The sequence below is a fragment of the Acomys russatus genome, chromosome 5, assembly GCF_903995435.1.
Source record: "Acomys russatus chromosome 5, mAcoRus1.1, whole genome shotgun sequence".
Classification (NCBI taxonomy): Eukaryota; Metazoa; Chordata; class Mammalia; order Rodentia; family Muridae; genus Acomys; species Acomys russatus.
Window position 1 is genome coordinate 63,676,283 of NC_067141.1, and position 142,616 is coordinate 63,818,898.

Below are 142,616 nucleotides of genomic sequence, written 5' to 3' on the forward strand. Positions count from 1 at the left end.
TGCCCTCGGTGTCTGGGCCTGTGATGGTGTCCCTGCCTGCTCTGCCATGACCGTCTAGTCTATATTCTTTCTCGTTGGTTGTGAGCATAACACATGCACACTAAAGAACTTTTAGCTAACACAGATAATGCAGAAAACAGAAAAGAAAACACAAAGCATTTCAGACGTAACTACCCAGAGATAATTGCTGCTGTTATTGTAGAGTGTGTTGGTCTATTTTCCCACAGTCAAGGAATTTTTTTTTTTTTAACTTTACAACAAATCAATGAAGTTCATATTATCCTCACCGTTTTGCAAGGGGGGAAGAGGAGTATAGACAAATTCAGTAACTTGTATGAAATCATAGAATTAGTGAGGACAGAACTTAGGCTGAGCCCCAAGCCTGCTGCCTCTTGGCGTAGCCTCCCTGCTCTCTCTACAGGGCCTCCCGAGCCTCAAGTCTCTCCCCTTCTCTAGCTCCTAATTCTTGTTACACCGCGGTTCTCTTCTCCTTAACACCCAACGCCTGCTCTCAACAGTCCCGCTTTAGGTACACCACATCAGTATCCAGGACAGTGCAGACACTGTCAACAATAAGAGCACCTCAGGACTGGTCAGCAAGTGACCTATACTCTTCCTCACAGGGGAATACTACACTGTCAGAAAAAGAGCCACGCAGAGCATAGGTTCATCTGAAGCAATTTCTGGGACAGCTTATTAAATTAAAAAAAAATCAAGACAATGAATAATATGTACAATTGACTATTATTTAGGAGGCTATTTCTACACACACACACACACACACACACACACACACACACACAGAGCCAATAGTTACCTACTTCTGAGAATAAAATATTTAACGTCTGAAAATGAATGATAAAGAGCACGTGATGTTTAAATTTTTACCACATCCATGCATTGTGATAAGTGAAAAACAAAACAAAAGTAGGCCGGATATAGCTCAGCAGTAGAGCGCTTGCCTAGTGTGTGAGGCCCTGGGTTCACCTTCAGTACAAAGGTGAGACAAAGTACTCAAGTTCTCTCCGGCTGCCCCTGAGCCCACTTTCATGTCCCTTACATGAGTGTTTGTATGTACTTTCTGGTACATAATTATGCCTTCCCTCCTGCCTGCCTTCTTTCCCTCTCTCCCCTCTCCCTCCCTCTTTCCTTCCTCATGTCCTTCCTCCCTTCCTTTCTTCCTTTATCAATGAGGCTTACATACTTACTATTTGTTTCTGGGCCAAAGAAATGGCTCAGTGGTTAAGAGCACTAATTGCTTTTCCAGAGGACCCAAGTTCAAATCCCAGCACCCCATGGCAGCTCACAGCAGTCAAAAACTCCAGTTTCAGAGGATCCAACACCCTTTTCTGGTCTTCAGGAGCACCAAGCGCTTACATGCACAGACACATACCAGCAAAACACCAGTAAACATAAAATAACAACAAAACCAAACACCTCCCCCTAAAAAGAAAGATCTTTGTCTCTTCCATCAGACTAGTGAGATCCTGAAAGGTTAAGCAGCCTCCCTCAGTTCTCTCTTTCCACCTTTACTTGAGCTCCAGAGACTGAACTCAGTCACCAGGCTTACGCAGCAAGCACCTTTACCTTCTGAGCCATCTCACCGGTCACTCCAATCCTTTAAGGCCTCTATTCTGCTCTGTGAGTTCAACGCCAACCCCATCTACAAAGCAAAAGCCAGGATAGCCAAAGCTACACAGTGAAACCGTGTCAAAAAAACAAACAAACAAAAAACCAATCAAATAAACAAAAACCCAACCTCCCCGCCAAAATAGAACAAAGAAACAAACAAACAAACAAAAAAAAAAAAACCCAAAACAATCAAACAACTAAACAAAAAACCAAACAAAAACCTTACTTTATCACCCCTGAAAAGATGAACTTCCTCCTGTGCTCCCCCTCCCCCACTCTGTGGCTGACTTCGGTCTCACAAGCCCAGCTCTGAGGCTGGGAAGGACTCCATCGGAGTTCGCCTTCCTGATGTTGCACAGGGTCCACAGGCTCAGCAAACCCAGAGCTCAGCTCTGACCGGATCTCTCTTATTTTTATCACTATCTGAATGACACAGCCTGTTCCTGTTGACACTGGAGGACGTTTGAGTCTCCTCCTATTCTTACTCAAAGCCCCTCAGCCCACCTGGATCACCAGTGGCTCCCACCCTCACCTCCACAGACTCAAAGCAAGCCCTTGTAGGTTCCATGCCAGGTTAGGCCTCCCTTTGAGAGCAGAGCCCTACCCAGGCCAAGGCCAGGCCCCAGACTCACTCCCTGCCCCCAGCCCTACAGAGAACACCACAGCCCAGCCCAGCCTGGAGGGTCTGGCCCATCAATCGTGTTCCCAGGGGTACAAACCAATTTCTCTTGCTTTCCCGAGCCCGTCTCCCTGGCGGAGCCTAGAGGGGCCTTCAATCGCATTAATCCCAGCTTGGCGGCGGTGACGAAGACGGATTTCTCCACCAAACGATCCATTTGTATCTCTCGCGCACTCACTTGGTTTTTTTCTGTGCGGATGTTCAAAATATCATGAAAAAGGCGTTAGCTGGGTAGCTGTGGCGCAGCGAAATAATAGAGTGATCCGGCAATGCGCTCCTGACCTTGCAGGACAGCTAATCCATCCGCACATCTATCTTAATTATTCCCGGTTACAAAAGAGAAACTCCACCATCCATCCATTCCGGGCTGGCAATTCCATTTTCCACCCCTACTCACGCCCCATCCTTTCTCTACCATGTCTCCAACCAGAGAGTCCCGTTCACCATGCCTACAACACTCGCCTGAGCCCAGCTAACCAGGCCTGAGCCCACCTTGGTGGAAGTGAGGCCAGTCCACACGCACTGCTACTTGAGATCCTAAGTTCTCTGTGTGAGCTTGCCTCTCTAGAAGCCAGGTCAGTGTCCACTGAAGACCAGCCACATTGCGAATCAAGGTCTAGAAGACACAAATGCTGTGTGCACGCACACCACACACACACACGTGCACACACACATAGACAGATACACGTATGCACACACAGACACACACCCATACATGCACAGACACATGCAAACACAAACACTCTCACACACACAGACACACATGCATACACTCACATATGTGTGCACACACACAGATACACACATACCCTGAAATGTTCACACAGGTAGCCATAGAGTCTTATTTAGATTTTGGTATTCAGATTCCTTGCACACACTTGGGCGAGACAGGCCTACTGTGTCCTTGTATTGGCACTAGTACAGATAGATTTTTTCCCTTTCTTTTGTTTTTGTTTTGTTTGTTTATTTTGTTTGTTGTTGTTGTTGGTTGGTTTTTGAGACCGAGTTTTTCTGTTAGACCAGGCTGGCCTTGAACTCACTCACCTCGGCCTCCTGAGGATTAAAGGTGTGTGTCACCACTGTCGAGCTAAGATGGACTTTTTGCATATATGGGTGGACCAATGAGAGTGTTTTGGCCTATCTGTCTCCCACCCCTAAGGCCAAACTGCATTGTTGTTGTTTGAGACAGCATTTCTCTATGAAGCCTTGACTGGCCTACAACTTGCTGTGTAGACAAGGTTGGTCTCTAACTCAGAGATCTGCTTGCCTCTGCCTCCAGAAAGTTCAGATCAAAGGCGTGGCCACCATGTCCTACCTCCCATTCCTTTCTTTCTTTTCTTTTCTTTTTCCTTTTTCTCTCTTTCTTTCCTTTTTTCCTTTTTTTCTTTTTCTTTTTGGCTCATTGCTTAATACAACCTAGGGCAACAGTGCTGGAAGACAAAGATTGACATGTGAGAAAGGAAAAGAGCAAAAGGCATGTGTGTGTGTGTGTGTGTGTGTGTGTGTGTGTGTGTGTGTGCGTGCATGCGTGCGTGCTGAGATCCAGCAATCAGGGGAAGAGGGAATACAGAAGGGCAAAGTGATGCGAAGGTTACTGACATTTTGTGACAGTGACTGCTTGCAGAACACAATTCTAGCTAATGGCACCAGATCTACTTTGGGAATGCCTGTGCAGGTCTCTAAAGCCCTTCCTAATTCTGCCCCTTAATGTATGTTTTTCAGATCCCCCGTCCTAATGATTTTAATGCAATCAGCAAAACTAGGCATGTAATTGTCTTGGCTCTGTGCTTGGCCATGGTGGCTCCTGGGATCCCTGGCTCCCAGTTTTCATGCCCTACCCACCAATCCAGCCCTGCCTTCTCTTGTACTCCCCAACTCAGCTTTAATCAACAAGTGAGGCTTCTCCAGCTCTTGGGGCTGGGGAAGGAAACAGAAGTTGACACCAGCCTCAAGAAGCCCACTGTGGAAAGGACACAGGGAGACCTGGGCTGTCTGTCGGGTGGCATTTCCTGCCCCAGCCTAGCTAGATTATACCAGTTAGAAAAGGAAGTCAGGATGGCTTCTTAGAATAACTCAACGACCCCCTTTCCCAGAAGCAGCAGGCAGCCTGGGCTGGGCCTGCAGGGGCAGTGTGCAGGGGAAAGGCCATTTGTCCGGAGACAATGGCAGAAAAGGGGTCTCCGGGAGGCTGTTGAGAGCCAATTTGTAGTGGTGACAGCAGAGGTTGCTCCAAAGGCTGGGAACAGCTGGAGCTCCGGGTGACTGATGGGTGGGCCCAGGAGAGGGGGCAGTGGTCTGGCAGACACAAAAGCCCCGATGGTGCGCGGGTGGGGCCCGTCAAAATCATTAAGTGCCGAAGATGGAGCCGGCAGACTTCAGATGGGACCAGTGGGTTAGGGGGAAGAGGTCAGGAGCTCGCCCCGCCCTTTCTACCGCCCCTCCTCCACCTTCCATCCGGGCTCCGAAAACTGGCCACCCACGACCTCATTACAATCTAATTTGCATAGACACACCCTCCTCAGCCTCTGGGTACCTTCCAGTCCTAAGCGAGCAGTTCTGACTCTGGGGTAACCTGGGCCTGGATAGGTCTCTCCGCGCCCTCTTTTGGGGACCCGTCACCCTCGAGCATTGTATTCCCCAGTCTTGCCCTTCTCTACTTTTCAAGGAACTAGACTGCCTCCAGGCAAGACCGCGAAAGACCCCGTCCTCAGTTTAAAACTGAAGAAACTGAGACCCCGGTGCTGATTTTGGCTGCTTCTAGGCTCCTCCTTCCTTCTGTGTGGGGAAAAGTCTCTCCCCCTCGACCTTCCCCAAGGGGTGTGGGGAGGAGACACTGGGAGAAGCCGGTGTCCTCCCTTATCCCCGGGAGCCCTCCCTCGCTCCTTGAGGCTCCGGGCACGAGGGCAAAGCAGTGACCCGGCCAGGTGGTGATGATGCGGCCGGCCGCGCTGGTCACTCTTGGCCGCTCCCCGCGCGGAGCTCGACCCCCCTCGCATGGGTCACGGAGCCGGCAAAACTCCCTGACACAGAAACGCCGCAGGGCCTGCGCGTGTCGGGAACAATCCTCCAGCTGATGGGAAGCGACAGCCCCGCCCCGCCTCCCTCCGCGCCTTCCCTCCACCGCTTCTCCCGGCGCCCCGCTGTCTGCCCAGCCGGCCCACGGCGCGCCCCAGCAGCACGCCTGGCCCACCAGGTCGCCCCCCGAATTCCTCTACGTGGCGTGAGATTTTGTGCAGAAGAGAGGGAGCGGCCCTATGGACAGGTGGCTTGGGATCTGGTGGCAGGAGTGGAGAAAGAGAGGTGCTTGGAGGTACACTGGGTCTCCCTGTGCTCTGCCCCTGTTCCTGAAAAAAAAAAAAAAAAAAAGATTGGAAGGAAAGAGAGCAACAAGTAGGGCGCTCTCCCTGGTGGGAGCTAACTCGCATAGTGTCATTTATTCTGGCTCATCTCTTTTGGGGGGGGGGGTCTGTGTATTTGTTTGCAAGAAACTTCTCTTTTGTAGTGATGACCCTCCTACACACACACACACACACACACACACACACACACACACGGATTAACACACCTGTAGGCGTATTCCAGTCATCACCTACCCCGCCCCCCCCAGCAGTCCTGTCCTCATAACCCGTTCACAGCCACACAGAAGTCTATATTACTATTTCCAGCTTTCATTCTTGCTCCAAGCCAGAACCTTCCAGGAGGCAGTGCTACCTTCAGCCTTCCTCAGCTTTTTCTTTGCTCTGGACCCAGAGTCCTTTCTCATCACTGGAGGGGATTTGATGTGGAAGAGACAACCTTGGAGAAAATACTGTATCCTCTCTTTAGTCCCCTTAATGAGAGGCCTCTCTGGGGTCCCCTCTGAGAGATGGGCCAAACTCCCACCAACAGCCTGACAACTTACCCAACCTCTCCCCAGACTCAGCTTTGATACTTCTGTCCCTCTTCTCCTGTCTTTTGTGTCCTGCCTGGGACCAGCTGTTCCAGGAACTTATTCTCCATCCCCTGACATTCCTCTGAGCCTTCACTATTGCTTTTTGTGGGTCCTGAAAGGCCTCTCATCTTCCCTCCTCCCAGCCACACATCAATCGACTCCTTGATGAATAATAGGTGAATGAACCGCCGATACTTGTGAATTTGGCTGGATCTCTGATGCTGAGGTGGACAGTGGACCAGTGAAGTGGGTGAGAGCAGAGGCACCCCTTGTTGGAGCTGAGGCATAAAGATCACATTTTGTGACCATACTCACATTCAAGGCCAGCATGGGGGATGTAATAAGATCCAGTCCCAAGCAAAGAAAAGGAAGCTGGAGAGATGGTTCGCTGGTTAAGAGCACTAATTGCTCTTCTAGAGGACCCTGGTTTGATTTCCAGCACGTACACAGAGGCCAACAACCTATGATTCCAGTCCCAAGAGATCTGATGCCCTCTTCTGGCTTCCCTGGGCACCAAGCAGATATATAGTGCAAAGATATAAATTCAAGAAAAACACTCATATATGTATTATATACACATAAAATAATAATAAAAATTTTAAAATAAAAGTGCTAGCTTTGGTAGCATGTATACTAAAATTGAACCTGTACGTTAGGTGCTCAACTCTGATCCTTTAGTGAATTACTTTATTTTAAGATTTATTTTTATGCCGGGCATGGTGGCACATGCCTTTAATCCCAGCACTCAGGAGGCAGAGGCAAGTAAATCTATGTGAATTCGAGGCCAGCCTCATCTACAAAGCTAGTCCAGGACAGTCAAGACTACACAGAGAAACTCTGCCTTGCAAAACAAACAAACAACAAACAAACAAAGATTTGTTTTTATTTTATGTGTATGACTATTTTGCCTTCATGTATGTTTGTGTGTCATTTGCATGCTTGATGCTCAAGGAATTTAGAGGAGGTGTCAAATCCCCTAGAACTAGAGTTACAGTTGTAGGGAGCTATGTGGATGCTGGAAACCAGCCTGAGTCCTCTGTAAGAGCAACAAGTGCTCTCCACTGTGCAGCCATCTCTACAGCCACCAATAAACTGCTTTCTAAAAGGGGTAAAACAGAAGAAGAAAAGACAAGACTAGAAAAAAGAAGGAAGGTTTCGCTCTTTCCCTAAAGTCACAACGTTTGTCAGACTGTTGGACACTAAGGTTGAGGATGTTCCTTGCTTCTGCTGGGGGACAGTGCATCATGGGCTAGAACAGTGTAGTGAGGATGGGGGCCATTTTCTGGTAACCATGCCAACCCATCTTACTGTTCCAGAATGAGGGAGCCTCTGATCACCTCTTCAGGAAGAGTCCCACATTTATCTTCTCTCCCCAAACCCTTTCTTCATCTCTAATGCGCCATTCTGCTCTTTCTACTCCACTCTATCTACCCAAGATTGTTCTCCTGAGTTTTTGTTGTTGTTGTTGTTGTTGTTATGAAATATAATGCGGCAAGAGGATATCTTTGGCAGTCCCATGCCAAGGTGTGCCCCCCTCTCCCCCAGAAGTTACCCCTTACAACAGACCTGGTGTAAAAGAAGTTTGTTGGGGAAGGGGAGAGGGGGTGACAACCTGGGAAGGGATTGAGGCAGGCAAGCGGACATGTGGACAGGCAGACAGACAGGAACTGAGTCATGAGGGCAGAGAGAGGAGCAGATAGGGGGCACCCACGGAGAGCAGGTAGAGGGGACAATGAGAACAGACAAAGAGAACTGGGGTGCTTTAAGTCCGCACCAGCACCCGGCACCAGCACCTGGCACCTGCACCTGGTCATGGCATTAGCAATTGCTAGATATGAGGGGAGGCCGGCAGAATCACCTGCACAAGTCCTTTGGCCTTGAACGCTTTTATAGAAAGGCCAGACCATAGTCCTACCTAGTTCTACCACTAGTTCTATCTGGTGGCTTTGAGAAAAATCACTCATCCTCCCTTGCCTGGAATTCCCCAAGTGTCTGTGCTAGTGGGATGGGGTAGAGTAGGTGAAATCTGAGCTTACCCACTGCCCTCTTCCACTCTGAGCTCTAATCCCTAGTGAGAACAGGGTGGGAGCACCTTACCCAGCCCAGTTGACCCAAGCCTCCCCACTCTCCAAGGGGTTGAGGCTCAAAGAGTACTGGGAAACGCTGCGAATTAATTACCATCAGCCCTCGGCCGCTGTTCATCTCTGTAAACAAACATTTTAATATGCTGTAATTAATTACATCTGCCACAGCGACCCTCCTCTCATTCATCCTTCTTCGGCTTTTCTTCTGCATACTCCAGACCACCTTTCTCCTCCCACTGGGAGCCTGAAAACCGGGCGGGACCCCTCCTGCCCCACTCCCTAGCTTTCTCAACCCCCACCGTTAGATGCAGGTGCTAGCATCTGCCACACCGCTCTTTCTCTCTCTCTCTCTCTCTCTCTCTCTCTCTCTCTCTCTCTCTCTCTCTCTCTCTCTCTCTCTCTCTCTCTCTCTCTCTCCCCCCGGCTTTTTGTTCCTTTTCTGTCTCTCTAATGTCCTTCCGTCTTTCTGAAAGTCCTTTGTCTCTCATCCCGTCCGCCTGGGTTTTCTTCCTCGACCAAGTTTGGTGTTAGGAACACATCCTGTAGGGAGGAGGAAATGAAAAAGCTAGAGGATCTATCTACTCCTTAGTGAGCTAGGACCAGGATAATTTACAAGGATTATCTAAACGCAGGATGGAACCCTGATGCATCTTCTGCCTTCATCCCTTCCTTGCCCCCTTCCCTGCCCCCACAGCAGCTCAGTGTGGAAAACACAGTGGGAAGGCAATTGCCCAGGTGAGCCCACCTGGCTATGCCACAATTCCTGCCCTCCAGACACAGAAGGCCCACTGCAGGATGATGCCCACTGGGGCAAACAGTTTAACACCAGGCTGGCTACAGGGTTGCTGCCCCAGCTAGCAAGATGGAGCGAATTCTTTTTCTGGGTAGGTTCACCTTAACCTGTGAAAAGCTTGGGCCAAGGGCGGGGAAGGAATAACTCTGACCAAAGGTGTATAACCTTAGATGAAAACGAGGAGAGCCAAAAGCCCAGATCGCCATGAAGGACCGAGAGAGGGCTGGCCGCCTAAGGGGTTGTTGGCCAACCGGGCCGCGCTGAGGGAGCCGGGAGCTGGGTGGGCGGGGTAGGGCGGGCGCCACCAGGCGTGGCGCAGGGAACACAGCAGAATGAAATGCAGATGCAAAACGTGCTCGTAAGAGTTTCCTCTCTCTCCCCATCTGCCAAAGCCGAGATTTTAATCTTTAATCCATGAGCAATCAGCGAGCAGCGGCGAATGGCACATTACAGATGTTTTACTGTCGCGGGCGTTCGCAGCTTCCGTGCTCCGCACAGGCGCGGCGCGCGCGGGCTCCTCTGCCCCTCCCCCCTCCCTTCCACCCGGATACCAGTTAACAATATCCCCCCCCGCCCCAACCTGCACTCTGCAGGCTGGTAAATAAAGGTAGAGAAGGGAAACAGGGCCTTTTAACCCTTTCCTACAGGAACTGGGACTCTGTCTCTGAGGCTACGCGGGTGGCACAGGCACGGGCCCCAGAAAAAGGCCGTGCACCATTTATACAGCGCTAAGGTGGATTTTCTGGCTTGAGGGTATGAAGCCAAGGACGTCGAGTGTCCTGATAGAGAAGCTTTTCCACTTCCCACACTATTCCAGAACCTGGCATCCGGGGCCCGCTGGCGGCTCCTGTTATTAGCGCTCCAGATGTTCGGCTGAGCTGAGACTCTGCTTTCCAGATGTTGGGCACCTCTGTTCTCACGTGTGGGACCACCAACCCTTCTGCATGATGAAGGAGGAGAGTGTGGTGGTGGTAGTAGTCAGATCTGGGAGACGCTAGGAAATTCTGGGTGAAGTGGATTCTTGAAGAGTAACTGATTAAACCCTCACTCAGGAGGGGGCTCCACTCTCTACAATAGTGTGTGTACGGTAAGCATAGATGGGAAGACCAGAATCCCAGGCCGGTACCTCTGGAGCCGTAATCAGGCCCAAAGGATAAATGATGTGGCCCATGGATCCCTGGCGGCGATCCTATTTTATATAGATCTATTTGTATGATTTTTAAGTCTTTGTTGTATTTACTAGTCTGCAAGCTCCAGGAGGTCAAGAGCTATGATTGTCTCCCTAGGGCCTAGTGTAGGGCCTCACCCATCATAGGGACTCAGCACATATTTGTTCAAAAACACCAACTCCTGTAAGTCCTGAGCATGCTCTCTTGGGCCATCCACCAATGAAGTCAGCTCATTCACCCCAGAACCAAGCATCCGTGGTTAACCTCCCCAACCAAGACCAAACTGCAGCCTTCGTATCTCCAAGGCATCAGCTTGCTGCCCTACCTCTTTGGTGGATCTTGCCCATTACACAAGAGCTCAGGACACAAATGTATCTGAGGAGGGTGCTAGAGGGATGGCTCAGCGGTTGAGAGCAGTTGCTGCTTTCCCAGAGGACCTGGGTTCAATTCTCAGCACCTACATGACGATTTACAATCATCCACAACAGCAGTTCCAAGGGAGCCTCTTCTGACCACCTCCGGTACCAGGCACTCATGTAGCACACATACATTCATGCATAAAATAAAATTAACAAAGCTGATTTTTAAAAAGGGAGGAAGGAAGGAAGTCTCTGAAACTATACTAGCGTTCCCCATTGGTCAACTGCTGTCCCTATGCCTCTCTGACCTTTCACCCTCAACTCTTGGACACCTTACCACTGCCACCCTAAAGGCCCTTGGTATGACCACAGACGCTAGAACTTTCTCCTATTGTTCCCAAGGGCGGGGGGGGGGGGGCGGTTGTTTCAAATGTACTCCAGCCCAGTCCCCCAACAGGCCCAGAGTTTCTCTTCACAGGCCAGACTCCATGCTTTCCCAAGAACTTCCCACTTTCACTGCAGAGGCTAATAATGAGGAAAAGCTGAAAACTAGCCGGGGGAGGGGATGGGGTGGGGGTGGGGGAATGGGGTGAGATCTAGGACTTAAAAAAAAAAAGTGGGGGTGGGCTGGCAGCTAATTGAAAGGAGCATGAGAGCAAATGACAGACTAGAAGGAGAAACAGTGGTTGGCCCAGGCAACAGCGGAGAGGCCCACACAGATGAACACCAGCGGATAGAGGACGCAGGGGGAGCGGGGTGCTGGAGGCTGGGGTTGGGCTAGAGGAGAGCTGGGAACCCCGAGGCACCCTGGCCGGCCGACGACGTGGCTGCGAGCCGACCCGCGCTGCCCAGCCGCCGCCGCTGCCGCCGTCTGTCGCAGGCCGCCCCGAGCCTAGGCCGCGGGGCCCACAGGCGGCCCTGAGAGGTGGCGGCGGCGCTAGGGAAGCCGGGACGAGAGGCAGCGTAGCCGCGTGTGTGTTTTTATTATTATTATTTCTGATTAAAGAGGAATTCATCTCGTATCTGCCTCCTGCCAGGGGCCGAGGCGCCGCCATTGGGGTTAACGGTGCGGAAGAATACAAAAAAATTTCATTGAGGAGGATTATAAAAGTTACTAGCTGGAACATTAACAGAAGAGTAACTTGTAAAAAATGCAATATTACAATATTCACAAGGACGGCAGAGCGTGGTAAAGCTATAAAATTCAACATTAAAATCTTCCACAGCCTAGATAACCTAGTTAACAAACATGGTATTGGAACTACTTTTCTATTGGAGATGAGGGAGATGGGTGCTGGGGGCTGAGCACAACTAGGCTGAGGGTGGGGGTGGGGGCCTGGGCTAGCCCCGCCTCTCTCCTGACTCAGTTTCCTCCACAGGAAAATGGGCATAACCAGAACTCTCCTAGAGGGGGAAAATGCCTGAGGGAAGCACCTCCAAACCTCAAACGAGTTTGCACATTTGTGAGGTTATTTCTTCTGTGATGTATTGAGTGAAGCAGAGAATCCGGTATAGATTTAGAGTTCCTGCATTGGATGTATCTCTCTCTATAACTGCAGGAAATGTGAATAAAATGTATTAAGAAAGGATTTAATGGAGAACAGATACATGGTATGTGCATGTAAATAGGGCATGCAGCGTAAATGAGCTGTGTGCTCATATTATGCATGTGAAATAAGTGAGCCTCTGTGTGTAATATATGTGTGTATGCACAGTATGTGTGGGTAAGATATACGTCTAGGTATCATAGGAGCATAGGGATTGAGTGCACGACTGTATGGTATGTTCATGTACAGTACATGTATTTTGTGTAAGCACAGTGCATATTTTCCAAGAGGTTATATGTTGCATGGCTTCATGTGCAAATGTATGCAAATGCAGACATCAAAAGGCTGTGTGTAGTTTTTCAATAGAGGCTAAGTCCAAATATTATCAAAAGTGTGATTGCAGTGTATGCATAACCTGCACGCATAGGCAGCATTTGAGATACGACATGTGAGTGTGCAGTGCGTGTGTTCAGGGCATGTGCACCTAAGTGTGATGTGAGGATGAATAAGCAAAGAGGATGACTACGGATGCAAGTGCTTCAACGTTATGTATATATGCCTATATCTGTAGTGCATAAGTATTTGAGCAGAATACATATGCATAAAAAGTATATGTGTGTGTATGAAAAACACATAGACATGTGAGCTGACAGAGTGTGCACCTGCAGACACCCTGCAGTCTACCAACCCCTAAACATGTGGTGATTAAGAGCACAGGTTCAAGGGACATATTTTTAACTGCACGTACTTTTCTGTGTGCTAAGTCTATGTATGACTTTGGGCAAACAGCCTCTAGATGTCTTAGGGTCACTTTGTGCAGAATGGTAACAGTGCTTATTTCACAGGGGTGCCCATTAGGGTTTGACAAGTTAAAACTTGCTGTGGTGGAAGTAGAATGGCTGGTGCCCTAAAAACGTTCAAAACACATAAATAGGTTGCCTTCGTGGCAAAAGGAGTGTTTAAGGTGTGATTAAGAATCTAGGGATTGGGGGCTGAGGGGTGGCTCAGAGGTTAAGAACACTGACTGATCTCCCAGCAGTCCTGTCCTGGGCTAAATTCCCAGCAACGATAGGTGGCTCACAACCATCTATAACAAGATCTGGTGCCCTCTTCTGGTGTGCAGGGGTACATGTACTCCAAACACTGTATACATAGTAAATAAATACATCATCTAGGGATTAGGAGCTGGAGAGATGGCTCAGCATCGGCTTCTCTTGCAGAGGACCTAGATTTGGCTCTCAGAACCCACAGGATGACTCATAACTGCCTAGAACTCCAATTCCAGAGGATCAGATGCCCTCTTCTGGCCTCGCTGGGCACAGATGTGATGCAGACATACATGTAGGCAACTCATACACACAAAATTAAATTTAAGAATCCTGAAATGAATCCATTATCCTGGATTGCACAGCATGTGGGAGGCAGAGGCAGGTAGATCTCTGTGAGTTTGAGGTCAGTCTGGTCTACAATTATAGTTCCAGGCCAGCCAGGGCTACATAGTGAGACCCTGTCAGTAGTAGTAGATTATTCTTGATTCTCTGCATAGGCCTTATGCCATTAGAAAGAGATTTGCAGAGGAAAACCCAAACATAACGAAGGAGAAATGAAAACAAAAGCATAGGCAGAAATGGTGTCACTATGACCTATGGGATATGGGTGGCTTCCAGAAGATTCAAACAAGCAAACAAATTCTCCCACAAAGAATTGAGAAGAAATGAATCTCCACTAACACAGTTTAAGATTCAGAACCTAAAAATGTAAGACAATAAATGTGATGTTTTAACATGCTCACAATTTGGGCTGCGGAGATGGCTTAATGTTCAAGTGTGCTTGCATTCAACCCCCTTTTCTGGCTTCCTCAAGCACTAGGCCACATGTGGTGCAGAGATATACATGCAGACAAAACACCCATACACATAATAAAACAAAATAATAAAGTGTTTAAAAAGACGGTAGCAATTTGTTATGGCAGAAAGCGGAAATTAATGCACTAATAATGAACTTAGAACAGTGTCACATGTGTTGTAAGTACCTTGTAAGTGTTTGTAAAATAAATTCTTAAGAGGTAATACTTAAGGCCGTAGGGGAGGCCAAAATATACACCTCGTTGCCCAACTTGTCTTTTCATCTAAGTCTGTCTGCCCTTGGTGTGCTGATCTGGATCCTGCCAGAGCTTTTGTTTGGCCAACAGAAGTGTGGATGTGGGTGAGGGGGGTTGGAAAGTTCCTTCAGTGCCTGCCTTCTTGTTCTTCCTTGGGCTTGTGCAGAGTGTTGGGGTTAATGCTAGATGCCTGGAGCAAGAGAAAAGATGGAGAACGTGGGGGTATTCTATTTCATTTGGTCTTTGACCAGGCTTGACAGAAGGACAAAGGCATTGTGGGTGATCTTGGAGCCTCTGGAGCCACTAGAGTAGAGGCAAGTCACTGAACACAGAATGTGACAACAGCCGTACTCCAGCCACCAATGGGACGGGATGAGTTCTTGCTTGTAAGTCATGGTTCTCCCATTACACCCCCACCACTAGATAGGATAGCTTCCTCCATCTCCAGCTTGGAGTCTTTATTTTTGGTTTCTCCTAGTTCCTAGATGGAGGCATTGCTGGTGATGATGGAATGGTTTGGTTTGAACCCAGTCGCTCCATGTCCCTCCAGCTAAGGTTGATAGGATATGGCTGATGAGATGTCAGTTAATCAGCTTCCTAAAAGTGGATGTTTAGGTTAGTTCTTTTGTTTTAATTTGTTTAAGTTTGTTTGTTTGTTTTTTCAAGACAAGGTTTCTCTGTGTAGCCTTGGCTGTCCTGGACTTGCTTTGTAGACCAGGCTGGCCTCGAACTCAGAGATCCACCTCCCTCTGCCTCCGAGTGCTGGAATCACAGGCGTTCACCACCACACCTGGATTTGTCTAATTTTTTTTATATGAGGTCTCATGTGAGTCAGGCTGTATGTGTGTGAGGTGACATATGAGCCCCTGTGATGTCATTCACAGAGGGGGAGCACTAATTTCTCCTGGTTTTTTTACAGAGGGAAGAAGAATTTGCTCCACATTCACTTATCAATAATACCTGAAGTTCCAGAGTCCAACATCCACGTTTACTTAGAAGACAGCTGCCTCTCATTGCTCTCAGGCATAGGGCAGTCCAGGCATGTAAGAAAGAAAGAAGGGACACTGGCAAACTGTCTTGTTTAGCACAGAAGAAGCTGTGGGCTTAGTCTCAAGTGCCATAAACACAACACACACACACACACACACACACACACACACACACACACACACACTTAAAATTTAAAAATGTATAGTGTTCTTTCTGTGTATTAAAACAGTTCAAGAGTTAGAAAACCCATATAAGGGCTGGGTGTGGTGGCACACACCTTTAATCCCAGCACTCAGGAGGCAGAGGCAGGCAGATTGCTGTGAGTTCAAGGCCAGCCTGGTCTACAAAGTGAGTTCAGGACAGCCAAGGCTACACAGAGAAACCCTGTTTCGAAAAACCAAAAAAAAAAAAAAAAAAAAAAAAAAAAAAAAGGAAAGGAATAAAGAAAGCCCATATAAGGCTCTCAACTCAACCACCTTCTGGTCAGTGTACCTGGATGGCTTAACTAACTTCCCTAAAATGGAATAGCAATGGCATCTATCCCATATGGTTGTTCTGAGGACTAACTCTTACCTGGTGCTGAACATGTTCTTAGTCCCTGATGACATTTGGTGTCATCGTCATCACCCTCTCCCCCTCTTCTGAGAAGGAACTCTGTGCTGCTCTGGCTGGGGAGCTGGGTTAAAATCAAGGGTCTATCACTAGTTTATGAGCGTCTGCACAACGTCAGATGAACCCCCGTTTCCAACAGCACCGGCTGCAGAAAGATGCGCCATGAGGGTCAGAGTCATGAAGCATGTGGCCCAAGGCAGCAGCTGGTCTTTAGCCTGAGCTGTAAGGAAGGATGTCATGTAGTTAGTGGGGGACGTTAAAACATGCTTCAGCGTGGGGAGGCACACAACTGTAATCTGAACACTCAGAAGGCTGAGGCAGGAGGATTGTACATTGACCAGACTGGCCTACAAGGTGAGATGCTGTCTCAACACACATAAGTAAATCTTAAAATATGCCAAAGGACACACAGCGGGGAAAACAATTCTTCCATCCATACGATCTCATGGAGGAGACCAGTTTCTTTCTCCATCAATCCAGAACTGCTCTATATGGGTTCATGAGGATGTGCATGTATGTGCGTATGCTCTTTCTCACCCACATCAGGGATGTTGCGTACCTGTTTTGTGCTTTCTTTTCTCATTTATCTTGGAGATCTTTCCAAATGTGTCAACATGAGGAGACATGTTTCTCTAGGTTAAGGCTGCATACTATTCTGTTGATCCGTGTGTGTCTGTTAACTCGGCGCTAATAATAGGCATTAGGATTGCTTTTAAAAGATTGAGACAGGGTCTCTTGTAGCCTAAACTTGCCTCAAACTCAATATATAGCTGAGGATGACCTTGAAATCCTACTTCTCTCCCAGTGCTAGGATTACTGGTATGTATCATAGCACTGGGCATTTGATGACTTTTAACTTGCAAAAAAAATGGTAATGACTATCCTTCCTTATCTGTCGTTTGAACATTGGTCCATTATACTATTTGCTTTATATTTTAAGTAACCAGTATATTTCATATAAAAATCAGTCTTTCTGGTTGCCGTATAAAAATTAAATATCTTGGAAGCTAGAAAGTTGGCTCAGTGGTTAAGGGCACTGACTGCTCTTCTAGAGGACGAGGGTTCAAATCCTGTCACCCACATGGCAGCTCACAACTGTCTATAACTCTAAGATCTGACACTTTCTCACAGACATACATGCAGGCAGAACACCAATGTGCATAAATTGAAGATAAATGCTTTTTTAAAATTAAGTAATGGGCTGGTGATACACCTCAATGGTAGAACACATGCCACAGTTTGGTCCTCTGCACACAAAATGCCAAAAATAAATAAATAAAACAATGTTTTTGTTTGTCTGTTTGTTTGAGGCAGGGTTTTCTCTATGTATCTTGGCCATCCTGGAACTCTGTAGAGCAAGCTGACCTCAAACTCAGAGATCCACCTGCCTCTGCCTCTCAAGTGGCTTCTTGTGCCACTTCCCAGTCAAACAACTTCTTCTTCTTCTTCTTCTTCTTCTTCTTCTTCTTCTTCTTCTTCTTCTTCTTCTCTAGGCATTTTGTAATCATTAGTTCTGTCTTCTGCATGGCAATAGTCTCCTTTTTCCTCCAGTGCTGGAAATTGAACTCAAGACCTCATGCAATGTAGGTAACTGCTCTGCCTCTGAGCTACATCTCAGCCCAGTGTGTCCAGAACCCAGGAGCCCTGCACTTTACATGGCATTACTAGGCAGCAGGTGGAGCTATCAGTGATGATGCACGTGTTTGCACACCCTAACCTGGGTTCCATGCCCGGCATCACAGAATATTCACTGGAGAGGCCTCCACTCTCCTGTTGCCCCATAGCCCTTTCTCTTCTTTGCACATTTGATCCCTGTTAAGACTTAAACACAGACCATATAAAAATAGTGCTTGATACCAAATAAGTAGGCAATGCAGATTATTTCCCTTTTGCAAGGACTCGCTCCTCTATTTACAGGTTTAGAATGGATCTGTTTTAGAGACTTAGATTTTGTCTGAATGATTTTCATACATTTGGAGGCAGGTTGAATTCTTTAAGTCTGTATATTTTTACCTTTATGTGTATGAGTGTCTTACCTGCATGTATGTGTATGTACCACATGAGTGCCTGGTGTCGTGGAGGTCAGAAGAAGGTGTCTGATCTCCTAGAACTGGAATTACAGACAGTGTTGTGTGGGTGCTGGGAACTGAACCCGGGTCCTCTGCAAGAGCTGCAAGTGCTTTTCACTGCTGAGGCATCTCTGCAGCCCAATAATTGCATTCTTAGAGTATTCAGGAAACTGGAGGTCCAAACAGGAAGAGGAAGCACTGCTCAGAGGTACACTCACAAGTCTTCCAAAGCTCCGGAAGGAGGGAGCAAATTCCTTCACTTGTATCATGTCAGATTTAACAGAATGAACACTAACCTGCCTGTTAGACTTTTACCAGCCATTATAGCAGCCATTAGCCACAATTACACCAAATACATCAATTGAATTATTATTATTTTTTAATTCTGCCCCCTAGAGCTGGGAAGATAGCTCTGTGCTCACCATGAAAGCATGAGTCCCTGAATTCCACCCCCAGAACCCATGTTAAACAAAAATGTTGGCTTGGCAGCATGCTGGGGAGGTGAGGAGGTGCTGCTCACTGAGCAGCCAGCCTAACTTGATAACTCCAAGCCAAAAGGGGAACCTGTCTCACAACCAAGATGGATAGCACCTGGGAAACAACACCTGAGCTTGATCTCCGGCCCCCACAGGCACAAACACACACTTGCACACAACTCTCCATGCACAAAGTGCACCTGCGTGCCCACATATATAGACACATGCGCAGACTCTCCCCCTACCCCCCAGTTCCTTAGTCAGACTTACCACATGCCAAGTGTTCGATAGCCACATATGGCCAGTGGGCCCCATAGTGAACATATGCACCCTCCCAGGGGTTCTATGGACACACTGCTCTAGACTAGATTCTCCAAAAAGGCAGGAATTCCTTTTTTTTTTTTTTTTTTTTCTTGTCTACCACTGTTGTTTCTCATGTAATTTCCTGAGTAGGTTCAGAAGGCACTCAATAACATTCTTGGAATTAACAACTTAGGAATAAACGAACAAATAGTGAACAGACAAGCTAACCAATGACCCACGGGACACACAACTACAGACTCTTTGACAGCAACAGATGGAGTCAACCCTTAGAGAGGAAACCAAGAATGGAATAGGCCAAGTGGACATCACTAAGATGCTGGAGACCAGCTATTTCCTGAAGAGCCAACAAGTCACTCCCAGGACTGAGGCCTACAAAGGAAGCCATTCTTGGTGGAAGTTAAGTCAGAAATCTGTATCTTGAATATTGTTGCTCTCTCTTTTTGTGTGTGCAACACCTTCTCCTTGAAGTCTGAATAAGTCCTACTGGAGAAGCCTCAATAACCCTATGGGTCAGAGCAGAGCAAGTAGGCCTCTTCCAAGGGCTGAACGGACAACCAGCTATAGGAAAATCCCACACCCACCCAAAGGGGACACGTTTCTGGGGCTGCTATGTCAGACCTGTGCCCACCTAAGGGGTGTCATTGTGGAGAAGAGAGACAGTGGAGGAGGGAAGAGGAGGAAGGAAAGAAGCAGGTGACAAGAGGGAGGGGGAAATGGAGGTGGGAACCTGAGGAGACAGAAAGCATTGTGGAGCTCTACACCTGTGTGTTTGCATCCACGTGTGCTTGCGAGTACTTGCAGTACTGTGTGCATGACAGAAACTTGTGTGCGCACTGGGAGTTGTGTGCAGTATGTGGGGAGCTATGTCTACATAGAGATGAGGGTGGGATATGTGTGTGCGCAGAGGTCTATTTAAGGTGTGTGTGTGTGTGTGTGTGTGTGTGTGTGTGTGTGTGTGATGCAGTGGGAGGATGTGTGAGAAATTGGAGCTGTGCACGTGTAGTGAGAGAACCGGGTATAGTCTGTGTGGTGGGGTTTATGGTAGAGGTTTTGTGTTTGCTGTGGACAGGCTAGCTTCGTACACATAGCCCTGTTTCTTTTCTTTTGGTTCCTAGATGTGGGCCTCAGGTGGTCCCTACAATCACCTAATGCAAGCCCTGCTTTGGAAGGCTTCCACAGTCAAACCAAGCACTTCTAGAGGGCCTTTCTTTCTTTTTTTTTTTTTTTAATTAATTTATTCTTGTTACATCTCAATGGTTATCCCATCCCTTGTATCCTCCCATTCTTCCCTCCCTCCCATTTTCCCCTTATTCCCCTCCCCTATGACTTCCTAAGGGAGACTTCCTCCCCCTGTATATGCTCATAGGGTATCAAGTTTCTTCTTGGTAACCTGCTATCCTTCCTCTGAGTGCCACCAGGTCTCCCCCTCCAGGGCAATGGTCAAATATGAGGCACCAGAGTACGTGAGAAAGTCATATCCCACTCTCCACTCAACTGTGGAGAATGTTCTAGAGGGCCTTTCTTGTTTCTTAGTTTTCTCAGGGAGACAGGTGATGAGCAGGGCTCTGAGAGAGGAAACTCAGAAAAGCAAGGACTCAGACACACAAGGAGAGGAAGGGAGGGTGGGTTGGCTGGGCAGGGCATTAGGCCACAGGGCCCTGGTCAGCAAGTAGAGGGGGAGGAGGTGTGGGGGCTGAGAGGAGATCAAAGGCCAAGCTGAGAGATAAAGAGAGAAGCTCAAACTAGGAGGGACCGGTGGGAAGTGTGGACTCCAGAGGTGGGGAACCGCAGGGGATCAAAGGCCAGCTAGAGGGAGGAGGGGGATATCGGCGGCAGGAGATAGGTGGGAGGGACTCCAGAGGGACCCGGGAGGGACTCGATGGGGGGGAACTGGCGGGCGCTCGGGCGCTCCGAGGCGCGCGGCTCCCCGGGGAGACCGCAGACACTTTGCGGAGATGTTACTCCGGAGTTGGAGACGATGATAAATATGATAATTTGTATAAAATCTGAATGGGTCTTGTTTTCAGGGAGAATGCCTCGGATGATGAATGGGCCCGGCTCCCAGATAGATGGCTGATAAAAAGTGTATTGGATTGGCGAGGGAGATTTTAATTCTCATTCGGTACCTGCAGATGCCGCGCCCGCGCCCTGCCTCTTCTCCCTCCCGCCCACGGTGCGGGGCGGCCAGCGGCCCTGCTGGCCTCTGCGGCTCCGGAGGCTCCTGAAATGACTCTAATTACAGAGTTATTAATTTTAAGAGGAGGGTGAGCGGGGGGGTTTATGATTATTAATAGAGCATCGGCGCTCAGCGGGCGGGGCGGGCCGTGGGTGAGGGAAGCTCCGAGTGCACCGTCGGGCCAGTTGCAAGCCCGGCCAGCTCCGCGAAGGCAGCGGCCAGGCTCCCTTCAGAAGCGGGCTGCAACTCACAGAGTCCCCCAGTAATCACACGCACCTGTCAAACCTGTCTTAATAGACTTAGTGCAGTAGGTTCCAGACCTAACCTGCCCACCTGCATAGCTGAACTCTGGGCTCCACACCTGGGAGGTCAACAAGTCTGCCAAAGGCTGGGAGCGCTATGCTGGAGGAGCACCCCCCCATTTCTATCCCCAGCTCCCAGCCCCCACACATGTCTAGGAGTGCTCATGACCCAGAGCAGGTGACTGGATGGCATCCTTGAAAGGCCAGCGATCAAGACCACGACATCTATGAGGCTCCTATGGAATGCTAGGTAGTTTGCAAGGTGCTTCTAAGAATTGGTTTCTCCAACCATGCCGGCTTCCTGACTCCCAAGATGAAGAAACTTGATCTTAGGAGGGATGCAGTCTGCTTCAGGGATGCTGTAGTCCGCTCTCTCCTGCATCACACACTTTCCCTTGGCAGGGAAAGGTGAGGAGGTGGGAGGAGATGCAAGAGAGACAATTTCCCATCTCTAATTTACATCCATCCAGTCAGTCACCTTCATCCCCAGTGTGGGCTCCGAACGATTTGGCACGCTGCCTAACATCCTGTCCATCTTAGGGGAAGCTTTTCAAGACTAGACTTGGAGCTGTAAAGGCAGACCCCTGAGAGGAGTACATAAATGGTTTCTGCTCCGTGGTGCTTGCTCTGTGGGAATATCTATCTGTTCTAGTACAGCGACTGTTTTACAGAACTCCAAGGTCATTTAAAAGAAGATATTAAGTGTTTTCCAGGAAACAGTTCAATTTCAGGTTTTTTTTTTAAAAAGGACAACAAACAAACAAAATAGGCCAAAGAGCCTTCTCCAGCCTCCTCCCCAAATACTTATGCCTTCCTCTCCAGCTGGGTGGGTCAGGCCTCCAGAGGCCTGGATGATTCCAAGGCTTCCTCAACTCATGGCTTTCGCCAGCAAGAAGGTGAAGAACTTCTTCTGGCTTAGAGAACTGGGCTGTGGTACAATAGCACAATACAATGGCTTCCATAAGGTCACTCCTGTGGACAGTCGTGCAGCCCCGGCCTGTTGTGTGATGTGGGCACAAGGGACCCTGCAGAGAAGACAGGCATTTGAGTAGGGTTCTCAGCTGGCCCCGCCCCTTGCAGCTTCCTCTGAGGAAGTCTCTTTTGGCCAGTTTCCTGAAGCCCTACATGAGCAACCCAGGTGATGCCTTGGGGTGAGGAGAGGGGTAGGATCAAAATAAGCCTAGGACAGTGGTTCTCAACCTATGGGTTGTGACTCCTTTTGGGCCAAGCAACTCTCTCATAGAGAGAACCTAGGGCCAAGCAACTCTCTCACAGAGAGAACCTAAGACTATTAGAAAATACAAATATTTACATTATGATTCATCAAATTGTAGCAAAATTACAGTTATGAAGTAGCAACAAAAATAATGTTATGGTGGGGGGGGCCACCACAACATGAGGGACTGTATTAAAGGGTCGCAGCATTAGGAATGTTGAGAACCCCTAGGCTCTAGTCTTGTCTGTAGCTGTAGTTGAGGATCAGGCCTAAGCAGAGGCTGAGCCCAGCTGCCAAATGGAACAGAGGATGCCTTACTCCTGTGGACAGTCGTGCAGCCCCGGCCTGTTGTGTGATGTGGGCACAAGGGACCCTGCAGAAGCTTCAGGCCAAGCCCAAAGGCATCCTAGACAGAGGCAGGGCCTGGCTGGGGAAATACACTCCCCAGACAGAGGATACTTCTTGGAGTATGGGTTGAGTGCAGGCTGGATGGCCCTGCAATCTCACAGTCTGGCCGGCCAGGTTACAGAAGCCAGCTTTGAATTTCCAGGTTTAGGTAACCCCTGGGTAGAGAAGAAGAGTAGAGGGGTGGTGTGAAGATAAGAAAACAAGAGTGCAAGGAAGCGCTTGTGTCTCCCCAAAAGACTTCCAAGGGAAGTGCTCTTAGGCACAGCCCTCTTCCCTCTGACTTTCCCTTGGGAACCAGGGATCTTCAGCACAGCATAAGCTCACAGCTGTAGGTTATAGAAGCATGCTCCAGCTGTAGAGCCTGTCTGTGCTACCCGCCCAGGGTGATGGAGGAAAAGTTACTAAAATTCTTTGTGCCTCAGTTTCTTCATTTGTAAAACAGGATTGATAATAGTAGGTGATGGGTTGGGGAGACTGTCCAGTGGATCAAGCCCTTTCTGCTAAAGCACAGAGGCTGTGGGTTGGGTCCCCAGAATCCACATGAAAGCCAGCTGGCATGGATGCCATCTATCATTCTAGCACTCAGGAAACAGGGACCTGCGGCAAACTGGCTAGCTAGGTTAGCTTAAACTGGTGAGCTCCAGGTTCACGGAGAGACCCCGCCTCAAAGTAGAGTATAACAGGAGGGCAGTCTGTATTAACATCTGGTCTCCACATGCATACACATGTACCCACACATTAAAGCATGCATATATACACATATGAAACACATGCCTACACACAACAGAGAGAGAGAGAGAAAGAGAGAGAGAGAGAGAGAGAGAGAGAGAGAGAGAGAGAGAGAGAGAGAATAGCAGGTGAAGATGAACTGAAATATCCCCTATAAAGCACTCAGGCAGTGTGTGGCATGCAGTGACCCCTTGGGCATCTTAGCTCTCTTTGTTGTTCATTGTCTCTCACCTTGCCGCTCTAGGCCTTCCTAGCCCGGCTGTATTCACCATCCTTTGTGCTTCTGATACCCTGTCCTGTGCTCAGCATAAAGAAGTCAGAGGTCTGGTATGGTGGCACATACCTATAATCCCAGCTACTTGGAAGCTGAGACAGGAGGATCTCCAGTTTGACACCAGACTGAGCAACTAAGCAAAGCAGTGATACCTTATCTAAAAAAAAGAAAGAAAAGAAAAGCCTGTGTCTGGTTGGGTTGGAAATGAGCTAATATGTGCCAAGGCTATATGGATTAGATCACAGAGCAGGTATGTTTCTCATCTGAGGAAGAAAGGGCTCATGTCAGGACTGCTGCCTCCACTCCTCACTCTCGACGCTGCCTTCTCTGATGTTTAGGATTAGTGACGAGCTCTCCTCTGCACTAACATGCCCTGCTCGGTGAGGCTGCCTCCCAAAGTGGGTGGCAGTGCAAAGGAGAGTAGTGAAAGGCACAGGGAGGAACCAGAGTTGACAAAGTACTGGATGGCTGGTGAGATGGATCATCAGCTCAAGGCGGCTGCCGCCAAGCCTGATGACCCAAGTTCAAGTCCTGGGGCCGACATAGTGGGATGGGAGAGCAGACTCCCACAGGTTACCCTCTGACCTCCACACACGCTGTGGCATGCACATGCTCCTCATACACATGCTAAATAAAGTTTAATAAGATGTTTTAAATTTCCTCCGGAGCCGAAGTGGACCTTTACTTAGCATCTCACCGTACAACATATGCACCAAAACACACCTAGAAGATAGGGGCTTCTTACCTCTGCCTGTCCACCTGACATCCCCAGCCCCCCAGTCTTGTTTGCCTTGAGATTTTGTCTTTTCTGGGCAAGATTGCATACCTTGCTTCTGCTGATCTCTCTCACTCCCACTATTGGCCTCCTCACCTCCCCAATCAAACCTTGTTGCTCCCTTGTCTAAAATCCCTCAGAGGCATCCGGTGGCCTATAAGGGAAAATCAGAATTTAGGGAAGTGCTGTTCCTTTCCCCACCTTCCTGCCCTTACCTCTGCCCCTCCCCTTTCATGGCTTCCTAGATTTTTTTTTTTTTTTTTTTTTTCAGTTTCCCAACTGGGTAGGCTGTTAACTCTCCCCAGGCTTTTTCTCTCGATACTCTGCAGGCCCAGGTGATGTCTCCATCTAGGGTACAATTAGTTATCTTTTCCCTCGCTGTAGGAGACTGACCTGAAGGCCTCACAGACACTAGGCAGGCGATGTCTCAGGGAGTCAGACCCCCAGCTTTTCCGGCCTCATGCTTTTCCAAATTTTGAGACAGGGTCTCGGTAAATTGCCAAGGCTGGCCTCGAACTTGCTCTGAACTCTATCTTCCAGCTTCAACCTCAAGAGTAGCTGGCATGAGGCTGCACTGATGGTTCAGTAGTTTAAAAACACTTGCTGCTCTTGTAGAGGACCCAGGTTTAGTTTCCACACAATCGCTCATGACTGCCTGTAACTACAGTTCCAACAGATCTGAGTTCTTTTCTAACCTCTCCGCACTCTTGTATGCATGTAGTACACACACACACACACACACGCACACGCACACGCACACGCACACGCACACACACGCACACACACACGCACACATGCACACACACGCGCACACACGCACACATGCACACACACACGCACACACACACGCACGCACGCACACACACAAGCACACACACACGCACACACACACACTTAAATTTAAAAGTTTTAAACAGTAGCTAGGATGGCAGGCCTTCAGCAACAGGCTTGGCTCAAATATAATCTTGCAAGGTGCCATGCCCCTGATCAAGCGTTCTCAGACATCAACTTCCACTTCCCTGTATTCCAGTCACCATGAAAACACCCACCCACCATCAACCCCAGACAGGCAGCATAGCCAGGACTCCTCTGCAACTTCATATTTAGACCAGACCGGGTTGGACTACGGCAACTCAAAGATCATCCTGCTCCGGCCTCCTGTGAGCTGGGAATAAAGGCATGCACCAACAAGCCTAGCTGAGAGCCCCCATCATGATATGGTCAGAGTTGTTCTTTGCCAACAGGAAAATGTCATCCTTGAAGGGGACCAGTGTGAGGTTTACAGCTGTGGCTACAGGGTGCAGCACAGTGCAGACCTAGGTTTGCTAAGGGATGTCCTGCATCTTGGCATTTTCCCAGCTCAGTGCTGCTCCCTTTCCTCCTCACTTAGAGCCCTCAGGTTTGAGCGCCAGTTAAATGCCATGTGTCCCTCCACGCGGTGTAGGAAGTGACTAAGCCGCCCATCTGCTTCCTGAAGGACTATTTTTCTTCTCCTACATCAGCTCAGAGGGAAGGTCAGACTGAGTGGTTGGGTGGGCTGGACCCCACTGACCCAGAGGCTCTAGGGATGGAAATTTTCCTGAGCATTTGTCATCCATTGGCTGCCAGGCCAAACGCGATGACTTCCTCTCCTTACTTTGGGTCACACTGGCACAGAGAGGCCCTTAGCAACTCTGCTGGGGCCCCCAGTTTTCATTCAGGCACCTTGAGACTGCCAAAGCATGGGCTTGCAATGGCGAGGCCAGAAAGAGGAGACAGGAGGGGGTAGGAGGGGGTAGGAAGGGGTAGGAAGGGGGAGTTCCCACCTCTATCCTGCAGAGTCCTCATCTGGCATTCCCTAGCACCCTTAGACCTTCCCTTTCCTCTTTCCCTTTCCCCCCTACTTTTCCTTCTTCTCCCTTCTACCACCTACTACTTTTTTCTTTCCCTTCACTCCTCTTACCCTCTGGTCTAGGCAGCCAGTGCTGGCCCAAGCCCCCCAAAGCAAGTGAAATCTGTTCAGGGCTTTTCACTAATCCCAAGGAGCAGGCCTAGGAAATGCGCCCTCCGCTGGCGCTGGGTCGCGGTTCTCTGCCGTAGCTTTTTTTTTTTTTTTTTCCCTCTCTCACAGCTGTGGCCTGTCCATCCTGCCTGGGCGCTCCAGATCCACAGGGGACTTCTCCAAGGGCCTGCTGAAGAGTGGTAGATCCAAGCTGTGAGGACTCAGCCCACACCCAGTCCCCGACCTATTTCAGGTGCGGCCAAAAGTCCTGGACACCCAATAGAACTCCTAAAAAGAACCCTGTGACAAGCATATACAGATCTTCCTCATTTGCCATGCACTCAGGATGTCATTTTACATGCGCGCGTACACACACACACACACACACACACACACACACACACACACACACACGTGGTCAAACCCTGGGACGTCTCCTTTAGCTCCAGTTCTGCGTGGAACCCCGGCCTAGAACCCTAGGGCATATCCTGAACTCTCTCTGTAGCCTCTATGGCCTGTGGCCACTGCTCCAACCCTGGTTGCCACGTGGCACGCATTTACTGCCAAGATTAGCAGTAAAGTACTTGTTCTTTTTTTTCTTTTGTTTATTCTTTTCCTTCTTCCTCTCCTTCCTCCTAGCGCTTCTTTTCTTCATTTCTCTCCCCATTTTCCCTTACTTTCTATTCGCTTTTTTGTCTCTCTGCCTCTCTTCTGTCGTTTGTCATTATTTTCCTATTCTGTTTCGGCCTCTTCCCTTCTTCTGAATCCCTCTGTTTCTTTGGACTCTTCCAGGATCCCTCCCTATCCCTGGATGAAGATTGCACGGTTTCTCGACGTTATCTTCCTGGCTCCTTCGTCCTTTTCTCACTTTTTCCGTTCTCCTAGCACCCCACCCACCCCCACCCCCCACCCGCGCCGCTGGTCTGGCCTGCTTGAGTCCGGCTCCCCGCCGCCACGGTGATTTATTCGCCTCACTCGGCGGAATCAGGTGCTGAACCCAGGCCCGGAACGAGGGAACAGCTTTCTCCCAGGAAGGGTTTTGTGAACTAAACGATGCTAATTACGGGGTGCGAGGACGCGACGCGACGCCGGAGGAAGGGAGGCGAGCGGAGCCAAGATGGGCCAGCTTGGGGAAGGGCGCAGGCTGCTGGCCTCCCTGGGCGCCTTCCAGGAGCCTCCCTTATGCCTCTTGCCCAGGGTTCACCCTTCCCTGGGAACTTTCCTGTCTGAGTTAACTATTAACTGTTGGCGAGAGGCAATTTTCTTCGGAATTTCAGCGATTTCCTTTTCGCCGTGGAAGCAGATTAACATGCAAACCGGGAGGCGATCGGCTTGAGTCTGCGCGGCGAGGATGACTCTGTCCCTCCAAACTGTCCCGCCGCCGGACAGCGGAAAACTACAGCCTCGGCCCCCAACGCCTGCTTGAGCAGGGGCCGTGACCCAGCCAGTGCCCGCAGAGAAGGTGGAAAAAGCCCAGCGCTTGTGCTGGAGCGAAGTTGAGGTGGGGGGAGCTTTAACCCAGACTTAGCCGGGGACTTCAGCCATCCTCATGTATCAGGAACCCAGAGACAACACCGCCAGATTCCGGGCCCCAAATCTTGCTCGCTGGAATGTTCGGAAGATACAGCCGAACTCAGGGAGAAGACCACTCAGACCCGCAGACCCGCGGAACTCACTTCCCCGCTCTTTGTCACTGCCAGCACCCCAAAGTGCACAACCTGCTCAGGCTTTAGACCAAGCAACTTTGTTGAACTCCTTGCCCGTGCCCCCCCCCCCCACCCTGCCCGCCCCCTTTCCTTTCTTGTCTGGCCTGCTTTTTCCTGAAGCAGGGAAAGAAAAGGTTATCACCCTCAAATCCTGGGAGTTAGGACCCCGTCTGGCTGACACATTAGCCTCTGGCCTCCTGCCAGGCTGCTAGACACGGGAGCAGTCTTCGCCGCCAGAAGCACCCGTGACTGGAGTGGCCAGGCTTACCTAGGCTCCTGCTGCTGTTCCTAGGGCTGCCCTTGTTTGACTCTCCTAGGACACTCGGGACTTACCCTAGCCATAGTTGGGTAGTGCTGGCCTTGGACTGCCAGCCCCTTACACAGCAGTCTCCTAGCTTATCCCCCCCCCCCCAAGCCCGCCTCTGCCCCGCCCTAGCCTTGAGCCAGTCTTTTCCTGCTGCCAGGTTCTCTCAGCCTCTGGTGGGTTGCCTCTGTCTCTCTCTCTGTCTCTCTCGATGTGTGTCTGTGTCTCTGTCTCTCTTGTTTGTTTCGAGGCGCGGGCACTGATTGCGCCTTATGAAGTTCTAACTGGTTTTGTGTCAGGAAGATCTTTCTCGCTGCTACCCAGCCTGGCGTGACGGATTAAACATCAACTAGTTAAATAAAAATTAATATCAACTGCCTCCTAACTTCTAATGTCATGTTGTTTATAACTAATGAACTGATTAGGGGATAAACACATCACGGAGACATTCGGCTTTCCTGCCTCAGCTCCATCGATGCCTGTGCCCACTCCAATGCTGCCAGTTGCCAGGCCAGGAAAAGGGGGGGTGGCTGGGGGTAGGGCAGGCTGCCTAAACTGGGAATCCCTGGGGGCTTGCTCCTCTGCTTGATTTGATCTTTCTCTCTTTCCTTCTCTTTCTCTTTTATAGGTTTCCCTGTCTCTGCCTCTACCCCATTTTCTACTCTTTGGCTTTCTTTCTCTCTCTTCCTTCCTCTCTGCTGTCTTTCCTCCCTTCCCGTTCCACTGCCGGTTCCTGTTCCTTCCCTGTCCCTGATGTCTGATCTCTCTCCCTTTCTTTCTGCCCCCCCCCTCCACTGTCCCCAGTCTAAGCTTCCTTTCTCCCTTACTCTGTCATAACTCAGCCTTTCCCCTCTCCTTTCCTCCACCCTGGCCAGCCCAGAGTATTACGATGACCAAAGTGCTTGTAACTGGGCTTTTGCCCTGAATCAAAGTAAGACACAGCCTTTCCCCTAAAACTTAGAAACACGCACAGGCTTGTACACACACACACACACACACACACACACACACACACACACACACACACACACCCCTATTTAAAGTGGAGAAAAAGTCTTTTCTCCATTTCTCCTCTTCCATTTGAAAGGGAAGCAGGATAATAGAAAAATCCTTAAAATTTGTACCTTTCATCTTATTCCTAAAGCAATTATCATAAGTTCTACTACTAAAGTTAATTTCATGGTGGGGGACGGAGAGGGACTGCTCTGACATCTTTCCATCTTTTCTCTGGGGCTTCAGATCTCTTACTAGCTGACTTCAACCTGACATGGGTAGCCTCCTCTTAGGAGGCCTGTTTCCTAAAGATGCTTAAACCCAGTCACAGTTGTCATTATGACAACAGTAAGTCAGAGAGGCAAGCAATCACAGACCCAGCCATGGTGATTTTTTTTTCCTCACTAAGAAGCCACAACGTTTAAACTTGGTTTGCCCTGGACCGCAGGGTCTGACAAGACAATAACAACAGAAAAAGCTTTTTAAAACCAATTTAGCACACGTGAAAATGTAATTCTAATGAAGAATCAATAGGCTGGCGGATCATTTTTCCTGCAACTCCTTGGAGATCCTGAAAGAGACTTTCAATCAATGGGGCCAGCGATAAGCAAAAGGGCCCAAGAGACAGTGTGGCAAGGAGTGAGAGCTGATGGACAAAGACAGGACCTGATGGAGGAGCCTGGCGGGGGCTGGAGGACAGGGTACCTGTGACTGGCATCATTTTATAGGTGTCTAGAGGAAGAGTAGCAGAGGCTAAAGCTAAGAAGCCTTTATGCTTCTCAGACCCCTTCCATTTATGCCCACAAGCTACTTTGCAAAGTGGCCTCTGCTGCCATCTCTAGGGCCTGACCCTGGCACTGCCCAAACCTTGCATCCTGCCTTTAGGCACTGGATCCTGGCACAAGTGCCTCGCTGTCTCAGGAACAGGAAAACTTGGTGTGTGACCTCAGTTCAAAAGCTCCCATTTCCCAGCGAGTGCTTCCCTGCCTGCACTTCTCAGAGACTGTGTCACAACTCCTGGTTCTAGTAGCAACAAGACTATTTGGTGTAAGTGTGGTGGAGCTTCATAATTATCTAAGCACCAAGCACCAACAGCTGTGAAGTAAAGGTCTGATTCCACAAGATGAAACCCATGTGTTCCAGTAGACACTTTGAATTCTAGCATAGGCGGGCAGAGGCAGGCGAATCTCTGAGGTCTGAAGTTCAAGACCACCCTAGTCTATATAATGGGTTCTAGGCTAACCAGAGCTTATAGTGAGATCTGTTGCAAACAAGAGAAACAAAGAAACAAACTATCACTGTCACCAGTTACAACCATGTATGTGTCTGTAGAGTGGCTCAGTGAGTAACTGAGTAATGGCACTTAACACCTTACCTCTCAGCACTTGAATTTGATCCATAGAAGGAGAATGAACCAACTGCTATCCATGTTATCCTCTGGCTTCCCCACAATCATGTTTGTGTGAGTGTGCATACCAATCTTACATGCACATGAACACACACACACAAAGTGAAAAAAACATTTTTTAAAGGTGTGTGACTGGGTGTAGTTCTAGGTGACAATGAGAAGCTAGTTACAAGTCATCATCTCATGTGCATCAACAGGGTAAACACAGAGTAGCTGTGTGTGTGACTACAGTTTAATTGTGCACACCACTCTCCTGTTCAGGTCCATGGAAATATTTCTCTGTATATAACAACAAGAAAACACATTTTTAGATAAGGTCTCAGTATGTATCCCTGGCTGGCCTGAAACTTGCTATGCAGACCAGACCAGTCTTAAACTCACAGAGACTTGTCTTCCTCTGCTGTGCACCATCATGGCCAGTGGAATCCTTTTTTCCCCTTAAGTTTTTAATGCATTTGTGTTGGGAGTTTTGTGTTGGAGGATGGTGAGGATGAGGATGAGGATGAGGAGAACAACAACCAATGAAGCAAGCCATGTTGGTAAGCCAAGCCTGGGGACCACCTAGATGAGCAATGCCTGAATTCAGTACCCAGTACTGTGGGAAAAGAAAAAGCCAGTCAGGTGATAATGTGTCCAGAGCACCATTCCTGAAGGAAGATGTAGGCTGCTGTGGCTCCTTGTGCCTCTCCAGCCTCTAGTTTCTAGCTGTACAATCTCTCTAGGATGAACTCAGTGGAGGGGTTGGGGTGGGGTTCCAGGAGTCAACCTCAAGTTGGACCTGAGTCCCAACTCTTGCCTCCCCTACCCCCGGGTGTGTGTGTGTGTGTGTGTGTGTGTGTGTGTGTGTGTGTGTGTGTGTGTTTGTGTGTGTGTGTGTTGTGAGTGCGTGGGTGAAAACACTATAACCTCCATTAGCACACAGGGCTTATCGAGTACTATCTTGGACAGCAGCTTTAAGAGGGAGAGAGAGAGAGAGAGAGAGAGAGAGAGAGAGAGAGAGAGAGAGAGTGTGTCCCAGGGCAAGCAAGATAAAACAGAATAAACAAGAAAAGAGGGCACAGGGAGGAAACATCAGTGCTCGTGAGGGGCACATGCGTGTGCTTTTAAAAGAAGTGGAAGCACAAGAGGGTTCATATAAGAAAAATGTGTTGTGAGAGATTTACAGAATTTATGACCAAAGTTGGAAAGATGCAAATTCCAGATTGAGAGGGTATGAGAGGGTAGGACTAGGGCAAACGGGCCTTTGATCATGCATGAAAGCACCACTGTGGTTACAGAGGGTGTGAGTCTGAAGGCCCAAGAAACTTGGGGCACAGGGGAAGGGGTCAGAATTCTGAAGAAGGGCTGAGTTCATGTAGGTGCAGAGTAGGGAAGGGGTGGGCCCTTCCTTCTTCCCCTATCACCTCAAGGACATCAGGACCTTTCCCTCTTATCCTAAATTGTTGTTTGTTGAAAAGAGAAAAAGAATCCAGAGCAGAGAGCAGCGCCAGGACGAACGTATTAGGGACGGGAATGACTGTGTGCTCTGCAAAAATCGGGGTGCATTTGTGGACACACTAGAAGCTAAGCTGAGAGTCCGTGGCAGGCGCAGGAACCTGACGGGGTGAATACCGGAAGTCTTGGGGAAGGGGAATCGCATAAAGTTGGGGAGAAGGCAAGGGCCTGAGCGCGGAGGTTGTAATCTGAAGGGGGGGGGGCGTGTGGCCCTGAAGATGAGGGGGTGGGGTAAGAGGGTGTGCCGGAGTCTAGACCCAGGGTTTGGTCTTTGGGTACCTATAAGCAGCGAGGGTGTGGGTGTCGGCTTGCCCACAGGGCTGGGGGCCTCGGCGAGTGTGTGCGCCTGTGCGTGGCCCGGAGAGCCCGCAGCTGCTCGCCCGGTGGCTGTGCTCGGCGGCCGGCGGCCGGGTGTGTGAGCGCGGGCGCGGGCGCGGGCGCGATCTGAGCGCACAGCCCTCCCAGGCGGCCGGCAGCCGCGGTTATCTGAGCCGCTCCGTCGCGGGTGGCTGCTCCGGGATCTCCCTGCTGCGGCAGCCAAAGCGAGACCGACTGTGGGGCGGCGGAGGAGCCGGGAAGCCTAGACCCAGGCCAGGGGAGCAGCGAGCAGAGCATGGAACAGTGTGCAGGTCGAGCAGGTAAGACTCAGGACTCGCCAGCGCTGCAACCAATGGTGGGAGTGAGGGCATGGGGGTGGGGAGGGGGCACTGGATCCGTGGGGACGGACGGGGGCTGTGTAGCTGAGGGCGTGTTTCACTCCTCTTTCCTTCCCGGGTATGGTCCCCAGCGGCGACTGTGAGGGCTGGGAAAAAAGAGGTTCTGTGGACGTTCCTCTTTGGGGCCTCTTAAGTCTTCTCTCCTCGTGACCTCTAAATCTTCTATTGAAAACTTTCCACCCAGGAAACGCGAGTTTTATAACTTCTTGCAGAACTTGGCTTTTCCTTTTTACCGAGTGCTTAGGATTTGATCATTCTGATTTCTCTCTGGACATAAATATTTTACACAACTTTCCTCAAGTTGGAAATGTTGGGCAGGCTTTAGTTTCCAGTGGGGGAAATGAATATGTATATTATGTATACCGCGTGCACATGGGTATAGGTTTTGAGTATTTGGTTACAAGTACTAATGTAAATGGTCAACCATACACAAAGAGGTTCCAGGGAGGCCTAGGGGACCGATGGCAGGCGCCAGGGGACCAGGATAGGGAGGGGAACCTGAAACTATCCAAAGAGTTGTTGGGGAGCTCTCCTTTATTTCCACCGCCCCCCCTTTCTCCAGACCTGCCAGCTCAGCTGTGACTGCCCCATTAGGAGTCCTGGTGTGGTGCAAGGGTGGGAGGCCAAGTGCCCAAGCTGAAGCTGGTGGTAAGTGAGAGGGCTGGATCAAGTTTCCAGAGTTTTCCAAATACTTCTGTCGAGGTCAAGGCCTTTTTTCTTCACTCCTCCCTTATCCAAATCTCCTTTCTGTCCACCCCATGGCACCAGCTCAAGTTCAGGTGCTCCTGTCCCCAATCTTCTCAAGGGCCTTGTCCCCATGGAAGAACCTGAGCCCCTATGAGTGTCAACTGTGGCCTCTGGGATTTTAGGGCTCCAGGAAGACCCCCACACACACACTCCTGAGGTTTAAGTAGGGAGATCAATAGCAAACAGTTGTAATGATCTAATTAATTATGGCAAAATTAAAAGCGAGTAGAAAATCAATCTCTGATGGTGTTGAAGATGGAATTCAATTGAGGGCCCATCTGTGCACCCCCTCGACCGTATAAATATGCAGCCCAAGGACAGACCTAATGGCTGAGTCTTCCTGGGAACCTCTCTCCCCCTTCCTCCCTTGCTTTCCTTCACAGGGTTCCTCCACCTCACCTTTTCTGAATCTATGCTGCTGCCTCTTGCCCTTGCCGCTCCTGCCCAGCCTCCCTTCACTCAAGTCCCAACACTTCCATTCTTTCTCTCAGCAGACGCCTCTCCCTGCCTTGTAGACCTAAGGTGCCTAGGCTGGGTTCCCAGTCCCAACAAGTAGCCAGTGGCAAGCCTCCTGCTTAGCACCCCAGGAAGGAAAAGGCAGAGCACTGAGTCACCTCCTTGACCTGTCCCAGTCACCTGGGGGGCGGGGAGGGGAAGACACGCAGTGAAAACCAGGCACTTCACACTTATCGAGGAGCACCCAGTGGGGAAGGCAAGTGGCTACAGCTCAGGCTTGCTGCCCTGCTTTCCTTTCCTGGAGCCAGGCTGGCACTCCAGATAGGCACAGTTTGTACAGGGTAGGAAGAAGCTGCCAGGCCAGGCAGTAGGCAGACTTTTTTTCTTAAAGAGAGAAAATGGCTATTTTTTTCTTTCAAGCTACCCCCATCCCGTCAAGTCAAGCCTAAGTCCTCTTCCCTCCCGGATGCATTCTTTTCCTTTCTTCCGCTCTGCCCGATCTTCTGCCTTCACATTCACACCCTCCACCCAAGGCTTGTCCCATTGCTTCACAGCTCCCTCAGTGTCCTGTGTCCCCCCCCCCCCTTTATGGACTTCTTGGTTCCAATATGACTGTTCAAAATGACAATGACAATGCCAGCAAGCAAATGTGCCTGTCGGCAGCAGGAGTGCAAGCGCTGCAAGCGCTGCAGCCGGGTTTACGTGAGATGCGGGATTTATTTAGTTCCCCTGGCCTGAATCTGAGCAATGACATCAAACATGGAAAGGGTAAAGAAAGGAAGAAGGGGAGTGAACTGGCAGTCAGGTCATTGTGATCTTGAGCGCCAGAAATATAAAAACAAGAGGTGTGGGTCCTCCCTCTTTCTCTGCCCGGTTCCAATCCCCAGACAGCTTTCTGGCTCCCTATAGGTGATCTTCTGCCTTTGCCTTGTGCTGCCCAGAGTGAACTCCCAGATTCCCCCTAAGTTCCCAGGGTTTTGTTGCTGTTGCCCTCCTCAGAAATCGCCTCATTCTCGCTGATCCATTCACTGGGTCTTCAGAGCCTGGGGGAAGACACAGCCTGACACCTCCCTCCTCTTTGCCGGGCCTCCTCACCCCGTTATTAATTGCTGTGTTGACCTGTAAGATTGATTGGCAGCCTTGCTGGAAGAGGCTGGGAGGCCTTGGCCTCTGAGCAGCCTGGGCTGGGGGCTCAGTGAGGAGGGGGAGGCACTGGAGGTCCTCGGCTTTTACTTCAGGCCAGCAACGAACACAGCTGTTTGCCTAAAACTCCCTTCGCCACTGCTCAAAAAAGCCTTACAGCACTCAAACACGTTCAGCCCAACACTCATCAAGAGGTATTCTGCCTCTAAGGAGACACACTAGATATTCCCCCAACTGATTTAGACATTGGAAGGGTTTTTCTCTCTTCGTTAGCCAGTTTCATCAATGCATTCGTTAACCGCGGGTTTAGAGCTCATTTGGGGATCGGAGACAGGGTGGGAGAACCCGAGTCTGAGCTCCTTTCTATCTGAGATTCACTTTGCACTGCTTTTTCTTTCTAGGGACAGTGACAGAAATTTAAGAGATAATCCTGGATACAGATGACCCTTAAAGTCTCAAACCAAATCATCCCCTCCCTGGTGAAACAAGAGACCTTGTCCTGGCCCTTCAAATGTGTATACACACACACACACACACACACACACACGCACGCACACACATATATAATCTTCAGGCCTTCTGCCTGAAGATGCCCTGCCCTCTGCAGAAAACAGTGGGCGGAGGCTTGTAGCCCCCAAAGCAGAAATCTAACCCCTAGCGGGAACCTCCCCCCCCCCCCCCCGCCCCATCTTTTCCCAGCTCAATCGGTAACCTGCAGGCAAGTACACTTACAAGGCCACTTGGCCGCTGTAGCTACTCAGGGGTAGACCCCCCTGTCCTTACTCTAGGCCGCTGGATGTCAGGCCAAGATTCCAACCCCCCCCCCGGCCCCCACTTGGGGGAAGGGCGCCTTGACTCTAAGCTAGGCTTGGTGGAAGAGGCAGGCGTGCTCAAACCTTGGTCTGTCCCCAAGAGACCCCTTTCTTTGGGCCTCTCCCCCAACTCAGCCTGCCCTTCTTGCCCCTGTGTCCCCTCTCCCCTCCTCTCCCGTCCCCTTTGTTTCCAGCCACCTCGCAGCCCCCCACCCCCGCCTTGACTGCCGTGCCCCCAAGGCTTCCCTTGCCTCGCTGGCGGGTTTCAGTCTGCCTTACCGGCTCCCAGCTCAGGCACGCTCCGCCTGCTCCTCACATCCACACAGCTGCTGCAAGAGGAGGAAGGGAGGGCGGCGCACCAATGGATCCCAGACAGCAGATTTGGTGCCTGCTCGCAACTCCCGGGAAACTCTGCACTGGCGCTCCCGCCCCTCTCCAACTATTCCTCAGCGCCACCGGGCCAAGAGCCCTCGTTCCGTTCGCCACTTCCTTTCCCGACGTGTTGGCCCTGGCTACTTCGCCACCCCTAGCTTCCCGCATCTGGAGTTGCCCAGCACTCAGTTGCCTTTCAGCTACCTCCTGTTCCCTCCCTCTGCAGTCCGTGTAGTAGCTGTGGCAGTGGCGAGTGGCTCTGGGAACATCCTGGATCCGCCAGCACAGTCTCCCTCCACCACAGCCCGTTGAGCCGCGGGCTCCAGCAGGCTAAGAGGGTTAATCATTACTTCCCCCATCAACACTCAGCCACCCTTGGACTCTCTCACCCAGGCTCTGAGGAGGAGAAGGTAGCTGGCCCAGTGGAGACCCGCTTTGCCCAGCTAACCTTAGCAGGCCTTCAAGGGACAGGTCTCTTTTCGGTGGTCTCAGGTCCCCTTTTGAGTCCCCTTTATCCCCCCACTTCTCCCTCCCTCTGCCTCCTCTTAGGCTCTGCCCACCGTCTCAACTCTACTCGGTCTTTGGCAAGTTGACTGCAGGTTGTGGGAGGACCAACTCTCTTTGTTTGGAACCGGACAGAACGGGATTTCCTTCCCTAGTCTCTGCCAAAAGCTTTTGGCGGAGTGGCCCAAAGGGGACCCGTGCCTCCGGTCACAATTGACCCGATTGTTGGGGATGTGGGTGAGAAATTTACCTGATGTAGCGGTGACAAGTAGACTAGGAGGGGCGTGCATGGAGTATGGAGGTGGAGAGTGGCAAACGAGGTGCAGAGAAACCTGGGCAGGTGTGGTGTAGTCCAAAGGAAAGGGGCGGGAGTCTGAAAAGAAGGAACCGAGAAGGACGCGGCCTGAGGGTGTAGGGGTAGGTAGGGCGGGGAGCAACGCCCCCTGTTCTGCCAGCCTACAAGCTCAGAAACCTCCCTTCCCTCTTTGTGTACGTCGGGTGTTCAGGAAGCTGAGCAACTATTCCTTCGTCTACTATAGAAATGTGTGTTTTTCAAAGTGTCCTTTTGTGGGCTCCATAGTGGACAAGTGTAATTGTCCCCATTTTACAGGCGAGAAAACTGGAGTCTAAAGAAGCAAAGAGACCATGCAGGCAGAGGCAGCTTCTCCTTCCTGTACGCTGTAGGGTAAATAGTCCCTTTAGCAGCCCTCCATGAGTGCCTGGGGCTAGTACAGGTGATTTTCAGGTCTGAGCCATAGGTCAGGTTATCCGGATCTCCAGCTTTTCTTCTTTGGTCAGAGTCCTCCACACCTACCCCGTGGGCCTGCTGGCCATGTTTTGACTATTTGTTCACACTCCTCCCGCCACCAGTTCAATGGTCACAGGCAGCCACCTGGCTGACCCGTGCCAGTACGAGGCCCCTTTGGTGGCCAAGTGGTTTGTATTGTCATTGCTCCTCAAAGGGGCTGTGAAGGGCCGGAGAGGTGGCTAGATCCTCTTAGGAAGGGAAGCCGGGTTAAAGGGAGGCGGGGCCGTGCAGGATAAAGGCCCAGCACGTGCGCGCAGGGCCTCTGTAGCACCAACAGACCAGGCAGGCGGGGCCAGCTGGCAGTCAGGACCCCCGAGATTCTTGTGGGGTGTCCAAATATTGGGAACAAAGGCGGGAAAATAAGAGTGAGAGCAGGAGGGAGGGAGGGAGCAAGGGAGAGAACGAGGAAGCAGAAATTAGGGGGTCTTAGATGAAAAAAAAAAAGTAGCTTTAGGGAGAATGTGCTGTGGAGTGTGAAATTGCAGCCCATGGTGCTCCATATTGTACCAGAAGCTCTTCCAAAAAAAAAAAAAAAAAAAAGCCTCCAATGTGACCAGAAAGCCGGCTAGGCATGGGGAGGGGGAGGGGTGGCGGTGGCGGGAGCCGGTCAGGCGGGGCAAGAGAGAGGCGTTCACCCATTGCCAGGGACCTGGACGCCTAGGGTACGCCCTCTAAGGGCCCACTCCGAGGGGAAGTGGGCAGCGAGTGAGAACCCAGAGTTTGATTGTTAAGAACTTTTTTTCTTTTCTTTTTGTTGGTGGAGATGGTGAGTTCCAAATGGAATAATCCAGAAGAGATGCTGGGCTGCCTAGTAGCTGCTCAACCTTCGATTCCTCCCTCATTCGATCTGCTTTCCTTTTCTTCGGACTAATTTTTTTGTCCCTTCATTCTAAGCAGCCCCCCCTCCCCAACTTTAATGCATTTAATTTGGTCTGCGCTGTGGGGAGCATTTCCTGGGGAGCTGTGCTTAATTTCGGAATTTCTAATCCCCTCCTTCGGAGCTCAGGCCCTTGCTCCCCTCGCTACTCCCCGGGAGGTAGAAAGAAAGACAAGCCGGGGCCACGGGGGAGGGGCACGGCTGGGATGCTCCACCACAGTCGCGGGGCCCGGCGGGGGTGGGTGGGTGGGGAGGGCTTTTGCCAGGTCCTCTGTGGTACAGCCACCTTCTAGAACTGCTCAAGACCCGTGGGCCCAAGGGAGACAGCCAGGTCACACCCCAGCAAAAGAGTTTTAAAAAGAAGCCGAGGCAAGCGAGGATAGCCAAGAGGATCGCCTCTTGCACTTTACTCTGGGCATAATCTGCCTAGAGACCGCACTGAAAGCTGGAGTATAAATCACACAAGGCTTGGGACACCTTTGCATAAGTGCATACATGAGGGCTTTCACATCATGACCACAGCCTCCCGCACACCTAACACTCACGCAGAGATGGCTCGCCCCAGCAGAGAACCAGCTAGCCAGTCCGAAAAGGAGGAGGTAGGAGAGGGGCCGCCAAGGCGCCAAGCGAGCACTGCGGAGACGGGAGCTGAGAAGGAGAAGGGGCTGAGACCCACAAGGAAGATTTATTGGGCAGATCAGATGCACAGAGGCGGCTAATGAAGCAAATCCCGAGATGGGTATCAGAGCAACTCCCCAAAAGTTTATTTGCCTTTAAATTTCCGCAGGGAGGCGGGCGCCTTGTTTGAAGTGTAAATGCCCCTAGGTTGGAGGGGGTGGTGGTGGAAGGGCTGCTTTGAAAACACTGGAGAGAAAAGGTTCATTTAGAGTCAGACGAGAGAAAAGCAACGAAGCCTGACAGGTCGGAGCCCGGGTTGTGTTTGGGATTGGGTTGTTTTCTTTCTTTTTCTTTCCTCCCTTTCCTCTTCCTTCTTTCTTTCTCCTTCCTTTTTCTACTCTTTTCCTTTCTGTTAGGGCCCATAGAAAAAGAAAAAGAACAGGAAAGGGGGAGTCAAAGGGAGAGGCCATGGAGGAGGGCCATCAGCAGGCCAGTCCTTCATCCCAAAGTCCAAATAGAGAGCTGTGCAGAGGATAACGGGGCCTCCAAAGCAGCAGAGTGGGTTGCCTTTGCAGGATCTAGACCCAGATACCAGCTGGGAAGCCATGACAGAGGCTGTGGGAGGGTGACTGTCTCAGGAACAAGGGCAGGGAGGGTGTGCTATTGCTTTCTGGAACTACCTGAAAATTGAACTATCACTACCACTCTTTTCCTAAGAGGGTGCACGTGAAGGGAACTTGTGTGAGTGCAACTTCAAACATGCTTTACGAATTGTTAGTTCTCTTTACAAAACATTAAGATCGACCCCCACCCCCACCCCATGTGAAAATGCCCGTTGTCTATGTTCACACCTCATAGTATATGAAACACAAAGATACACTGAGTTCTAGAAAAGACTGGATCCCTGTGTGGAGCAAGGGATTCCCTTGATTTCTGTTCCCAAAACAGACTTACCAAGACCTAACTTATTACCTACGCCCAACATTTGGAGACCTGGGCAAGAGTTCCTTTATGAGTTTCTCTCCGTAAGAACCTTTAGGATGCTCCCCACCTCCAATTCTGGGCTGCTTACTTTCTCAAAGGGAGCCAAGGCTATGCCAGTTACTACCACCCGGGAAGTCGGCCCTCAGCCTAGGAGCGGACTCTCCTTAGGCCAGAACTCTGTTTTCCTTTTCTCTTTCTCTACACGAAGTTAGTGCGTTTTCTTGGGGGCTGTGAAGCCAAAGCAAACCCGGGAGCGCCATCTGCAGGACCTGAGAGGAAGGCACCAGCATTTCAGACTGGACCTCAGAGCCTACTAGCCTCCTGCCCAAGGGAACCTTAAGACCTCAGCCTAAAGAAAGGGGATGGGTACCGAGGGGCCGTGGAGGGGGGGCAGATGGAAAAGTGGGATTTTTTTGTTTTGTTTTTTTCACTTTCCAGCAGTTACTCTGCAGTTGGATTCATTGGATCGGGATCAGTAATTTCCGGGAGACAGGGCAAAATCCCAGATCCCAACGGACCCAGCTCCCCAAGGAATGGAAAGCTTAGAATCGTGCAGCTGAGCCTGGCCTGAAACTCACCATAGTAAGGGCGTCCTAGAAAAGCAGGGTGCTAGACGCCCAGTAGGAGTCAGTCTGAGTCTGGCGGGTGTTTCCCCCAATCCCATCTACTGCTGAGGCTCTTTGGCCACAGAGACAGGGACGCGACACCACTCACTGCCCTTCCTCTGGGCAGCAAGAGCTTCAGCCAACGCCAAAGAGTCTCGGGTCCGCCAGGCAAGAAAGCAGTGTTACGCAGCTCGAGCTTCCTGGAGCCGCCCTTTCTCAGACCCAGGGAAGCCTGGGAGGAGGGAGCGAAGTGGGGGAGAGAGAGAGAGAGTTAAAACATCAGCTGAAGTGCCAAGATGATTTATGAGACGAGGGAAAATATTTCATAAAGATCTCCCGGATATTCTGTACTTAACCAGTTAGGAGACAAAGGGCTTCTCCTGCCTAGTGCGTGCGCAAGAGGACCCCATCGAACAAGGGAGCGAGTGCGGGCCAGGCTGCAGAGATTGGGCCAGCGGCTCCGGTAGGAGCCGGGCCAGGCCGGCGTGCTGCGCCTGCTGCGCTCGCTCCGGATCCGCAGAGCCAGCGGCGCGCGGCGCTCAACCGCGTTCACAGCCTCCTCTTCTCCCCAGGCGGGGAGAGAGAGCGCCTTGGTCCCGCCTTGGGCTTCTGCATCCTCTGGCGTTGCTGCGGACAAGCCTCTGCGCACTGTCTCCCTGCCCAATCTCTTCCCTAGCTACCCGAGGGTCCAGGAGCCAAGTTCCCTGGCGCTCCTGTCATCCGTTGGGTCCCACCACGGCAGGTGGGTCCTAGCCAGAGGCCTGTAGCTTGATTCTAAACCAGGCGCTCTGGGTTGCCCTGACTCCGGGGAGGGGGCGCGCGCCACCGCTTGTGGGACGGGAGGGGACAAACTGCTGGGCACTTTGCCCCGGAATGAGAATCAGGCGTGCGTGGATGGGAAGGTACCACAGGAGGGAAAGGCGAAAGGGAAGGACCAGAGGGAAAGGAAGGGGTGGGGGTGGGGGACACAGGGAGGAACGGAAGGGCAGTCAGCGCTAAGGGTTGCCGAGTTAGGACTAAGGATGAGGACCCGCGGGCGGCTGGGATCTGCAGGCATTGGCCGGTAGATAGCTTGGCGAGTTAGGACTGAGAGCCTGGCCTCAGAGCGCGCGCTCGGAGGCCCTCTGTGGTTGCCTGAATATTCATTAGACTGGTCGCGCTTTATCCTTATCTAACGTTTATCTTCTCGGCGAGTTTCGTTTCTCAGTGTAGTTTTAATCCCGGGTTCCCATTCCTCCTCCCCCTGGCCTGCTCCTCACCCTCCCTCTTCCTTCGCCCTCTGCTCCCTCCCGTTTCCCCCTCCCCGACCCTCCCCTCCTCGGCACCGGAGTGACAGGCGCGGGGCCCTCCTTGCAGAAGCTCGGGGCTCCGGCGCTGGCGAATCACAGAGTGGTGGAATCTATTGCCTTTGTCTGACAAGTCATCCATCTCCCGGCGCGGGGAGGAGGAGGGGGTCTGGAGGGGGCTTTGCAGCTTTTAGAGAGACACACACCGGGAGCCCAGGCTCCAGTCTCCGGCCGAGTCTTCTTGCAGCCGCAACCCACCTGGGGCCAGCCCAGCGCTACCGGCGCCGCTCGGTTCCTAAGCTGCCTCCCTCCTTCCTGGCCCTTCGGCCGCCGCGGTGTGCGCCTGCCTTTTCTGGGGGCGGGGGCCAGCTCGCGCGCTCCCCTCCCGCGGTCTCCCGCTTGGACATCCCGGGGATTGCTACTTCTCTGCCAACTTCGCCAACTCGTCGGCACTTGGAGCGGCCCCGTTCCCCTCTAGGCGCCCTCGGGCCGCCCCTGCCCTAAGAGCCCTCTTCATTCAGAGCCTCTCGGACGACCGGGTTCCAGGGGAGCTGAGTGAGCGGTCTTCCTCACCCGGCCTCAGCTCTGGCCGCAGCTGGCGCGCGAGCCATGCGCCCCCAGTGCCCCTTGGCCCAGCCCGTCGCCCGGGGGCTGCTTTGCTGACTGCCCAGCCGCGTGCCCCAACGGTGGCAAGTTGCAGCCGCTGCGGTTGCAAACCCCTGCGGGCCCGGAGGAGTCCCGGCGGGGAGCGCAGCGCGGCGCCCCCCGCCCTCGCGTGCCCCGCAGCAGCCGGGCGCCCGCTCACCCTCCCTCCCCCACCGTCCCTTCCTTTTTTCCTCAAGTCCTGAAGTTGAGTTTGAGAGGCGACACGGCGGCGGCGGCCGCGCTGCTCCCGCTCCTCTGCCTCCCCATGGATATGCACTGCAAAGCAGACCCCTTCTCCGCGATGCACCGTGAGTACCGGCGCCCGGCTCCTGTCTCCGTACCAACCCCATCTAGCCCCAGCGCGTCCCGTCCCCTTGAGCTCAGGTCTCATTCTTGAGGCCACACTGGCTTTTTCCCGGTTTCTCCTTTCGTTCTATTCCTCTTCCCTAGCCGTTCTCATGCCTTCAAGCCACTCTCCTGCTTTTTGTCACTTCTTGCTCATCGGTCTGTCTGCCCTTCTGCCTTCCCTAGTGCTTTACCTGCCGTTTGCTCTTTACACCTGCTCCTCCTTACCTCGCGGGATCCATAGCCCTGGGCCCAGGTTCCAGCCCCCAACTCCCTTAGTCAGCCTTTGCCCTAGGCTGAATGGCAGTAGTTTTCAGGCTGTAAACTCTCTCTCTCTCTCTCTCTCTCTCTCTCTCTCTCTCTCTCTCTCTCTCTCTCTCCTCCCTCCCCTCATCTCTACCTTTCTCAACCTTAGAATTGTGGATGGTCAGGAGGAGGCTCCTAGCTTGAGAAGCCTCGGTGTCAGGACAACTGCGCAGAATATCCTGGGGGTGTGACCCCCTTTTCTGAGCCTCACTCACAGCCCCTCTTGTTTTCTCCCAGCTTAGTTAAGGCTTCGTGGAGACTGCTTAGAAATACTTCCATCCTCACTCCTCCTCTTCGTTCCCTTCTTCAGCTAGGAGCATGAGATTGACAGGAAAATGGTCACTTTTCTTGACTTTGTCCTGGGAGGTGATCGTCCTAAAAACAATGAGGGGTTTTGAGAAGAAATCAAAGTCAGGGAAAGAGCAAGTAGTAGAGCCTTCCAAGTCAGCACCTGGATGCTCTAGAGACTTCCTTGCTTGCCTCTACTCTCTGCTAAGGACTATTCTGCCAGCACCCTGGCCAGGGGGTCAGCAAGAAAGAGAGAGAGAGAGAGAGAGAGAGAGAGAGAGAGAGAGAGAGAGAGAGAGAGAGAGAGAGAACAAAAGAAAGGCAAATGCCAAAGCTGAGGAGAAAGAAAAGAGAAATCAAATCAAAAGGAGGGGTTCAAGGAAAGAAAATTGAAATTGAAAGGATGTTTGGGGAAGAAATAAGAAAATAGGTAACAGGGAAGTATCTTAATGATATTTGAATTTATCTCATTCATAGCAGTTTTTTTTTTTTTTTTTTTTTTTTTAGCTTGGAAAACTATTTGTCAGGTATTTTTCCCTTGCTTAAAAAGATAAATAATATTTTAAGTAGAAAAGCCTTCCCCGTCTATATAGATTAATAATTAAAGATAATTTGTAACTTTCCAGAAGGTAACTTTTAGACCTAGCTTGATCTGTGCGTTAAAACACGATTCAAGAAGAGGGAGCCGTGTTTTGTTGTTTCCTAAGCACATATTTAGCTTCAAGGGGCAATTTTTTAAAACTCCCGGAATAAAATACAGTTCCCTAAATAATTTCTAGGTAAAGGAAACCCAAGAGAGGGGCTTTGGGCTGCTGAGAGTCCCTCAGTCGGCCGGGAAACCCAGCTCTTTTTCGGAGGAAATGAAACAGAGTCCACAAGCCGGTTCACCCAGGCGGCCTGCCTGTCTCGCCCTGTTGCCACTGCCTCACTCAGGGTTTTTTGTTTTGTTTTGTTTTTGAGAATTGCTTCCGGGACCCCCAAGTCGGGGCCGGTGGCAGGGAACCTTTCGAAACCCAAAGGGAAGCAAAAACAGCAGAAGGTGGTCGAAGGAAGGGAGAGAGGCACTGCGCGGCAAGCAAGGCGGGCCGACTTGCGGGCGAGCAGCTACAGCTCTGGCCTGCGCCAGCGGCAGTAGCACATTCTAGGCCGGATTCCGCGTGGATCCTCCGCGGACCATCGGTCCTGAACTCCAGCGGGCTGCGACTCCCATCCCGTAGATTGGGGCAGAGGGGTCGGGCCCGGAGCCCGGTGAGGCTGAATTATTCATCTTTAATCTGCCCGCAGCTGCCGCCTTTTCATACCGGTAACGCGAGTTCTCCCGGGGCCTAAATTATTGATGGTCGGGGTTTGTAGGGAGGGGAGGGGGAGAAGAGTGGGACCAAGGATGGGGAGACTATGGGGATGGGGGTTGTAAGATAAGAGGTTCTGGCCACCTGGAGCTACTCATTAGAGACCTCTATCCCTGGGTTTCTCCCGAGCTTAGTTTGGTTTCCTCAGAAAGAGATGGATAAAAATAAAAGGGGCACGAGATTCGCCCGCTTTCTCCGAAACTCCTTGAGGCCACCAGGCAGTGGCTGCAGGTTGCCGACCTTGTCTGGCTTGACTCTGCTGCTAGAAGTCCCTGCCGTTGGATTGCAGAGTAACTGCAGCGGCAGGTTAATCGCTCTAGGTGCAGGATTTCTAGGCTGCTTTGGGCCGCGGAAAATGGAATATCTGGCAGCGGCCTTGAGCCTGGCACCCAGTGGCCTTCCAGGTTGGGAGCCCTCACCTAATTGGACTTTGCTCTGGCTGCTGGAGCGTCCGCTCTTTAGTGTTGGGTTTCGTAGGCAGCTGCGGAGGTCTGAGAGGTCAGAGGGTCCCGAACTGGCTTAGGTTGGCAACGTGGAGTGCCCCTGAGTCCTACCTAAGTCTGCAGGTGCTGTCCCTACCATGCCACCTTGGCGGGAGACTCTGCGGCCCCAGCCGGGTGCAGCGTGGTAGGCAAGCGAACCCTAGCAGCCGGCGTTCGTCTGCCGCTACCGGGAAGAGGCCGGGACTCTTCGCCGCCTCGTGGTCTCCGGGAGCGCAGCCGATCTCCTGCCGTTCTTTTTCCACCTGGATTTCTTTCCACTTTAGATATTAGGGATGCAGAGGGGGAAAATATTGTTCAAAACACCCGAAGACATAAAGGAAACCTAAAGGAAAGAAACAACTCCCGTTAAAAACAATAGAAAAACAGGAAAAAAGGAAACAGTACAATTAAAAATAGATACAAGGGGAGAGGTAGGCAGAGAAGGAGAAAGGGATGTTCTTTAGTCTGAAGACTCCGCTGAGCTGAGTCAAGAGGACCCGGAACCCCCAAAATCATCTGGCCTTATGAAACCCAAGCTCTGCCAAGCCTGCGGCGCAGGCGGGTTTCCTGTCCCCAGCACTGCTGTCCCTGCCCTGGTCCTTTCTCTCCCCACCTCCCTCCTTTCACCCCTGCTGATATTATTTCCCCTTTGTCATTTATTCCGTCTCCATGTTTCGCCTCTGTTAATCTCTCCTGGCTTCTTTACTCATCTCGAACTTTCTCCTTTGCGGCGCACTGGTGTGAGAGGCGGGTTCTTCCCTGGCCCAGCTTCTCTTATAGCGAGCAGGGGGCGGAAGGGGGGGGGAATTCTCATATCTAATTCTCTTTTATCCTGTAGGCCCACAAAACCACCTTTCTCCCCAGTCCTGGGATATGCCCCTTAGCCTTGCCTGCTCCCTTCGCACGTGGCGGGCCTCGGACCCTGACTAATGGCCGGTCCCTGCTGTGTGTGGGGTGTTGTGTTTTTTTCTTGTCTCTCCCCAGCAGGGCACGGGGGTGTGAACCAGCTCGGGGGGGTGTTTGTGAACGGCCGGCCCCTACCCGACGTGGTGAGGCAGCGCATCGTGGAGCTGGCCCACCAGGGTGTGCGGCCCTGTGACATCTCCCGGCAGCTGCGGGTCAGCCATGGCTGCGTCAGCAAAATCCTGGGCAGGTGAGGGCCGGGTGCTGCCTCCCTTCCCAGAGGAGGTTTTAGCTTAAAGATGCCGGGAAGGAAAGGACTTGAAGTATCTAGGGGGCTCGCTGCCTGTTTTGAGAAGGGCATTCAAGTGCCGGCTGGGCCTTGGAGTGAGGGTGGAGTAGGGTCGGCCCAGTGTAATGCAGCTCTGGGACCCTCTGAAGGAAGGCAGCTACATTCAGAAAAGGAGGGATTTCCCCCAGCTTATCAGTGTGGATGGGGTCGGAAGAAAAGGCAGCACTGGGGAGACTCCAGGAGGGTCCAGGTTCCATAGGAACTCTGTGATTCAGGTGGGATCGGCTCTCCCAGCACAGGTCCTTTCCTGCTTCCCAAGTGGAAGTCCCGACTTCCACTCCCAGGGTGCCTGCTCTAGCCACTGTCTACACCCAGTTCCTATGCCCACCCTAGTCAAGAATCTTCTGGAGTCTCTGCTCAGCTACACAGGGCCTTTTTCCCTTCACACCAATGCCTAGGGAGGGAAAGCGGCTTAGCAGCTCTGGAACTTGCAGCCCCCCTGCCCTTGCCACCACCGGCTTCTTGCTGACCCTGATGGCCTTCCTGGCCCAGGTACTACGAGACTGGCAGCATCAAGCCCGGAGTGATTGGTGGCTCCAAGCCCAAGGTGGCAACGCCCAAAGTGGTGGACAAGATTGCTGAATACAAGCGACAGAACCCGACTATGTTCGCCTGGGAAATCCGTGACCGGCTGCTAGCTGAGGGCATCTGCGACAATGACACAGTTCCCAGCGTCTCATCCATCAACAGGTGAGCAGAGCCCCCCTAGGCTTGGAGGTCAGGACTCCAGTTCCCCCAACTCCTGCCTGCGGGGGGGGGGGCATCTCTCAGGGACCATCTTTGCTCTTTGTCCAGCCTCTACCCTTCCTTCCAGCTCCCAGCCTGAAGTTCTTTTAGCAAGGAAAATAGACCTCCAGAAACAGACAGACAGACAGACAGACAGACAGACAGACAGACAGGGCTCTTTCCAATTCGGAGCTGAGTTTTCCCTGCCAGGCTTCTCCCGCCGGTGTCCTGGAAATGAATCCAAGTGTTTGTGGTAATTAAGACTCCAAGATTACCCGCCTCGGGATCTAGAGACAATCACAGCCCATAGCAAAGCCTTTAAAATGACCACTGTCTATTCACTGCCTCCAAACAGACTTTTCTTTCTAAAGTCATGTACCCTTCCCCAGGGGCGGCCAGAATCCTGGCTCCTTTACCCTTTCAGTCAACTCCCACAAAGCTTGCCTCCCAGGAGCCCAGGTCTTGCTAGCCAGCTCTACGCAAATTTCCGGCCGAGAAGCACTGGCATCCAGGCCTACAGGGCAGATGCCAGCCACCAGGCAGGACTTGGCAGAGCAGAGGAGCTGGACAAGGATAGGGATGCCAGGCAGGGAGTGAGAGCTGGGACCCTGTGGCTGACTCTTGGGAGATGCCCCCACCAACCAAGCATGCCTATCTTGAGGCCGAAATCTTCCCCGTAAGGATAGATTCAGATACTGGGGACCCTGCAGGCTCTACGCAGTTCAACTTGAAGGACAGGACACTTAGGCTTCTTAGTCCCCAGGTCATTCCAGTGTGCGGTTTGGGAAACCATGTGGTCATGCTTTATGCATATGCACCCCAGCCAGCGTGTGCCAGGGCATCTATCTGGGGTGACCATAAAACACTCAGGCAGCACTAAAGCCCCTAAACCTAGACCAGCTTCATAACTGCAGAACTGTACAGCCTGACAATTGTATGCAGAGACTCTGGGCTGCAAAGTCACACTCCAGCCAGAGGCAGGTCCCCCCCCCCTTCTCAGGCACCCCCAAATGAGGAGACAGTTAAGAGTTTCATACTCTGTTATTCTTTGTACTCTTCATAGGCTCGTTATCAGGACAACTAATAATTCAGATGGTGCTTCCTTCTGCAACTAGCATCACCTATCTTTTTTTAATATTTTGCAAATGATATGGAATTATCCCAAATCATCCTGAAAACAGCAGGTAAAATTAGCTGGTAGAATGTACCTTGGCTAAGGAAGATTCCCTCTGCCACTCTCCTGCTGTAACGTACTGCAAGGCGACCCCAGAAATTATCCCAGTGTGTGCCATCTGTATTAAAATGGTTATTCAGTTATGAACAGGGTAACATAATACTGATCAGCTAATTATACACCCTCCGAAACTCTCCAGCTCCCTGGGCCTGGCTCAGCTAGGTAGGTACTGGAAATGTGTGGCTGTTTGACATTCACTTTCCAAAAGAGCTGGAGAAAGGCACTGGGTGGCTTGAGAAAGCAGTAAGTGCCTTGCCTTTAAAAGTCAGGGGGCTGAGCAGGTTTAGATATGGAGGCAGGTGTGGCAGTTAGGGAGGGGAAGAGGGACAACTTCCCGCCCCCTTCCCTCACCCCCCCTCCTCTGCAGCCTCTAGACCTGAGGTCCTGGGAGCACAGTAGCTGAGCCAAGAGTGGCTTAGGTGAGGAGTAATGTCACTGGACTGGGTGGCAGTGGTCTGGGGATTGTTTTAGAGATACGCTTATTGTCTGTGATGGGAGTTGCAAGCTTTAGAAGAGCCCAAGACATAGATGGTTCCGGTGATTTGCTTCTTTTGGGTAGGGCTGTGCTGGCAGCCCTGCCTAGCACCTTCTCTGGATGCCCTCCCCCCCCCCCACCCACCCAACACATATACACCTATGGCTGGGCTATTTTTAAAGCTGGTTCAGGTACAAGTTTGAGGATGTTTCATCCTAAAACGTCAGAGAGTACAGAGGACAAATGACTCTAACATCAAACTCCAGAGGTCTGAAGGTGTGCCTGCCAAGCCAGAAGAAAAGTAGATTAGCTAGCTGTCCGTGAGATGAGCTTTGGGGAAAGGATGGCACAAACCTGGTAGCTCTGACAGCCACAGAGGCTGTTGGGCACATGGTCCTGTTACCAGAGGCACACACAGGCTTCCTTTGGATGTGGAGACAGAGGCATTTCTGGGTAGGCATTGCTGAAGGTAGAGGAATCCGAAGCACAGGATCAGGGAAGCGACCAGCAGCATGGGCAGCCCTGGTTGTGCGATTAGGCTTCAAGGCTTGCATTGTCAAAAAGGATCTATTCGGCCAGTTTAAGTTTTGCTTTGGGAAGAAGTCTCCCATGGTTGATACTTTGGAAAGATTGGCTGGGGCTTCCCAGTGTGTCACTGGGACATATTTGGGCACACCAATCATTAACAGCATTCCTACGGGTGCTCTGCCCTGAAGAGGAAGGCTTTTCTGGAGAGCCATGTTTCATTCAAATGCCCAATAAAGGTGTGGCATTCCTGCTGGTGCTGGTTGTATCAAGAACTTGGGACTTTCTGTATTGAGAACTATCACTCACTGTAGGAAGGAACCTGAGATTTTCCTGTGTGTAGAGAGTGTTATGTTCTGGGTAGTGGGGCGTGCCTGAGTTCAAAGCTTTGGGGATGGCAGATGTCCACCTGTGTTGCTGGTATTGTTGATACATACATACATGTATGTATGTATTTGTATGTGTGTGGGGTGTGTATGTATACGTATATACATGTCCTGAGTAAGGGTGCTCAGGAGTCAGCATAGGCAAAAAAAGAAGTCTACAGCTGCTCACCCACCTGAGCCAAAGGTTCTCATCTTCTCCTCCCCCAAACAGATGCTGCCGCCGCACTTGAAATATGCTGTTATGGCTATAAACTAAATTGCTTTTCATGCTTTAAAAAATGGTTTTGGCATTCTCTGATCCTGTCACGATAAAGCCTTGGCTGTCCTATCTGAGTTCTCCCCTGGCAAATGCTAGTAGAAATGCCTCTCTGGGCCAAAGGTGTAGTAGAAAACCATCCACACCTGGAAATCATTGGCTAAAAATCTTAGCTGTGAGCAGGTCTTGGAATGTACTGAATCCTTATAAATGTTGGGCTGCTTATCCCTGAGTGTGGAGTTGCCAGCTCTTCAGCTTGTGAAGCATCAGGCTTGGGGACAGTGTTTGTAAACAGGAAACTTCAGACTGAGGCCCGGCATGGGAAACACCTGTGGGCAGGGTAGAGATGGAAGTCTGCAATAAAAGAGGAGAAAAGGGGCCCTAGCAGGTTGCACTTTTGACAAGGCAGAAAGGATTGTTCTGACAGTGCTCCAGGGTTGGATTGTTGCCCTAGGCAGAGACCACTTATTTGAAAGAACAGACTCTCTAGGTAAAGTTTAGGCTAGGGCTACATTCTCAGTGTGGTCTCAAAGCCGGCCGATGAACTTCTTACGGCTAGTCAACACATTTTGGGGCCCAGGACTCTGTTACTCTTAGATCTTCGCGGTGGCCCCTTAGGGCTTGCCAATCACCCCCACGCCTGCCCCTGTATTCTTTCTTAGCCTGTTTGCTTTAAAGTGAGAACATACATTCCTCCTTGCAGTGGCAGCACTGGCTCCAAAAAGGCTGCAGCCTTAGTTCTGTGTTAAGCAATGCCAGTATGTATCACTCAGGTGTCACCAGTGTCATTCTCAGGTGTTTGTCTTTGATCTGGCGGTGGGCAGTGGTCTATCAGTCATCTCTCCCTGTAAGCTGAGAGTTAACTCATCGCAGCTGTGGGGATCCTAGAGACACGTGCTAGATCACAGAACTCGGGTCTGCATCACTTAGATCACGGAAGCCTGGGAGAGAGGTGGCATTGCTTGTTGCATCTCTAGATCTTTGCAGCTGTTTCATTGTCACCACTGCTGGTGTCAGGGAAAAGAGCTAGGGAGAGTCACTGAGTTAAGAAAAAGACTTCATCCCGAAGAGGAATGAGAAAAATCAGGTCAGAGATTGTGTCTTGGGGCTCCAGGCCTCTCAGACAGGGGCCACAAGTGGTTTCTTGTCTGGTTTCTGTCTCAAAACCATGCTTACCTGTTTTTTTCTTAGAGGGACTCTGTGCTGTCCTTGTCACCCATCTGAAACAGGCATAATTATTGGTCTGTTTCTTGGATTTGTTTTGTTTTGTTTTTCGAAAGAAGGTTTCTCTATATTATCTTGGCTGTTCTGGACTCACTTTGTAGACGAGGCTGGCCTCAAATTCACAGTGATCCTCCTGCCTCTGCCTCCTGAGCACTGGGCTTAAAGGCATACGCCACCATGGCCAGCTGTTTCTTGGATTTTTAATGTTTTTGCATTTTTATTTGTTTACTTGTGTGTGTGGGGGGGGTGCTGGGGCGCACCTAGCACAGTGCACATGTACAGGCCAGAGGACAACACGTGGGAGCTGATTTTCTTCTTCTACCATGTAGATTCTGGAAATCAAATTTAAAAGGCTGTGCTGGGCTTCTGGGCCCTGCTGTCTCCTGTTACTGGCTTGTGGGCATTCAGGTCACAGCGTAGGTTTTCAGTGCTTGGTTGCCTCGAGTTCCTGTCTCAGCTGGCAACTTTTGAGAATTAAAGATGAGAGGTTATCAAAACAAAACAAAACAAAAAAGAAAACCTTTCCAGGTTGGGTTTAGAAGGTGATGGAGAGAAGAAAAGAGAGAAGGGGGAACCCTAAAATAAACAAATAAAGTCCCAACTGTTCTGAGAACTCAGTAAAACAATCGCATCAAATATGAAGAGGCATAAATCTTGTGTCTGCACAGGTAACCTACTCCATTGCTTTTATTATCGCTCAGGCTGACTCCATTTATTACCATCCACAGCCCGGGCAAAGGAGACTGCGTGGAGGGTGGTCTCTGGTGCAATCCTATACCCTGCGAGGCAACAATCAGCCCATACAGCCAGGGATTTCGATGGGAGCCAGGAAGGGCCCATCTGTCTGCATGAAACCAATCAATAACTCTGTAACCAGAGCCCTTGTCACAGGGAAATGGACAACACAACAGTTCAATAGAGGGGCCACAAGGGGAATTAGCCAAGTGGAGATGGTGCCAGGCAGGAGCAGTTTCTTGGGAAGGGGAGCAGGGTTTCTTGGAGAAGAAGAGACAGGGAAGGCAAAGAGAGCTGGGCTCTTATTGGCGTAGGTGAGGGATTGCTGTGCAGTCAACCTCGGGAAAGAGAGGCAACACCAGACATTTGGGGTGGAGCAGGTGCTCTGGAGGGTAACTGGGGACTGGATTTGTGGTGCTCCTTTGGTGGTTCAGTTGCCAACGTGATGGGATAGCCTTGTGGGATAGAACATCACAGCTTTCGACAGAAACAGTAGTAGTAACAAGCACAGATGAATCATTCTCCCCAAAGCCTGCGCTCTGGAGATGGGGTTCCCACAAGAGCTGGAGGGAGGCCTTGCTTCTCAGACTTCTCAGCAGGACTGATAAACCGGGGGGGGGGGGGGCGCTGTCCACTCCCAGCTTCCTACAGCCACAGACCTGGTTACTTTGCAGGGCCTTAGTGCTCAGGGCATCCCTGAATCCCTCCTGGATGCTATCTGAGGTTATGTTGCAGTTCTTCCGCCAAGAGGAGAGTGCATACATTGAGAAGACACTACTTTCCATGTCCTTAAAAAAATCCAGTAGACAGGGCCCATCTGATCTGCCAATTTTCTAGATTTTTGCTGTCCTTTCATAACTCCTACTCCATCAGACGAAGTGCTCAGAGCTCAGGTTGAGAAGGCACAGGCAGCTATGAAGTATCCAGAGAAGGCAGAAGGGTTCCTGAAACTTAAAGACTAGTGTCTCCCAATCAGTACCCAGGCAAGGAACGCAGTAGTTGGAGAAAAGTTACGTCTCCTGGTATTCTCTGTCTGCCACTGGACAGAGATGGCTTTGTCCTGTTGGTCACATTTTTGGGGTTTGATGCTATCAAGGTGCAGTTAGAATGTAGGCACATGTACACACAATGGCATATAGGAATAAAGGTGTTATCTTCTGTGTCGGGGATTGTTTGTACTTGTGTGTCTATTCTTAGGTACAGGGCTCTGAGACCAAGAGAACAAAGAAATCAGTCCTCAGGATGGAACCAGCCATTACAGTGCAGGGCTGGGCACCTTGTCCTTAGCTCAGGTGGTTAATCAGCAAGTCAGTCATTCGGGTGTTGCCTGAAGTGGCAACAGCCATAGAGTTTAGCTAAAGATGGTTCCATTTCACAACTTGGACAACTGGGGCCAAGTTTTCCATCAAGTTTTGTTTGTATTACAATTCTCGATAAGTCTAGTTAACCCTAATATGAGGTCCTTTGCTGGCGTGGTGCCACCTTTGTGACAAAGACTTTTGTGATCATGTTTATCTTTACTTTGACACTTGAGCCCAAGCTCTGTTGGCAGGGCTAGCTATGGACCAGTCACATCGGTAGCCAAGATGACACTCTTCCAGGTACATACTCTTCCTCCAAAACTGTGATCCACACTGGCATGGAGGTGCATACCTTTGATCCCAGTATAGGCAGGCAGATCTCCATCAGTTCAAGGCTAACCTGGTCTACAGAATGAGACCCTGTTTCAAACAAAGAAACAAACACCAACACACACACACACACACACACACACACACACACACACACACACACACACACAGACAGAGGAAACTCCAGGCCAGGATAGCCAACATGAAGCAGGCCAGTAGCAGTGGGACACAGTTATGCACAGAGATTTCTCTCTGTTGGACGCAGGCTCAGACTCCAGAGCCTCCCCAGGGATTAGAGAACAAGTAAGGGGGCTTTTAGATGAGAAGGGTATATAAGGTTTTGATGGCAGACAGGGCTCAGTATCAGACGCAGTGCCTTGGGAACTCCTTAGGGCTAGACAGGGAAGCTGCTGGCATATGAGAAGTCAGAGGGAAATGGCCTGACCTGAAGGGGAAAGAGTCGGCCAGTCCCCTGTACTCAGAAACTACCAGGTAAGAAAGGAAGGCATGTGGAAGGGAGCAGATGGTCACTGAGCCAAGTTCCACTCACAGCTTATCTTCAAGTCATGGAAATATCGGGACCTTTTCTTGTGTTTCTTGAGAGGCAATGTGATGAGAAGATATTTTGCGTTAAGAGACAAGGGCGGGGGGAGTGGTGGAGGGGAGAGGAGAAAGAGTCAAGTCATCATCTATTTTAGAAGGTTTGACTTTGTATGTGGAGTAAGGAAAGTAAAGCCCCAAAATCCAGACTGGCGTGTGCCAAGGACAGTGATGGAAAGGCATGTAGCCACAGGGGTCACACTCCAGAATTTTCAGGGAAACTGGCAGAAAAAGGTACATAGGTGGGTATAGGAGCTGGAAGGCATGGGCCCAGCCTACAGGTATTGATACAGAGACAGCTTTTACACTTACCAGTGTGTGTGTGTGTGCGTGTGTGTGTGTGTGTGTGTGTGTGTGTGTGTGTGTGTGTGTGTGTGTACACGCGCGCACATAACGAGGCCTGAATATAACTTTTGGGAGTTGAGTCTATCTTTTTTATTCTACCCTCCCCCATTTTTTGTGCTGTGTGTGTGTACAGGCCATAGGTCAATGTCAGGAAGCATCCTCCATAGCTTTTGACTTTATTCATTGAGGAAAGGTCTCTCAATCAAACCCAGAGCTTGCTGATGTGACTAGTCTTGATAGCCGCTTGCTCTGTAGATCTCATCAGTGTCTTCTGAGGCTAGAATTGCAGATGCTCCCACTCAGCGTCCCACTCAGTTCTGGGAATCTGACTTCTCTGTTCCTCACACTCACACAGCAAGCTCTTTACGCATTGAGACACCTCCCTGGTACCTTGTGGGGACCAGGAATTGGACACGGCAAGAGTCTTTACCTGGTGGGTCATCTTGCAGGACCCAAAAGGACAAATTTTAACAGCTCTGTGCTAAGCAAATAAAGTGCACGTTGGGTCTGATTCTACCTTGGCTAGCAGTTGGCAGCCTCTAGTCTGTGTGACTCTACACACTGATCTCAAGTGTAAGGGAGCCAGCATTTCCCCTGCATCTCAGTACAGAAGCTTCGGAGCATGTCCATGGGAGATGGTGGAACTCCTCCTAGCTGGAGGAGGAGCGGGTGAGTTGTGGATAATGAAGGGGACAGCCAGTGTGATGCAGACTACGAGAGTGACAGAGGAGGTGAGAGGCTGAGAGGCGAAAGAGGACTGTAGCCTCCTCGGCCTGGATGGTATTTGGGGCTGTAACCCAGAGCAGGCAGCTACTGTTGAGAAGGAGAATAGGGTGCCGTAATCTAAATAAGAGCATTTGATCCTCTGATACATCTTAGATGTGGTTAGAGAAAGCCGGTACCCAGGGCAGCTGGTTGTTCAGGCTGGTGGCATCCTGAGAAGCCCAGAGTTGACAACGGAGAAAAGCAGAGGTCAGCTGGGGAGAAGTTTCTAGCATGAGGGTGGGGCAAAGAAAGTGACATTGCCAGCACGTTCTCAAGGTCAGAGTTCCATGGTCCTTTCTAAGAGTGCTATGGGAACATGAATATGGCTGTGAACACCTGCCCCTTAGCATACGGCATATCCTGGCAGTGACTGTCACCATCAGTGGTAGGCCCAAGAAAGGCACAAGAGAGAGAGAGGCCAAGAAGAAGGCAGAGTGGGCCCTGCTTTCTGGTCTTCCACAATGGAGTCCCTTCTACCCTGTTACCTTTAGGGTCACACTGCTCCAGGCATCCTGCCTTGCTCGTTTTCAGGCCTGCCTGACTATGGTGAGCTCCCTCTGCAGTGGCCTGAGAGCAGAGAAAGCTAGGGGAACATGCCAGACTGTTCCGTTCCTGGCTGAGTATGCAGCAGGACAGCTGGCTGGAAAGGAAGCAGTACTCCACCTTGCAGGCACAGCGGAGAAATAGGAGGAAGGATGTAGTGACCAGGGGAGAGAGAGCAGGGAGGGCATAAAGGGCCCTAGAGCTTAAGCAAATGACAGCTAGCTAGTACTGGGGGTACCTTTCCTAGTTCTGGTGCTCCCTCTTGGCCCTGGCCTTTGTGGGGCCAGATGCCCCTATCTTTCAGGCAAGGGCATGCACTCAGGAGCCTTGCAGACAGTATTGGGGCTGATGGATCACGGAGATAATTAGGCACAACTACCTCATTTTGCCCCTTACTCTGCCAGCCTTTGTCTTACTTCCGAGGAGCTTCTTGTTGTCTTGAGAGAAGCTGATGGGCCTGGCCTGCAGGCCTCTGTGTGTCTCAGTTTTAGAGACGGTGTGGGCTGGTGGTTTCTAGGTAAGCCTGGCTTTCATAGCCTGGGAGGCTGGCCTAGCATCGCCGAGAGTGCTCAGAAGTCAGGCTTGTCAAACTGAGAGCTGGTGGTTTCCTAATTCAGGAAGCTTCTGGCTGGCTGGACTATTTAGTCCCAAGGCAAGAATTCCTGCCATCGTTTGGACAGTCCCCTTGTTTGGGATGGTACTGAATGTCATCCAGAGAGTGTGGGGTCAAAGGGACAGTAGCTGTCCTGAGTGGGTCAAAAGGTAAGGATCAGGTTCTGGCACAGTCTGTAAGCACACCGGTATCTGAGAGTACGGGCCCTTGTGAGACCAGTGCACACTTGCTCTGTTGGAGGTGAGTGTGTCACCTGTGTGTGGCATTAGGTGAACTGGTGGCCACAGCATTGGTTGTGTTTGCCTGTAACCTCAGAAGCAGCTGTGTAGAGATGAGCCCAAAGGTCAGGACGGTTATCTGCTGCTCTCTGCAGAGCGCACCCACCAGAGTCCTCAGCCTTCTCCTCGCTCTTGCATCCTCCAGCCTGGCTTAGATGGATGAGTAGGAGAGGCCAATCTCTGAGTGAAGAGTGAGGAGTAGATTCTGATTGAAGAGCTAGGAGAAGTTGATAAGATAAGGGAGGCCACCTTTCCTCCAGGGACCAACAGAGGTGTCAAGTTGCCCCACTCTCTCCTGCTTTTCTAAGAAGGGCAGGGCCAACTTCCACTTAATGTGACAGCCAGGCTTCTGGGGAAGCCAGAGGGAAGGAGGTTTCTTATACAGTGGCCGTGGTCCTGGGAGGGAACACCTGGCTAACATCCAGGTGAGAGAGAAAAGCTGGCAGAAGGAAGACAGCAGGAGAGAGAAAGGAAGGCCCAACGCCTTGACACTGATTGGCCCTAGCCTGATTTGTGGCCACAGAAAGAGGCTGAAGAAGGGCAGCCTGAGCTAGCCTTCTGGGCTACTGCTTGGCCTCCTGCAGAGGGCACAGTCCACTCCCTCACTCTCCACCTCCTCCCCTCCAGCCTCTTCCTCCACTCCTAACTCCTCAACCCCTGACCATAGGGACACACTCTAGAAGCTCATCCAGACTTTCTAAGAGATGACCTCTCAGGGCAGGTACAAAAAAGTCGAGGGAAATTCATTTCATGGCTAGTGGCTGTTTAGAAAAGGCGATTCCGGCATACGAGTGTGATAAATGTTAACTGAGCATTAATCGCATTAAAGAGGGCCCTATAAACTTTTCATTTCTAATTAAATTCGTCCAGTGATGCTGCCCAAGCGGGTACTCTGAGCCTTTGTTTATGTGGAAAATTAAAATGCAAATACAATGGGATTTATTTCCAGGAGTGGAGTGCTGGCCTGGACCCTCTGGCTACTGGTCCCTAGGCCTGCCTGTCAGGCTAAGTAACTACTTCTCTGAGGTGCTTTTCACCCTTGTACAACCAATTTTTTGTTGTGAAGGAAAAGGCCAGAGTTCAAGGTCAAATACAATTAGGCACGAGGAGAAGTTACAGGAAAAAAAAAAAAAAAAAAATCAAAGAGGAAAAAGGCAACAGACAATTCCACAAGGAAGGAAAGCATTTTCTTGGTTTTCTAACCTTCCTTCTGGAATAGGACCTCCCTCAAACAAACAGATGAAACCCTTGTTTGTGGATAATGTCATCATAAGCTTTCCTTGCAATTTTGGTAAAAAAAAAAAGGGGGGGGTTGGGTGGGCGGGCGGGAGGATTTGGAGGAAATAACCCCACCTGGCATATGCAAGACTATTCCTAAAAGAACTCACTGATGTCAGGAAGAAAGCCCTATAGCCTGGCTTTGTCTCCAGCACTTGGAGGGTCAGCTGCTGCCCACATCATGGTTTTGTTGGGTCCTTCCTGCCCATGCCAAGTGGCACGGGTACAGGGTAGTGGAGCATAGAGGCACACACTGAGAAGGACATTGTGCGTGCATGCCTGCACTCACACAGCCTCTTACACACACACACACACACACACACAGAGAGAGAGAGAGAGAGAGAGAGAGAGAGAGAGAGAGAGAGAGAGAGAGAGAGAGAAGATAGCTTGTAAGAATAAACAAATGGCCCTCGTGATGAGTCTCTTAGTGCCATGATCCCTTTGATAGAAGCAGAAACTCTTAATGCTATTGAATGGAGCGATATGAAGTCCCTGCTTACTAAAACATAAATTAAGTTGAGAGGAGAGAAAAAAACCTAGATGAGAAAAATCATTTGAGTATATCAGTTAGAGACACTGAAAAATAGCTACGGTACTCTATGAGTAAGGAAGTTGTAAATAGCATTAAAACGTGAAAAAGAAAGGAAATAGAGGTAGGAGAGATGAGAAAAGGCAGAGTGTTAAATCACAAATAGGGGCTCGTCTACAAAGTCACAAACCAGATTTATACCGAGCTTTGAAAAATCTACAGCCTGATCTGACAGTAGGTGTGGATCCCGAGTGCCTGAGTGCACAAGGCATCCTGGCAGTGTGGAGAGGGTGGGCTGGCCTGGTGGTGGGCAGGCTGCTCACTGTGCTGGATTCTAGGATTGATCCATCGGCTCCCTGCGCAGGGATCTGATTGGTACGGTTCTGAGACAGCCAAGAATACAGCCGCATGAGGGTCTTTAGAGGTCTGTAGGCACACGAGTCTCTTGTGGGATGGATTCGCGTTCTAATGGCTCTCCAAGGTAGCAAGCCATTCCTGGAACACCGCCTGCCTGACTGAGTTCACAAACAACCACTACCCCTGTCCTCTTTAGTCAGTTTTATTCTGGGTTATTCTTTTCCTCTTTAGTGTTCGCCTGTGTCTTGGGAATGCATGAGCACTTTTACTGACAAGCAGGTTAACAACCACGGCAACGCCCAAACATCTGGAAGAAAATCAAAAGCTTTAGTCAATCATCTCTATTAGTTGTCCATAGGATGCCAAAGATCTGGTGGTTTAGCACACCTACCTGGTTGATTGGATTTCTCAGGTTTTGTTCAGCACAGAACCAGCATACTAGGAAACACCTATTTCAGAGAAAAACACAGGAGACAAAGTGTGGTGAGGAAGTATCTTGGATATACTTGGGTCTGGTTTCTGCTTTAAAGGGAGCTTGGGGAGGGCACAGGGGTGGCGGCCGTTAGTTTCTGGACAAGCTCAGCCATTGAGTACACTGGAAATGGTTTCTTCCATAGAACCTAGGGTTGTCCGTTAGGTCTGGCTTCCACTAGGGAATCTGCCACCTGGAGGGCCTTGATAGACATGACCGCTCACTCATTCATTCATCCCTTCCTCTACCCTTTCAGAAACGACTTGCTGTGTGCCAGGCAAGTCACATAAAGCTGCATGGCACAATGCAAGAGGGAGGCTCCAGGGAGAAATTGCCATGTTCTGAGTCAGTCTAACCTCTTATCCTTCTGTCCTCAGTTTCCCTAGTCATATAAGGTAGGGATAATCACTTAAGTCTTTTATAGGCTCTTTGAGGGTTAAAAGAGCCCAACCCCTGATAAATCTACTTAGAATTGTAACTAGCTAATATTAGGGAATAATAATAAATTGCTGTTCTTATTGCAATAGTAATAATCAAGTATGCTTTTTTAAAAGTGTTAGTCTGTGTCAATGTGTGTGTGTTCTGGTTTGTACGTGTATGGGCAGTGAAACGTTTTAAATAAGACGTTCTGAAGGGTCAAGAGTCTCGCCTCACGTCTGTAATCCCAGCACTCAGGAGGCTGAGGCATAGGACCTTGGAATAAAGGACTGCTTGGGGCTACGTAAAGAAACCTTGTCTAAACAAAACAATACAAACAAGAAAAGGAAAAGGGAAAGAAAGAAAGACAGCTTGATTAAAGAGCCAAAAGGATACTATACGAGCAGGCTGAGTGCTGTGAGCTCCAGTGAGATTTGTGGCATCCTGTGAACCCGGCTGAGTTTAGGAACTGAGTTGATGCTGTGTTTTCTGACTATGTGTGCAAATGCGCCTGCATGCCTGTACACTCGCGTGTGCAGGCATGCACTCTTCCAGGACGAGCTTGCTGTTGCTTGAGGAGTTGAAGGTTGGCATTTTCCAGGTTCCATGGCATTTTCACAAGTTTTGCTTCTTTGCATTTGTAATTTTTTTTTTTTTTTTTAAGATAAATGAAACAGTGGCGGGGAAATCTCCAGGTGATAGTCTTAAAGGGTTTTCCTAGTTCTTAAATGCCATCACGGGCAGAGAGAAGGAAGGTAAACAGGAAGAGGAGGGGGAAAAAGGGAGGGCAGTGGTGATGAGGATGGGAGAGAGGAGCAAGCAAATAGTTGATAAACTCAAGCCAGATCTGTCCGAGTGCTGTCCTTTGTGATGGTGTTTGTTCCTGGGGGGTGGGGGGGGGGGAATCTGGTAATCATTGTCATCCCTATGGCTGCTGAAGAGAATTTAGGAAATAAAATCACTCTGGGCTAAGTCTATTTGGTGCAATGGTCCAAAGTAACTGGACAAGGACATATTCTTCTATTTATTCTGTGTCCAGCAAGAACAAGGTACAAACCAGAGTTGTCCTAACTCAGGATGACACGTCTCTCGTCTCTATGGGAAATCCCGTGGAATGAGGCTGAGGCGTGGTCTCCTGTTTTCTTTCCCTCTCTGGCTCAGTGACCTCTGCCAGTTCAAAGAACCCCAAAGAGCCACACTTGAATGACTACCAGTTACTTCTCAGAAATCTTAAGAGTCCTTTTGTTTTTAATTATATGTGTGCAAGTGAGTGTAGGTATGTGCACGTCAGTGCAGGTGCCCCTGGCGGCCGGCACTGTTGGATTCCCTGAAGCTGGAGTTACAGGCTGTTGTGAGCTGCCAGACATGGGTGCTAGGAATTGAACTCAGATCCTGTGCAAGAATGCCATGTGCTCTTACATGCTTTGCCATCCCTCTAGCCTCTTTCTGGATAGCTATCAGTCAAATTAGCCGTTAAAGGTCCATGTTTCTTTAAATTATAGAGGTAGCTCTGAGCTGGGGGTGGAGCCTAGGGGTTTGTGTGCACTAGGCAGTTGTTCTTACATCCCTAGCCCTAGGAAAAATTTAAAATCAGCTAAGTTGGAACTGTGGGGCCTAAATCACCCTCAGAGTGCTTTCAATTAAGTGCCAACCTACATGAGGGCTGCCTTCTTCTCTTCTTTCTAGTCATTAGAATGGAGCCAGCTGTTGTCTTTATCAACCCCCAGCTCCTGAGCTGTCTTAAAAACCTGGGAAGAGAGCTCCTCCCAGCCCCATCCTACCCAACTGCACTTTTTATACTTCTTCTCTTAAAACATATATATACCCCTTGATTAACCTTATGATTTTATGTGCAGTAGCAAACTTGCATACATGTTTATATTTAGCCGATTTCCTGGCTGTTTTATCCTGTAACTTTTATCATCATCATCATCATGACCACCACCACCACACTCACAGTTAAGCAGTCATTGCTACAGTAGAGCAGGTATAAGTAAGTTAATGCATTGATTGATTCAAGCCTGATGAACAACCGCACAGGGCTTTCCAGCAGTGTTTACAGTTGTGGTAACTGGGGTATGGAGAAATCAAATAACTTGCTCGAGGTCACAGACCTAGGATTTGAACCCATGCAGTAGTGGTGCTGGGACCCATGTCCTTATCCACTACACCACAGTTCTTCTCCACTTTGGATCGAAGAAAATGCAGACATGAGTAATCTCTTAGTCTCGCGCCCTGCTGCAATTTCGTATCTTTACTCACGAGCTTAGAACACACACGCTGTGCCCTAGTGGAAGGTCATGCCTGGAATTCTCCCATGATGTTTGTCTGCTACTGGGTCACATCATCTGGGCATGATGGGGAGACGATGCTGAAGGGCAGGGCCACAGAGTGAAGGGACAGGGGCTCTGGGAGCCGGAGGTCATCATGTTGTTCCCTCCTAGAACTGGGAGCTTTACTTCCATCCACCCTCCCCATGCCCAGCTTGGGGGTGTAGACTCTACACAGAGACAGGGTTTGGCCTCGGGCCTTCACTCTCTGCATTAGGCATGTGTAAAGGAGGTTGAGACTCAGAACTGAACTAGTGTGGTTAAGTCAGAAGTCTCCCAGCCAAGAATAGACATGTAAACTTTATCATCAAGTGGTTATTTGTCTCTAGAATTTCCCCCCTGGAAAGAAGCAGTGCAGATGACCAGGCCAGAGTAAGGTTTAAAAAAAAAAAAAAGCCAAAGGATTGGCCTTCTCACCCACAACTATAAGAAAGCTATTAAAGCAATTACCGAATCACACAACCACCACCCAGATCCAGCATCATTACTCAGCCCACATCACCAAGGAGACACCCATTAACCTAATCTCTGAGACATACATTATGAATAAAGAGATGCAGATATGATCAATGCATACAATAATTCAAAGCAGAAACAGACACTGCCACCAAACAATACTCAAATTCCTCCAACCCAGTGTTACAGGAAGATACACCTCGATACAATACCACAAACCAAAACAAACCTGAGGCCAGTTGCCGGGCTGCGTCCCCCACAAAGCCACACATGCTAACCCACAACACAATTCAAGCTCTCCATCCCACAGGCCAGCCATACACAAAGGTGGCCCTTGGAGCAACGATAAACATGGTAAGACATATGACGGTAGAGTCACCATTGAACTGCCCAACCCTCAGCACATCCTGCAGAAAATAGTCACAGTACTACAGTGTCCCCAAGCTCAGAATAGCTGCCAGGACGAAGCGCCGCCCCCTGTCCAGCAGGTGGACGTATCTAGACCATCACCTCTGATAAGGCCTCAGGGCTTTGGTTACTACTAAAGAGTAAACTGTCCCCTGAGCCTGCTTTTCCGAGACAGGACAAATCAGCTCCATCCCGGTTGGGGTTTAATAAGACCTCGCTGTTACTGAAAATGACAGAGCTGCAGGGATTGGGGGCGGGTGTAGGTGGGGGTTGGGGGAGCTCTCCAAGCTGGGTGCAGGGATTCCCCTCTGACTCCTGCCTCCCTGGCCATTCTGAGCTGAAACCCTCTCTTGCTGGGTGTTCACTGGGTATCGATTCAGTCTGCAAGCAATTTTAATATTTCTTCAGGGACTTTCAGGCAACAGCACAAGTCATTAATTCACCCTCCCAAATTGCTTATTCAATAGCAGGAACATGGCTCCTGAATAAAGTCCCAGAATTTATGTGACTTGCACGAGTCAGGAGGTCAAACAACTGTTATGGAGCGAAGTTAAAAATCCAAATAAAATATTGACACTTTTTTGGGGAGGGGAAGAGGGGGAGGCCAAGGTATTTAAAATAGGTTTTTGTTGCAATGCCCCCAGGATAAAGAATGGAAGGAGACTGAAGACAAGTTGGAGTTTATAAAATCAATGGAATTTATTGCACATCTACTTGGCATTTAATAATTCTCTCATTTCCACATCCCCCACCCTCATCCCATTCTGGCCACAGACAGGGAGATACACAGGTACACAAATGCACATTTCTGCACATCAATACTGCCACACTGGCCAATATAAAAACAGGATTGCGATGTGAGCGACTCAAACACTCTAAAAAGGGTTTCGTTGTAGCTTAAACATGTTTAACAGAAACCGGCATAACTCGGCAGATATTCATGAAGTAGATTTGATGAGCATATTCACTGTTATAAATACCAGATCAATGCATTAGGACAGATGTGAATATAAACATGTGCTTATCACAGAAGTAGTTTCTAAAATGTAGAAGCTGAGAAACATCTATACGCAGGATCATCATGGGATTGTGTACACGATATTCAAATTATGGCTCGTTTGTAACACAGACGTGATGCTTATTAACTAAGTGATGGCACATGCATGGGAGAGGAAAACATGCTTCAAATCACAGCCCCATGCAACCTCTGCTAGCTGTCTTCAGATGTTTGCTCGGTTGTCCAAATCATGTATGTGAAAAGACTAAGAAAATTGTTCGTGCTCAAATAGCTAATAGACACAGAGGGTCATTAATATAGAAATTTCCAGAGGAGATTAGATTACCCAGCCCTCAGAGATTGAAGCCACAAGCTTGGATCCAAAGCAATGTGATATTAAGAATGTGACCTTGGGTGAGTTGCTTAGCCATGCTGTTGACTCTAAGGTAGAATAGAGAACACGCCTATTTGACAGAGCTGTGGTTAGGATTTGAATGAGAAAATGCATCATGTACAATGTGTATTCTATAGTGGATACAAAATAAATGATAGGGGCCAGCAAGGTGGTTTAGTGGACGAAGAAGGTACCTGCTGCCGTGGTTGACAGCCTGAGCTCAACCCCCACACCCTAGTCATAAAAGAGCAACTGCTATGAGAGATAATTTACTCTGGCAACTGACCCTCTCTGGCTTCCTCACTAGCACGCCACACACGAATAAGTAAAGGTAAAACCTTTAAAACAAATGATAGTTATGACTTCCACTGTTTTTCTATTCAGTTCATCTGGTGAAGTCTAGACTTAGATCCTACATTTGGTCTTGATATAATCAATGTATTCCAACAAGTGGTTAGGAGGGGGCTTTAGAGTGAGACACCTGCTCTGGAGTTCTGGCTCTGTCACAGAAATGCTGCACGATCTTATTTCTGAGCCCCAGTTTCCACATTAAAGGCTAGGGATAATAATCTTCATGGGTACCTATAGGTATTTCATAGGTACATAAAGACTTCATTTTTATTTCATTATTTTTTATTTATTTATTTTGTTTTTTGTTTTGTTGTTGTTTAGTTGTGGGATTTTTTGTTGTTGTTGTTGTTTTTGGTTTTGGTTTGTTTTGTTTGTTTTGTTCTGTTTTTGAGACAAGGTTTCTCTGTGTAGCCCTGGCTGTCCTGAACTCACTCTGTAGACCAAGCTGGCCTCTTACTCACAGAGATCCAACCTGCCTCTACCTCCTGAGTGCTGGGATTAAAGGCATCCACCACCACGTTCAGCTAAGACAATGTTTCTTTCTCTATATAATCCTGGCTGTCCTGGAGCTCACTATGTAGACTAGGCTGGCCTCTAACTCACAGAGATTTGCCTGCCTCTGCCTCCTGAGTGCAGGGATTAAAATTTAAAGTCCACGTTGGGCATTCAGCACAATGCCTGCTATGTATAGAGCATACAGTATCCCTTCAGATTCTTCTGTTCCAATATATTAATAGCTTAATATTATTAATTTCTTACATTATAGCTGGCCTTTTTTTTTTTTTTTGTTGCTAGATGGTTAGAAAAATAATTATGACATTTGTCCTTGCTGAACTGAGTCCATTGGAGGATTCAGTAAAAAACTGGGTAAGCAAAGAAAGGGTTCCGCTCTTTGCTGGACCCTGAGGGGATAAGGGAACGGAAAGAGATGGCTAAGAGGCAGCAGGAGGCAGGCGAGGAAGCTTTTGAAAGCTAGGCTGAGAAACTCTGACTCTCTCTCTGTAACAGGAAGCAGGGGTAGGGCTCAGCTCCATCCTATTCTTTCGTTCAGGACAGAAACTGATGGATTGCTTTTTTGACTCCCTGAGCAGCCGAGGTGATAAGGGCCAGAGGCAGCGAGGCCAGGCAAATAGGCCTGCAGCCTTCCTTCTGCTTGTGGAGGGATGTCAGCATGCCCGTGAGGGATAGGGAGGATGGAGAGGCACAGAGAGGAAGGCTCGCTGCGGTCATGAGCCTATCGCAGAACCAATTTACCATCACATTAGGCAGTGTCTGAGCCACCAGACTCTCCCAGGCAGGACCATGGGGTGAACAGCTGGTGGACCCCAGCTTTAGCCGGAAGCCCTGACAGATGAGGGCATGGCCAGTGACAAGGGGAGGTAGTCTGGTCACGCTCTGGCTTTGGCATGCACTACAGTCTGGTTTCCAAATGGTTAGTTAAACACATTGCCCCTTAATTTTTTTTAAACCTATGCATGTCTTGAAGTTAAATCAAACCATATGCTTACCATTCATCGTCTAAACCAGCACTATTGCCCCCTCGGGCCAGCCTCGTGGCCCATCTAACTTGGTGAATTGTGTCTGGCCTGGGCTCCCAGGGACACGCAGTGGGAGGATTACTGCCCTCAATGCCAGCCAGTCTCAGAAGGCTAAGAGTACAAGTGCCATCTTCAGGCACTACGACCCTCCCCGGAGTCTCCTACCCCCACTCCCGCCTACCCCCTCTCAAACCAGCAGGTGCTTCCCTCATACCCTGGCTTGGGCTCACCTTCTCGGAGTGTAGAGTTCAGAATTTCTAATTCACGAAGGCCAAGGAGAGACCTAGGGATTTTTAGCAAATGTCCCAGGGGATTCTGGTGCATGCGGTTCCAGGGCAGCCATTTGAAGACACCCTTCTGCAAGCTCTCCGGTAGGGTTCTCCTTCTTGAAGCTTGATTATATAACTTCCAGTGGAGCAGCCTTACACTCCAAGCACTCATAAAGTGGGAGCAGAAAGATTAAGAGTACAAGGCAACCCCGAGCTACACACGTACTGAGTTTAAGATGTGAGCCTAGGGCCAGGCATGGTGGTGCATGCCTTTGATCCCAGCACTTGGGAGGCAGAGGCAGGTGGATCTCTGAGTTCTGAGGCCAGCATGAGGTCAGCAAATTGAGTTCTTGGACAGCCAGGGCTACATAGGAAAACCCTGTCTCAAAAAAAAATATATATATATACATACATACATATAGACATATATACATATACACACACATACATACACACATATATATGCATATATGCATATCTATAGAGATATATAGAGATATATATTCTAAGCACTCGACATCACCTGGAAAGACCTTTCATAGCCTGGAACCTGTGTGTTCTAGCTGTGTCCTGTTCTAGCCGGAATGGGAAGGCCTGTTCTAAGCTGTAGAGAATGGCTTGGCTCGCCTCACTGGTGTTCTCATTGTTCAAACTAAACCCCACAGAGCCTGTGAGTCAGCCTGGGCAACTCCTCTAAACTACACAAACCACAGAAGCAGAGCCTACAAAGGGAGTGCTGCATGGTGGAGTACCTCCAAGTGGCCACTGGAGAGGCCAGCGGGGAGCGGGGAGCAGGTGGGTTAGTCAGGAGGGAGGGTTGGTGGGGGGAGTTGCAGAATGTCCTGGGGTCCTTGGGTGCGGAAAAGGTAGCTCTCAGCTCCCAATCTGTATGCAGGGGCTACTCAGTTCTGTGAGGTCCTCTGGAGCAGGCATTCTGTCAGGAGAGGTGGCAGCATTCGTTGGATAAACTATCCTTTGCTGAAGCCAAAATCAGTTTAGTTTTTTAGAATGATCCAGCTTAGGATAGCCAGGCTGCTTGAAGTCACTGGCAGAGGCCCCACTCTCTTATTCGGTATCTGGCTCAGTGAGCAGTCTTCTTAGAAACATTCCCCATCTTGCCTTACAAATCCCCTACTGGGGATTGAGTACGTTCCGCAGACTCCGGAGTGCAACAGTCTATGCTGGTTTCTATGTGTATGAAGGGCATGTGTGCCAGTACTTGACATTTTACTAAGCAAAGCAGTGATACGACCAGGCTGAGGGGACAGTCTGCTCCAAGCCACTGAGCAGGCTTTCATGAGGGCATGCTTGCAGATCCCATGTCTATATATTCTCAGCAGCTGGCTCCAACAGATGCTATTGCTCTCACATTCTGGTGAGGAATGGTGAGTTTCTGGAGAGCCTCTTGGCCTTGGTATCTAAGTACCGACTACTAGGTACAGGTCTTGGGAGTCTGCGCTTTTGAAAGTCTCTCTGGAAGCAGCAGAGCTGAGCCTTTGAGGGCTCAAGGCCCGGGATCGGTCTACTTGCCAGTTTTAGGGTTACTGGGAAAGTCAGCAAATGAAATGTTTGAAGTACGTTGCCTCTCCCACAGGGAAGACTCGGTCCACAGTGCTCTTTTTCTCACTAAAGCCTCCTTTAGGGAGGCATCACTCTTAGCAATCCTGACCAGGCTAGGTCTTACTCCTTCCAAGGTGAGCTATCTAAGGTCCTCTCAATACTAACAGGACTGCTCCTTGTTTCCACCTGAGGGGAAGTTTTTGCACACCATTTATTATCATATAATATAATGCAATATGGTATCATACATAACATAATATAATATGATGGGTAGGCTAACTTGGAAACCCTGAGGCTGACCGTGGATGGATGGATAGATGAATAGATACATTTGTACTAAGTATACATACATTATATCATTCTATTGATTTGTAAAAAGTTCCCGGTCTGCCTGGCTGTAATGAGATTTTTGAACTTTGCGTGGCGATCAATGAGAGGAATATTATTGGCCTGGAGAATTGATATACCTGCTCTCAGTGGCTTGTTCTGCTCCCAGGCCAACCCGGCCCCCCAGGTGTACGATTCCAGCAGACACTTAACCTTTTTTACAGTGTCATCAGGCTAAAAGGAATCTAATAGTGACACAGGACTTGTGCTCAGCACTCTGCCACTATTGCTTTCCTGTCACAAATAATTTATAGCCTTCTATTTCCATCCCTGAGCCCTGCACCCCAGCCCTACCTCCCACTTCCCCCCCAGCTCCCAAGAATCAATAAACTCACACAGCCATAGTGGGACTTCAGGGTGCAATGAGATGGACAGATGGACAAAGAGAGAGAAAGACAGAGATGAAGAGACAGAGAAGAAAGCTGAAGACACAACAGAGGAAGGAGGAGGAAGAAGAAGGGCAAAGTAGGAGTCTGGGTTCTCAGTGAAAGGTTGAGCCATCTCCTCACCAATTTAATTGGTTTGCTGGGAGAGCCAAGCAGACCTTCATCTATCTCACAGAGCCCCTAAGACCGTTCTGATCTTCAAGGTGGGAGGAAGCAGAGGACTCCTGGGAGTTTAACCAAAGAGGAAGTGACCCCACTACCTGCTTTATCATCCTTTGCTCTAAATCCCAGTCACAACCTCTGCCATCACCCAAGGCCTCTGTGGGTCCTTCTCAGGGCATGCAGGTGGACCTTGGTCTGGTCCCCAGTCTATCTTCCTGGAAGTCTTTCTGACGGCAACCCCTGTGACTCCCCTCCCCCTGCTGTCCTTTCCTACCTTCTCCACTTCTTCTTCTTCTTCTTCCCGGGTTGTACCTGCATTGATCTAGTTGGGGCATACTGAGCAGGGAGGCCTCCTGCCTATACCTGGCTCAGCCCCTAAATTGAAAGCAGCTGGGCATAGAGGTCACCCACAGGGATAATAACACAAGCGAACATTATTATTATTATTATAGCTAGCGTTCACCGAGCCAACCATCATACTAATCACTTTCCTGAATTACCCTACTCAGCCATCGGCGGTACACAGTAGTACTATCTCACTTTACAGAAACACCCACGGGCATCCGAGGAAGGATGAAACAGAGCTGGGATTCTGACTCAGGTAAACTGAGCCTGGAGCCCATGTCCCAAATTCTCTCACTGGGCCAGGTGTGGTGGTGCCTACCAATACTGCTACCACTCAGCACTTGGGAGGCAGGAGGATCAAACCAGGGGCCAGAGAGATGGCATGCGTTGGTTAAGAGCACTGGCCACTCCTGTAAAGAACCCAGGTTTGCTTCCCAGCACTCACATGGTGGCCCAGAGCTGTCTGTAACTTCAGTTCTAGGGCATCCAATGTCCTCTTCTGTTCTTCGTGAGTTCCAGGCATGCACACTGTGTGTGTGTGTGTGTGTGTGTGTGTGTGTGTGTGTGTGTGTGTGTGTGTATTTATACAGGTAGGTGCTCATACACATAAAGTAAAAACAAATAAATCTTTTCTTTTTGTACAGCACAAAACCAAACCCTGAATTCCCTTAGCTATACAATACACCCTGGGGGACACTAAAATCCCAGCAGTTCCTGTGTTGGGAGCAGGATAAATCACTGAGCAGAGTTAGCTCTCACTGAAATGAAGAAGGAAGGAGTTTCCGGTGTGGAAAAGCCTGCTTGGGTGGGAATGGGGAGTAGCACCCTGTCTTTCACATTGGGGTGAGCAGAGAATGTAAGAGAACTGTAGATAACCATAGGGTTTTCACAACCCTAATTCCTAAATTCCCTGTGATCAGCTCTGGGACCTGGCAGGTGCCCACTGCCTGGGGTCATGGAAAGACACCAAGAGCCTTAGTAACTCATAGCAGGCACCCTGCCCAACTTCTCTCCCATGCACCACCAAGCTGCTGTCAGGATATAGTGATTTTCCATCACTTGGTGCCTCAGCTAAATCTGTACCAGTGACTTGGAGGTCACAGGCCTTGGTAAATAAGTCAGGGACTCCACCAGTTATCTGTGTCCCCCGCACCCTGGAACTCCTTAATCCAGAGCCTGTCAGCCTTAAGCAGAGCCACGGAAGGTCCACCAGACCTTGGCAGCTTGTGTAGGAAAGATGCTTGGCATTCTTGTAATCGGTCTTGAAGGTGAGGCCATATTGCTCTCAGCTACTGTGTTCTCTCCCATGCTGATCCAGCTCAAAACCTCTCCCTCAGCTTCCAACTACTGAGAGTGCAAAGCTGTGATGGCACCTTTCTGAAGTTCTTGTCATGTCAGGCTAACACTCTGCTCTGGTCCTCCACTCTAGTCCTCCGTTACTCTGCCCTGCTCTGCATCATCTACGGTCTCCCTGGCAACCTTACTCTTCTCTTCTCGGGTACCCCTCTATCCTGCCCTGACTCATCCTTCCTATGCTCTGTGGTTGCTGGGCCATGCCCTCTGACTTCCACACCACAGTCACCTTTTTGAGCACCCCCATCCCCATGCTATCTTCCCTGCACCTCTTTTGCCAGGATTCTGTTTCAGCGGCTCAGACACTTCTCCCCAAAGTCATTAATGGCCACCCTGATCATGATCCCACACTTCTCCCCAAAGTCATTAATGGCCACCCTCACACGTGCAGAGCCAACATCACACTTTCTTCCTATGCCACTCACCTCCCTGCATTCCTATTCCACAGTGGCACATACCACCAAGCTTCCAGTGACACGGGAGCATTTTTTTAGAGTCATGGCTGACTCCAGTCACTTACCACTCCCGGGCCATTCTTCCTTGCTTCTTGCCTTCACACTCTTGAAGATTATTCTTCCCTTTCTTTCTTGAGACTAGTGTGTTATTATTACCTTATACCTACGCATTAGCTTCCTGGGACCGGCCACTTCTACCATGTCCCCTCACGTTTGAGCTTTGGGCCTGGCTTCAGACCTCTGAGGCTTGATTCTTCCATGGTAAGGGGAGCATGGCAAGGTAGCAGAAGACACGGGTTTCAGAGAATAAATTTGGACTCTGCTTTAACTGGCAGGAAGTCCCAAGGAAGCCTTAATCATTAACTTCTGTCAGCTTTGGCTTCCTATCTGCAAAATGAAGATAATAGCATGCAGTTTTGGAAGTTGTGAGAATTAACAGAAGTACAAAGGAGTCATTTAGATTGTATATAATATTGGTGTACAGTATTTTAATGAGTAGAAACTAGCTGTAGCTATCATCAGGTGCAAGCTTTCACCCCTATTTCCCCCTCCTCCTGTGCACACACCTGCACTACTCCTGGCTGTGGGTCTGGGCACCAACTCCTGCCTTGTGTTCCTCCTTGGTTTCCCCACTATTCTCTCGTTCATCTTGGAGTCATGTTATCCATGCCACCTGCCCCCCCCCCCCCCCCCCGCACACTCCCTTGGAAAGGAACCTTGGAGATGCTGTGTCCCCACAAGCCTTTTATTCTTCAGTTGGAGGAATGGAGGCACAAAGACACAAAGTGATAAACGTGAGACTATGTGGCATCTTGTTAACAAGAACCAGCATTGGTCCTGCCAATGTACAGCCTGGTAGACTTTTCCCTGCTGTCCGTGCCCCCTCCCTGCATCCTACTCAGCTCTGCTTTGGGTCTGTGCCAGGTGCCATGCCCTCAATCACATTAATCACATCTCCCCTGACCACCAAACCAACCCCTCACTCCCTACTTCCAAGGGTTGGCCCCTCCCCTGGTACTGGCCGCCTCGTTGCTTTGGGCTACCTGGAATTCTTTAACTGTCAATCTCCCCTCCCAACTTTCCAGCATTGGAAGACAGGGGTCCCATCTAGGTGCCTATAAGCGATTAGTAAAAGCTAAAGCTCTGTGACTCACAGCTTACAACTTACCTGCATGGTGGAGGTGAACTTGGGTTTCTGTAGGGGAGAGCAATACTGGGTTGGACAGGATGGGTGGCTTGTGGGTGTAGGGAAAAGCATTCCCCAGTCCTGGGTGTGGGCTCTTGAGTTATGGGACTCTGTGCTTTTCTGGACACCTGCAATGTGGGTTTATTCCTCCTGGGAAGGTCTGACTTGTTCCTTTATTTCCTTGGGGTGCACAAGGATGCTGCTCCTTAGCTACTCTGGTAAAGAAGCGCCGACTCAAGTAAGACCGGTAGAAAAGAAAAGGAGGCCGCCATAAGAGAGTAAGATAGGCAGCTGAGATGAAGGTTGTGTGGGGCCTGACACCTGGAAAGGAACTGGGTGCTGTTGTGGGATCCTCTGTGGCCCAGTCTCTGCCTTTCTGCCTTCTCCTTTGCTTCAATAATTAGGGAAGTGCCTTCCCAGGCCTCTGGAAAATTGTGTTAAGGTCCCAGTTGGAAAGTCAGCTAAAATGACCTCCAGACCGAGAGGTTCCTGGTGCTTTGGGCTACATATACGTGACTGGAGAAAGAAGGCGGATCGTTAGCCACCAGGGCAGTCCTCATCCCTCAGAAATGGAAAAGACACTGGTGTTCCACTTGATTGTGCCCTAATCCTTGGCGTCCAAACTCAAGCTGCAGCTCAGGTTAGCACCGAGGCAGCACAGAGTAGAGACCACCCTGCCCAGAGCTTTGCTAAGTGGATTACATAGCAGACAGGAGGGAGATTGGGAGACCTCATGTCTTGCAGCTGTGGATGAGGGCAGGAAGGTCGGGGGACCAGGTGAGTGAGGACACAGCTGTGCTGGGTAGGGCCCTCTGCCAGACAGGGTGAGCCTGGGCCTGGTGTGTGACCTGTGCCGATCTTGTGATGCTTTGCAGGATCATTCGGACCAAAGTTCAGCAGCCTTTCCACCCAACGCCAGATGGGGCCGGGACAGGAGTGACTGCCCCTGGCCACACCATCGGTAAGAGGGCTCTGGGAAGAGGGAAATCAACTTAGAAAATGCCAGAAAACACAGCCCAGCCCTGGGAACTGTCCACTCCAGTGAGATCCAAGGTCAGAGTCCCCAATCATTCCTTTCCTTCCTAGGATCTCTAGTGGTGTTAGTACAGTGTCTCACACATAGCCTCTTTAGTCTGTGTCTCTCCCTGCAACTTGGCGCCCCCTTCCTGCCCCTCAGACATTTGTCTTTGAGCATTTCTTCTGTTCCATCATTTTTTATTTTATCTGATTCACTCTCCCTGTATGTCCCACATTTTTTCATATTTACTTTTTTACTTAATCTTTTTTAAAAAAACATCTTTTTGTGGGTGATGGGCTGGAGAGATGGCTCAGCGGTTAAGAGCATGTATTGCTCTTACAGAGAACCTAAGTTTGATTCTCAGTTACATCCCCAGCCTTTTATCTTTCTCTCTTTTTCCCATCTCTCTCTTCCTTCCCAGTCCTCTTCCCTGCCCTCATGAGTATAGTCATGGATTGGTCCCTCTGTCTCTCTCCATCCTTCCTACTGGTCTCTTTTCTTTTGGCCTGTTTCCTCTTACCTATTTTTCTCTACCACATGTACCCTGTTGCTCTTTGCCTCGCTGGCCCTCTTAGCTCTCCCTGGGATCTCAGAAGTATATCCCAGGCTTGCCAGAACTGCTGCTGTAACTTCCCATGCCTGATGCATGCACACTGACCTCTCCTTGGTCTCCTGGTCAGCATGAGAGGTAGAAATGGCTGGTCCATCCGTGCTGGGATTGCCAGGTTGTTTACCCAGGGCAGGGTTAGTGTGCTGGAGGAAGGGCTGTGCTTGGCTGTACCTGAGCATAGCGTATGGGCTCATTGAACTTCTCCAGCGATTTCAAGACCAGAAGCAACTGGGAGAGAGAGCTGCTGCCAGGGAACACTGAGACCAGCTTTGTACCTCCCCAAGTCAGAAACAGATCTTAGGTAGCCTCAGACTCTAAATCAGGGCTGGTAAAGACTCCACCCAGGAGACCAAGAAGCAACGACCTAGGGTTTGTTTTGAAGGGTTTGCTCAGCCTTTGGATTAGGGGGGTTTAGAAGAACAGCTCTAGAGGGCACCGTTGGAACTGTGCTATCCAGAAGGTCACCGAAGTGCTTTCCCAACATTTAATCTTGGCAGCTTCTGGGCCTATACTGCATCTATCTGAGGGGAGGGGGCTTGAGGGACCAGTAAACACCTTAGATGGCATGGGAGGCCTGGGTTGACTGGTCACCACTTACCTCAGGCTGGGCTAACAGCCTGCATTGTCTGTCTGTGGGAGTGATTCCTCCCTCAGAGGATGGAAGGGGATATGAGCTCCTTGTCCTTCCTTCTGCCCTCTGTTCCTCTCTGTCCCAGCCTGGGGCTTCAGTCACAACTGCTATCCTGATGGTGTTTCCTCCTTCTTCTCATCCAGTTCCCAGCACGGCCTCCCCTCCTGTTTCCAGCGCCTCTAATGACCCAGTGGGATCCTACTCCATCAATGGGATCCTGGGGATTCCTCGCTCCAATGGTGAGAAGAGAAAACGTGATGAAGGTAGGGAGGGGGGGAAGAGCTTTGGCTCCCCCTGTTTGCATGCTTTGTCCTTGGACTCAGAGCTCCGGTTTCTGCTGGCCTCGCAGCTGCTCTTCTGTGAGATCAGTTTTAGCAGCGAAGCCTAGGTACCCCCACTGCCCTGCTGGCTCCTGGAGAGAGGGAGGGAGGCTGCTGGTGGGGCCACCAGCTTCACCATCTGCTCAGGCCCGATGGTCTCACCTTCTGCAGGGACTTACCCCAGCTGTCCCTGTGGGACGCCAGGAGGAGTGGCATAAACTGTTTACCTTGGGAAGGTTGTAGAGGTTGAGGAGACAGCTGGCATCTGACCCGGGGATGAAAGGCCAGCCTACTTTGGCCTCACTTGATCTCAGTTAGAAGGTAGCAGGTGATACGGACATGGACGACCCTGGGGGTCCTTTCTCTGTAACACATGGGCACCGCTCACATTGAAACCCCTTGGGGAGCTGGACATGGGGCCTCGCCATACTCTTCATCATGAGAGTGGACACCCACTTCTCCTACTTCTCCCCGAGACTGTAGGGCACAGCCAGGACCTTGGGTAGCATAGACCCAGTTAAAAGGAATATAGGGCATTAAGAGGAGGACATGGATGAATGGGATTAGGGACAGACTGATAGCCATGAGCATGGGACAAGGTGCTCCTCAGATGCTGTGGTTTGCTTCTGTGTGGAGACCTGGGCACCTAGATGGACAGAGTCCAATGTTTCAGGCCTGCTTCTGCTTCCAGTTCTCTTATAGTCCCAGCTAGGAAAGGAGTAACTTCCAGTCTTTGTAGGGTATATAGGATGCTCTCCATAAGATAGAGTCTACAACGATGAACATAAAGGGAGAAGCAGCCATACATTGCATAAGCACAAGGTATCTCAGTGTATGCCTATTGTCTCTGCGCCTGAACCAGGCAGCGTCTCCCTTCTCCCGCAGAAATGTAATATATTGGACAGTAGGTTCTGCGGCCATCCCAGGCTTGGCTAGGCTATTCTTGAGAGGGTAAAGAGCAGACGCGGGAACAAAGCTGACATTCCTTAAGCCACAGTTTGGAGTCTCCAGGCCCAGGCAGAGGAAAGACAACATAAGAGCCCTGGCCTCCAGCAGAAGGAGTGCAGGAGAGACCTAGTCCTGGCAAGACAGTGATGACCTGGTGCTGGCCTCCTTCCAGAAGCCCTAATGGCCTCGTTTCACAGGGAAACAGCTTGTCTGGCTCGATTTCTCCTTCTTCCAAAATATCCAAACCCATTTGGCTGCCACGGCCTTTGCCACTCACTAAATTTCATTGTGGTTGTTTTGGCGGCAGCCCCTGATGGGCAGGGGGAGGCTACCAGAGAGGCCCTGAGCCCCAGTTCTCCCTGGGGCTTCTGACATCCAGGCCTTAGCCAAGCTCCCTGGCACCCTGAGTGCCTTGGTTTAGTCTGACTCAAACCCTAAGGGTTTCTCTTTAGCCACCTGCCTTGTTTAGAGTGTGAGGTGTCCAGGGGGACCGGAAGGCCACAGGAACCCTTCTGTGCACGCCTTCATTGGTCCAAGGCTGACGTTTTGTGTGCCTTCTGCTGCCTGGGCCTTCATGGGTAGTGAAGGGAGGCTGGGGACACCCATGGCTGGGCCAGCCAGTCAGGTCAAGAGCAGAACGCTCTCCCCTCCTCTTTGCTCACATCCATTGTTTTCAGTCAACTCACTGCAGTGGCCCTGTCAGCCTGTGAGCTCTGAGAATAGCTTGCTACAGAGGGTCCCTGAGCCAAACAAGATATGACTCCTGTCCTTGGAAAGCTCACAATCTAGGAATACATCAAATATTGCATCCAGAGGGTAGAAAGGCCACCAGATATAGTATAGCGGAGATCTGCCAGGCCTTTGTATGAGGAAAGCGGTAAGGAGGAAGCTCACTCTCCAGGAAGGGCTGCTCTTTGAGGAGGACCCTGGGTGCTGAAGAGGGTGTTAAGGACAACTGTTAGCCTGAAATTCTGTCTGATGCATCAAGGCTGTGAATAGCAAGGGCAGGAGTGGCTCCAGCAAGGATATGCCAAGTGGGCAGAACGGGACGGAGTGAGGGAGGGCGTGTGCTGAGAAGCAAGCCCAAATAGACAGAGTCCCAGGAAGCGACCCTATGTAAGAGGGCAGGCTTTTCTCTAAAGGCAGGAAGAGACCGGGACAGTGTTGGTTTGGGGCCTCCATCAGTGTGGCAGGGCAGGAAGCAGCCACAGTCTTCAGGTGAGGGATAGTGAGGGTCTCAGACCCTCCTCTGCTAGGCCTAACCAGATTACAAGAAGCATCAAGAACTCCGCCATTCCCCCCCCACCTCCCCCCACCCCCGGGAGTTTTCTTGCCCTGTCTCTACCTCTTTTTCTACCAACCCCAGGCCAGATAGAGCTGTGTCCTTTCCCTGAAAGCTGGACCTGGGAGGGATGCAGTTTCTCCCAGCCATCATCCCGCTCTTGGCCCACAGGATGCAGTTGGAAGGGAGAAGAGGGAGAGGAGGGTGCAAAGGGAGATCAGTAGGGCTTCTCCCCTCCCCCACTCCAGAGGCCTCCAAGCAGCGGGGGGCCCAGTTTGCATTAGGGAGCAGCTCAGATGATTAAGAATGGAGAGATAATTATGTGTCAAGATGATGTAGCCCAACTCTGCAGTCAGGCCAAGGTAGCTAAGCAGCTGGCAGGCCAGTCCGTGGTCCTCGTCGTCGTCGTCATCATCATCGCAGAAGGCGCCTCGGGCACAGGCTGTACAGACACCCAGGTGTGTCCTTCAACTCTTGGGCTAGGACTTTGGGTAAAATGGAAACTGATGTGAGGGACTGCTGAGCATCAGGATGAGATCAGGGGGTGTATGCCCAGGGACCAGTCCCCAGAGGGACTAGGGGACCAGGTACATTTCCTCTGGGACAGTCCGTGCTAAATGTACCAGTTACATTGCCCTCCTTCAACCTCTCAGGTGTGGTGACATCTCCCTAGAAGTGTCATACGTTGAGGCAGGCTGGGTGTCCCACTGCCCTCTAGGAAGCTTTTCTGTCTTCCACCTCACAGTGTGGCCTATTCGTTAGCCTTAACCCCAGGGCACAGTGGTAGGCATTAGCAAGAGCTATGACTACAGTGGGTGCTGGCATTAGTGCAGGCCTTCTCTGCAGACATTACTTGGATGTCACTGGCATTGGCCCTTGGCACGTGGACAACATCAGCAGCAATCAGCAGCTGATTGAAGGTGATCGGCTTTGACTCAGGCTTGGGGTAGGGAGCTGATTGAGACTCTTTCCCAACCCCTGGTCTGTGGGGATGTGCAAAAAACCCAGGCTTTGCTTTGAGAAATATGGCCCTCAAGAAGCTTGGAACCTTCTCGTAGGGATCCAGAAACACCAGGGGGTGATAAAGAAATGCGCGAAGCATCTGAAACACAGGCTGTCCATCAGGCCAAGGAGGAGAGACCCTCCTCAGTACCTTGCTGAAACCTACAGTTATGGGCGGGTATATTACAGCTTGATTCTCTGGGAATCTAAGAAACACAACTCCCAGAATGTTACACACCTTGACTCCTGTGGCTGGAAAACACAGCTAAAGCCAAGCTAGCGGGTGGGTAAGTGGTAGAGTGCTTGCCTGGCTGGCATACGGTCCTAGGTTTGATCCCCAGCCTGGAAAAAAACAAAACCAACCCAACCACAGAAGCCCCATGCCTTTCACCTTCTCCCCGCTGCTCTCAGCCACAGCCCAGTGCATTGCTGTCTACTGACAGTTGAGGAAAAGCATGGAGAAGGTTCATAACTTGTCCAAAAACCCAAATGAAATCATATGGTGAGAGTCCATTGGTATCAGCCTTCCACATGTGGGCTTGCAGGGGTCCATGGTTTCGCATCCCATTAATTAGGTGCACAATGAATTGTGCGATAGGGCGGTGCCAAGCTGGTGCAGTTGAGCTTTTGCGGGCAGGACAGGTTGCATGGCTGGCTACAAATGGCCAAGCCCCACCGCTGCCTGCAATAGCTCCCTTCCACCTCGGATAATGCTGTTGCTGGAAAACACAAATTGTGTCCTTAGTGCCTTCCTAGGAGTCCCCATGACTCCTGGGGACTCAGGTTATGTCTGGAGCTACGGGAATGGTCAACATCTGTTTAGGGCCCCTGGCTTGAGGCAAGGGAAGTTTTCAGAACTCCTTATCAGGACGCAGGGAGCATGAGTGAGGTGTGCCAGGGCTGAAGCCTCCACACAGCCGTGGCTTAACTGTGAATACTGGATTTGAATCCTAGAGCTACTCAGCTGGGTGACCTTGGGAAGTCATTTCATTACTCCATCTCCTCTGTCAAATGAGGTAGTCACAACGCTTACTTCCTACAGAGAGGTGTCTAGAGTGCATGTGTCTAGAGCAGTGATTCTCAACCTGTGGGGTCAAGACCCCTTAGGGGGTTGGACAACTTTTTTATAGGGGTCACCAACGACCTTTGGAAAATACAGACTTTTACATTACAGTTCACAACAGCAGCAAAATTAGTTATGAAATAGCAATGAAAATAATTTTACGGCTAGGGGTCACCACAACCTGAAGAACTGTATTAAAGGGTCATAGCATTAGGAAGATTGAGAGCCACTGTCCAGAGTCTTAAGCCAGCTCCACCCTGGAAGATGGATCTCTGTGTATCTAGGCAAAAAAAAAAAAAAAAAAAGTCTAATCGGCAGGTGAAGATTTCACAAGGAAATGAAGTTGTGAGAGAGTGAAGGCTATTTGGGTCTAGACTCCCTAATCCCAATGGGGCTAACTCTGGAATAAGCTAGTCTGGAGGTGGGGGCAGCTGGCATCACCTGTGCATCTGAGATATCTTTGTCCACCTCCACCTGTTCACTTTATTGCTCTGTGGTTATCTGGTGGACCACTTGTCACTATCTAGCTCCAACTAGAGTTTTCTATGCATGTCAATAGAAAATTCTCTTCCTAATATGGGGCTATTATTCCCTCTGTCTCTCTGTGCACATTTCTACATGCAAGTTTGTTTATTTACCTTGGAGAATATGTACTTGTTTTCAGAACCATATATATATATGTATATATATATACATATATATACATATATATATATAACTTTTCTATGCTTTATGCAAGTATATGTGTGTGTGATGATGCTGTGAGGTCTTTTTGAGTAAGGGGATGTAGAATGGCATGTGTTGAGAAGGCATGCAGTTTTCTAGGCAATGCGCATGCTTGGAGAGAATGCTACATGGCTATGTACATGCTGGCACCAACACCCAGGGTAAGTCCTGAGCCAGACCTAGAGACACTGAGTGTTCATGGTCCTAAGCGCGGGCCTGCATACAGGTTAGCCCCAAGAACCCATTGGTATCAACCTACATTTGTTGGCAAGTCAGTGGCCTTATCCTAAGACTACCCCTAGGAGTGGCTGGGCCCCAAGACTAGGGAGACTGAGGCAGAAGACTAGACCTTCCCGTTCAGGCTGTGTGTCATTTGCAGCTCAGAACTTTTATATCTCTTTGAAGAGGAGCTTAGTCTCCCAGTTTGGGGGTCTGCCCCCCACCCCCGATCTACCTGCCTGTCCTTCGGGATCTCTCAGTGTTTGTCTGTCTCTTATTTACTCTAGTCGAGGTATACACTGATCCCGCCCACATTAGAGGAGGTGGAGGTTTGCATCTGGTCTGGACTTTAAGAGGTATGAGGGCCAGAGGGAACATGGTGTGGGGGTCAAGGGAAATAGCTCGGGGTGGTGGCGGAGGTGGCTAAAGAACATCAGAGAACGGGTCCTAAAGGCAGACAGCCAACTGGAGGCAGAGGCACATGCTTTCACTGAGAGCCCTAGAAGTCTCTGGGGCCGGATCACTTCCGCCATGGGCCACCGGCAGAGGTTTGGGGCTGAGGCCTGGTGGCCCAGAGGGTCAGCCGCTCAGTGGATGGGGGCAGTTTTTCTAGCCCTTGGAAAAACAAAGAGTAGACCGGGTAGTAAAACAAAAGCAAAGGAGACCTGGAAGCACCTGACAGCCCTAATTCATCACGGCCCAAGTTTTTTCCTTGTGTTCCCATTATATTTGTTTGTAAAAGTGGAAATCAATTTTGAAGGTAATTTTCTGGAAAGAATGGAAGGGAGGTGGGAGGGCCGGATAAGGCAGAGATGGTAAAAGGAAAAATTTAGGCCAGGCACAGCCCAGGGGCAGCTCTTGGCAAGGTGAAAGAAAATTGCATATTCAATCTCCATCCATGAATCTCCCTCACTGCTGCCCGCCTCCTGCTTGAAAACAATGGAGGCTTTTTCCCAGCGCTGGGCAGGGCCTCGGTATCAACCTCACTTTAACTCAGGGTCATTAATTCCCTGATTATTGAAGGAGAAGAGAGGGCTGCAGCATCGTCAATTCCAAAGGCACCCCCCATGTGATCAGGCCCTGGCTGGGGTGGGTGGGGGCAGCGGGGTAAGGTGAGGTGCTTCGGGAGGGGGTGGGGAAGGAGGAAATGGGGGATCCACCTGGACTGGGGGGGCAGGAAGGCGGGCAGAGGGCAGAAGAGGCAGTCATTACTGCATACCTCTGTTGTGTTGTTATTGCAAATTAAAAGTAGCATGTTCCACTCCACAGCTATCTTTGGGGAGGGAGGGGCACTGAGGGAGGTGGGGGATCTTATCATTGCTTCTTCAGCAGACCAGCGGTGGTGTCACCGTGTGAGGTGACATTTGAATTTACAATTCCGCTGAGAAAAGCCATTAATTCACAAATTAACATTTCTCCCTCTCCCTCTCTCTTTAACACTCTCTCCCTCTCTCACATGGATGTGCAAGCAATTGAAAAGACAAAGGAAATAGCCTTAAGGAAGAGACTTTACGGCTAGTCTGTCTGTGCTGAGATTGCTCCCCCTGCTTCCAGATAGATAAACCAATTACCTGAGCAGCTCGGCTCCTGGCCGCTCCTGATCGCCTCCTTTTGTAGGCTGCCTCCATGGCTGGCTTACACTCGTGTATCTCATTAATGGAAACCAGGCGTGCCCTGGTCACCAAGCTCTTCCCAGCTGTCCTTTGGAGGAACCGTGGGAAGAGAACCTGTGTCAGACAGAGACAGGCAAGGGGGGTCCTGGGGGAAGAGGAGAAGCTGTCCTGGCCCTGGATCTCTGGGTGCAGCTTGCTAGGGCAGCAGGTTAGGGGTGGGTGTGCAGGTAGGCACTGCGGGAATGGCAGGCTTGCACAGGCGTGCGGGCTGGCATTTAGAGGAAGAGACCGTAAACTGAGTCTGACTCTCTTAATGGCCTTTGGTCTTGGTGCAGGGGGCTGGTGGGGCCCAGAGAGGGATCTGAGCTTGTCCTGCCTGGGAAGGACACAAAGAAGTTTTGCTGACTACATGCTATTTCAGTGGGAAGGATAAGAGCCTGAAGGAGCACGCACAAGAGCACACACACACACACACACACACACACACACACACACACACTGGTGGAGAGAAAGAGTAAAAGTGAGAGTGAGTGAGCTGGAGAGAGAGAGCACGATGTTACCTGATTCACTTCCTAGAGAATACAGCTGTCCTCTCTAACTATCAGGAAGTCACTCCAAGACCCCTTCCTTGGTGGACATTTGAAATCATAGAGAGCCTTATACACCCATGTATCTATAGACACAATAAGAGATGACCAACAACAACAGTAATAAAACAGAACAATTACAGTGATGGGTTGGTGCTGATAGTCTGATAACCGAGGCGGTTACCAAGTGAGCCACGGTTACAGCACGGATGCACTGAACACGGGGGTGATTTGCACACAGGTGGGACTGAGCAGGCAGCTCAGGATTTTATATTGTTACTCAGAAAGACACACAGTCAAAAACCTACAACTTAGGCTGGGTGTGGTGGCGCACGCCTTTAATCCCAGCACTCAGGAGGCAGAGGCACGTGGATCGCTGTGAGTTCAAGGCCAGGCTGGTCTACAAATCGAGTCCAAGACAGCCAAGGCTACACAGAAAGACCCTGTCTCGAAAAACCAAAATCCATTTAAAAAAACAAACCTACAAATCGTTTATTTCTGGAAGCGTCCTCTTAATATTTTTAGACTGAAGATAACTGAAGCCAGGGAAGGCAAAGCCTGGAGTAAGGCGACACTGAGGCCCCTTTTGTGGACTACCCTGGGGCTTATGGGTTCCTGTGTGCAGTGCACTACCTAGCATGTGTCAGACTCTGCCTTGGTGCGACAGGTCTCTTGGAAGCCCAGAAAACAAGCCGAATTGCGGGAGGCCCCTGTCTAGACAAGTGCTGGGGTTTGATGGGTCTGACTGCACTGCTCCACTTAGCTTCATCTCTCGGAGGACCCCAAACCTGGCTACTATGCCATTCAAGAAAGAGTTAAGTTCAGAGCTCACTAAGACTCTAGAGAGAGAGAAACCCCACTTGTGAACACTCATTCTTGGTCCTGATTAGACCTGGTTGGTAACCAAGGAAATACAACTGGCTGAACCTACAGTACGTTCTTTTCTACCTCAGTGAGATTGCATATTTTAGCTGAGCTCTCTAGATAACATTAGCCATGTGCCTGTAACTCTTCGGGAGCAAATGCAGGTTGTGTTGATGTTTTATGAAGCCTTTGCTGTGGGCTCCACACAGAGGTGACTTGGGTTTATCTGTGGGGACGGCACCCAGTTTAACCGTGGCTGTTTGGGACTGACAGGTGCAGGCATTCTAGACTTAGGCTGGAGATAAAAGCCAGATTGTTAGGTTTGCTTTCCAGCTAGCTCATGCTGTTGTGGCTCGAGAGTGAGTTGCTTCGAGTATTCTGAGGCTTACCACAGCAGACGCATTTTCTATACATCGGCAGAAAGTCAGAGCAGAGAGCTTGTCCACCCCATGAGTAAAGGAGCTGATTTGCTGCAAATGGGGATAGTTTGTGTCTCCCTGCCCCAGAACATTAAGTGTGGGTGACATATTCTCTGCAAAGGCAAACAGGCTCTCCACATCCTTCCTGTGTCCCCGCCTCACATGAGAACCCACCGTATCAGTATGTCTTCCATTTCCTCATCTTCCCCTGGCCAACTGCCCTCCAGCCATGTTTGTTGGTTTGGTTTTCCCTCCCCACTCCTAGCAAGGGCGTGAGGAAAAAAAATCCATTGCCTCAGCTCTGCTGTCCCCACACACCACACACACACCCCATCCCTCATACAGACTCTGGACATAGGAGGGAGGAACCAGGCTCAGGGCTTTTTCTGGGCCCTGTTGCTTGTGGGCTTGCCTTTCTGGGTGCCCCATCTTCTGCAGACCATTGGGCAATGGGGAAGGACGGATGGGGAGCTGGCATGGAATCCCTCAGAATGGATGTGGAGAAAGCAAAAGGTTGAGAGACCGAGGATGCCTACAGTCTTCGAGACTATTGAGACCAGGGCTTGACCCTTCCTCATTCTGCCTTCCTCAGAGCCATGGTGGAGCTGTCTGGGTTCCCTCATTTTCTGGCCCACAGCAGTGGAAAGGCCAGACAGGCTGGGAGAGGGTGGGGCCTGGCGTAGGAGCTGGGAGTCAGTCATGAGCCTCAGAGCCTAGTTACAGCAGAGCCAGTAATTCAAACCGTCCTGACCCTTCAATGAACCCAAACCTGCTGACCTTGACAGCACCAGACAAGAGGCCTCACAAACCTCAACCTGCTGCAGGCCAGCCTTCCTTCCCTCCCTCCCTAGCAGTCCTGTGGCCTGGCTTCCAGGTGGCCCCTCATTTGGCCATCCTTATGATATGTCAGCATGCCCTCCCTCCCTGAGGCAGGCCAGCTTCAAAGCACCCTTTGTGCTCATCTCCACTGGAGATAGGGTGTGGGCATCCCCTGGAGCCTACGGAGGACCCCTGGCTGTGGCCTTCTCCCATGACTGGCTGAGCAGAACTTGTACCCTTCCCTTCTTCTCAGCCCCAGCTTTTATCTTCTCAGGACTAGCTATAGCGTGTGTGTGTGTGTGTGTGTGTGTGTGTGTGTGTGTGTGTGTGTGTGTGTGTGTATGTGTGTATGTGTGTGAGTGTATGTGTGTGTGTATGTGGGTGGGGGGGTGCACCCATTCATTGCATGTTTTAGGGTGCAAACAGGGCAGAGAAGACGACAGAGACAGAAGATGGGGGAGGGAAGGGAAGCCGAGGGAAGCAGCCCCAGGAACCTGCACTAAGATAAATGCAGTTTATGAAGTTTATGCTTTCCTCCTCAGGGAGAGCACAGCCTCTCCAAGCCTGCCAAGCGGTTCCAGAAGAAGAAAGTGTAGGCAGGGGAATGAGCGGGCCAGTGACAGAGGGAGAAATGGCCGGGCATTGTGCAAACGCTTACACATACATGTGCATGTGAGCACATACACATTACTCTAGGCTAAGTCCTAGAGTTCTGTCCTGGGAAGCCAGGACAGAAGGATGCAGATGGTGCACTGGAAAAGTGGCTCTAGGAGCTCCCTGTCCTCCTGTCTCCATCCTACCTTCCATCTCTAGTCCCCTTGGGCACTGTGGCTAGCCCAGACACTTGGCTCTGTGGGTACTAGGTGGCATGGCAGTATGGTAAACTGAACCAAAGACATCATGGACCACCTAAGGCAGCTAGTTTGTGCGCAGTAAGGGACAGCGTGGGTGGTCTTGGGCAGTGAGAAAGAGGCTTGGCCAGAAAGGCAACCAGAATATGGTACCACTAGGTGTCCTTGAAACTTACCTTTTCTTCTGGAGCTGGGTGATAGTCACATGGGCTCCCTGTGGACTGAGCTCAGCTACTGAAGTCTCTTAGGGAAGATGGTTTGAGACCTTTGCCTTTTCTCTGAGAACTCAAAGGAAATAGATGACTGACAAGGCGAGGCTATGAGAGATCTTAGAGGGACTTATGACCAAGTTAGAGGATCTGCCTTTCCAGGCCTTTCTGTGGCTTAGGCTTATGCACACCAGGACTATGTGAGTGGGCCACAACCCAGAGCTTTGTTTTTTACTTTTATAATAATAGTTTTCATTTTTATTAGCAAATATTAGTTATAGGCAATAATGGGTTTTGTTATAATATCTCATACGTGTATGTTTTTATTATATCCATCATCATAATGTTATCTTACTTCTACTAATCCCCTCTCCCAACCGGTCTCTTTCCTCTTCTATTGTCATGATGGAGTGTGTATGTGTGTAGTGTGGTATGTGAGTGTGTGTGTGTGGTGTGTGTGTGGTGTGTGTGTGTGGTGTGGTGTGTGAGTGTGTGTGTATGGTGTGGTGTGTGAGTGTGGTGTGTGTTAGGTGTGGGTGTTGTGTGGTGTGTGGTGTGTGGTGTGGTGTTGGTGTGTGTGTGTGTGTGGTGTGTGTGTGTGGTGGTGTGTGGGTGTTGTGTATGGTGTGTGTGTGTGGTGTGTGTGTGTGTGGTGTGGTGTGTGGTGTGTGTGGTGTGTGTGTGGTGTGTGTGGGTTGTGTGGTGTGTGTGGTGTGGTGTGTGGTGTGTGTGTGTGGTGTGGTGTGTGTGGTGTGTGTGTGGTGTATGTGTGGTGTATGTGTATGTGTGTGTGGTGTGGTGTGTGTGTTGTGGTGTGGTGTGGTGGGTGGTGTGTGTGTGGTGTGTGGTGTGTTGTGGTGGTGTATGTTGTGGTGTGTGTGTGGTGTGGTGTGTGTGTGTGTGTGTGTGGTGTGTGGTGTGTGGTTGGTGTGTGTGTGGTGTTGGGTGGTGTGGGTGTGTGGTGTGGTGTATGTGTGTGTGGTGTGTGTGTGATGTGGTGTGTGTGTGTGTCCTATTGAGTTTAACCAGGACCCTTAACTTTTGAGAACAGGGAGTGTGGGGAGAAAGTGGCTGAGAGGGAAGAATGCCTTGGTTCTGACCTGCAGATGAGATATCAGCATGTGTAGGCGCACATGTGCATGTACACACACACACACAAACACATGTACACACACTCATGCATGCACCTCCTCTGTGTTCAAGTTCTGCCAAGAGCAGGCACAGACAAGAATGACAGGGGTGCGGTCCACAAAGACACAGAAGGGAGAGAAGGGGAAGGTGGGCAGGAATTTCTGATTGTGGAGACACTAGAGCATCCAGGATATGGCGGGCACAGAGTGAGGCAGGGACTGTCCGGGGATGGCCTTGGCCCTTGCTGTCCCCTGCTCTTTCCTCTGCCCTCCCTCCTCAGCCCTCCCCTCTTCCCTCCACACATCTTTATTGGTTCTGGTAATAGCCTTGATTTGCATGTCAGGCAAAGCCTTGCTACACACACAAAAAGAAAACCCCAACCGTGGCGGTGTGGCAGTGTCAGCTCTCGCTGTTGTTCGACAGTGTAAAATTAAATTAATAAAGCCCCCAACACAGGAAAACATAACAGGAAATTAATGGCCTTTACTGTCGCTCTGATGCAGTCATTTGCAACCCTGCTTTCCGCACCAAAGACTTCATAAATGCAAGCAGTTTCTCTAAACAAGCATACTTAGGGCGGCCTGGTATGTAATTTTTCGCCTTGCTTGCGTCCTTAGAGCTAACAAAGCCCTGCTCCCTCTTAGCTCCTTTCTAACTGGTTCTGGCCCAGCTGCAGTCCACTGAGGGTTGTTGCCGGCAGAAGGCCCCAGCCCCTACTGGAGGTGTAGAAGGGTTGCTGGGGTTCCAGCAGAGGAACCCCTCACTCCATGAGCCCCTCTTGCCTACTGGCTCTGAGGGTAAGCCAGCAGGCTTGAGTGCCTGGGGCTCCTTCCTCAGTGCGTCTGCCTGCTCCCTTACCACCCCTCCTACTGTCTCTGGCCTCATCTTCCTCTCCTCCGGCTCCACTCACCAAAGCATTTCCAACTTCTTCTCACAGGCGGCACACTTTGGGGCTGGCTCTGCCTCAGCAGGGTAACCTGCAGGCTTTCCTGGGGTGGAAAAGGAAGCCAGTTTCCTCAAAATGGGCAAAGTAGCTGTGTTTGTACAAAGTTCTGGGGGGTCTAGGCTTCCTCTGTTCCCTCCCTCTCTTTTAGGTTGGCTATTAACCACGAGGGCCCTAAGTGATCAGTCACACTTTCTCTCTGCCCTCAGACTTGAGAGCTGAGGGTCTATGAGCTCCCATGGTAAGTAGGCAGGGTGTTGAAAACACGGGGTTTCTTCTTTGAGCTTTGTACCAGTGTGGGCCTTGGTGCCCACTGTGCTGGCCCGAAGATTTACTAGGAAGGAATGGCTTCACAGGGCACACAGGTGGCTGCTCATTAAGAACTGAGCCTCAAGGCTATGCATTCAGGAGGGGTGCAGGGAGATAACAAAAGAGCAAGCAGGTAGTGGGGCTTTCCCCAGGACTGGCTGTCTCCAGGGACACCTCCCGTGTGGATGGCTGCCAGGGAGTGGGACAAAACAGAATCCCAGATCCCTGAGGGCCATGGGTCTTGCCTACCTTTCCCATAGAGTCTGCCATTCCTGCAACTCTGCTTGCTGGGGCACAGCCCGGGCATGGGCATGAGGCATAGCCGAACAGTATCTGCTGTTTACACCTATGCCTTTCTCTGCTTTGAGGAAAAGTATAGGGCAGGAGCCCACCCCACACCTCACTTGTTCTAGAACAATTGGGTACCTACTTTATCTCTCAGAATTGTAGTTTCCTCTTTGGTAAAATATTTAGAGATCATGACATTTAGCAGTAGGGTAGTGGGTGGTGATAAAAAAAAAAAAAGACCCCTGTTTGATATCCCTTCCTTCTTCCCTCCTTCCCTCCCTCCTTCCCTCCTTCCCTCCCTCCCTCCCTCTTTCTCTCAATCATTCCACACTGATTTACTGAGCTCTCAGCAGACTCTAGTCTGGCTCCTGGGTGGATTTCAGCTTCCCTGGGGATTAAAGTCCCACTCTTGAGGGGAGAGCCCTCACCATGCTGGTCACCTACCTCTGAATTCATGAACACTGAGTCCCAGAGACAGTCCAGCCAAGGCCAAGTTCTTAATGTGGAACCAGTGCCCCTCTCCCGCCTGGAGACTCCACACCCATAACATAGCCCAAGATTACATTCGATTTTTTTTTTTTTTAGCAGCCGTGTCAGACTGGAGCTCATATTAAGCTCATGGTCAACTAAAACCTCAAGATCTTTTTCACATCAATTGCTATCCAGCCAGGTCCACCCATTCTGTGCTCAGGTAATTGATTTTTCTTAACCTAAACATAGGCCACTCCATTTATCCCTGTTGCATTTTCATCTTGTTGGTTCAGGTTCTTAACTCTACCCGATTAAAGTCATCAGGATGTCTTCTGTATCGTCATGCAAGTAGTCTTACAGGGTCCCCCCCCCCCTTATTCTCATTCTCCTCCTCCCTCTTCTTTTTGTTGTTATAAAGAAAATCATGTGAAAAAAAAAAAAAGTGAAGACCCACAGCCGCTTGTAGTAAACAAGTTCTTTAGGTGCCATTGAGCTCAATAGTCGCCGACAATGTCTCTTTCCTCTGCCCTGCCCATACAGCTTGGAAAGGGGAAAGAGTGTCTTTGTCGGATGTTAATTTAACATTTACTACATCCACATGATTCCCTTAACAAGTCAGTTAAGGAAATAAATCACGCACAGCTGGCATACAGCCGTAAAGCGAACAGCTCCTGACTTCAAGAAGCTCATCGCCTAGCTGAGAGGTCACTGAGGTGCACCCCATCACTTGAGTAGAGTGGGATTGATGCTGAGATCATGGCAGAAAGGCTCCGAAAGAGATCAAACAAAACAGAGTTGTATCTTCCAGCCAGGGCAATTGGGGAAGCCATCATGGTGGGGCAGATGGTTAATCTAAGCATCGATAGATACCAAGTTAATGTGCCCACCGCTTACTCTGAGTGAGTGCACTCAGATTCCAGGGTGTCACATTTTCTTTTCTAGTCCCTGCAAATCGGAGGTGCAATAATTTCTTTCAGAAAATAGCCAAAGCCGGAGACTGAGTGCATGGCAGTGCTCTTTTGCTAAATCTTCTGAAACCCCCGCCTTCCTGGCCTAAGGACTCGGTATCAGCAGTTTTAGGATCCCCTGTTCCTCTCAGAGTCCTGAGGTGTATCAGGGACCTGAAAAAATTAGATCCTGGGAAATAGCTAGGGGTGCTGGCTGGATCCTCCCCAGCCCCCTGCAAACCCACACTGGGGACTATTTCCTTTTCTTACAAGACAAAAAACAGTTCCCTCTCCTCTGCTCTCCTCTCCTCTCCTCTCCTCTCCCCCCACCTCCTCTTCCTTCCCCTCCCCTCCCCTCCCCTTATGACTATCTCTTCTTCCCAAGGTTTGAGCTAAGCCTGCCTTCCTTTGTGACCTTCCTTTAAGCAGGACAAGGCCTGTCCCTTTGCTTTGTCTCAGGTCCTTCTGGGTCTTTGTCTTCCTGGCAGGCGTGTGCTACTCTCACTCCTGCCCTTGGTTATGGTCTCCCCTTCCATCTGTTTTGTGCCCTCTGTGGGGGTTGCTTTTGTCTGACCATAAGTGCAATATGTGTTTATTGTAAAATATTTGGACAAGACTGTAAGTTTCTTTAAAAAATAATAAATATATAACTTCATCATTGAGTAATAACCAGTGTTGAAATTAGGCATATTTTGGAGCCTTTTCCTCCTATGCACATGCAACTTTAGATATGTGATTTTTAATTAAACTTGGAGTGCTACTCCACACACAGCTTTTTGTCTTGCTAGTTTTACTTAACATTATATAGTAGCATTTTTACATGTCATTACATACTCCTTGAAAACATGATTTTTTTAATGGTTGCATAATCTTCCACTGCTCACTGTACATGTCCTTTTAAATTCTAGGCTCATCATATTTTAAAGCTTAGCTGTGTGCAGCAACGGTGATTTCCTTAAACGCCCTTCTTGTTCCTCCCGCCCTTTCTCCCAGTCCCTTTGCTTCATCCAGTTGACTGTTTAAGGTTATGGAGGCAGAATTTCACCTTTCAGAGCATCTGTCTTCTGTAGAAGTATATCTTCTTTTAGACTCTCTTGACATGGAGACTCATACGTGTTCTTTCCTCCTGTGAGATTCCCCTAGTGTCCCCTTCCATCCCCTGTGAGATTCCCCTAGTGTCCTCTTCCTCTTCCTGTAGAATTCCTCCAGTGTCTCCTTCAATTGCCAGCTTTAGGCACGGTTGCTTTCTTCCCAGGTCCCCAGCACTTCCCCTTAACCCATTTGTCTTTCTTGACCAGAGTCCAGGCACCCCTGATAGGGATTCTGTGTCTCTGCCCTTTGAGCCTGCGTTTTGTTCTGTTCTGGTTTTGAATCTCTAAGAGGGAATCAGATAAGATCCTCTTCGTGGCAGTCCCTGCACCTGGCAAGTGCGATGGTGAATCCACGGTGGTGACTTCTGGGATGGCTTCCTTTTCCTCCCGAAAGGTAAAGTGTTGGGGAGAGGCAAGGCCAGGACTCATCCATCTTTGTTTTTAGAATTGTGCCCAACAGTTCAGCCAGCCTTTGAGATCACATGTATCAGGGCCTCTGCTAGGTTTACAAAGATGAGAAGGTGTGGGGCCTCTGCCTCCAGAGACAGCTCGGTAAAGAAAGCAAGTACAGCAGCGTAACCGTGTTGCGCAGAGCTTGCTTTAGGCTCTGACACCTATTGACCATGGTAAGTAGTTTGGGGGAAGTCACCAATCTTTGAAAGCCCTCAGTGTCCCTATGTTGTGAGCGCAGTTTCCAGAGGTGCTGCACTGTGATCTGCCTTGGCCTTCTCTGTCATTCATTAGCTGCCTCTTTGTGACCTTGGCAAAGTCCCTTGACCTCCAAATGTCTACCTCCTTACCTATGACATGAGTATAATAATAAAAGCTTCCTGGTCAGTTTTTCTTATAAAAATTGACTGTGTGACTACAGTAAACATTCTTGCATGAGCACCTATTGTACACTAAGTGCTTAAGTCCATGTGTACCTGTTAAGATAGTGTTTGGTATCATAACAGAATCTGGGTCCGTGTTATTATTATTTCTACTAGAGATTTGGGTGAATAGCGTTGGAACAGAGAAAGGAAAAAGCCATGTTGCTGTGGGAGTGCCCCCAGCCTTCCCATCTGTATCTGAGGAAACAACCCAGAAAAGTTCACAGGACTGGTTGAATGTCACAGTGAGGGGGAAAAAAGCCAAGACTCTGCCCTGAGGATGATGAGTCTTACCTTAAGAACATTACATCTATCCCAGCCTTGTTTTAGGGTCCCCAACATAGTGTCCCCAGAAGTAAGTAGGTGTGGGTGAGCATAGGAAGCCTGAAGCCAGGCATCCCATCACACCCCAGCCTCTCACCATGATGAACGCAGTCAGTGTGTAGAAGCTGGGTGTGGCATGTGAGCTTTGCCAGGGCCAGTGTGCTGGACAGACTAACACTACCCAGAGCCAAAGCCTTGGGGCAGATTTCCAAGGCATTCTTTTTTGTTGTTTTGTTTTCTTGGGTTTTTGGGGAGGGAGGTGTTTTTTGTTTGTTTGTTTTTGTTTTGGGGGGGTCACTTGTCTGTTTATTTTTAAGATGAGGTCTTACTATGTTATCTCTGGTTGTCCTGGAACTCTCTCTGTGTAGGCCAAGGTGAGCTTAAACACAGAGATCTGCCTGCCTCTGCCCCGCCAAGTGCTGGGATTAAAGGCATACACCATTACACACAGCTCTCCAAGGGCTTCTTCATGACTGCCAGCCTTGATTTGAGGTTCATGGCCAGACCATCCTATCTCCTGTCCAGGTCACCTCAACACAGTAGCGCATTTTCTTTCCTTTCATCCCTCCCCCACTCTTGATCCAGGCTTCCCCATCTCCCCTTCCCACCTTCCTCATGCCCATTTCCCCATTTTTCTTCCATCTAGACTCCTTCCCTCATACCCCTTTCTTCTTCTTGTCTTGTTCCCTCTTCTTTTTGCCTCCTCTCTTCCTCCTCCCATCATCCCTTGCTCTTCTCCCAGTACAAAGGCACTCCAGCTCTGGGGGAGCAACCTCATTTCCTGTTCCACTATCAGATGGGAGGCCCCAAATGGCAGCCCAAACCTTGTCCCGGGTCCTGCTGTGCCACTGCTATGGGGGTGGGGCTGGGGCTGCGCAGGCGGGCTGCCCTGAATGACAAGAGGGGATATTGATCGCTTTCTGAACTCAGCGCAGCAGATAGAAGGTAATTAATGACTCCATTTGCCTCAGTACCGGGGAGAACAATTGAGTTTGAAACTGCAACAACTGGCAGATGGGGAGACTGGGGGACAGGCTTGGGGTGAGCTCTTCTGAGGGGGACGGATGTGAAGGAGCTAAGGTAGAGGAACACATTTAATGCTCCTGTGGCTTCCCCCACAATCCTTACTCTTTTTGTCCTATACAAATTCCTGGGGTCACTTTTCTGCCTGTGGCTGAAGTTTGGCTTTCGCCAGGACCACTTCTTGCCAGCCGTGTGAGGTTGTTCGTGTTTTGAGATTTTTTTTTTTCCAGAGCCGTTTCCTTCTTGGTACAATTGAATAGATGGAATCTCTTTCTCGGGTGTTCTGTGGGGGCGGGAGGCCGAGTGTGGCAAGTGCCTGGAGTCTGCCAAGAGGTCAAGAAGCGAGCAGTAAATGTTGGCTGAGATGAGAACGGACAGAAGGCTTAACTTACTAGAAGGAGGAGGCATTGTGCCTTCAGATCTGGGCTTTCTACTTACCAGCTATATGGTGTTAGATAAAACAACTTGCTCTCTGAGACTTGTTTCTTTATCTGAAAAATGATGATGAAGGTAGTGGTGGTGGTGGTGGTGGTGGTGATGGTGGTGGTGGTGGTGGTAGTAGTTGTGGTGGGTGAAAGCATACTGGTGGTTTCCCATAACCAGTGCACCTCTGTGTTTGGGCTTAGAAAAAGAACACTCATTGCAAGGATGTTTGCCTAACATATGCAAGGTCCTCAGTCTGTTCATCACCACTAGAAGACTAAATTAATATTGAAGTTGATATAGTTTTATCCTATGCTTAAAACTTTTTTTCTTGAAAGTAGGAGAGATGGCCCACTGGTTAAGAGCATGCACTTCTCTTATAGAGGACCAGAGTTCAATTCCCAAGCTGAGCCTCTCACAACTGCCTGCAAGTCTAGCTTCAGGGAGATCCAAGGCCTCTGACCTCTCTAGGGACCTGCGTTCACATGCACATACTCTCGCAAAAAAGGCACACATAGCCCCTGTCTATCTCTTTTCCTTTACATTGACCACTTTTGGAATATAGATGAAGGTAAACACAAGAAAGGATATTTGTCTCCAAGCCCAAGACATGGTTGGTGGTCAGTGACTTCCCACTCACCGAGCTGCTGAGACCTCACTGGAAAGTCGCATTTGTGACTGGCCAGATTGAGGGTTCTGGCCTGGAGTGGGGTATAGGCGTGTCTTCTCCAGAGCAGCCCAGGAACAGATGGGGTGACAGTAATAAGGGAATAAGGTTTTCAGGAGGTGGCCAGATGAATGAGTAAGACATCTTCCTCCTTTCTTTTCTTTTGGTGAACACTGTGTGCGTGTGCGTGTGTGTGTGTGTGTGTGTGTGTGTGTGTGTGTGTGTGTGTGTGTGTGTGTAATTGAAGCAAGAGCCTTGAGTACATGCTCTAAGCTCCCCTGCTAGTCCTGAGATATTTTACATAAAGATTCTGGAAGTGATGCATGGCCTGGGCATGCACAAAGCATAGGCAATGTCGGGAAACACAGAAAGAAGGTAAAATTGCTTGCGATAGGAAAGTGGCCACTGTGACCATGTTGGGGGCAGTGTTTCCACTGAAGATGACCTTTGGCCTCATGGTTGTCTTTCTCTGCATGAGGCTGGGCTTTCTGCTATAGAGCTGAGTGGGCGGTGCTGTCTGTCAGTTCAGCCTATAGCTGAGTGACTTTCTTGTACTGGGCTCCCTGGTAAATATACCCTGGGGCAGTTCATGTGTCCATACCTAATCTTATGTCAGTGACTCTGAGCCTTAGATTTCTCAGAAGTTAAAGGGGATTACAGTTCCTTCCAGGGTTGGAGAACTGTTTGGAAGCCCAAATAACTCAAGATCTGTGAAGAGTCTGTGTAAGGTGTTCAATAAATAAGGAGTCAAAGAAGATAATATGGGTTTAATTAATTCATCTATAGCTTACCCGTGCCCCATAAAGGACTTGCAGTAAGCCCATCTGCTTTGAGGGTAATCACACTATAGTGGAAAGAGCATCTAGAATGGCCATAGGCCTGAAAGTCCCACTACCTATATCCGGGATGAGGGAGAACTGGCCTCTTGCCTCCCACCCACCCAGCTAGGTTCTACAACTATACCATGATAAATTTAGTGCCCTGGTCATCTAGGCAGTCTGTGCTCAGCCAGCACACCCTGCAAGGTTTAGCATCACTATAGAGAAAGTGCAGGCAATGAACCGGAGATGTACCCTGAATAGGGGCAAGTGGTCCTCAGCTGGACCCTGGGTTTAGTAACGAGCTACAGAGTGACGTAATTTAAGAGGCAAGCTCTCATGTCTCATGTCAGACCTGGACTCGAGTCCTTATTGTCATTTACCAGGAGCATGTTCTTTAACAAGCTACTTAACGTCCTTTGTAGAGACTGCAGTAGTCACAATGCTGTTGGAAGGATTGAGTGAGGTCTGAAACACAGAACCATTGCCTGTTGGTTTTTAATTCTTTTGAGACAGGGCCTCACTAGATAGCCCCTGCTAGCTTGGGACTCATGCCATCCCCTGCCTTAACCTCCTAAATTCTGGCTTTCAGGCATGTATCACCATGTACAGCCTTAGATTTCTTCTTGTTACTTTGTTTGTTGGCTTGTTTTATCATGCTGGAGATGGGTCCCAGGGCCTTTTAGATGCTGTGTAAATGCTCCTCCCACTGAGCCACATTTCCAGTCCAAGGGGCTCTTGATCCTTGTGTGGTGCTAGGGCGTCTGGCAGGGGCCAGCGGAAAGTAGGGTTAAATCCACCATCAGCGGTGACTGTTACACTAGCACACGGTCCTTGCACAGCATAGAGGGGGACTTCAATAAGCCTACAGGGACCATATTTTCCAATCTTTCTTTAAAAGCATGGCCTGAGAATTGAAAAGAATGTTGTTGCTAGTCTCTGAGCCTTGTCCTGGAGCAGTCTGTGTGGCAGCCCTGTGATTCCAAGGCTAAGATCTCCTGAGCTGGGACCGTGTTTTCCGTTAGCTTTGAAGCACTGGCGGCACATGGGTGGTATTGCTGAGGTAGGAGGAGTTTCCAGGGGATCTGAGCATATGCTGCCAGAGGGTAACAGGTGATGGGACTGAGCTGACAAATGACTGAGAGAGCTTGTGCTGGGCCAATCAGGTTCTGGCCAGTCTAGGAAATTTCTGCCAGGGGTCTCATTCTGGATGCCACCTGGGAGATGCCACCTGCCATCAGTCAGTCACTAATTTAGTGAGTACCTGCTGTGTGTCGTGCCTAGCATAGAGTGACAGAAATGCATTGGCCATGGTCCCAGCCCATAGGAGTTCAGAACCTGGCTTCTTGGATGGGGAGCTGTCTTTGCAACTGATGCTACTTAACTACTCTCGTGTGTTCCTTCCTTCTTGCCCTGAAACCTAGGTCAGGACTCAGTTCTGTCCCTGCCAGTAGTTTCACAGCTTTGCCATGTAGCCCTTCAAGTGGTGCTGGCCCTTGCGGTGACCTCCTCTCCAGACTGCCTAGGCATTCTTCTCCTTACCCCTGGGAGGGCGCTCCAGGTGGTGGGCACCGCCAAGCGCTTTTGGCTTTGTTTTACTCCTGTTTCCTGCCCTCTTCTTTCATGCTTTCTCTTTCTCCTTCTATCTCTCTTCTCCTTTTCCTCCTCCTTCTTAGCCCTGTAGCTCAGGCCTTGCTAGCCCCAGGCTGTGCTCCATAGCTGGACACCTAGCCATGACACCAGGCTCCATTTCTTCTGCCAAGCAGCCCCTACCCTAGCCAGTACCTCCCAGATTCTGGTGTGGAAGGTTTCTGCCTTTCCCCTCTCCCTCTTGCTGCCCTTCTCAGCTTTCTTCCTCCAGAAGCTTATCCCTTCTCCTCACACCTTCCTGGTCCTCCCTCCCACTTCCTTCCTTTCTCTGTCTGTCTGCCCTCACTCTGTCTTAGCTCCTCCCTGTTCCTTCACTCCCAAAGGAAGGGTACCATCCCTGTCAGTAGAGTGTGCCAGCAACAGCCCAGACCTGTGACTGGCTTAGGAGAAACTGTCTCCCTGTGTCCCCAGCAGTAGTGGTGCTAGCTGTCTCCTCTCTGTCCTCTGACCCCCTGCCCCTCCCATGATTCCTCCCACCATACTCCTCCGCCGCTCCTCATACCCTCACCTTTCTAGATGAAGATGCTTCCTCGTAGCCTTTCTTCCCACTTGGGGACTCCCTCAGGACTCCTCTGGCTTGAGGTCAGAATTCTCTGCAAGCTTTGTCACCCTGTGCCACTAGTACTTTCTTACTACCAGTCTCCCCCAGCTTCCTTCTCTTCCCCTGTCGTCACCTCCCAGGGCCACCTCTTCCAGCAGAGGGCTTCCTTTTTCCCTCCTTTCCAGCCCTCCTCTGCTTTCCACGGCTGCCTCTGTAACCTGTCTTACCACCAGGGCCTGTGTGTACAAAAATAAATAAATAAATAAATAAATAAATAAAAAGGTCAGTGAGTGGAGGGAGCAGCAATAACCCCTAAAACAGTACTATCAGTGGGACATGATTGATCAATTGAATTCCATAGCGGCTGAAAAATGTAGGATTAAGTAGTGTATTATACGCACAATGAGTTGAGGCATGATGTTCATTTCAAGTTCATTTCGCCGGCCTCTGCCACCAGATCAGGCAATCAATAGGGGCAGCAGATATCATATATCACCTCTGTGCGGGCTGGGGAGAGAGCACCGTAATCTCTCGCAAATTTAGAGTGACAGATTTGTCAAGATCTGAAGGGCCCCTGAATAAATGAAGGCAAAGAGACTCCTCCAGCCAGTGACCTGAGGACAAAGCTTTAGTTCAGCTCCTACAAACACACACATACACACACACACACACACACACACACACACACATGGCCACAGGGTGAGAGGCAAGCCACGCACAGGCATGTACACAAATCACACAGAGGCATGATATGCATCTTGCCACATGTGTGTGCCTCACACTCAAACGCATATTTGAATGCATGCTCACATACTCCCTAGGACCCATTCAGGAAGAGCAATAAATACGAAGGCCCTTGATGCTACCTCTCACTCATCCCTAGCAGCAGGGCATCCCCCAGAAGGTAGGAGCTCTGCAAGCAGAGACAGTTAGGCACAATGGGACATGCAGACAGTGACAGGCGGTGGAGGTCGGGAGATGCACATCCTGGAAGGGGGAGTGCTCATGGGAGAAAGAGGACATGGGCTCACATCTCTCATGTGTACATGCTCTTTTAAAAAGATTCTTACTGTCATTTGAACTCATCTAGACCCCCTTTTTTTTTTTTAAATCTGATGCTTATCACACACATATGTGCACAAAGAACACTCACACAAATGGGAAAATATACGGTATTCCAGTTTCCTACAGGGTCACCAATGAGTCCAGAATCATGCAGGAAAACAAAAACAAACAAACAAACAAACAAACAAAGCCAACAACAACAACAAAACCTACCAAGTCTTCCATCCACAGGAACATAGCAATGTCATCAAGGCTGCCTCTGCCTATCTCAGGCTGGTGTTAGCTGTCTATCTGTCTGTCTAGCCATCCCCCCACCCCCCCCCCCCCATCTCTTGTTCCTTGCCTCTTTGTGCGTGTCTCTCTCCATATTTTCTCTCTCTTCCTCTCCACCCCTACTCCCAGCACACACACTTTCTCTGCTCCCAAACAGTATGGTGGAGAGATGTGAGAGCCTTTTGGAAAGCAGTGCCGTTTGCTCCTTCTGGGAGGCCAGCGAGGGAGGATGGCTGTAGATTGAGATTAATCAATATGTAATCCTTTCTATGGTCTCCCAAATGATACTGTACGGTGTTACTGTAGATAATGCAATATTGATTATATCATATCATATAATCACCTATAAACTGATATATATAATGGTCCCAGAGGAACATCCTGGGGCCTAGAGCACAGGCTGGCCCCAGGCCCAAGGCTCCCTAGCTTGTTGTGGATTGAGGGAAGCCAAGGAATGGAAGGCTAGGCCCGGGGCTAGAGGGCCAGGAGATAGAGGTGCTGGGTGAGGGTTCAAAGAGTCTGTGGGACAGGGTCTTTGTCCTCAGAATAACCTAAAAGCTCCAAGTGACCAAACATCGGAAGGCAGGGACAGAAACAAGTAAGGTAATGAGTGGCCAAGGAGCTGCCTACTGGCCAAGGCAGGCTCTAGCGCTGACCAGTCCCTTTTCCATGGAGCAAGTCTCGATTCCCAGTGGAAATCTGATGGAAGAACCAGGTGTCCCAGGAGCTGGCTTCTACTGAGGCCTGAGCCAGAGCCCTCCAGGGGAGAAAGGTGGCCGGTCACAGCAGTCAGCCTGCTATCCGGAGCCTGCCCATATGGGTGCCCAAGCAGCAATATGACTCCTCTTTCCTCTCGCTCTGTCTCCAGCCCAGGCAAACCAAAGTACCCCAGCTTTGCTCTCGGGGAGGGGGCGTCCCTTCTCCTAGACAGTAGCTAATTACTTTATCCAGACTCTGTGTTATCCTTAGCCTCAGAGATTTGGTGATTTTTCAACCCTTGGAATCCGTGGAACTGAAATTTATCTGAACCCAGTTCAATTCTCCACAGTAATGCATGCCTAAGAACCCAGACACTCACCTAGTATGACTCAGGCTGGGGGATGGGGAAGCTTCTAGGAAAAGAAAGCCTTGGGGACAGCTTCATGGGACCTGCTGGCTCCGTTTCTGCCCAGTCTTTCCTGCCCACCCTGCTGTGACCTCCCTTCTTTTTCTCTTTCCCAGCTCTTTCAGGGCTCTGGCCTCCTCAGCCAGGCCCCTGAGGAATGGCCAGCTTCCTAGGTCTAGGTCTTTAGCTTGTGAACTGGAAGTAAGGGACCCTAGAGACACAGGGTCCCAGGGTCCCAGGGTCCCAGGGTCCCAGGGTCCCAGGGTCCCAGGGTCCCAGGGTCCCGGGGTCCCAGGGTCCCGGGGTCTCGGGGTCCCAGGGTCCCGGGGTCCCAGGGTCCCGGGGTCTCGGGGTCCCAGGGTCCCAGGGTCCCGGGGTCCCAGGGTCCCAGGGTCCCAGGGTCCCAGGGTCCCAGGGTCCCAGGGTTCAGAGACAAGTACCCAACCCTTTGCTCACTATATACTTCCTTATTTCTGCGGGTCTGGTGCTTATGACCTAAGTGTCTGTGTGTTCCCCAGATGTGTCTGAGGGCTCTGTCCCCAATGGAGACTCCCAGAGTGGTGTGGACAGTTTGCGGAAGCACCTGCGAGCTGATACCTTCACCCAGCAGCAGCTGGAAGCTTTGGACCGGGTCTTTGAGCGTCCTTCCTATCCCGATGTCTTCCAGGCATCAGAACACATCAAATCGGAGCAGGTGAGAGGAGAGCTTCCTGTTCACCAAGAACAGAAAGGAACCGGGCAGAGCAAGGCCCCTCTCCCACCAAACACCCAGCAATGTATATGTTCATACAGCTACCGTGTGTGCACTGTGTGACCATGACAGCACAGACAGACGTTAAGGCACAGTTAAGACAAATAATTTCAGTATATAGTCATTAAGGATGACAAGCTATGGGTAAAAGGATACATTGTATCACTATTCAGAGTTCTCAATCCCTTATGAAGGGTAGTGTGTCATCTCTCATTTCCCTAGCTCTGACATTCTGTGATCCTAGTGTGAGATAATCGGGAATATCCTCCTGCCATGACCCTTGCCCTGCCCCCACCAGGCCCTACAGAAAGTCCTGTGTCAGAAGGGAAAGCCACCTATGCCTCCCTCCTTCTCCCTGATGCATCCATCTAGTGTGAACCCAGGCCAGTTGACAGCTGTCTCAGGCACCCGCAATTCTCATGGACACAGAAGAGCACAGAGCATACAACATATGCTGAAGTACACACTACATCAGCACATGCTACAAACACCACATATACCACCCAGAAACATATCTCCGAAGACCTCACATTTCAGGGCTAGCAAGACGCCACCCAGCGCTGCAAGCCTGACAGCCTGAGTTCGGTCCCCAATGCCATATAAAGATGGGAGGAAAGAATGGACTCTACAGAGCTGTCCTCACTGTGTGCCACACTATGCCCTATTCCCACACAACAATATTTTTTTATTTTAAAAATTAAAGAAAGGCTTCTGGTTTCCCACTATTGTTCACCCGCTCTTTCCACGCTCACACAGTGCTCACTGCACAGCCCAGCAGTCCTGCAGAGCCCACGAATGTACATGCTTCCTTGGTCTGGTGGCTCCTGCACATGCCTTTATCCACACACCAGGGTAGCCCCCAACCAGTTTACACATATGGCCTAGGTCAGGCCTCCAACTGCAGCACAATACAGCCTGCTGTGCATACACTCACACTTTTACACACACACACACACACACACACACACACACACACACACACACACACACTGGCAAAACCCCTCAGGCTCCACACAGCACAGTTGCATTCTAAGACGCCAACAGCTCCCAGCCACTCGCCTTTCTCCCCGCCCGTCCTTTTATCCCATAAGCTGTTTGTCTTCATAAAACAAAAATCAAAAGTCTTTTTAAGGTGCCCTGAGCCATAAACCAACAAAGGAGGAGCTGGCCAAGGCGGGCGGCTCGGTGCACCCTCCCCAAGTCCCCGGCTGTATTACAATGAATAACCTTTATTTACTTTCATTAGACTATTAAACACCAGCACAGTCATTTTTCCCCCTGAAACTCGGAGCAGGGCCCATAAAGCAAATCCGAAGCCTAATTGAGTTCATTTTAATTTCTCTCCGATCACAGCGAATTACTCTGGTGATAAATCAGGGGGCAGCTTCACCCCCAGTAGAAGGCCTAATTTGCAGCTAATTACAAAACTGATTTCTACAGGAAGATCAATACGAGAAGGAATTGGAAATGACGAGGCAATCCCGTCCCGCCAAGGAGGGGAGGGGGTCCACTGGGGGGGCCAGGAAGCGGAAGGGAAAAAAACGGACCCGAAAGAGCAGAAAATCAGTTTTAATTTAACGTAATATTAATCAGACCAACTTTTCCTGCTTTGTGCGGGCTCCTGGTCTGCCCGGCTCCAGGGTCTGGCTTGGTGGTGGCTGCAATAAAAAGGCAATTACCCAAGTGTTTCGGGCAGGACACCCTTTCAGAGTCAATGGCTGGCCCCCTCCCACCCTTCTGCTGGCCATGTGGACTCTCCCCCTCCCCAATTTCATACCCCAGTGCACAGGCAGAGAGAGGGGGCCCATGGGGCTATCTTTGTTTGTTTTTTAAAAGGGGTGCCCATACCCCATCAGCCAACCCAGCGGTGCCAGGCTGGAGGTCCTACTAGGCCCTTCCCCCAACTAGCACCTCAGCCGTGTGTCAGGGACCATCTCTGCTCCCCAAGGCTCCTACTCAGAGGAACCTGAGCACCCCACACTTCTCAGCAAGGGGATCCCCACCGCAATACTCTCTCCTGGAGGTTCTTGGGCAAAAGATAATGAGGCTCAGGATGCTGGAAAGTCCACCCCCAGCATATGGACTGTACCTCCACTCGCCACTCTCACCAAACTCTCCTTCCCTACCCCGGAGCCCCTCCCCCATCTCCCAGCCCCACCCAGCCATCTCCTTCTACCCCATCTGGGAGGGCTCCGGGTCCTCCTCTCCATCTGCACACTGCATCTTTCTGTGTATACACATCAATAGAGAGCTGCCGCTTTTCTCTCTCTCCTCCCAGGGGAATGAATACTCTCTCCCAGCCCTGACCCCTGGGCTTGATGAAGTGAAGTCAAGTCTATCTGCATCCACCAACCCTGAGCTGGGCAGCAATGTGTCAGGCACGCAGACGTACCCCGTCGTGACCGGTAAGGGGGCTTCCGAGAGGGTAGGGACACTGCTTTCAGTGGGGTGCCTCAGTCTATGCCATCTGGGGCCCAGTGTGACAAGTGGGCCCCCTGCCATGGTATCTATAGAGTGAGAGGGAAAGAGAGAGGGAGTCTTCCCGAACAGATGTGCGTGGATGCAGGGGTGAGACACTGTGGTCCGGGTTCTGGCCTTCAGCCTGAAAAGGTGGGGGCGAGGGAGCCTGCTGCTGGATCTCTCTGGCCTTGCCTCCTTCTCTTTCTCCTCAGTTGTCCAGACTTCCCAGCCTCTGGTTAGGACATGTGCAAAAGACTGCCAAGGCAAAGAGGCCAGCTGGCTGAGGTTCCCGGTCTCTAGCCTTCACACCCCTCTGTCCCCAAGGGCACCAAGGGACCTGCTTTCCTCTCTCCAGGCAGCTTGGGTATCTGTGGCCTGGGACCTGAGAATGTGGCAACAGCCCTGTAGAGTGGAGCACGGTTCTTATTATAGCTTTTCATCTGAGAGGAAAGTTGGATCCCAAGGCCAGGGGAGAGGCACCCTGGCCAAGGCTTCCATGGATAAGAGCCGTGGAGGCAGCTGGAGTAGCCACGCAAAGGATGGCTAACAGATGATTGCTTCAGCATGTAGTACTTCAGATGCTGGCTTCGGAAGGTCCCGGGCACCATGGAAGGGTTTCCAGGCTAGGAGAGTGTTTTAGTAAGAAAGACACAGATTGGGTTGTTCTTCAAATTTTCCTATATTATTTGGAGGCACTAAAGCCAATGTGCCATTTGTACTTTGGGAGGCAGGGTGACTGAGAAGGGCCTTAGTGGGAACCGGGAGACACTGAGATATTGTTACCTGAGAGTTAGCTGAGGCCACCTGGGAACAGGACAGCGAGACTAGCCAAGCCTCACACCCAGCGGCAAAGACAGAGAGCGGGCATGGGCCCTGCTGTGGGACAGGACTCTGGCAGTGACTTGGTAACTTTGTGTGGCTAGGAGAGCACCTCAGGCTGAGGTGGGCTCAAAGGAACCACCCAACCTCCAGGGGGCTCCAGAGAGCACTACTTTTCCTGTGTTCTCCTGATGGTTTGGTACAGCCATGTCCAGCAAAAACAGAGTTGTAACATTTGGCTAGGAATCCAAAGACTAAGGAGTCTTTTAGGGAGTGATGTCCTTAGCGAGGCCAGCCGAGTCAGGACACAGCTTAGACCAGTGGTTCTCAACCTTTCTAATGCTGTGACCCTCCCTTTAATACAGTCCCTCATGGCGTGGTGACAGCCCCCCCCCCAACGATAAAATTACTTTTGTTGTAACTTCATAGCTATAAGTTTGCCAGTGTTATGAATTGTAATGTAACTATCTGATACGCAGGATAGCTGATGTGGGAGCCCTCCCCCAAAGGGGTTGCGACCCCTCAATTGAGAGCTGCTGTCTTAGATCAACAGGCCCTGGATATGAATTCTCCAAAGCTCAGTGTAGTTGCTCTCTGATCTTCCAACCCGCGTCAGGCCAACCTCCTAGCGCAGTGGCTACTTCTCAAAAGTGATGAAATAGTAAGGACTTCTCTCTGGAGTCAGTGCCACAGTCCAGAAGGCAGGAACTTCCTGGGGATGGACTTGTGCCTCTTCCAGGCAAGGACTCCTGCTGCAGGAGACACTGGGGGCTGATGTAGAAAAGTTCCTCCACCTTAAGCAGCCCCCCTCGTCTGCCCCCCCCCCATGGCCCTGGAACAGTCCCAGCTCAGCCTGGGAACATCTCCGGCTGATCCATCTGGATCCAAGTGTGAGAAAAGTTCATTTCAGACCCAGCTTGACATTCCCAGGTGGCAAGTTAGCACTAACATCTCAATCTGTATGCGACATTTCAATCAAGCGAAGAGTAACAAAAGCTGAACCATTAACATTCGGAGCTGTTCACCAGTGGTAATGACGGGGAAACTCGCTCAGAAACTGGAAATTACCAAAAAGAGAAAAGTGTGGGGAGGGGTGGGGGGGGGGCAGGTGGCGGGTGGGGGCAGGGAATGATTTCCCCCCCTCCCCCCCCCCCCCCGCACTTAGACCAAGATCCAATGTTTGGATTAATAGTGCTATTACTTGAGAAGGGGCTGCAGATTATGTTCATTCTTAAAATGTTTTTTGCTGGCAATTAAACGGCGGCAGCTATTGATCTTTGTTGATTTTATGTCCTCCTGATTTGCATAATCTATTAAAGATGAATGATTCATGATGTGTTTATTATGGGGACAAACAGAATTTGCTGAAGATACTGTCAAGGTGAGGAACGGGTATTGCCCAGAGACTTGGTGGGCCATTCTTGGGAACAGGTTTAGCATTCTGGCTTTGGGTAGATAGGCGATTGTAGCCTCGTGACTCGATAGGGAGCAAGAAGCAGGGTGACAAGGACAGGCAGAACAAGTGAACTTTGAGTCCTTCGAGGGGGGCGTTGGCATCTGTGGGAACTGGGCTCCGTGCAGGTTGCGGGAGGTGAGAGAGCCTTGGTGTGTTTGCAGAAATTCCTCTCAAAGACCCCACCCCACAGGATCTCACTCTGTAACCCAGGCTGTCCTCCAACTCACAACAACCCAACTCCTGGGTGCTTCGATTAAGAAGGGTGATTGTAGCCTCTCGGGATCTGCAAGGCCATGCTTTTACAGCCTTGGATGTGCCAAGGCTCTCCACAAGTCCTCGGGTACCCAGCCTGCTCTCCTCCCTAGGAGGCAAATCGTAAGGAAGGGGTCTTAAGGAAGCTGGCTGGGAAGGCCTCGGGCCGACCTGAGAAGCCAATCCTTATTGATATTCCTGCCGCCTCCTGGCACCAGAGGTTGATTTCAAACTTCACCAGCCACTTGATACAGCTGTTCCACAAGGTCAGGACTGAGAGGAGACAGGAGCCTGGACTATTGTGTGGCGGGGAGAGTAGGAGCCAGTGGGCCAGGACACAGCTAATCACATCGCAGGCAAGGCTGGCTGCGGAGGCCTAGGACTCAGCCGGATAGCCTCCCCACCCATCTTCCTGCAGGGAACCAAGGCAAGACACGGATTCTCAGGGTAGGGTTTGGAAGTTCTGCCGAGATTTTAATTTCACTGCATCACAACTCAGCAAGCTGCCAAGTCAAGCTGGTTATTTAAATTTATCACCCACTCTCCCCTCCACTGCTGGGTTGCTCCAGCTCGGCTGCCTCTCTTTGCTCCAGCCCACTGCTCTAGGCTGCCGGTCTGGAACAGAGCCGACTCTCAACTAAGTGATAAGGAAAATGGGACCCGCTAGATGGGAGACGAGGCCAGGGGCACTCTGGCCTCTGGCTTCCTTAGGGTGGTCAATTAGAGCTATCTTTAACTGCCCCTCTTCTCTTCAGAAAAGCCCACAGGGGAATAGCCCTTAACCCTTATGTATTCCACAGACCTTCTGGTCTGGGACTCTACAGAGAGGCTTCTGCTCCAGCCACATGCTGAAGTTTCCTGTCAGAAGCAACAGGAGCCCTTTTCCCCCCACGGCTTCCTCTCCGGCCTTGGCCCAGGCTGCAGCAACATGAGAGCCTGCAGAGACCCTGAAACTGACGTTAATCTGAGATGGCACTGAAGGAAGTCCATGCTCGTGTGCCTCCAGAGTAGCTGCATAGAGCGGGCTTCACTGGCCTCTAGTGGGCATCACTACGGAGCACCAGGAGAGCCTTGTGCAAAGGCAGCTTTCACCCTCGGTGTGGCCAGAGGCATGGCATTGCCACTCAGGAAACAAGGGCCTGAGCTTGACACAACACAGCTAGGTAAAATACAACGGCAGGGCAGTTAATGCACAGCCCCAGCTCGCTCTGGAGCCAGTAGGAGTCAGAGCAGGGTGTGAGACCCTGTGGGTTTCATACCAAGGTAAAACCCTAGTGCAGGAATGCTGAGGCACCCACACAGGGTGTGTCATCTTGGACCCAAGAGAAATAGAGACAATACTGTCCAGGAACTGGAGAGCCCCGGGCTCTGTGACCCAGGGAGATAAAGGAGGGGGGCACATGTCACCACGAGAAACGGAGCCATGAAAGCCCACATGTAGACCTAAGTCCGAGTTCATATCATAAGAGTCGCAGGACTCTTAACATCCAACCCAGAACTTACACAGTGTTTTGTGTAGGGCAGTGGTTCACTCTGGTGCCAGCAGGAGTGATGTGAAACATTCTCTGTAAAGATATCTCACGATCCAAGATGCAAAGGACTCCCATTGAGAGAAACAAACAAAAACCATTGACGATGAGCTCACCATGAAAAAATTTCCACACTTCACACGACTATGAGGCATCACGAGGGAAGTTAGCAGGGGGACAGTTAACACCCCTATCTAGCTCTCATGGAATCTCCCAAGTGAAGATGAACAGGGAAAGGATCCAAAAGAAAGACTAGTTTCTATTTTAGCCCAGATCTGGACCTAGGAGCCCTTCCCCCCAATGCTAAGCCAATTGTCAGATAACAGAGACCCCGAAGGTCAGTGAATAAAAGGGAAGAGCGGGTGAGCTTCTTTCTTGCCTATCCAAATTCAGAGTCTTCTCAGTAGAGAAGCTTGCTTTTATTTTGGATAATAATGAACGTGAGAGATTTCAAGCCCAGGACAGGCTCTCCTCCCTTGTATGTGCCTGGGTATGCTGCAAGAAAAGCTTTGAGGAAGCTATGACTCAGGCCCAGGAATGATCTGGGGGGAAGGGGGGGACTACCCAAGAGGGGAGTACCCACGTCAGGCAGAGGAGGGAGAAACTGTCAACTCTGAACAGAAGTGGGAAGGTTGGAGAGGCCAGGTTCAGAGCTAAAAAAAAAAAAGGGAGGTGGGGGATGGGAGAAGGGTTGACCCCAGAGCCCTGGGAGCCAGGGGAAGCAATGCTGGTACAAACTCAAATGTAGCTCAGCAACTTGCACAGATTGCTCACATCTCCAATGGACAGCAAAGTGAACCTTTGGCAGATAGTGGTATGGACCCTGGGAAACCTCCTTCCCCTCCTCAAAGAGTCCTGAGCACCTCCAGGGACCTCCCCTTTCCTGTAGTTAACAATCCCCTTCCAATGGAAGCGCATTTCCCCCATAAAATAAACACATAACCCTTGGCCAGCCCCTTAGGGGTAGGAGAAGGCAGTAAAAGCTCAGAAATGTTTCTGAAGGAGGCTGGGAGTCTCCTGCTCTTGTCTGTTGGCTCAAGGCCCCTGATTAGCTGGAGGAATTCAGGGCGCAGACATCAGAGTTTCCCTTCAACCTTGAAAAAAAGAGGGTGAGCTGGGCGTGGTGGCGCACTTCTTTAATCCTAGCACTCGGGAGGCAGAGGCAGGCGGATCACTGTGAGTTCGAGGCCAGCCTGGTCTACAAAGGGAGTCCAGGACAGCCAAGGCTACACAGAGAGACCCTGTCTCGAAAAGCCAAAAAAATAAAAAAGAAAAGAAAAAAAAAAAAGAAAAAAAGAGGGTGAGGACAACTTCAGACTAAGGTAAGTCACAGAGCCAGTTCCTGTGACCACCAAGCCAAGCCAGAGGTGTCTCCTCTCCTCCACACCTCTGTTTAGCCTGAGAAGGACCAAGGCAGAGAGGTGAGGCCTCCTTGAGCTATCTCTGAGGCTTCTAGTTACATCCCTAAGGACCAGAGCCCCAGACCTCACTGTGATTTAATTATGGAAGCATTTCCATAGCAATGAGACATTGACAGATATGCGGGTGCCCTGGGCCAGCAGCTTAGGGAGGCATCCGATGGGACTCTTCCTTTTTTTTATCCAGTGTACCGTTAGAGGGGGAGGATGTTAAAAAGAAGAGCCGGTAACCCACCTGGGCTGAGAGGCAGGCCGGCTTAGAGTAGAACCGAGGCTGAACCTTTGTAACACAAACCCTTGTCTGTTCCTGCTAGCCATGCCAGGAACGATGGGCTAGCCTCCCCAGGAGTGGGGCCACACAGGAAGTCAGAGGGAAGATGACAAGGGTCTGGGGAAATCTTAGCGAGTGCTTTCTGTGGCCTTCTAAGCCGAGCCCAAATTTGGTCCATATCATAGGAGTTTTTAGCACTTCCTTTTATCTCTTCTATCCATGAAACAAAGCCAAGATGCTAGCTAGGCCTGTCAAAGGAACCATGCTTTTCCCTCGTCATGTGCTCTCTCTATCTCATTTATCAGTAAGGGAGACAGGCCCATCGGAATGTGGATCAAGACATTTCCACAAATCTATGGTCTTTATTTTAAGTGCATACAGTACCCAACTCAGGCTAAGGAGAGATGCCTGGGCAAACACCCTGTTTTCACAATGAGGGAGGTAGGAAGAGCCTTTTCATGGTGCTACCAGATATTACTTAGAGATGCTTAGGATAGCCCAAAGGGGGGGCCCCTCAACACTTAGCTTGTTTACTCTGCTCTTTGGCACTTCCGAAGAAGAGATTGCCTAAGGAGAATGCTGCTTGACACAGCATTTCCCAAATGACCAGAATTCTTGAAAAGTGGAGCTCTAAGGAATGCCATAGGTACGGCTCAGAAATGTCTCCGTGGCCTTAAAACCACCAAGGCAAGACTTGAAACCTGTTTCTCAAAGAACCAGCTCTCTACAAGGTGACAGACAGGAAGACCCTCCTTAGCCGTCGCCTCAGGACAGATAAACCAATGCTTCTTTAACCCCTAGCTTTGCAGCTTTGCGAGGCAGCATCATCACTATTGTCACTTCTGAGAGGGCTTTGCTGCCTTCAGTTTGGAATCCTCTGCTCTCCTCCCCAGTGGCAACTGGGCTGTGAGACAGAGGAGGAAATCCAGTGCTGGCTCCAAGAGCAGGCTAATGCTCCCGCAGCTTAAGCGGCCCCGGGTTTTCCTTGGGATTAGGGTTTCACTTACACGGAGCGCCTGAAAAACGCTGCGCTTTCAGAAGGATTAGAGCTGACAACTCAGCGCTCTCGGAGAACAAAATAAAGCCAGAGAGAGGACCTAGGAGACCCAGAGTATCAAGAGACTGTGCAAACAGGCTTACCCCCTGCCCACCCAACATGTGGCCCAATCTCCAGAACCTACTGGGCTCTGCTCTTCATTTGTAGTCAGAGAAAACAGCACTGAGAAACAAACTGAGAAAAGGAACTGTAGTTTTCTCTTCCCGGGCCCTCAGTTTCTACCTCTGTAAATGAGCCAAGTTTCCTTCCCGCTCCTTAAAAGAGCGATTCTCACCAGCGCTCCTTAGCTTTCTCTCAGGTTGAGGCTGCAGTACCATCCATGGCCTTCGACTTAGAGGAAATGCCTTCCTATGGGCCCCTGTGCTGCAGTGCACAGCCCTTAAAGGGCCTTGTGTGAAGGGAGAAGGCGGAAATAGCCTGGCTGTATCAAGATGTTTGTGGTCAAGGGTCAGACCTCACTGAGCCAATACAGAGCTAGAATCTCTGCCCAGGACACCCTGGGACAAAGGTCCAGCTGTCAGTGGACAGGCACTCATCTGGAACAGCCACCCTGAGCTGTGAGCACAGCCCCCTCTGCTGGAGCCTAGGGCTGAGTGACAGTGGCCCAGGTGTTGTCCTCCCACAGGCACCTGTGTTCTAGAAGGCAAATCTTGGGAGAATCTGGGAATCTGAGATATAAAAACCAAAATGAAATGTATAGAACACTATTTTCCTCTCTTGAAAGTATCGTTTAAAATTCAAAGACCAATGTTTTAATGTATTACATATAGCTTATAAGTGCCAGGATAAAATACATTTAGGCAGCAATTAAAAAGTCGGTGACTGTGTTCTTATATGCATTTTAAGTGTTTGTGCCAGATGTAAGCACAGACCACTAGCTAGCCTTGAAGACCTCATTTTCGTTACCTTATGAGAGGCAGACAAACTTGAGGATAGGATAGTAAAACAAGAGTTATGTTTTCTGGCCTTAGGGTCCTCCACAGTGTCAAATGGATAGCAAAAAAAAAATGCTCATTTTCAGAGAAAGATGCCAAGAAAAAGCATCTCTAAACTCTTTGGCTATAAGTTCTGCTGTATAAATCTGTGTCTAATAAGCCTAGTTGCCAAAGCCATCACTAGCAGCAATTTCTGCTTCCTGAAGGCTTCCCTCTTACTATTCCCTTGGTTTTCTGAATGCTGACATTGGCCTGGACTTGAGATAAATCTAATGATGCTTTACATTTTGCTGTCTCTTATACAGTTTAATTAATGTTATTTGAGTAGTTGTAAACAGAACAGTTTGTTATACAAAAAAAAAAAAAAAAACACAGGTTTCCTTGTTTGTTTTATAAGCATAGCTTATTCATTTTCGAATCATAAAAACTTTCGAGAATACGATTTTTAAAATGTACCTTCTACTCAGAAAAGAGGTGTGTATAATAGCACTTATGCATAGCTTTCTATGGGTCCCGTGAAATATATTTGTGGTGCCTTATCAAATCAATGATTCCCAATCTAAAATCCCCCACTGCACAAAAAGTGAGGCAAGCTGAAAAACACAGAAATGGATAGTTTTAAGCCAGCTGTGGTGGCTTATACCTTTGATCCCAGCGCTAGGGAGGTAAAAACAGGTGGATCTCTGAGTTAGAAGCCAGCCTGGTCTACAGAGTTCCAGGCCAGCCAGGGCTACACAGAGAAACCCTGTCTCAAACCAAACAAAAATCAACAAAATTTTAAAAAGAAAAAGAAACAGCTAGTCCAAGATGTTCTCTTATAAAGCAGATTAAGTTAGCATGACTCCAAATAACTGTTTTTAGGCCTGTCATATTTGGGAATATTATCCCAGTATCAGTTCCCTGGTCTATCCGCTCTGCAGTCCAGGTTCCTCTGTCAATTAGCTGTGAAATTCTGACTGTAATCTTTAGTTCCTCTGTTTCAGTTTCTCACCTGAAAAATCAGGAATTAAAAATAGGTCAACTGATAGAGTTGACAAAAGAATTGAAGGAGCTAACACACCTAAGTACTGACAGCAATGCCTTACATACCACAGTTGTTTGGTGAATTCTAGAGAGACCAGGAGCAAAGAGATTGCTGACCCAACACCCGACAATGTGGCATGCATGATCTGATGACTTAAAATTTCCGATTTCTTTGCAAAGTCTGGCACTTTGCTTCTGTCCATACTTGGAAGACAGGCTGCACTTAAAATTCTCCCAAACAGTTGATTTGCTCTGGCCCATTTGCTAAGGAATGCCTGACGAAAGTGCACCACTGCCTGATTCAGACAGAGCGACTGCTGCAAAAATTGGCTCTGGAGTCTTCAGGGACTCCTGCAGTTGAACTGCAAAGACATCCTCATCAAGTGCAGTGCGTCTAACACTTCTGGGTCCTTTAAGATTCTCCACTACTCCTGTTTCTCAGAGATGCTTTTGTGTTAGAACACTCTCCAAGGAGACGAAGACTCCACCCCATAGAGTTTTACTACAGACCTTCCATGCACTTGCTCATTCCTTGTGTCCCTTTTTTTTTTTTTTTTTCCCTCCCTGCCTCATCTTAACAGTAATGTGGTGGTATGAGGTTTTGCTTGTTGAAAAACTTCCTTTCCTTTTCGCTGGCTCTTTTCGGGGAGTATCTGGGTCCGTGTTGCCATTAAAGGCAGTGTGGCATGGACACCGCTTCTAATGTTGGTGCTATCATTTCCTGGCCGCGTAGTCACAGGAGAGTCATTATGTCTCTGTGTCTCCATTGTTTTACCTTTAAAACAAGGGTATGGTCATCCAGAAGACTCATCTTTCAAAGCTTCCTAACCTCAGAAGGCAAGTAGGCAGCATGAAATGCTCACTCTTTCATAGCAACGTTGAGTTTTTATCCACTTTGATTGCTGGTGCCATTTTTATGTTACTGGCATTGTCAGTGAGCAAAGCAAATGTTTTACTGCTTCCTGTCTTCCACGGCATGGCACATATTTTATAACTGGTGTGCTCTGCTGTGAAGCGGCTTTTCTCCTGTTTCTGGGATTCTGCTGGTTTGTGTCAAGGAGACAGCTGTGCCATCTTCCAGGGTCGCCCCACCCCCATCTGCCCATCTCTCTGTAGTGTTGCAGCACCCGGTGCTCTGTCAATTCTTCCATTTCCCATTGATATTCTCCCACTAGAGGAGGCTTGCTCAAAGAATGCTGCTGGGCAAGTGGTATGACAGTGTTGGTAATTTGAAAACTTCCTGCATCATATGCTTTCCATTATTGACAATGACGTTCCGGGAGAATATATGGCTCTAGCAAGACTTTGGTCAATTTTCCCCTGCTTTTCAGGTGTCAGCTGGGTACTAATGAAGTCATTGCGCTTGCTTTGTATGCAGTGACTTGTTGACTCAGAGGTCCTGAACAGGTACCTCTTTGTGGTGACATTGTTACGGAGCAAAGCACAGAGGTATGACACAAACTAGGAATTTTGAATGCTTTTTCCTCATCGTGGGCTTCTTCTCCCACATTTTCAGAATTGCTATCTGCAGATACAGATTTTTTTTTTAATAGAATTTGGAAATATGCCTTCCAATCAACTGTTCAGAGAGTGGCTCTCAGCAGGCAAAGCCTCCTACCAGCTGAAAGTTGAACATGCCACTTTGCAGGCAAGATAGCTGTGGGGATAAACTTTGCAAGAGGGGGCTGCCCCTAAGTTAGGTGGAGACAGCTTCTGAACCACCTTTGTCTCTCCTGCACATAGCAGGGCTTTTTGTGAATACCTTCCATGATGGGAATTTGTGTTTAACTAGTTACAAGAATGACGGCAGTGAAGATCAAGTCAAAATACATTCGTTTTATTTGTTATTAATAAAGAGGCATGGTATCCAGCATGAAAAAAGAAAAGGGAGATCAGAGATAGGGAACAAAGCAGGGGAGAGCTGTCCTCTGCTCCCTGTATGCTTTGTAAGTGTTATGATCACGGGGCCTGGAGGAATTGAGTTCTATGTCTCTCTAGCTTCAAAACCTCCATATCCCCCATAATCCTCCTCTCTCCTAGGTCGTCTTTGACCAATAAATGCCAAAGTATTCATTTCTCTCTAGAAACTGATAGGTATTTTCTCTCCCTGTGTACTTCAGGTCCTCTCCACTGAGAGATGGTCAGGAGATGTGTACAGTTTTTTATTGGCGGTAGAAGTCAATACAAGAAAACACAAAAGGAACACAAGCAAGTTGTGATGGCACACATCTGTACTCATGAGTCTGAGGCGGGGGGAGGGGGGATCACAGTTCTGAGGCAAGCCTGGGCTAGCTGTAAGACTGTCTCAAGACAAAACAAAGTTGAACAAACAAGAAGCAAATGCATATTCATTTCCTGCCTAGGATTCAGAACTGACCTCCCCTCTGTTAGTTGTTCTCTGTCTAGCAGGTTTCAGGAAATGTTAGGTATTAGCTGCTCTCAACAGGTATAGAAGAAACTCGCTCTGCTGCATGGTAAAGCGGAGTCACAAGGGATGAATCTCTCACTGAAAAAAAATCTCTGTGTGTAAAAATTCCACTGTTGTTTCTATTTATTTTTTCAATTTTTTTTGAACTTTTATTTTTATGTATATGGGTGATTTGCCTGCATGTGTGTCTGCACACCACATGCCTGGGACCCAAAAAGGACAGAAGAGGGTATCAGAACCCTTGTGACTAGAGTTAAAGATCATCGTGAGTTGTCATGTGGCTGCTGGAATCAAACCTGTGTCTTTTGGGAGAACAGCCAGTGCTCTTAACCACGGAGCCATCTCTCCAGCCCCATTTCAATGGATTTTTAAGGAAAAAGATTTGAGCCCATTTGGTCCTGGTTTTGATTCTCTGTAGTAGAATCAACACATATGATACAATTAGCCATTATAATCCATCAGGAATAGGCTGTGAATGCAAGGGGGTGGATTGTAAGAATTGATCAACAAGTAATTATTGAGAGACGACTGTGTTCTCAGCTATGCGGGACAGATCAGAACGTAGGCCCTGCCCTTGAGTGAGCTACGGTCAGTTTGCAAATGAAAACCTTGGCACGAAGCAATAGATAATGTATTTTGCAATATAATATGAAATAGTCAATCATGGGACACAGATGTCATGGAAACTTGAAAGAAACTTCCTTGGTGAGTAGAAGGATGAGAATGTTGAGGCTTGAACTGGAAGAAAACTATGAGTAAGAAAGAAGGAAAGGTCACCTCAAAGCACAGTCATTTTACATCACGAGATGAAAACAAACCTAACCAGAAGTGAGAATCAGAGCCAAGGGGGGGGGTGTGTGTGTGAGTACCTGGGAGGTTGGAGTATCTGGAGAGTTTCCATTCAAACTGTAGCCACCAGGGAATCAACAGCAGTGTTTACAAGGAAGTGGCACGGTGAAAGCAATGTTTCAGAAGGGCTAGCAGCCACAGTTTAGGTTGATAAGGGAGAAGAACATGGAGGCGGGAATACAAGCCAAGAAAAGCCACTGAAGCAAGCCAAAGGCAGGTACTTGGGAGTCGAACTAGAAAATTGACAGAGGAAATAGAAACGGAAAGAAGAGAAATGGCTGCGGAGAATTGACTGCATGTCAGAAAGGGTCAGGGAGAAGGCTGTGTCTGGGGCTCAGCGTTCTAGGTGTGTCTTCAAAAGGGCCGGGAAACTGATGGAGGAGAAGGTGGATCTGATTTTATTCCTATTGAGCTTGAGGTGACAGTGGGTCAGCTAGCGAGGATGTTCAGGAGGTGGCCAGAAATGGAACAGCCTGAGCTGTAGCCCTGTATTCTTAGAGGAAGATGACTCTCTCAGAAGTGTCGATAGGGATGAGAAAACACATTGGGCCTGAGGGATGAAGTAGGTGATGTCGTCAGGTGGACATGGGAGAAGAAAGATGCTATGGAATAGTCATGGAAAAGTCCATGGACCAGGACCAGGACCCAACTAAGAAAAAGAAAGTGAACTAGGGGAGGTGTACATAGTACTGTGACTTCCTCCAGCCACACCTTGCCTTCTCAGGGTCGGACAGAGGCATGAGGAGCAGAGTGACACTATGGGGGGGTGTGAGGAAGACAAGGGGGATCTGCGGCAGATACATGGGCCCCAGAAAACGATAGGCTCTAGTGTATGGGTGTTGTGGGGGGAGGAGATAGGAAAGAATAAATACTGTCCACAAAGACTGGAATATGCTAGGGGTTGTCCCCTTTGCAGAAACAGATGCACAGACTAGGAAGGGAAGCCAGTCACATGCAGCTATGTTGTCTCTGGGAGGAAGTATCTCTCTAATATTAGTCCATTTTGCTGCTCCTGGCAAGGAGAAGCCCATCTCCTACTCTCTAGGCTCTAGGGAATAGAGGCTTCCAGCAAGGCTGCTCATAGGGGGAGCTTGATCTGATACGCATGTCCTCAAAGTTCCCAATTCACTTTGGAGATGGTTTTCTATCATTGAAATGATACGATCACAGCAAAACGGCCGCCCCATTTAGTCCCCTGTCCTCCAGACCTGCCAAGCCCAGCATCTACAGCACCATTTAGAATAGAGAACCCTCCCTTGTAGAGGTGCTAGTGGGGTGTCTCCAAAGCCTGAAGGAAAGATAGCTGTGAGGGAAGAGGAGAGGTAGGCAGGATGATAGAGGCCCACTAGAGCAATCACAGCTGACTATGGAGAAAGTAAAACCAGGCCACCTCCGCCCATCACCGTCTGCATTGGGAATCGCAGAGACACAAAGGCAGACACACATGTATGCACACATACATAACGAGTGACATAAACGAGAGGCACACACACAGACATTTGGACCCATTTTCAGGCACTGGGTGGGGGGCACAGTTGCACAGATGCACCTCTCCTTCAGATGCACGGCTCCTTCCTCTCTGAGACTGTCCTCTCCCTAGAGCGTCCAGGTGTGAGCTGAGGCAGGCCCCTCTCTTCCAGGCCTCACCCCTTCCCCTTTGTGTTTTTCCAGGTCGTGATATGGCGAGCACCACTCTACCTGGTTACCCCCCTCACGTGCCCCCTACTGGCCAGGGAAGCTACCCTACCTCCACCCTGGCAGGAATGGTGCCTGGTAGGTGACAGCGCTGTAGACTATCATCTGTGGGGAGGATAGGGTAACTAAATTGTGGGTGAGCTACCAAATGGCCTACAGTCTGAGGCCAGGGGTGGGAAGAGAACCAGCAAACCATTGTCATGCAAAACATTGTCCTTCTATCCCTCTTTCTTTTTAGAGGCCACAGTTGGCATTTTAGAAGCAATGCAAGGAGGAAGCTTACAGAAATGCTCTCTTGTGAACACAGCTTTAGGTTATGACCCCTCCTCAGCACCCACCTATCCAAGCTCATGCCCAACCCAGCTCTAGCTGACACTGCTTGGAAGAGCCTGCCCTGGTTACCATGGAAACTTGGAACCAAGGACCATTTCAGGGGCATGGCAGTCATTCAGACAAAGCCACACTGGTCCACACCAAAGCAGAGGAGGAAACCACTGTGGAAAATCAACCCCAGTCTAGAGAGAGAAGGAGGCTAGTCTCAAAGTGGAGTGGAGGACCGGAGGGAACCAGAGAGACCTTAGCTTCAGAGAGACATAAGCTGGAATACCTCTCCTCTTCAGAGGATGCGGGCCCTCTGTGCTATTCTGGGACTCTAGTGCAGCCTTTAGCTGAGAGGCACTGGACTTGGCTTTGGAGTTAAGAAGGTAGAGGGTGTACTTAGGGCCTGGTGGCTATTTCAGCCCTTCACCCCAAATGCGAGCGGCTTAAGATCAAAGAGAGTTGAAGTTCCTATCTGCAGAAACACCAAAACCTCTTGTCTTAAACTGGCCAAGACTCTCCCAGCCTGCAACCCGCTGCCTCCTGAGCCCCTTTGTAGGACTCAAGTGTTTCTCAAGTTCAGCTCTCACTGGTCAGGGGAGAAGGATGGGTAGGAAGGGGGATTGGCCTCAGCCATCATGGAACTGCCCTGAGGAAGCAGAGATGGGGTTGAGAAACTGGGGGTTCCACTGCAGTCAGAGAATGGGAGTTGAGTGGAGTTGGAGATGTAGGTGAGGGGGTTCCTGCTCAGACTCGGGAGAAGGCAAGGAGTCTTTGGAGGATGATCCTAGCAGTGAGCAGGTAGAGGCTGGAGGAGGTCTTAGAGAGGTGGGGGTGAGGAAAGAGTGGGGGAGGTGGGGGTGGGGAGCCCACAGGGAGGTGGGGATGTGGGGAGCCGCAGAGAGCTCATGGTGGCAAGGGGGGAGTCGTTAAACAGAATCTAGTGCTGATGAGGAAATTACACTTGTTTCATTAGCGATGGGGAAGGAGATAGCTCAGTTCCTCTTGGTCACAGTTGAGCTCAGAAGCTCATTATCCTGCTGCACGCATGCTTTCCCTCCTCGTCAATAAACAGGCTTTCCAGTGGCTGCATCCTTCACCCCCACCCAGCTCCTTCTTGGAGTGGGGCCCCTTCTCCTCTACTTAACCCGCGGTTAGGGATCACTGTAAACAGTTTGGGGTCATCACACAGGAGAAAGGGCGAGGGGGAAACCCATAGGCCTGGCCTTTCTCCTCCGGGAAGGAGGGAGGCAGCTGCGGAAGGCTCCCAACCCATCCTGCCCTCCACTACTCACTGCTGGGGGGGGGGGGGGGGGGGGGAGCCCCCTGCGGGCAGTCCACTGAATTCCTGCAGTTCCCTTCCCCAGTTGCTATAGCCCCAGTACTAAACCTCGGGAGGGAAAAGTGGGAGGAGGTATTTCCCAGGAGCACTCCATCACTACCACCTGCCTAGCTTTGGCACAGCGCTGAGATGCCATTCCTAAGACTTTCTGGGACAAAGTGTCCCAAGAGCCTTCCTTCACCACCTTCCCCCCGCCCCTTTCGTGCTGTGGAGTTCCTATAAAGCAAGTGTCCACTGTAAGCACCCACTTACGTGGGAACAGCCAGACCAAGGCTAAATCCTTCCTGGGTGGCCAGCAGTGCTTCTGAGGGTACCCCAGGCACAAACCTGCCCACAGAACCCTCCGTACCTAGCTGTGCAGGGGCACGCCTACTTCTTGCCTATGGTGGCCTGTCCCCACTCAGAGAGCGGAAAGCGTGGACTGCGCCCCCACCCCACGCCCCCGCCCCGCGACCTGCCCCACCAGGAGCCCTTGCCCTGCTTGCAACATCTGAGACTGGAACTAGTGGGGACAGGGCAAAAGAGGCCAACTGGGCACGCTGAGCGCCTCTAATTCCAGTTCCCCGCCCTCCCACAGGGAGCGAGTTCTCAGGCAACCCCTACAGCCATCCCCAGTACACCGCCTACAACGAGGCTTGGAGATTCAGCAACCCCGCCTTACTAAGTGAGTACGCCACCTGGCTGGCGGGCGGCTCAGCGGGTCGTCTGCCCGGCCCGCCAGAATCGGGCGCTCAGGCTGTTTCGGGACACAGACCCCACTCTGGACCACCCCAACTCTGGGTACCCGGATGGGTCAGGGAGACAGACTCATTAGACCAGCGCTGGGACCTGGGGATCCTTCCAGGTCGCCCGTGCCTCCTGCCTCTCCGGTCCCCTGCCTCTCAGTCGTAGGAAAGCTCTTGGCCACAGTGGCCGTCGGACCCTTCGGCGGGTCTGCAGCTGGGTGTCACCTGTCCTGTCCTCTCCCGCCCTGTGAATGCGCAGCACTCTTGAGTATCTAGCCTCAGGGCCAAGTCACAGTCCTCCAGTCCTGATCCCGCTGGACCCGGGGAGGGCTTTTCTTTGCTTTTCTTTCCTTTTTTGTTCTCCTGTTTGTCCTCTCACCCAGCCCATTCTTCTCCTGTGTTAACTTCCAGGTTCCCCTTATTATTATAGTGCCGCCCCCCGGGGCTCCGCCCCTGCCGCTGCTGCCGCTGCCTATGACCGCCACTAGTTACCGCGGGGACCACATCAAGCTTCAGGCAGACAGCTTCGGCCTCCACATCGTCCCCGTCTGACCGCCCACCCCAGAGGGAGGCAGGACCGAAGCGACGCGCTGCCTCTCGGCCACCGTCCCAGTTCCACCCCCACCTCGAGACACACACCCCCTCCCTCAGCCCATCTCTTCACCCGGTCGATGCTGGACAGGACGGGTGGAGGCGCGTCCAGCCGGCCCGCCGCTCCTCCCCGCCTGCCTGGACCAGGCACCGCCCGCCCGGAAGCCCGCCCGCCACTAGCCCGAGCGCGCCGGACACGTTTCTGTGACACACAATCAGCGTGGCCCACCCGGGGGCAGCCCGCTTCGTACGTCCAGGCGCCAGGAGGCTTCGCTGGAGAAGCTGAGCAAGGGAAACTAAGGAAAGGACTTTGTGCTGAAGGAGGGGCGGCTGGCGGAACCACGGGGTGTGGGGGAACTCCCGCCCTATCCCCCTGTGCCTGCCAGGCTGGCCCCGCCTTCTGTCTGCGCCCAGCCGCAGACCGTGGTGCGGGATCAAGAGGGTCTGACACAAGAGGGACAGCGTTTGGGGCGTCAGCATTTTCTAAGGCTGGTACCCAAAGCGAGCAGACGCCAACTGAGCTCGTCCACCTGAACTGCCTAGTTCCCTAAGGCCTGGGATCTCCTACAGTGACTCCACTCTCGGCCCCGCCTTGCCCCTACCTCAGCGCCTCTTCCACGTGCTGGCCTCTTCACTTTCCCCTCCTGCGCATCCTTTACTCCTTCCAAGACTCCTGGTGTTTGGTCCCAAGCGCGTAGCCACATCGGGGCCACCGCGGGAACAGTTTCCTCCGGCTGCGGCTGCGAGCACTGATTTTTCCCAAGAGTAATTTGCGGCCCCTGCCCCGACCCCCAGACTCCCAATCTGAGGGCGGTAGGAGCCAGGTGGGAACTGACAACCGAGCTGTCCCGAAGTGAAAACCCGAGGCTGTTCACCCCACTCCCGCAACCCCAGCCTTCCCTTGGGCAGGAGCTGAACAGAGCCGGGGGCGGGGGGGGGGGAGGGAAGTCTACATTTATTTAATACGATGGTCTTTGCAAAAATGAACACAACAAAACCTAACAGGCTGCTTTGTAGAAAGATGGTGTGTGTGGTGTGGAGGCGAATCTCTCTCTGTACATATCCCCTCCCTTCTGCCCTGCCCCGCCGGGTGCCGTAGAGTCCCTGTCCCCCATCCACCTTGCCTGTAGATACACCCTGCTGTCCGTGCTGTGAGAGTCGCCGCTCGCTGGGGGGGGGGGGGGGGGGAGGGGGGACACAGCTACATGCCCACTAAAGCACAGCACGTCCTGGGGGAGGGGGGCATTTTTTACGTTACAAAAAAAAATTATGAAAGAAATCTCTATGCAAAATGACGAACATGGTCCCGTGGACACCTCTCGCCTCTGTTTCGTTGGCTGTTTCTCTGTAATTCTGTGTTTTTGCTCTCACCTTCCTGCATCTCTTCCTGTTCATCTCCTTTTTCTCTGCTGCTCTCCCCTTCTGTGTGTCTTTCTCTGCTTCACTTGTCTCTGTCTTTGTCCGACCCTCCTGCCCTAGGCCTCCAAGGCTACATCAAAGGTGGCAGAGCCAGCCTCCCGAGCTGGCCCCTAGTGGCCGCGCCCCATGTGCCCTGGCCAGGCCACCCTGCCCCGCCCCACCCTGTAGTTGCTCTCTCGGTAGCGGCGATGCTCCCTGCATGTCTCCTCAACCGTGGATCGTGACGACTCGAAATAACAGAAACAAAGTAAATAAAAGTGAAAAATAAATAAATAAATAAAAATCCTTGAACAAATCCAAAAAGGCTTGGAGTCCTAGCCCAGATTGCTCGTCCCTTCGAGCCTTTTTATTTGAAAAGCAAAGCGAGAAAAGAGAACAGTCTAAGGGATCTGCCGGTGCCTGTCGGGCTCCAGTGGCTGGAGCTGGATGACGAGGGCACCAAGGTCCCAACTCCGAGGCTTGGCCTGATCCCAGTCCTCTGTGGGTTTGGCTGCATCCCTGGAGTGCGGAATCCAGGATCAGGCCTAGCCTTCAAAAGGTCTTCCGCAGCTCTGGTCTCCTCTGCCGCCACTGTCAACGTGTCGGTTCGTTTTGATTTTTTTTTTCTTTCTTCTTTTTTAATTTCGTTCTTTCTTCTTTTCTTTCTTTTTTGTGCACATAATAAATAAATATAATAATAATAAAATTTTGTATGTCACTCCCCATGTCTCCAGGTTTGTCTCTCCCTGCCTCTGGGATAGGCCTGTCCTCGCCCTGGTGGACCCTCAATAACTCTGTCAAAGATTCAGCTCCATTTCCAATTCGACCTCCTCCAAATTCCAAGACTCCCGGGCTGCAGCTGAGCTCTGACAAGGCCTGGAGAAGCCCTTCCCTCAGCACTCCCCCTTCTCCACCTACCCAGCCCTTAGGCTAAGGAGTTTTGGCTTTCTAGAACTCCAGAGTTACTTTGACAGTGCCCTTCACTACCATGTCCGCTTTGCATTATTGCTAGTGCCCTGCAACCATACCTAAGGGTGCAGGTTTCCAGAATGAGCAACGTCTAAGGCCCTATCCTCATGGGAGGGGGTAGGCCTGCAGTCCTGTCTTCTCTCTGCTCCCCAAGTGGGCTCAGCTGCTCATTGGCACAGCCACAATTTTGTGTCATGTCCTCTAAGAGACCACAGAGGCTGCAAGGTTCTGCTTTCAGCATTTTATTCCTAGACCCTAAGAGCCAGCTGGTGGTACCTCGCGGGCCACCTGAGTGTTGCAGAGTGTGACCCAGGACTTGTCAATCAGCTACAGACTAGCTAGGGTCTGAGTGCACCCAGAGAGAAAAAGTTGAGGTGCCCTGGGCCAAAGGGGAATGAGAGTGGGTGGGTCAGCCGCTTCCTGCATATAAACAGATTTTTACTCTTCTGTGTGTCCTAGAAAGGTTCTGGAAGCAAGGAAGGAAAGAGTGTTGTTGATGAGTGAAGGATTTATGTATCTGTCCTTGTTTCTGTTTCTGCTTCAAGATGATGTTTGTTTGCGATTGTCCTGCTGTATTGGAGAAACCTAGAAATGTCCCATGTCCCCAACTTTTCAGCACCCTGTCAGCTCTAACCCTTTTCCTTCTTGGCAACACAGCCTTGCCATACCAGCTTTCATCTGCCCTCCCGTCCCTGAGAGATGCCCTCTTCCCCAACTGTAGGAAGGTTCCTGTAGCTAAACTTTCTTTTCAGCCACTACCTATTTGGAAGTTCCTAATCTTCCAGGATTAGTTCTAGGGCTGCCAGCAGACTAAAGAATAACCTCCCCACCCCTTCCAGGCTGGGGCAGTGCCTTCCAGACACCCCCACCCCCGCAAGCATGCCAAGACCTTGGGGGGCCAGAGCAGCTTATCCACAACCACGTCATCACACCCAGGTTTGCTCTTGTGCCACCAGAGAGATACACAGCAAACCATCAACCTCTTCTCTCTCCCTCCTCACCTGCGTCCCTTCCTGGTACCCTGGCCAAGAACTAGCAATCCTACCTTACACTATTTAATGCTTCCCCTCTTGGCCTCCAGTCTCCTGAAAGAACATCCTGCAAACTCTTTGGTCATACTAACACATCTGTAAAAGAACTGTGGAAGTTCAACCCATCTAAGCATATCTACTTACTTACACTTCCCATAAAGGTACTAGTACGTTATGAACGAAATTGGAAAATATTTTTGAGCCCCTTAGAATATATGCACTCCACGTTAGAGTGCCTACTCAGAGCTTCCAAATACCCAGCGCAGAGCTCCTGATGATCATCTGATGTGCAATAAGGGGATTCCTGAAAGCCAACAGGACACTGGGTTGGATCAAGGCTCAGTGGGTTTGTCGGGATGCCCTGCCCTAGCTAGATGTTAACAGGCACTTGGCCTTGGATGGATGCCTGCTCTTGCCTGCCCACCACCGAACTGAAAGCCAGAGACATTTTCATGGCCACCCTCAGAATCTCTTGTCTTCTTATTTACTTCTGGTCCCACTGACAGAGACAGCAGAGGTCATACTGTTTACAGTGGCTGTTTCCAGACAGAACTTCCACACTGTGCCCTTCTGGCTTCATCGTTTGATCAGCCTGAAAGCCCCCAAACATGCTCTGGAGTTTCTGGCAGCTGCTCAGCCGAACTGCAGCCCCATTCACCTATCAAACACCAAGAGGATCTGGTCTCCAGCTTCAGTTTGCTTTCCCCAGAATTCTGTCTGCTAGCCCTTTCCCATCTCATTGGCCCAGGTTCCCAAGTGGGGTAAGCGAATATAACAGTCTGATAGAGAAAAAGGGTGTTCCAGGTTAGGCAAACAATTGGCCTAGAATACTTAAAAGAAGTATACTAGAGTGACTACACTGTCAGATACCTGGGAAGGAACAAAGAGAAAGAATGTCAGGTGACGCTTAAAATTAACTGTTTAGTTGGCAGCCAGGACACTGGTAAGAATGTCAAAATGGCACTGCCATTTAAAGAAAGCTCTGTCACCCACAGTCATATCCTGCCCATGTACACAGCATATTGGACTAAGTCCACACTAAGCCAATCCTTCTTCCTTTCTCACAAAGCAAAGGTAGGCAGTGTGGATAAATATGGTTTTCCCCCAAGAGAGGCAAAGCCCCATGAAGGCCCTGAGTGGATCCCCTGAGTTTCTAAACTTTTTTAAAAGATTTGTTTATTATGTATACAATGTTCTGCCTGCGTGTGCGCCTGCACAGCAGATGAGGGTACCAGATCTCATTACAGATGGTTGTGAGCCACCATGTGGTTGCTGGGAATTGAACTCAGGACCTCTGGAAGAATAGTCACTGCTCTTAACCTCTGAGCCATCTCTCCTGCCTGATCCCCTGATTTTCATTGGATCAGTAAAGTTCTCTCTATTCTAGCAGATGCTGAAGGCTAAAGCCCAAATATTCCCAGACTCCTATCTTTTTCATCCCATGGCCATTTGATCCATCAGCAAAATCAATCTCCATTAAGAATAGAGCCAGAGCCCGCTGGTGATGGTGCATACTTATAATCCCATCACTTAAGAGGCAGAGGCAGGCAGATCTCTGTGAGTTCAAGGCCAGCTTGGTCCACAGGACAAGTTCCAGGACAGCTAGGGCTACATAGTGAGACCCTGTCTCAAAAAAAAAAAAAAAAAAAAAAAAAAAAAGAAAGAAAGAAAAAGGCCCAGAATATGTACATCTCTTACTCTTTTCTCTGTACCATACTGTCCAAGCCACCCTACCCTGCAAAGAAATGAAAGGAAAAATAAAGGAAAGAAGGAAGGAAGGAAGGAAGGAGAGTGGGGGAAGGAAGCAGGAAAGAGAGAGGAAGGAAGGGCATATATGACAGCTGTGTCCTGGAGTGTCAAGGGCAGTGTTTGGCACACACATCTGTTCAACAAGCATGACAGAAAAACATGAATGAGATGATGTGAAAAAAAATTGAGTAAGCAGGAGGCTTGAGGCGGGGCCAGGTACGAGGAAACAGGTGAGAGAAGAAAGAGAATGACCAAAGAGAGTAGCTGAGTTGCTAAAAGAAGGTCCCAGACGACAACAACTGCTCCTTTTCCTTCCACAGCCCAATGGCTTGACACTTAACATGCACTAAACTTCTCAAATAACTGATCCACACATTCAAAGCACCAATCACAGTTTCTGTGGGGGCCACTGGGGTGAACCCCTCCTTCCATGCACCATCCTGTGTAGCTCTTATGTCACTGACAGAGTGCCACATCGGCTCCTGACCACACATGGAGCCCTGAGACTCCCGTTCGATACTGAAGACCCTGCGTCTCCGGCTGCAGGGCATAGACCTCAAGTTAGAAACAGTTTTCTCCTTTGATCCCAGCACTCAGGAGGCAGAGGCAGGCAGATCTCTGTGAGTTCCAGGCCAGCCTGGTCTATAGAACAAGTTCGAGGGTAGCCAGATCTGTACAGAAGGACCCTGTCTCAAAGGGGGGGGGAGGGAGAATGGGAGAGTAGTTCTTCTCTCAGTGGGGATGTTACTGGGTCTTGGAGGGACGAGGGTCTCCACCTGGATTATGGGCTGCAGTGATGAGGGCACAGGAGCTATAAGAAACCTCGCCAACGTGTTACTATTCAGGGATTGCCTGTCTGTAAGTGAGACCCACCAGAAACTAGCAGAGTTGAAAGAAGAGCACCAGAGAGCCCTGGTGGTGTTATTCAAGCCTCTGGATCCAGTCATGTCTGAAATAAGGCTTGTTTTGGGGTGTCTAGGGTCAGAAGCCTAGCTTTTATTTGGGGGCTTAAACAAACATATTTAGATCTGTCACTTGCAACCATGAAGCTCGTTCTGAGAACATAAAACCCTGTTAGAAGTTTTAGACTTTTTTTTCTATAGACAGAAAAGAATAGCTTTATGTGTCTGCTATTTGTAAGCGTGATCTGTCAATAACATGCACGAACATAAGGAGAGACCGTGGGTGAAGGAAGCGTGTGTGAAGGGATGGGGACTACCTGAACTGAAGATGGGCTCTGGAAGGGAGCAGATATGGAGATATAATAAGGCTATATACACTTTTACTTATTTATTTTTATTTTTATGTGTGAGCACCTGCATGTTTGTCTGTCTGTCTGTGTCTATCTGCCTGCCTGCCTGTCTGTGTCTGTCTGTCTGTCTGCCTGTCTGTCTGTCTGTCTGTCTGTCTGTCTCTCTCTCTCTCTCTCTCTGTATATGTGTGTGTGTGTATGTCTGTGTCTGTGTGTGTGTGTGTGTCTGTGTCTGTGTGTGTGTGTGTAGTACATGACAACAGAGGCACTGGATCTCTGCCTGATGTGTGTGCTGGAAACTGAACCGGGGTCCTCCGTAAGAAAAACAAGTGCTCTTAACCATTGAGCATTCTTTCCAACCCCTAACAAGGTTACATTTTTTAATTAAAAAAATAAAGAACAGATTATATGAGAAAGAAGGCAAGACATTTTCAATGTTTGTGTGTGTGTATATATGTATACATATTTACACACACACACACACACACACACACACACACACACATATATATGTATATATATATATGAAATAATAGTAACTAATGCAAGCAGCTGTCTCTAAAAGAGCAGTGTGGGTGGGGACAAAGCAAGAGTTAGATTTAAGTATACTTTTTAAAGTCTAGTTTTTAATTTATTAAAAATAAATTTTAAAAGTAAAAAGACAACCAGATCCTTGGCACATAAAAGCATAATTGTCTCATGAAAAAGTCATATGTAATTGAAGGAGAGATAAACCTGTTTTTTAGGATCCCAAGTATGGGGTCAGAACGGTCTTGTGAGAGAACAGGTGAGGTTAATCCACTAGAAGAGCAACCACCTCATGCGGGAGCTTGATTGTTGCCAGCTGAAAAGATCCCATGAACAGACCTGGGAAGAGATATATAAATGAGCCCAGAACTGGAGACTTTGGATAGTTCTGACTGTTCATTGCTGCACTTCAAGATGCTCCTAGAGAGAACTGCTCAAGGGAAGGCTTCAGGGCTCTGGGCTCCTGCTGAGGTTCTGGGTTCTGGTTACTCCAGGTTCCAGCAGAAGAAATCCTGCTGATTGTGCCAGGAGAATCATTCCTCAGAACTAATATCCTTACAGTTTTGTTATTGTGTTCCTTAATCCTCTTTTCCTATTGTTTTGGTTAGTCTGGTTATAAGTGACGGGTTATATGCTCAGTTAATTAGTTGTAATAAAATATATTGGATAAGAAAATTGAGCCAACATGTAATTCTTTTGATTCTACAGCAAGCCGCTAGGTTTGTTACAAGGAGACACCTGGGGACCTCTGAGCTTTGCTCTCAAGAGGTGTAGGGAAATGGTTCTCAATCTCCTAATGTTTCAACACTTTAATTCAATTCCTCATGTTGTGATGACCCCCCCCCACCTTAAAAGTATTCTTGTTGCTACTTCATAGTTGTAATTTTGCTACTGTTATGAATCATAAATATCTGTGTTTCCCTATGGTCTTAGGTGACTCCTGCGAAAGGGTCATGTGACCTCCCCAAAGGGGTCACGACCCACAAGTTGAGAACCACTGGTGTAGGGTAAGGAGCCTGAGCATGTAAGGAGACAGAACGGAAGGGATTCTTTAGAAAAGCTGAGAGTAGGAGTGGCCAGGTGGTGTGGTCAGTGAGTGCAGGAGAGAGTCTCCTTTCAGGCTAAGGACTACTGGTATGTAAAGCATATGGACATGAATATGAGGGACCCGGGGAAGGAAGCCTGAAAGAATGAGGTGAGTCCCATAGCATGGCAGTGGGTGGGGCCTAGAGAACTTTGTTAGGAGAGGAAAGGAGCGAAGCATAGAGAGAGTGGAGATGGGCTATCAGGAGATACAGTGCTGTCAGTCAGATGAGGAGAACAGGGCTGGATCTAGCCTTGAGGAAGCCAAAGAATGTGGGCAATTCTGTTCTAGAGATTCAGAAGGGAATCTGCAAGGGTAGAAAAGCCCTGTCTCTAGTGGCAGCGAGCTACAGCTCACTGTGGCCCCATCCTTCACGACACAGTACCTAGGCCCCCAAGATCTCGTTCCCAGCCAGGCCTAGGGGCACACACTTGTAATCCCAGCACTTGGGAGGCAGAGGCAGGCAGATCGCTGTGAGTTCGAGGCCAGCTTGGTCTACAAAGCGAGTCCAGGACAGTCAAGTCTACACAGAGAAACCCTGTCTCAAAAAACAAAACAACAACAACAACAACAAAAAGATTTCAGTCCCTTCCCATGTCCACCCCCATCCTTTATGTGACCTTTCTAGGAACTGAACCTAGCATCATCTTGGACTTATCCTGTCTGGTCACTGTAACTGTCCATCACCAAGGGACCAGACATGACCTCTGCTCCCATGCAGAGGAATTTCACGTGTTGACCTAAAGGCACAGCAGAAAGCACGTGTAAGTACAGAGGTTCTGCTGAGTCAAGGGCAGAAGAGACTCACAAGTTGTCCGAAAGGTCATTACCCAAGTGTCAGCAAGTTCCTCCTTCTTTCTATGCCCCCACTTCCTAATAGAGGCAAGCTGATGACTTCTAGGACTTTCTCCCACTTTTCCACTTTAGTTTTCAGTAATTGTGTGTTGTAGGTGTTCTAGCAGTTTCAGTGCCCAGAGGTTCTGGAACATTCTGGTGACTCAGCGCAGGTGGAAAAGGCAAAGGGGCATGCTCTAACTACGGGAGCCTAGATTGCTCATTTCCATTCTCCATCTGCCTTTTCCTATCTCTTTTCGATGTGTCTGTCTAGAGATCTCTGGGATCAAGAACATAAACATTAAGGCGAATGAAAGTGGCCTAAGGGAACCTTAGAGGGTTCAAGGGAGGGTTTATAGGGAGGGAGACAAAGGAAGCAGCTATTTGGGGCATTTCTACCCTCTCCCCATTGCCTGCCTGCCCAAGCCATCCCAGTACTCTTAATTAGCTGGTCCCTCAGGCCCCTGTTAGCCAGGCCGGCTGAGCGCCCAACTCCCTGGGGACTAGCCCACTTACCCCGAAACTAATCAGCCCTTCACTCCTTAAGTGCATAAGAATCTCTCTCTCTCTCTCTCTCTCTCTCTCTCTCTCTCTCTCTCTCTCTCTCTCTCTCTCTCTCTCTCTCTCTCTCTCTCTCTCTCTCAGTCAAGAGCCCCATTCCAGACATTAGGGTTAGTGATTCACCCTAATGATACTGAGTTCTCCCAATGAAAACTCCTGAGTTTTGGGTGATGGAAGAGTTGAAGAGAAGCCAAAGTTTGAAGGTCCCTCTCCAGTTTGGGGTTTTCTTTCCAGCTTGTAGAACCAAGATGTGTAGCAAAGGGCAGAGCCATGATTGGGATATTCTATGGTATCTCAAGCCCTTAGACTTCTGCTTCTCAGGCCCTATGTATAGCCAATATCCACCCCAACCCAGAACCTCCTCCCCCATCTCAGTCCCCTTCCCAGCCTACCTCCCCACCCCCGACACTCGCACTGTCAGCCCAAACACATGATAAATTGCCCTGTCAACAGAATTCATTCAGGGACCAATTAATTCCACAGAAATGAACCAGGAGCCATCAGTTGCTGAAAAACTCAGAGTGCAAAGAGCGGAGGGAGGGGGTGCAGGCAGGGGGTGGGCAGCAGGGGAGGGGATGGGGAGGCTGGGGAAGTTAGTCTGACAGAAATTGGTCATTTAATGCTTAAGTGCACGCTAGACAGCCCTGTCATCGCCCGCGGCCCCCGCGCGGGATTAATTATCAGAGGAGGAGAGGGCAGCATGGCCTAGCCCAGCCGTCTGTCACCAATGAAGGCTGGAGTCACCCAGGCCTTGGGCCACCCTGGGTCCACTTCCAAGTCTCCAGGTCTCCTGATTCTCCAACTTCCAGGCCCCTCCTATCTAGTTCAAGGCCCAATCATATTTAGTCATGGCCTTGCTGGCCCAACCAGAGAGACTTTCCCAACCACTTAACTGAGTTAGACAGCATAACTCCTTATGCTCCTGTGTCGTCGTCCTCAACCATCTTAGGTGACTGTGTGTAACCCAAAGCACAATTGTTCCATTCATTGATCCTAATCTGAGGGAATGGTACCACCATCCATTCAACTGCACAAGTCAGCACCTGCCAGTCATCTTGACTCCTCCCTGTCACTCATCATCTCTCTCATCCAATCAGAATCCAAGTCTTGAGAGTCCAATGTCCTGGAAATCTAACAAATTGAGTTTGCTTGCTTCTAGCTCTCTTCTACCACTCAAGGCTGGGCAATCATGGTCTCCGTCTACCTACATTTCAGACTTAGAACTGCTGTAATCACCAAAAATACAAGTGATGGCTAGGCATGGTGTCGCACACCTTTAATCCCGGTGCTCAGGAGGTAGAGGCAAGCACATCTCTGTGAGTTCGAGGCCAGCCTGGTCTACAGAGTCAGTTCCAGGACAGCCAGGGCTACACAGAGAAACCCCATCACAAACAAACAAACAAACAAACAAAGTAAGTAACATCCTGCCATGTCCCTCTATCACACAGACACACACACGTACATACACACGTACATACACACGTACACACACACGTACACACACACACACACACACACACACACTAATGCTCTTTGGTAGACCACCATGAGCCCATAGGAGATCTGATCTGAAATCTTAAAAACCTTACAAGCCACTGCTTTAGTCTCTCTCAGCAGCCAGACACATCTCTTGCATGTTTTCCTGTGCTCTCTGCCTCCAGCCCTTGACCTTCCTTGCGGTATTTGTAAATATCATTCTCTTTGCATGATTTATTCCCTCCACCCTCAGATCCCCACCATTCAGTTAACTAACTCCTAGCTATTTTTCCAAACTCTGATTAAACATTCTATAGGCACAAAGCCTTTTCTGGACCCTTGATGTACTTTTATGGATCCTCAAACTTCCACCATTCACTCGCTCACAGGTCACCCTAGCAATTGTGCATTTGTTCTCGTGCATGTGTGCGTGTGTGTGTGTGTGTGTGTGTGTGTGTGTGTGTGTGTGTCTACATGACTACATGCCTTGTATATGCAGATGTCCACAGAGGCTAGAAGACAACATCAGATCCCCTGGATCTAAAGTTACAGGTGGTTGTGAGTGCCTAATGTTGGTGCTGGGAACAGAATTTGGCTCCTCCAAAAAATCAGGCGAGCTCTCCCACGGAGCCATCTCTCCAGCCCCTTTAGTCTTCCCACCAAAATATTAAGCTACATGAGAATGGAGTCCATGCCTTTGTTCTCAGAAGCTAGTACTTAATAGATATTAGAAAACACTTGGATGAATAAATTCCTGGCCCTCCTTGGCTCAGACCCTAGCCTGACCTCAGAGGTGGCTCCTCAGACTCAGGAGTTTGTTGGTAGTTCAGGACAACCGAGGGATCTAGGGAAGGGAGAACATTACAGAGACTGTTTAAAGAAGTTGTGATCCCATGACACATGGATCCAAACAGCTGTGCTGAATGGGCTCAGAAAGAGGGGATGCTCCTGAGACCCAGAGATTAGTCTCAGAGACAGTGGCCAGGATTGGGGGTAGACTTCCTAGAAGAGCAAAGATAGGCTTTGCTCAGAGCCTGTGCTGGCTGGAACTATGTGCTGGTAGGGGACACAGCTGAACTGTTCCCAAACTGGTGATGTAGTCATCAGAAGTTGAGCTGACAAGATGGGGATGCTAACTGGGTGACAGAAAGGAGGTGTAATTTATAAAGGGCGATGAAGGTCAGACTGAGTTTGCCCTTTTCCCTGCCTGCTTCTTAGGATGATCAAATGTGAAGTGTTATTTGAGGGGTGGAAGGGGAGGCCAGACATCATCAGGAGGCTAGTGTGTCATGAGTGCTGTGATTAAAATGTGAAGGCATCCTCCATAGGCTGGTTTGAGGGAGTTGTTGTATTAGTTTTTGTTTGTTTTTGTTTTTTATGGGTTTTTGCTTGCGTTAGTGCTTGTTCTGAGTGGATGGCGCCATTTCAGGAGGCTGCGGAAATTTTGGGAAGTGAGGCTCAGCTGGTAGAAGTAGAGGCAAGTGGGCGGTGGCTCTTTAGTCCTTTTAGTTCTTTAGTTCTTCTTCCGCTCTGGCTTCCCACTTCCTGATCTACAACGATGTGGACAGCCCTTGGAAAGTTTTCTGCCACCGTGGACTGTGGCGATCTGCCAGAATTTCCTAGTCATGATGAACTAAAACTCCTCTGAAGCCAGAAGGTAAAGTGAATGCCCTTTTCCCTAAGTTGTTCCTGTGGAGTATTGTGGTCACAGTGACACAAAAGTCATCAACACAATGAGCAAAGAGAGAAAGGGAGGAGGGAGGAAGGGAAGGGAAGGAGGAAGGGAGAAAAAATAAAGTTGAGGCTGGCCTGTGATGGGTAAGTCTCCCTTGAGGGGAAGAACAGATTGAGGTACCTGGATGGGCACTTACCCAAATATCTGAGTCCAAGAAGATCTTAGTGCAAACTCACTGGAGTAGCACATCTGGACTTGGTTACCAATTAAATATGAAGATGAAGAAATGAGACTCAGCAAAAATGTCTCCACGGCTGTGTTCTGTGAGACTGGATGCTGGAGGGCCATTTACAGAGGGAAGAGGAAGGACTAACTTGGGATTCTAGCAAGGAGCATGGCTTTGTATATTGAGTATCCGTGCCAAAGTTGGCTGTGCCTGAGTGTAGTGTCCCACAAACAAAGTTATAAGAAAGTGGGTCAGGGAGTTGGGAGATATAGGCTCTTGGCCCGCTCTTCTACCCTTTAAATTTGTATTTTAGTATGAATGGATGATACAATTCTTCAACTAGATAATACTAAAATGCAAACCAATCTCATACCAATACAGTACAGCAAAGATGTGTCACCATAAATGTGAAAGTGATAGTGCAGGGCTGTAATGATGTATTCTAGAAACAAGCTAACCATGTGACGATGTACTAGTATTAACCAGGAAGTGATGGGCCAATGCACTCCAAGCTAACAATGCTTGCCTGTTATAAGGTAACCATGTAACCATGACACTGTGGTGCTGACATAACTGTAAGGAGGTTTCAGCAACAGAATGGCCACCTGACAGAGTAATCGTGTAGCTCAGTGATGCTGGACTAATACAATGATGCAACGACGTGATGGAAGATAAAGCACTAAAGTCACATGATGATGAAGTCTCAACAACAGGGGGAAAAAGGAGCTGGATACGTTAGACAGGGCCCCGGAATCCTGAGAATAGAATAAGGAAGCATTAGTAATTTTGAAACAGAAGCCTAAAAGTAGTTTCTGGAAGGATTCTGGATCCTGGGACAGAAAGGGCTGAGCCAAGAAGAGAAGTTGAGGAGGCAGGGAGTGATGGTAAAGCTCTGAAAGACAGGACCCAGCTCTGTGGGCTGGCTGGGATGGAGGCGGGGCTCACATCAGGGACACCATCCCCGCTGACCCCCATCTGAACATCCTTGCCGGGCTCACTTAACCTTTAAGAGATAAAAGGAAGGGAAAACCACATTCAGTACTTGTAAGATCCTTGAACCCATCAAATTGACAAGAATAACAAAGAAAATGCAACTCTAATCACAACAATTGAAAGCTCCCACTTACCTGAGCCATCGTGTGCTGACCAATGTGTTGAGTGTTCTTCCCAACTCGGCCATGATAAACAACCCTGTAAGGTAAGTTTTATTATTTCTACCTTACAGATGAGAATGAAGAGACCCAGAGAGATGAATCTGTTTGCTCAAGTCACACAGCAAGAAAGGAGAAGCTCATCTGTGATGTCGTTTGCTTTAGGAAGTGTGTGATTGGCCAACAAGAGCTAAAGAAAGGGGCAGGTTGAGTCACAATATAAATATGTAACATATTCTTATGCACAAATGTTATTAAAAAGCAAGTATTAAGGTAGATAAATTAGATATAGTAGAAACCATTTATCTAAAAAATGAGAAATACGAATATAGTTATTTGTTTATGCATTACAAGTTGAAAAGCTAAATAAAAATGTTTTTTAAAATCATTATTAGAGAAGGGAAGAAACAAAGAGGAGAGCGGACAGAGTAGAAGAGAGAGATCACCAAGTACACCTTATTTTATAGATCTGAATGTAGAAGAATGGAAATACTTTACACGATGGCGCAATAAAGATCAAGCAAATAAATAAATAAATAAACTCCAAAGCAAAATGAAATAAATGAACCTAACTATCTATTGAGTTGGTGTCATCATCACATAGAGAGAAACTATTTCAAGTAATTTAAAATCCAATAATTGACTCCACATACATCCCTGGTGGGGTATACACTAATAAAGCAAATACGTAATGATATTGATGCTCTTAGAGGCTGTGGGTGTGGGAGACAGAAACAAACAAAACCATATGGCAAGTGAGGATTAACAAAGTCTCCACAATCCTGAATCTGATTTGCAAGGATCAGTAGTAACTCGACTGAGGACATCCCTCCACCTTAAAGAACGAGGAGACAAAACAGTTCAGTAGCAATAAACACCTCTAGTTCCAAGACTGCTCTTTAAATGCTGCTTCGACTTGAAGGAGCCAGAGCTCTTTAGGGGAAATGGAAGACACCAGGTCAAAAACAAAATATGGATGAGATGCTTCTGGAAGCCTTGTCTTATCAGAAAGCAAAGAAGTTCTCAGGGAGTATTGTGGTCATGTCAAAAGGACTTGTGTGCGAATTAAAGGCTCCCATTGGCCAAAGATGAGACGGGCAAGCGTCACTGAGAACAGTAACTGCGAGTAACTGGAACACAGCTGCGATGTTTAAATCTGAGGACATAAGTATGTTTAAAAGAAAATGTCTGAGCCAGGCAGTGGTGGCGCACACCTGTAGTCCCAGCACTTGGGAGGCAGAGGCAGGCAGATCTCTCTATGAGTTCGAGGTCACCCTGGTCTACAGAGTGAGTTCCAGAACAGCCAAGGCTACACAGGAAAAACTGTATCTCAAAAAAAAAAAAAAAAAAAAAAAAAAAAAAAAAAAAAAAAAAACCAAGAAGAAAAGAAAACTTCTGTTGATCTTCTTTAAAGAATGCCAGAGGAGCTACTCCTTGCTTGAAAAACTGATGAGGAAAGAAAGAGGTCAAGCATCTTGGCTGCCTTTCTTGTAGGAGCAGGGTCCAGAGTAAACAGCAGAGGAGACGCTGCTCTCTACAAAGGTTTTTCAACTAACAGGTGAGAACTAAGCAGACAGAGTTAGGAGAGCCCCACTCTGTACTTCCCAGTGACACAGTGGAGCCACCAGCCGCCGCTCACAGCTGCTGACTCTGGGAAAAGAGAAGCAATAGAACATCAGCTTTCCTATGCTGGAGACACAAGGGGGAAAAAACCATAGTTCTGAAAAAGCAAGCCCTCTTTAATCTAACCAAGCCTATAGGTGCAGCCACCATTTTACAGGAAATGCTGTGGCCGGAGGAACCACAAGGCCACGATTTGAAAAGCCCAGATGGGGCTGGAGAGATGGCTCAGAGGTTAAGAGCTCTGACTGCTCTTCTGGAGGTCCTGAGTTCAATTCCCAGGAACTACACAGTGGCTCACAGCCATCTATAATGTGATCTGATGCCCTCTTCTGGCCCACAGGTGTATATGAAGGAAGAGCACTGTAAACATAGTAACAAATAAATAAATCTTTAGAAAGAAAGAGAGAGGAAAACCCCAGATGGTGGCATTACACATACCCTGGCTTCTCCAATTAACAGAACTGGGGCATATAGATAGATTAAAACATCCTGAAGAGATATAGAAATTAATCACATGTTTGCATCCTGTAAGAAGGGGGAGGGTTGCTAAGCACTGCTTCAGTTGGACACTATAAAGAACAAAGTGTCCTAATGATGTTACTTAAAATCTTTTTATTTTAGAGATAAAACCAAAATATTTACAGGTTAAGTGATACAATATCTGGAATTTGTTATAAAATAATGAGGGAATAGAACTGATTGGATGAATATATGGAATAAAACTGGCCACTGTAGCCAGGTGTGGTATTGCATACCATAATCCAAGAACTTGAGAAGTGAAGGTAGAAAGAGCAGGAGTTCAAACTCATACTTGGCTACATAGTGAGTTCAGGGCTAGCCTGAGTTATATAAGACCTGTCTCAAAACCCAAAAGGAAAACAAAAATTCTAACTGGTTACAAGTTGATAACTGTTTGGAGTTGGGGTCATTGTACCATTTGCTCACTTTTATACATGCTTAAAGTTTTCAACAACAACTGTTTAAACTACTGAAATGAACTGTTAAAATTTGGGGTAGCCAGACTGAGTATGTAGTTCAGTGATAGAACCCTTATCTAGGCCGCCTAAGGTCCTAGGTTCTAAAAGAAAGAAAAGAAGAAAGGGAGGAAGGGAAGGAGGGAGGAAGGAAGGCAAGGAGGGAGGGAGGGAGGGAGGGAGGGAGGGAAGAGGGAAGGAAAATCAGTGGTAGACAACTCTCTAACACTGACTTTCAGGAAGTTGACTGATGCATCAGTTGATCAACCCTCAGAGCTGGGAGCGCTGAAGAAAGTGGCAGCCCGAGAGAAAAAAATCTCTAGGTACCAACTATGACATCTACTACACATTTAGATCTTCATCTGATCACTCTTCCATTATATACATTAGTCAGTAAATCCTGTAGATAAACAAAAATGTCAAAGCAATCTTTGTATGCCTTGCTTTTGCATATTGATAGTCATAAAAGAATACCAATGATTTAAAAGAAGTTTCTAGCATAAATGATGAACTCCAAAATTAAATACTCCAAAAAAAAAACTTGAAAGAATAAAGACAATCCAGGAAATAAAAGAAAAAATATATTTTAAATGATATGCACCATCAGAGAAGTAAAAAAAAACTCACACCATGAAACAAGTACAGTTTTGATTTTTGGTAGATAATATATTTTTTTTAATGTTTGCATTTAATTAACCTCCTCAGGCAGCTTTAAGCCACCAGGACACAGGCACCTCCAACACCCTTAGTCTTCTCTTCAGCTCTTCTGCTAAAGAATTCGGCCTTCACAATGACTGGCTGCTTAGGGAGCTTGCCCATCCCCAGAACTTTGTAGTAACCTGATCGCACAACATCAGTGATGGGAGCAACTCCAGTCTTGTTTTTTGCAGCATTGACCCGTGTCTGCTCACTGACCAGGGTCCACAGCTTATCCAGGTTGACAGCTGGGCAGAAGCTCTGGTTCCTCTTTAAGTGGTAATGCCTCATACCAACTTTCCCAAAGTCACCTGGGTGATATTTGTAGAAGTTGATCCTGCGATGATGCGTGCCTCCAGCATTCCCGTGGCCTCCAGGGTGATTGCGGTGCTCACCAACGCGGCCATGACCGTGGCTTACATGGCTCCAGAGTTTTCGGGTCTTCCTCAGTCTGGGTGGCATGGCGGCGGCAGAAAGGAAAGAGGGCTGGTAGATAATATTTATTCAGAGAAGGTTGAAAAGATTTCTCAGTGGTTAGGAACACTAGCTGCTCTTTCAAACGACCTGGACTCGATTCCCAGCACCTACACAGTGGTTTACAGCCCTCTGTAACTCCAATCCTGGGAAAATCTTATGCTCTCTTCTGAGCTCCAAGGGTACCAGGAATACATGCAGTATACAGATGCACATGTGGACAAAACACCCATGTGCATTTAATAAATAAACAAATAAATACTTTAAGAAGATATATTCAATAGATAAGTTTTTTATTCCATGAAATCAGTATATGTACATTGTATCTATATCATAAAGCAAAAAATCTACATCAAAAGTAAAAGATATTCAGTAGAAAAATTTCAAGATAGAATTCAAGAAATCTTTTAAAAACAAAACAAAAAATACAGATAGCCACAAAGGTGAAAAGTGGGAAAAAGAAAAAAAATTAACTATGGCCAAGAAGATGTCTCAGTTGGTAAAACCTTTGCATCACAGGCTCTAGAATTTGTGATTCTGCAAATTCTAATGATCAAACAAATCGCTAGGTCTGATCCTAGGACCCAAGTAAAAAGAAGCCGAGCATTGTGGGGCACACTTACAACCCCAGTACCGGGAAAGCACGGGCTTGCAAGGCCTGCAGCCTAAGCTACTTGTGAGTTCCAGACCAGTGGGTCTCCATCTCCAAAAAAAAAATTTTTGTTAAATAGAGGACGTTGCCCGAGGAACAATGTATGAAGTTGTCCTCTGTCTCCACACATACACACATAACGTGCCCCTCACATGAACACATGCGCGTACACACACACATTAAATTAGAGCATAATACAAAAAGTTTTGAACATCTAACAAGAAGAGTATCAGAAAAAAAGAATGAAAGGAAATAAAAGTGAAAAAAAAAAAAAAAAACCAAAATAAATACCAGAAATTCTTCAGAAGTGAATGTAAATAGAAAGGGGCCAAGAAATGCAAGTAAAACTATTTACAAATTCTCACACTAAAGTACATTAGAGTGAAATTACAGAACATTAAAGAAGAAATAGAAGCTTCTAGGATAAGAGATAAAACTAATAAACTAGGTGTAGTGGTGCCTTTAATCCCAGGACTTGGGAGGCAGAGGCAGGTGAGTCTTTGAGTTTGAGTCCATCCTAGTCTACAGGTAGAGTTCCAGGACAGCAAAGGCTACACAGAGAAACCTTGTCTCAGAGTTGGTGGTGTGGAATCCAATATGACAGCTTGGAATAAGAATGAGCTAAAAAGGCCATTCTCAGTAGGAACAATGGAAGCTATAAAAATGAAATAATGCCTTCAAAGTTCCTAGGAAATTCCTTTGGCCTTTTGGCAAATATCAAGTGAAAGCTTCTTGGGAAATGTGGTTTAAATTTTTGAAATTCTATACCCAGCCATAATACCACAGTGAAACTAACAAAATTTCACTAACATACATCCAAAGTCTCCCCAAATTTAGCTCTCTCATGGATGCTATCTTGAGAAACTACTACAGAATATCTGTTATTAACGGTGAAGGAGTTTTCAGGCACAGTGGAGCACATTTGTAATCTCAATACTCGGGAAGCTATGGCAGGCAGATACAAAGTTTAAGGCAGCCTGGCCTATAGAGAGAAATTTTATTGCAAAAGAAAAAAAATGGGATTAACCAATGTGGGGCCAGGGGAGCCGGCCTGGAGCAAGGGTGATATTGAGATGTGTCCAAATCCTGAAAATCTTGTCCTGAGACCCGGCAGGAGCAGGACTTCTCCCTGCTTGTTTTTGGCCTGCATGTCCCTGCACAGGTAGCCTCTCTGGTCCCCACCTATGCCACCCTTCAGGAGGCCATGCAGCCTGGTGGCCAGGTTACACTCCTCCGTCCTTACAAGGTCCTGTCCAGCAAGTATCTGGCATTCCCAGCACATTTGCCCTGGCCAATGAAGTACACTCACCTGAAAACCTCTACCCACTTACCAAACGTTTAAATAGCCTTTTTCCCCCAGTTAGGCAAGCTGCTCAATGAAGCCTGTTTCTCCTTGCTCTCACCCACCGCCTGAGCCATTTTTGCCTCGGTCTCCTTCTCAGAAGATTGCAGGCATCACAGTGTTAGGGAAGGGGGAGTGGAGCGGGAACAACAAACCAAGAAAGAAGAAACCGTAAGCAGATGATCTGATGCTGGAGAGAGACGAGCCAAACCTTCAAAAGGATGGAAAAGAACATTCTCACAATGACAACTATGCAACACGGTCATGGTGTTATTTGTATCAAATAGGAACAAGATGCTTGCCACAGGCATGTACTAGGGTGTTCCACATCCTGAAGTGTTTGGTTTGAGTCTACAAGAGAGAGCCCAAACTCTTTTTTTCACTCTACGTTGTCATGACAAGGTCCTGATGAGGGGATTGCATCAAATATGGAAAAAAGGATTTCATTTTTTTTTTCCTCAGAGAGTTAAAATTTTGTAATTTGTCATCATAGGGAGCTCCTCTTTAAAATTCATCTATCGGGCTGGAGAGATGGCTCAGTGGTTAAGAGCACTGGCTGTTCTTCCGGAGGATGTGGGTTCAATTCTCAGTACCCACATGGCAGCCCACAACTGTCTGTAACTCCAGTTCCACGGGCTCTAACGCCCCCACACCTATGCACATAAAATAAAATTCTAAAAAATTTTTTAAAAGTTGAATTCATCTGTCCATGGCAAGTGCTTCTTTCTGACTCCCTCAAAACGGCCATTTGTGCAAGTGGCAGCAGCCCTTTACGGAAGTATTAGGCCCCCAAAATATGCCGTTAGGACGACTACCATGTAGCAAATTCTACAGCAACCTGGGAAATACAGCAAAACCTTACCTAAAAACAAACAAAAACAAAAAAACAAAACCAAAAACAAAACAAAGCAAACTCAGGAAGCATCTCACCACTAAAATAAAATTATAGTACCAGAGATTACAATATATGTTTAACAAGAGCAAACGAAATTTCATATCTGGTAGAGATTAATTAGGGATAAGTAGCTAGAAAATTTAACAACAACAAAAACATAAGGCAATTATCAACTCTAGGGGAAACAAACATTATATGAGGAATTAAATGTGACAAGGCAGACATGGTGGCACAAACCTGTTATCGTACCATTTGGGAGGCTGAGGTAGGAGGATCACATGCCTGAGGAAAGCCTGCATTATAGAGTGAGACCAAAAATAAAAAATAAAAATGGGAAGGAATGAAAAGACTAAGGAAGGAGGGAAAGAAGTTAAATGTGGTAAAACAAGATTTATCAACAGTTGGAAATAGATTTAATTTATGTAAAAATGAAAGACTGAGTTATTAAGAGACTATACAAACATAAAACGAATTCAGAGATATAAAATATGTATGAGTAAGCCAGGGCGTGGTGGCGCACGCCTTTAATCCCAGCACTCGGGAGGCAGAGGCAGGCAGATCGCTGTGAGTTCGAGGCCAGCCTGGTCTACAAAAGCGAGTCCATGATGGCCAAGGCTACACAGAGAAACCCTGTCTCAAAAAACAAAAAAAAAAAAAAAAATGTGTATGAGTATATAGATATAGATAGATATAGATAGAGAGAAATTAATATGGTTATATAAGAAACTCTCATCTTAACCTTTTATAATTGGTAAAAAGATTATATCCAAAAATAAAACACTAAAATGAGCTGGGCACAGTGGTACACGCCTTTAATCCCAGCACTCAGGAGGCAGAGGCAGGCAGATCTCTGTGAGTTCAAGGCCAGCCTGATCTACAAAGCGAGTCCAGGACAGTCAAGGCTGCACAGAGAAACCCTGTCATGAAAAACCCAAAACAAACAAGCAAACACTAAAATGTTCATATAAGCATAGTCTATGAAAATAAGGCTGGAGAGGTGGCTCAGCAGTTTGGATGAGCACTGGCTGTTCATCCAAAGGTCCTCAGTTCAATTTCCAGCAACCACATGGTGGCTCACAAATCTATAATAGAATCTGGTGCTCTCTTCTGTCTAATCTTTTCTGTCATGCAGGCATATAAGCAACAGAGTGATTATATACATAAATACATCTTTTTAAAGAAAGAAAATAAGGAATGACACATCAAGAGATTTATCTGGACAATCTAAGAAAGGTTGTTGATAAGGAGTTAAATAGACAATATTATGCCCTGTATATTGTCTTCAGCTCACTTGTGGGCTATGTAAATATGCTGCTTTTTTATGAAAACCTCAGAACACATAAAAATGGGAATGGCAACACACTAAACTTTTATACTCTAAAAGCTCAAATTTTAGCAATTACCAAGATTTTCCATACTCACTTTAAATTTTAAAATGTATGAAACAAGGGCTGTTGAGGTCTCAGCAGTTAAGAGGACTAGGTGTCCTCCCAGAGGACCTGGGTTTGACTGTCAGGACCCACATGGTGGCTCACAACCATTGGCAACTGTAGGTCCTGGGAATTTAATGGCCACTTTGGGCCTCCAGGGCCACCACACTCATGTGGTACACAGACGTACCATTTTCCCAAGCCTTATTAATTTTTCACACTTGTTTATCATGCATGAGTGTGTATATGAGCACACATAAGTGTATATGCCACAAAATGCATATGGAGGTCCGAGGAAAACCTGGAGGAGTCACGTCTCTCCTCCCACCATGTGAGTTCTCGGATTCAAACTCAGTTTGTCAGCACTGGCCTCTAGTTATATTGTTTTCCATCATGCTGTTGTTGTTGTTTGTTTGTTTGTCTTTTAATATTGAATTCTGGTTCTTCTGTTCACAATACAAT

At 49.4% G+C, this 142,616-nt stretch overlaps 2 protein-coding genes across 10 annotated transcripts; one reads left to right on the plus strand and one right to left on the minus strand.

Annotated features, from left to right (window-relative positions):
• The first annotated feature begins 32,963 nt into the window (after positions 1-32,963).
• Positions 32,964-120,235, plus strand: Pax2 (paired box 2). Of its 9 annotated transcripts, none has more exons than XM_051146636.1 (12): positions 32,964-33,170; positions 43,303-43,413; positions 46,860-47,028; positions 47,620-47,817; positions 73,969-74,054; positions 75,496-75,615; positions 81,200-81,268; positions 100,734-100,909; positions 103,245-103,371; positions 117,135-117,236; positions 119,396-119,482; positions 119,955-120,235. In XM_051146636.1, exons 1-12 carry the CDS (start codon positions 33,146-33,148, stop codon positions 120,029-120,031), a joined length of 1,347 nt encoding a protein of 448 aa, XP_051002593.1. In that variant the 5' UTR covers positions 32,964-33,145; the 3' UTR covers positions 120,032-120,235. The 9 variants fall into 9 exon arrangements, with proteins under 9 accessions (XP_051002593.1, XP_051002591.1, XP_051002594.1 ...); XM_051146634.1 differs by having other exon boundaries at positions 119,974-120,235; XM_051146637.1 differs by having other exon boundaries at positions 46,863-47,028.
• A 17,114-nt stretch (positions 120,236-137,349) lies between these two features.
• LOC127190097 (60S ribosomal protein L27a-like) lies at positions 137,350-137,823 on the minus strand. The gene has a single exon (XM_051147135.1). The coding sequence runs from the start codon at positions 137,821-137,823 to the stop codon at positions 137,377-137,379; it is 447 nt and encodes a 148-aa protein (XP_051003092.1). The 3' UTR covers positions 137,350-137,376.
• Positions 137,824-142,616: the final 4,793 nt, after the last annotated feature.

Excerpts from the sequence above, each read along its gene's own strand:
- Pax2 (XM_051146634.1), top strand. The coding sequence starts at position 33,146 with ATGGAACAGTGTGCAGGTCGAGCAG. Across the intron at positions 33,171-43,302 it reads ACAGTGTGCAGGTCGAGCAG|TCCTGAAGTTGAGTTTGAGA; the intron begins GTAAGACTCAGG and ends TTTTTCCTCAAG. Across the intron at positions 100,910-103,244 it reads AACACATCAAATCGGAGCAG|GGGAATGAATACTCTCTCCC; the intron begins GTGAGAGGAGAG and ends CTCTCCTCCCAG.
- LOC127190097 (XM_051147135.1), bottom strand. The coding sequence starts at position 137,823 with ATGCCACCCAGACTGAGGAAGACCCGAAAACTCTGGAGCCATGTAAGC.